Below are 144,179 nucleotides of genomic sequence, written 5' to 3' on the forward strand. Positions count from 1 at the left end.
ATCTGTTTTCTTTCATATCAGCGGTCACCAACCTGGTAATCAGGACCCTTAAGGGTGTCTCCAAAGATACAAATGAGAAGTCAACCCAGTCTGACGTATAAAGAGCGAGATAGTCCACACAGGGCGGGCGGGAGTTTAAGCGGTTGGGTCACACCACCTCTGACTCTTTTGTCCAGGAGACTTCTGTTTGTGTGTTATTTTGAAAATACACTGTATGCATGTAAGAAGCGGAAACTGACACAACGTCCCAGAGTCCAAAACTGACCGTAGAGGAGAACCTTAAGTGTCATAAATTGAAGCTTAGGGCCGCGGATCAAGCTGTGGTAGTTGATCAGTTGGGAGTAAGAGCGTGTTGCCGTAACATAAAGTACAGCTGAAGCTGATGTGAATGTCAGCTTAGTAGGTATTTGGTCATAAACTAAAGTATTGGACACCTAATGATGGTGCTAGTTTGAAGGTTAAGAGAAAACCAAAGTTGTTACGATACAATCTTAGAGACATGAATGTAAATTTCAGTGCCATCCATTCAATAGTTGTCAAGATACAGTATTTATCTTTGTAAAAGACATAAAAGTGAACATGCTAGTGGGGCTAGAGGACAAGTTAGAGAATGACCAAAGTCATCACGATACAGCTTCTGGGCTCCCTAACTGTCAGAATGATATGGCAATCCATCCAATAGTTTTTAAGATGAAGTATTTCACTAAAAGCCCAAAAGGTTCGGTGCCAATCCAGCCAATAGTTAGTGAAGTATTCCAGTCTGGACTAAAGTGGTAGATTGACCGACAGACCGACATTGCCATTCCTAGAGCTGTGCAACTAGTGTGGCTAAAAATGCTGAAATAAAAAAAATCAAAACCAAAACACATGTGCATAAACATGTACTGAACTATAAACCTGGTCCAAGAAAGAAAGAATAAATGAAACGCCAGAGTTTATTTCTCCTTTTTCTAACTACATTGATAGTTAAATTCCCTTTAAAAAGTTTTTGGCCAAGACAGCAGAATCTTTGAGGTATAAAAAGGTTGCAAACAAATAAAAAGGCACTATGTGCCAAAGCACCAATCAAATAAAAATCACATAAAAGCAGAAAGCGGACTGCAGACTGAGAGAATCAGGGGCCAGGACTATAAATCTCTTCGCGAAACAACAAATAAGCTGCTTCTTATTGAGTGTGCCTTAAAATCCTTCATAATCACTATTCATAATCATACATCATACTGTACGGAGTGAAATATTTGAAGAGGGAGGCAGAGCACTACAGAATAAATCAACTCTGGACCTTTTCATATGCAGACATTAAGACAGAGGTGTTTAACAGCAAACACAGACACGTTGTCGTTATACACCAGCGCCAGAATGCTGCCATGCATGTTGGGAAGACGCAGGTGCCAATCATCCTTCATGCTCTGAAAACCAAACCGATGACAGATGGGGGGGGGGGGGACCTTTACCTGAGTTTCACACAAGATGATGCGTGTGCTTTTATCAGGCATGAATCGGAGAGCACGCGAATGTCAAACACACACACACACACACACACACACACACATAAGCACACACACTTCTCTGTGGGAACATTAAGGTCACTGCCATTCTGAGAGAGGGATATCTCTGGCAGCCGTCTCACCAGAGCTGCACTTGGCTGACTGTTCACATGAAAAGGCTGGAAGTCATTCATATGTAAAGTTTTTAAATGTTACATTTGCAACTGGCTGCAGCATATTTCTAACGACTTTGGGACATGGTATCTTTATGCAATAGTTGTTATCATACATATATATATATATATATATATATATATATATATATATATATATAAGGGTGGCCACTAACTGATTCATCTGCTGATTACTGTATCGATTCATGAATTCATTTTTTATTCTAGTTTCACAGAGTCAAAGTGACAAGTTCAAGTTCCCTGTTTTGTCCGACCAGCAGTCCAAAAGCAGTTTATAATCATATGATATGAATCGTGAAATAGTCACAAAATGCAATCTATTGTTTTTTTGTACAGGGATATATATATATATATATATATATATATATATATATATATATATACAGTATATCGCTCGGAACAAACTTGTTTTTCGTGACGACATAAGTTACTCAAATTTGTTTGATGCTGTAATATTGCTCATATGTGCTTAATATTGTATTGAGATCCTTTAAAGCAGTGATTCTTAACCATGGGGCCGCGGCCCAATCGTGGGCCGCGCCACCTAGAGGGCCGCAAAAAACTTTCAGTTTTGCACCTGTGGGCCGCGAGGGCCGCGGGACTGCATAGATAATCAATTAAAGACACCAGAGATATTACTGTTATCCATGAGACGCTCAGTTACAATATAGCTTCCCGCCACTTGATGGCGGTAATGCGTCAGTCAGTTGTTTAACAAGCTCCAATAAGCAGAAGACGACACTCAGCTAGCCGCTAGCCTGTAGCGAAAGTGATGGATAAGTATTTAAAAAGAAAAAATGAAGTGAATGAATGAAGTGAAAATGAATTCACAGATAAGGCTATATTTTCATTTGCACTTTATTTAAATTTTATTTATAATGTATTTAATTTGAAACTTATTATTTTGAATGTATTTATTTTATTACCGCATATTATTTATTTATCAAATTTCAATTTTTTTCTCAGTTTTTTTGAGAGTCCCTCCTTTTTTTCTGTAGTGAAATCTAATTATTAATTATTTTTGTGTTAATAAGCCTGACTTGAGCCTTTCAATTTGTTCCTGTTTTAGCTTTATTTGTTCCATGAATTGTTAGCCTGTTGGGCTTCTTGTTGTGTATGCAGGTTTACATACACATGATAAATAAATGTCTTTGTGATCATCACATTGTATCATCTCATTTATTTGACAAGGGTTTTGCTTGTTAAACTGTAAGTGGATTTGATTTAGTTATTGAATACAAATCAAACCAAGAGTGAGAGAAATTAGTTAAACCAATACAGTGTTAATATTTGAATGGGCCCCGGGCCACTTTGTACTTGAAAAGTTGGGCCCCGAGGTCAAAAAGGTTAAGAACCCCTGCTTTAAAGGATGGATTCAACAAATGTCTTTTTGCAACAACAAAACAATTACTGATGGGAAACAGAAAAGGGATGTGAGCCATTATAGTTACACAAGTGAATTTCTTCATCTCCAAGCATCAACATCTTTCCTTTTAACCACAAAAAAGCTGCTTCAGCTTCCATTTCTTAAATCCGCTGACACAATCATTTTCTACTTTTTAGAAAGTGTCTCTTCCCAACACAAAGAGATATGTTGTTGTGATTAACTCTGCCTGTGCTAAATTGTATTTTATAGTGTTTTCTTTTCATAATCCACTTAATTTAATGCAATGACCTCAATGTGCTCAGGTATACAGCCCTGGTGCTGCTCTAGAGATGGAGGTGAAGTGAAGTAGAATGAATTCATCTGATCCTTTTTTCCTTTATTGCTATTTAAGAAAAATTACATATTTGCGAGTTTAAATAGTATATTGTTAGATTTGCTGATCCCATCCAGAAGGTGAAAAATAAATGTTCGCAATAGTATTTGTTGCATGTCTGTCTTACATCAGTGTTTTAAGGCTGTAGAAAATATTGTCTTTAAAAAGAAAGCTCTCAAAGAGCTCAAGTGGAACCTGAGAAGGAGGAAAGGTGCACTGTTAGCTGACTGAACAATAACCTCTGCCCACATCGCCTACAGGCAGGAGGACCTGGCGTACGATTACAAACTCCTAAAAAAAAAGCACAAAGCAGAGGCAGAAATAGGGGAGTATTCTCTGTCCTCCTCCCCTCCAGGTGTTTCCTGCACTGCAGCGAGCAGCTGAACGTCTGATTCACGTTGCAGCTCTGGTCGCCTTCAGACGCGGCTCGCTGCTGGTCTCTGGGACCACACAGCCTCGTTTGCCACATTCCTCTGGCAGCCAGGGCGGCTGTGATTGACATCTGTGGCCAGTGAGTCACAGGTACAGGCCCGGTCTCAACCCCCTAACCCCCCCCCCCCCCGCTGAGCCACCAGCCGCCCTCACAAAGACAGAGCGGTAAGCTAATCCGACAGCTAGCAATGCAGCATTTCGGCCTCAGACACCCCCTTCCTCCCTCTCCTCTCCTTCATCCTCCTTTGCTCTCCTTTCTCCTCCCCTTATTGAAACTCATCCCTGTCGTTGGTCTCTTCTGCTTTATCCTCTTCTCTCCTCGCCTCTCCTTCATCTTGTCCTCTCCTACTTTGCTTTCCTTCCCTCTCCTTCCTTTCTCCCCTCCTCCTTTGCTTTCCCTTTTTCTGTTGTCTCCTCGTTTGCTCTCTTCTCCCTTATCCCCTCGTATCCTCCTCATTCCTACTTTCCTCAATTTTCTTTCTCCTCTCCTCTCCTCTCCTCTCCTCCTCCTATCTCTCCTATTGTAATAGCCTTTCCTCTTGCATCTATTCTCTCCTTCTCTCCTCTCCTCTACAAGTGTTTGTCTAAATTGCTGAAGTTATTATTCAAAGAGCTTGGACGGTTATCTCTGTTTTTATCACCTTCACAAACCAAAAGACACAAAAGAGTAGCGATGGATTAAACGGCGTGTTTATCTGCTTTAAGGCAAACTGCTAATGTGGCTATAGCTAGCTTACTACCTAGGTATTTCTAAAGCCAGGGATTAGCATCCAAGTCCCAAATTATAAAATATACCACAGTCTTGTGTCAAAGTACCGACATCTATAATACATCTATAATATTCCTTTTTTAGTTCAAATCCTGCACAAATATGCAGGTTTGTTACGAGTCACGCACAAACAGATTGGCGAGGAATGAATGACGTGTCAGCACCACTTAGTCAACACTCATCTGCCCGTGAAGGAGGAGGGGAAGGGGGTGGGGGAGGGGGGAGGGGGGGTGTGTTGTTTGATGCAGGTGACCTGTCTCCCCACATGGTCCATCAAGTCTCTGACACACTGTGAAGCCTCAGGGGGGATCAAACACGAAAGCTCCCGCTCATCAACGAGGCCACTGTTCCCAAGAATCTGATCATGTTTTTGTGTAAACACCCTGAAAGCCTCTCCTTTAATTATATGAAAAAAAAGCCAGAGATTAGTGCGCTGACAGTCACCTCAATGGAGCTATTCGTGAGTCATTGCATGAAGCGGCAGAGTCGAAAATGACTGTTGGCATGCGGCCCAAATGTGTCCATTAAAGACGGCTCTGAACTGGCCTTAGTCGTGGGGGATGTTAGGAAATAAGTAGGACTCACACAATGATCCACATTCAGTTACATTAAGGGCAACCGCACCTCTAAACAACGGCTCAGGACTTTATGTTATCAATGAAACGCATATTGTTTGTCCAAGTGGGAATGGTGACGCTTGATTAGATTAGAAAAGTGTTCTTTATTACAACGTGTCTAAAGATTACCCAGAAGTCTGGTGAATTTGAGCCACTGTACAGGCTGGGAACGAGTAGTCGCAATTACAGATTGTTTAAGGCAACAATAATACAACAAATGTTTCAATGTAAGCCTTAAATCTTAAGCCAGATAATCAGACTGCGTTAACATTTTGTTTCTCTTCATTACTGAGTCTGACACACTGTATTGTTTTATTTTTACCCTAACTAGTGGTGAGTGCTGCCCTGTTATTGCCATTTTTTAGCAGAAACTGAAGCTGAGGTGGTTGCTCTGAGCAGTTAACATTTATTGTTATTATTATTAAAGAAACATGTCGATTTAAGAGTTGTTGTTTTCTGTAAGTTGACTTCACTGAACAGCTGCTTGGATTTCATGCTGCCATTTTCATGGCCATCATTTTCCATCACCATTTGTTATGGATGAAGATGTATTTTTTTTTTGGCACAGGAAGATGATGTTCCCATTATTAATCCAACTCACAAAGCTCTTATTGGTCTTTGATTGATTGATTACTCCGTCCGGGCCAACAGCTGTGAAGGAACACAACACTAGACTTATTTGTCTCACTGAAAGAATCTGAGATGTGGGCGGTGATTCATAAGACGGGAAAGAACCAAATCTTGGAGGAGGAATTGCTGAGTCTTTGATTATGTCCATTTGAGCTTCTAGTATATTGCCTAGTACACAAACCATAATCTAATTGACCAAGGTCTGCTAACAAATGTTTTTTAACCATCAAATTAAAAACACTCATACAATTGATTAAAATCAATCTATCTATCACGGCTACAAAAACAAATATCACAAATTTGCCAGAGGATTTACAATCTGTACAGCAAACGACACCCTCTCTTCCTTCGACCCCTTGGTTCGGATACGATCCAACATCTGGAATGAGGCACCGTCAACCAGTAGCCTAAATGATTGGTTCAGACAGCCTCCGACACATTTATCAAAGGCTGGAACACACGTCCACGTCCATGAGCATGCCATGTGACCTGACAACACCACATTCATCAATGGGATTGGATTACCACAGTATGATAATTGTTATGATGTTGAGGAATCCAGCTGCTATTAATAAACACCATGAACAATTCAGTTAAAGAGTAACTAAACCCCAGAGTTTTTTGCTGAAGTGCCTCTACAGAGGACGTTTAAAAAGAGCATCTAGAAGGTGAAGAACGGGGCTTAATATTAGCATCACAATCACAACACTGCACACGCTTTTTCTTTCTTTTCTGGGGACTTGAAATTAGGACATTAGCACATTACTAAATCTGGTGAATCAGTGTTAATAATTGATTATCTACGGAGAGCGATGTGTTTGGAGTATGTGGGAAAAGCAGCAGGTTCGCTTTTACTCATTTGGCAGCTGGCTGGTCTGCTAGCTAGCTTGCTAATTCCACCATGATCGCATGCTACAGTTAAGAACCACATGAACAGCTGGACTTGATCTATGTTACTTTAACATTCAGCCGGACCTAAATGAATACAAAATAATACCTTGGCACTGAGCAAAAAGAGTAGCACAGTAATGTTTGTGAAATATTCTTAAAATAATGCTATATTTTATAGCATACTTCTAAAAACACAAATACATAAAAGTCTATAGAAACCTAAATATCAAGAGAAAAGGAGGAGTAATAAACCTCCCTTTACTGCAGACTGTGCATGTTCATGGCTCTGAGACAGCCTCAGTCACAGATCATTTGCTGGGTTGACAACACAAACCCAAGTCCATCATAACAAGTGCGATAAACGGCCTGAGCTTGTGTACATATACAACCCAACATGCACATCGTGACACAACAGGCATCAGGGCAGTTATGATAAACATTGCATTTCCCTCAGAAGAGGTCAAAACTGCAATCTCAACAGCAACAGAGTGGAACCACAGTGCATTATCCAGTCTGATGAAAAGCTGAGATACCGTTTGAGCTTCTGGGCACTTTGTATTCCACTTCCTTGCACACACTGTACAGTCATTTATGCCGAAGGGGAGCGCATGTCAGACCTGAAATATGATCATGGAAAGGTTGTCAAAAGGACAATATCAGAACCAGTATCCATTTTACACTCTGATGAAAATTAGGACACACTTCCATATGTTGAAGCGTTTTAAGGAAATGCAGGACTGTAATTCATGCTCAAGAAACACAACAGCTTAACATGGTTATTACCACGTTATGAAAGGAGCATGGGGACAAATCTGCTGTTGTCACAAAAGAGAGATGAAATATGAGATAAACGCTGAGCCTAGAACGACCCCTCAACCCTGATCACAAAGATACTGTATGAGCAATGCGTGTGATGGAGGAGATATCACCGGTTTTGTGTTTGCACAGTGAAACCTAATACTGCTTTATAGAAAGGACGTTTATCCCCAGGAATGCAGGAGCGATAAAAGTGGATTTATGGCCATGTTGTGTGTGCATATGCTGGGGGGCACTGTAAGGCACACATTGTTGAAACTGAATTTACTTTCATTGTTAAAACATGTAACACAAGCACTGCCATTTGTAGATTAGTGGACTGAATTATTCATAATCATCAAGAGGGTGTTACAGTTAGTCTCGGGGATGAATTCCTCTGTTGGAAGAATAAAGAAGGGCCTTTTTTAATTCTTCAATAACTTTTTAAAATAGTAAAATGCAACAGTTGTGATGTCACGAATGGAAAATTATGTTTAAAGTAACAACAAGGAACTTTCATTTTGTGTTGTGGACAACAATGGTAGTGTTTCTGAGCACAGGAGTCCCTTTAGAAAAACCTCTAATTTTACTGCAGCAGGGTCTGACAGTCTTCCCCGCTCAGTCCTGGTTCTGGTTCTCCCGTGCCTCCCTTCCCTCCAGCCGGCCCAGCAATACAGCCTTGGGTCTCCAGCATCGCCGTGTTGTGTTGCTCTGCAACCTGGCCGGAGGAGGAGCTGTGCTGCTGGGTGCGGAGCTCTCCACCTCCCGCCGGAGCAGGTCGAAGACGGCAGCAAAGCCGGATCTGGATCTGTCCGTGACTCGGTCGCTGCTCGAGGCCCTGCTGGAGATTGAGCAAAAGGAGTTTTTGGTGAACATGCGGAGAATCTGACCCAATGCAAAACAAGCATTCAAAATGAATGATGGTGTTGTTTGCTTATGTAGGTCATATCGAGGCATCAGTATTCAATTTAGACTGTTTCATGACCGATTGAAATGTCTTTTTAGTAACTTTAATCGAAGTCATTCGGAAACCAAATGCCTTTTGGCAAAAGTAAATAACCGTTGGTAAAAAAATAGACATACAGTGGATTCCCCCCACAGCCCCCGATATTTCCACTTGTTGTTCTGCATTCTGAGCTGTATGAAGACGTCTGTTAGAGTGGTTGAGTTAAGATTGGACGAGATTGTTCAGCTGCATAAAAACTCCTGTGGCCTGGTTTGAGCAGAGATAGTTCTTGGCAGATATAGAGATTAACTTTGCAAGCACAAGAATTCCATGTAAAGCGTGTCTGGGGGTTTGTCACTATGCCGACAAAACACAAACTGAAACAGCAGAAGAGAGCGTGACGGCAGAGAGAGGGGGAAGCTCACAAAGCAGGCTTTTTACTACCCAGAAACCCCACTGTCTCCCAGGGAGCACATATTTAATTACAGACATGACAAGGAAGACATGAGGGAGTTCAAATGCAACGAATCCGTCACCCCCCCCCCCCCCCCCCCCCCCCGCCCCGAGTGGAAATCGCACTCTCACCACACAGCATGCTGTACAGATTAGCTCGGGGTCGGAAATTACAGAACATCTCCCAACCTCAGTGGAACTCTCTGCAGGAGCTTGCCAACTCTCAGGACCAGCTTCCTGCAGCCTAATGAGTCTCTCGCTTCCCTTTTCGAGCTGGCTAAATAGACCTTTCTGTCCGAGGGTTGTTTCTAGCTTATCATACAGGAGACGGACGTTTATTATGCTTCATACATGAGCACGGTAAATGTGATGTTATATATAGATTTTAAACCCGATTCAACTATTTGTCTAGCTGTAGCTCAAGGCCCGAGTGTGACTGGACCTTTTTATTCAAACTTGAAAAAAGTGTATCCCAGGGCCATTCATAGTCAGCAGTGCATTTGACTCCGGTGTAACTCAAGATATGCTTACGATGTTAAACTTTGCTTAATAGGGTGCCTCAGGGATCCATCTGCAACTCAGCCCCACCCCCCCCCACACACACACACACACACACACCGCGACACCATTCATGATATGCGATCGCTGAATCGAGGGACACAAATCAAGGGATCCCCCCTCTCCCTTGTGGGAGGCACAGTGCACGCTCGCCCACTGTCAGCTCATTTTAACAGAGCTCTTCTTTGTCACATTTTTTCACGGATGAACGAATACACTTTCAGAGCTATTATTTTCCGCCTTAACAAACATGAAATCTATCCCCCGGTAATAATAGAAGTGCGGGGAGACATTCAAAGAGGTGGCTCAATGTACAGTAAGAGATTTACACACCTCTCCTCAGACAGCTTCAGGCTTTCATCTGTGAGCATGATACGCAGCTCTCACGTGGCCACAGAGGACGACATGCTCGACCGTGCAGAGCTGCATGCTTCACGTGTGAGTAAATAAAGATAAGTTCATCTGTGCTGCGGGAAGCGTTCGTGTCACGATGTACAGCGTGCTGTGGTGAAGAGGTGCTCAGATCGTTAAAGCTGCAACTAGTCAATATTTTCATACCAACTATGGATCAAATAACCATGTGTAATGTGATAGCGGTCGCTTGTAGTGACAAACCCACAGAGAATTATCAACCAACTCTGCAGCTCGCTTCAGCATCGTAGCGTTTCAGCGTTTTGCTGCTACGTCTGCCGTATAAAAGGTGACAATGTGTCAATGTTGTGTTTACACATAGACTGTATATAAGAAGTGGACGTAGTCACCGTGACGTCACCCATTGGGTTTTTGGATTGCTGTTTTGAAGCTTTGAGTTCAGCCATTTGACCTTTCGCCATCTTGCATTACAGCCATCGTCGACTTGGCTTTTTGCAACCAGTGACGGAAGTGACCATATTTGGACTGCTGAGTAGGGACGTGGAGACGCCGTATAGCTCGGTAAACATTGTAAACATGAGTTTATGGTCTCAATCTCTGGTTTCAAGTCTTCTTCAACACAATACGATGTTCATTTAGTAAATGATGGTCCATTTAGAGTCAAACAGACAGTAAAGCAGTGTATGCTTTAGGGCGGGGCTACCTTGTGATTGACAGGTTGCTACTACGGCGATGTCCAGTCTGGAAGCTTCACAGTGTGTTTTCACTTCATGAAAGTTAATTGTAACACTTTTGTCGCCTGAAAATGTCTCACTCATCCTTCGGTGTCACTTAGCTCCACCCTCTCGTGTCACTTCTGGTTGCCAGAAAAACAAGATGGTAACAGCCAAATCGCCTAAACTCGCGTGACGTCACTGCGACTACGTCCACTTTAACAATATGCAGTCAGTTTGTTTCTGCTGCCCCCAACTGCCAAAATAATACAGTAAACTCCCCCGATGTAAAAGCTCCACCGAGCAATGTTATTATTCAAAGAAACGCTCAAGTGTTTTATGAAATATGGCACTTGTTTATGTTTTTTAGAATTGTATGCTCATTCATTTACATTTCATGGTCGTTTCATCAGGCAGCTGTTTTGAGTGAAATCAAATCTGTAAAAATATATTATAGAGTATATCAGTGTTATGTTATGAGCTTTGTTCTGCTGCCCCAAGGGACCGTAAAAATCAATTAATGCTGCTTTGAGTAAGATTATGTCAAAGTAATATGCAGGCATAATGGCTCATGTCGGTTTTATAATGTTACACTAGATAGTTATTAGTGATGCATTCAAGTTGTACTGTATATGTTCAAAGTGTAGCAGGTTTTAATTATCGGATACAGACTGTAGACTGATAGTTTAATGGGCTTTATAGTTGTTTATCTTAATGTGCAAAACAATAGCTGCCAATCAATAAATGAAATGAATGAAGTGCAGTAAAATATTTCCATCTGACATGAAAAGAAGAATACTACCAGTGTGTATAAGTACATCAGAACTGTATTCAAGCACTGGTCTTCAGTAAATGTAATGTGTTACTTTCCACCGCTGCATGTGCAGTCTTAACAATTAGGCAGTGTTTCTTGATGTAACAGTAGGAGAAGGTTACTCAGCCGTACCCACACTCTTTCCCATAAGCCTCTACAATGAAACCATTGTCGTCAAGTCTAGTGTAAAAATCTAATTGCAGAACATGCGTCTGTGCCTTTTAGTGAAGATTATTTCGTCATTAAAGCACATTTGCGTGTGAAAAAGCTCAGCCCTGGAGGAAACGTTGTATTATCTGAAATCAAGACGGCGTTCATTGATTCTTCACTCCACACGAGGCGGCGCAACAGTCCTGAGGTAATTAAAATACGAACTCATCTGAAAAGGGCTGTCGGGCCCGGTTCAAGTGAAATACCTGAGCAATTTGAAAGTATTCCAGCTAGTACTTAACCCGAGCCGCCATCAGTCTGACAACGAACCCAAAGTGCAGTTCAGATCCACTATTAGCCTGTGTCATTAAACCGACATCATAAACCCCCTTAAGTACACTTTCCTGCATCTGGAATGTGTTCATGGATTTAGAAAATGGTGCCCCTGCTGATATGGTACATAATACCTTCATTTCAGTTTTTGCCAAGTCATTACCTTTATTTGTGACGAGGGAGCTAGTTTATGAAATGAGGTACACCTTTAACGTCGCAGAAAAGTAATAGAAGGACCTCACAGCGAGAGGAGGAGGAAACTGTCACGTTTAAGTTTATAAATTCATATCTGCGTTTCTTCACACAGAATAAGTGACATGAAAAGGTATTATGATACACATACAAAAATCATTAATGAAAGAACATTACTTTTGTACTATGGAAGAGACGTTTAATCGCCTTTGCTACTTTTAAGTTATTTGGAGTCAGTTGAATTAAAGATGAGTTCCTCTTACCAGTGAGAGTTAGCTTAACTGTTAGCAAGTTGCAACAGTAGTTAGTGGCAATGCTCTGAATACTTTTTTTTAGGGTTAATTATTCCTTGTGCACTGACCTTGTGCACTGACCTTGTGCACTGATTGAGTCAGTCAACATTGTACAGAGACTGAAAATTGGAGAAACTGTTGGAGTTCCTGGTAAATAAAAATAAAAATACTATACTGTTTGCAGTGAGCTCAGTTAGCATTAGCTTGCTAACCCATGTAGCTTGTCTTGTTTAAAGGTATACGGTGTATTGGATGTCGGGGGATGTAATGGCAGAAATGGAATATAATATTATTTCAACCAGATGACACAAGTAAATGAAGAAAAGACAACTGTTTATTTACAACAGATGATGTGTGATGAGTCCGCAGCAGGAAGATAAATCCCCTCTGTGGAGACCAGACACTGGCAGTGGTGGCTGATGATTTGAGAATTTAACAGCAGCATGAACGTACTGAGGGCAAAAAGAAACAGCAACAAGATGATTTAGGCGAACACTGTAGGTGTGTTAATGTCCTGTTGGATAGAAGAGACCTGCTGATGAGAACAGCTGATGTCACCTACGCAAGTGCATCATTAAGTATGTTTTCTTTACTGTATAATCACTTGAAAATAAGAATTAGCCGTTTATATCTACATTTATATATATATATATATCCTCTTCACAGAGCTGGTCTCCATGTTCCTACAGAAGCCCAGAACGTACAAACCAAACACTGGCACTGATTTGTCCATTCACATCCTTCTGTTTTCTTGGTTCTACGACACACTATTTTTACGATGTCCTGTTGTGTGACGGTAAGGTATCTGCCAGCCAATCAGAGATCTTCACATAGATAATAGTTAATAGATAATGCTACAGTAATGCTCTTAATATTTTAAAGAAAACCTTTTAAGTGTCGACTTTCTATTCCAGACACAAACGGGCCGCTCAGTCTCAGATTTCCCTCTAAATTCGTGTTTCTAGTCGAAACGAGTGAAGCATACGTACGACTCACACTCCGGATGTTGCGTGACGAGGAAATCACCAAAAAGAAAAGGGGGGGCTGCTGATTTCACATTTCTCTTGTGTAAATGTGTCCTCTCCACCTCAGGCAAACTGAAACCTCGGGACTGTGTTTTGAAAGAGCATACCCCCCCCTTTTTCTTTGGGGGGGGGGGGGGGGGGGGGGTCCTGTGAGAGTGTGAAATTAGATAAAGGGGTCTAATGAACGGCTCCACACTCCCCTCTCTGCAACTTGTCACTGTCCTCCTCACTCCTCTGCAGCCCCAGTGTACAGTTTCATATTAGTTTCAAAGCACTCAAAGAGCACATTCTTCTTCATGTTCTTATCTTGAATGAGGATCAACTGCACGAGCAAAGCAATTTGCTACTGCATGATCCCCATCTGTATCTATCACAGGTCACATTGTTATTGAAATGACTTCAGTTACTTCTGACATTCCTTTGTGTGACCTGCGTCAGAGGATGAGTAATATGAAAGCAGCTTAGTCTACTGTTTTCATCTGACATCTGACAGATATTTAGATTCCTTTTTTTCATTAAATCATGCAGGTATTAGTCATTTAAAACCTAATTTTTATGATATTTGTTCAGCTGTTTGTGTTGGTGTAAACCTTCAAATTAACATCTTATTAGGTTTCATAACATCTTCAGTTTTAATTATGTCTTTTTCTGCAACATTTCCGTTTACATATTTGGCTTCATGCCACTATCCAATTATGGCCAGTTCGTCAAAGGCACAGCAGTGACCGCTTCATCATCAAAAAATGTTGTGAAAATAAACAGAACGCGTAATTTGCTAATTAACTGGGCTAATTATTTTCATGACACATGCCATAACATTGTTGATTCACTGAAAAAATAAATAATGAATAGATAATGATATCTCTGTGCCTGTGGCGTAACATCTTGGCATCACTATTTTGGAGGACTTTGTGAGATGAAGAGGCAGAGAGCTGGTCATTCCCCTCTGGACTCCCAAACACATATTTTGTTTTTTTTCCCCAGATTTTCATCATCATGGTTCTGCTGTAAACACGCCAGAGTCCCGAGGAATAAACAGTTTTGGGGGGGAAAATGAATTAAAAAAAAATAAACATTCTGCTTTGCTCTGCTACTGTAGAGAGCTGATCAAAGACGAGTGTTTTAATGATACAACAGTGACTCCTGTGGGTCAGCTGGAGTACTGCACGTATCATTGTTTTTATTTCATCTGCAGATTCGGATGTTTCCATGTCCGGTATGATGGATGTGCCGTTTGTCACTAAGGGGGTAAGTTCCTGTTTACCTTAAATATGAGTTTGCGACGAGTACGTACAAGCAGAAGTTTGTGACATCCAGGCTGGACATGTTACAGTGAAGTTGATCTTTATTTGATTGGAAATATCAGAATCAGAATATTCATAGATTCTGGCTTTTATAATGAGGAAGTGAGTGAAAATTCAAAGATTTTTCTTAACTAAACAGGTTAGACACAAATTATTATTTAAATAGTGTATTAAAACAGGGATTCTCAATGAATCCAGGATATAAAGTGGCGGATGTAAAGTGAGTCATTGTTACCTTTCACAGGCTTGAGTCCATCTATAATCATATTAAGTGTCTTTGTATTTGCTTTGTGTCTCTTTGTAGTCATGTTGTTTTGCTCCTTTCCACAGTCATTGTGAGTCTCGTTGTGTCTCTTTGCAGCTGAATTTCATCTCTCTGTAGATGTTTTGGTCTCTTTGCAGTGTTTTTTTTGTATATTTGTGGTCATTTTGAATCTCTTCCTGGTTGGTAGAGAGTCTCTCCGAGTGGCATTTTTGTATGTTGAGGCGAGAGGGGCCCCTGACACTTTGGGCTCCTGGGCCTGCGCCCGGTAGGCCTGTTCAGTAATCCATCCATAGCCGCGTCCTAGTAGTGGATGCCACTAGTATTACGAGGGTTAGAAATGTCTTGTTGTTTATCAATGCTGGAAACACAGTGAGACAGTTGTGTCCTGGAATAGCTCCTGCAACTATTTCTTTATTAGAATAGTTATTTGTGAGGTAGGCCACTAAGTCCTGGCTAATTATCCACATTTTCAGGTCATCCCAAGACGGGGTTGAAGTCAGGAAGTTTTACCACACCAAACTGGGAAAAACCAGACACCGACTTTTGGTCGTATAATGTATTTATCTGCCTCCACTCTCACACAGTGCTGAAAGTTACCAGACGTTAGATCATACGGTATACTGGCAGCTTCATCGGTGAGTTAGCTGCGGCTCTGAAGTGCCGGGATGGGTTAACCACTCCATCTCATGTCATCACCCCAGCCTGTTCCTTTCTCCCTCCAGTGAGAAAGTATACTCAAATACCTCCTGTGCGTTTCATCAAAATATTTGTATTCTGTAAATCTACATTTCAACATGGCTGCAATGTTTGGCCCTCCACTCCGAAATGGATGACTGTTTGGTTTGTTTGGCAAATGCCGGCGCAAGCGATAAGTCATACAACGCCCGGGTAACGTACCCAGTTTACTGATTGATATTTATTTCCTCTGCGCCGAGATTTTCTCAGCGTGAGCAGACGAGGGAGATGGAAACTGGGAGAAGAAGGTCGGGCGCGCTGGGAAACAGCAGGCCCTCACATTAGACTCGGCTCCAAGGGGTCGCTGGGAAAACTGCAGCAGAGAAGTAGGACGACAATTTAAAAACCCAGAAGCATGTTAAACAAATACAGACATGCAATAGATCCACTGTCAGCGTTAAGGCTTGGCTTTTCACACACTCGTTATTAGAAAGGAGTGTTGTTTTGCTGGCTCTCACTTGCCCGAGCCGTACAATAACCTTTTTGTAGCTCGCTTTTTAAAAGCCTATTCAGCTAAACTCCTGTTGCCTGAGACTGAAACCAACGACCTGCTTGTAAAAAAAAAAAAGAAAAGAAAGAAAAGTACCAATTTACCCTCCTCAACGGTGTTTCTCCACGACTCCTGGGGGACGAGACGGGACTGACCCTGAGAGCTGCTCTCAAGAGTTTCAGAATGAAAAGACGATGGTTAGCGTCTCATTATCTGCCCTCGTTTTTTAATTTGACTCAAGTTCAAGTTGAAACCTGATTGTCCTTCTATGCGTCACTTCATTCAGGTCAGATCTCATTTCCTCCCACTTCACAAAAGACGAGTACGGCGCATGAATGGCTGCTTTGGATTACTGCAGCCCTTCATCTTCTCATTGACTCCTGCATTTGATCTTTATGGCCGAGCTTTGACTTTACAATATGATGATGGATTTTATGAGAGTAGGCACTGTATCGAGCGCTGAGTTTCTTTTTTTTTCTTTTTTTTGAGTGGAGGAAACAGCCTTTGATGGTCTGAACTAAACTTATTTCACATTTCTATCTGACATCTGTCTGCCTGGTCCGCGTTTGGCTATCAACAGAGCCAGAGATAATTTAAATTCACTTTCATTTTAACATCCTCATAAACTTGTTTTGCATGCAGCTCTCTGCACGGCCTCGGGAAAGTCATTTTCCAGACAAAAAATAACTCACAACAAAACCACTCGGATGGTGCATGAGTGATTTACAAGACAGTGTCCTGGTATTTCATTCAGCACTGACTCTAAACTGAAGGCACCACGATTTTTATGTAAACATTCAACCATTTTATCAGTCGGAATCACAAGATTGCAGCAGGAGAAGTTGCCTGTACTACATGTTTTGGGGAGTGACAGGACGAGATTGATGAGTGGGCAGCTGCAGCTCAGGTGGTTGAGGAAGTCGACCATTTATTGGTGAATTTATAGTTCGATCCCTGCTCGTCCTGTCCTGTACACATGTGGAAGTGTTTTTGAGCAAGACACGGCACTCTAAAACTGCTCCTTATATGTTAATGCAGAAAAAAATGATAAAATGTTTGGCAGTTTACTGATTGACTAGGTCTCTGTTGCCGTTTTAAAGGCACTTATGGTCATGCAATTTTATGTCAATAAGAATAGATCAATCAGAAACGTAAAACAACATTTACTTTGAAGCTATTACCTATGTGTTGACAGCCAGATGTTGGCATAAAGGGAAAATCATAGAAATTAAATATGAGTAGAGCAGACAGTCAAAACTACATAGCAGGATGGTCAGAGCGGCGGCCATTTTTATTTGTACCTCACTTAAGTAAACGGACTCACTCCACTAAAACGAGCAGTGGAGTAGTAACGTTAAGAAGCGTCGAGAGCCAGAGTAAATGAGTACAATGTTTGACCTTCTCCCTGGTTTGGACTTTGGGTTCCTGCATGCTCCTCGTTTAGTTCTCTGGATTTGACCCTTGTCTGCTTCATGGTCCTATAAGCCTTTGCACCTTATATTCTGTTATTTGCGTTCAGGTCATACCCCTGTTGCCCCGCTCACTCTAGCTGCGAAACAGATGTAATAGTTATCTGATGATGTATTTTCAAAGTATTGACTGTTTGTCAAGTACAGAGTTTGAACTGACTGTGGCGGCAGACAAACGGTCACGAGTGTCACCAGAAGGATTAGGAATCTTCCTCTGACGACCATGAATATAATCAATACCAGGTTTGATAGTAACCTGGACAGTAGTTGTCCAGATGTTGTGCTCTGGGCCAAAGTGTTGAAAGAACTGACCCACTGATTCACTGACAAACTGACTTTGTCAGTGAATTCTGTGAGAGAAATAAGGCTCACATCACAGCTGTTTGATGCAGAGCAAAAACAGTCCAAATCAACGGCAATCTAAACAATCTCAGCATTTCCATAATAGAATATTATAGCAGGGTAAAAAAAAATGTATATAGAGACTTTGACTTTCATTTTGCTCCTGTATTTGCATTTGTTTTTAATGTCGGTGCAGCCCATCGGATCAACATCTCCATGTAAAAATGAATGCTCGGTTCAGTGACAACACAACTTGATATTTATATCTAAAGCATCCTGAGAGCTCCTGGCTTAGCCGGTGTAATCAGGTTAGTGAAACGTCTCCTGGGGGGGGGGGGGGGGGGGGGGGGGAGTAATCTACTTTGATGCTCTGTCTGCAACCAAAACATTGAATCTGTGTCATGCTACCGACCAGTCCAGCCCACTCTGTAATTCAATTACACTAGTTGACTCATGTCCTACTTAACGTCCAGGCAGCGGACGGCCTGATTACGGAAGCCACAAATTGTCAAATACCAAACCCTGAGTAAACATTTATGTCCAACTAAACTACTAGGGTTGTAATTATCCTCTGTCATGTTATTTCACAGGACAGATGAAGTGGAGCACAGGAGTTCTCTTCCCAGATCATCTACGTATGATTCAAACAGCTCCTCCGACTGCAATTAGACTTTTCAATGAACTCATTTTTTCTGGGCCTGTTTGTTGAAATATGTTTCTGGAAATCATTAATGCCTTGAATTCCACATGATGTCTTTACCCACATTGTAATGAGTGAAGGTACTGCAATTAATGACCACATGCAAGCACTTATTTCGGACGTCTTTTGTGGTAAAGTGATTTAAGATACAGTAGTATTAATAGTATCTGCCTTATTTCTACTAACTGTCTTTACTCCATACAACTGTGACGTGAACACTGCTGGAAAAGTCATAAAGACTGAATATGAAGCCTTGTTGCTAAAATGACAATATTTTAACTGAATGAAACAATATGCAGATGTGAAAATGATCTGCTCATCAAGCAGGAATGGGAAATATTTATGGAACTTAATTTGAGGGAAGTTTCAAGGTTTGCATGACCAGACTCATTTTAGGAAGTTAAAAACAGATAAGATGTCTTATTCAACAGCATTTCATGTTGATTGAATGTTCACCAAGTTGAGGATTTGATGCTCCCCTGAACATAAAGGAAGATCCGGTTGTATCACTATTTTCTAATTTGCAGGGAGAGGATCTGTTCTACTTACCAGTGTCAGTTGTAGTTTAGGAGCTGTAGAAACAATATGTGCCGATACGTTTGCAGTAAAATAATGATCGGATCAGATTGTTGCTACGGCTCATCTCACCTTTCATCACTTGCAGGACGAACTAATACTTTTGCATGAGTATAATTTGACATCCAAAAACTTCTACCAGAAATATCTACTCTTAATCTTTACATGGCTATTTTCTAATATTTTCCATACTTTTTAACATGTTAATGTGGTTCAAATATTGACTAAAGACCAAAAAAACTGCTAAAACAGCACCACAGTTATCAAATGTTTAAATGTGTGCCTCCTAAATCTATTTTGGTTGGAGGTACCATCATTTGGCCAGTAGATGGAGCTACTTACCCATAAAATGAAGCTTCCTGCACCTTCAATTATATGCAAATATCTCATTGGTTATTATGAATTCTGGAAATTACACTTAACATTGAGCTTTATTAGACACCTACCTTAATTTAGAAATATATATATATATATATATAATGTATTTTAATAGCATTTGTCTCCAAAATAACTGAAGAGACCACATTGATTGTACACAGAAAGCCATAAGTTTTAGTGTACAATCTACAATGCAAATCATCTTAATTACCCAACACAATTAGACCATTATAAATAAATAAATACCCGGTTGTTTTTACAGAAAATTGTAATAAACATAATCATGTTTATTGAATCATATGATCATATTTTAATGGTTTCATTATAGTACTACTAATGACACTCCAAACATGACTTTGTGCTACTCATATTTGATTTTAAAGCAACTATACACATTTAATGTCCATAGATCACCTCCTATTATTCCAAGTATCTAAAGATATATATTAATTGTGAGCATGATTTCTGTCATACGATGTGTGTTTCTGTAGGACGTATCCTGAGCCCATTAAGACCGTTTGAACACATTAATCTGTTAGTGGAGTAATTAAGAGCGCTCTGGGCATCGTTACCTGTCTCTTTGATTGACATCCTCTCTAGCACAATAGAGAGAACGGGGGGGGGGCAGTGTGAGGGCGGGCAGGAGCACCGGCATCCAATGGGATCAGTGATGGGAGGGAGTTTGTGGAACTCCAGCTTTGTCCTAAGTTACAGGGACTCTTGAGCACAATATGACTGAAGCACCGTTATTCCACGGGACGGTGCGCGCATAGGCTCAGCCGCCTGCTCGCTCTCAACACCGCTCACTCGCGCGCTAACTTTGGATACACTTTTTTTTATTCTTTTTTTTTTTCACGCATCTTCCAGGAGTGAGGAAGTTTTGTTTCATCTTTCAAAGGATTGCCAGTTTCCTGCCTGTTTTTTTTTTGCTTTTTGCGGAGTTGAATCGAAACTTTCCAGATCTGCAGGACTCATTCTCTCCATTCAAGGAGGATTTTGTTGCATCGAAACGCTGCGCAGGATAAAGAATAACACTTGTGGAGTACTTTGGGACAGTGAATAACTGTGGAAGGAGTCGCTGCTGGGTTTTACCATTGAGTTTTTTTTATTCCCTGCACATTTGCTGGAATACAATGCTTTAGTGAGTGAAGTGGATGCATCATAGGCATGGACTCTGTCTGAGAAAGGGGGACCGGCTGACTGACCATGGCGCTCACAGGTAGGGGCTTGGGCCGGTTTCATTTGATTTTACTGGCGCTGTGGACTCTGTCGCGGTACTCAGCATCCAGCCAAGTACGTCAAGAGTTCCAGGTCCTGGAGGAGCAGCCCGTCGGCACCTACGTGGGCACGATAGAGACCAAGCTCAGCTTCGCGTACCGCTTCAGCGAGAGCCACAAACTTTTTGCAATTAACGGCACCACCGGAGTCATTTACACCTCCTCGGTGATTGACAGGGAGCTCTTGCAGAGTGATGTCATCAACGTCGTGGTGCTGTCCAGCCAGCCCACGTACCCCACCGAGGTCCGGATAGTGGTTTTGGATATTAACGATAACTCTCCGGTGTTTCCAGACACGTCGATTGTCGTTTCCTTCAAGGAGGACGCCAGCAGCGGTCGGCAAGTGATTCTGGACACCGCCACGGACTCTGACATTGGAAGTAACGGAGTTGATCACACCACGTACAGAATAGTGAAAGGCAACGAGCAGAGGAAATTCCGCCTGGATATTACAGTCAATCCTAGTGGAGAGGGGGCATTCTTGCACCTCGTCTCCACTGGAGGCTTGGACAGGGAAGTCACTCCCTTCTACCAGCTCCTGGTGGAAGTGGAGGACAAAGGGGACCCGAAAAAGTTTGGTTACCTGCAAGTGAACGTCACTATTCAAGACATAAATGACAACCCCCCTATTTTTGATCAAGACCAATATCAAAACAGTGTTTTTGAGGACGCAGCAGTGGGCTCTAGTATCCTGCAGATTACAGCATCAGATCAGGATGAGGGAGCCAACGCTGAGATCAGGTATTTTTTAGATGAGGGAACACCTTTCCAAATTGACCCCAAAGCCGGTACTATTATTATAAAAGAGGGTTTGAATTATGAGAATAAGAAAGAGTACTCCCTGACTATTCATGCAGTAGACAACGGGGTGCCCTCTCTGTCAGGCAGAACAGAAGCCACGGTCAAACTTTTAGATGTGAATGATAACGACCCGGTCGTGAAGTTCAGGTATTTCCCCACGACCTCTAAATTTGCCTCCGTCGATGAAAACGCACAGATTGGCACAGTCGTGGCTTTGCTCACTGTTTCAGATTCGGACTCCCCCACAGCTAACGGCAACATATCTGTTTCAATCTTAGGGGGCAACGAGCAGAGGCACTTTGAAGTGCACACGTCCCCCGTGCCCAATTTAAGTCTGATTAAAGTGGCTAGTGTGCTGGACAGAGAGAGAATTTCCTCATACAACCTGACTGTGTCGGTGTCGGACAACGGCACGCCTGTTGCGAGGTCCTCCTTCGCCAGTCTGGTTATTTTTGTGAATGATATCAACGATCACCCACCCATATTCCAGCAAACACTGTACAGGGTAGATATCAGTGAAGACATACCAAAAGGCAGCTACATTAAAGGGGTTTCTGCTACAGACGGTGACTCTGGGCAGAATGCCAACCTGCGCTACTCCCTGGTGTCTGGAAACGCTTTGGGTTGGTTCTCCATCAGTGAAAACAGTGGTCTGGTGACCAGCGCCGCATCACTGGATAGGGAGATAGCATCTGAAATTGTGCTTAACATTAGTGCCAAAGACCAGGGGCTGCAGCCCAAGATGTCTTACACTAAACTAATAGTTAACATCACTGATGTGAACGACCAAGTGCCCACATTTACGCAGAGCACATATCATGTTTCGCTGGTGGAGCATGCTCCTGCCGGCACTGAGCTGCTGGTGCTGTCGGCCTTAGACGATGACGTCGGAGCCAATGGAACTGTCCGGTTCTCATTTGATGCCGAGACTCCAGCCAGTGTCCAGGAGCTGTTCCGCCTGGATGCCTCGTCAGGGCGATTAAGCACGGCCGCAGAGCTAGACAGGGAGGACCAGGCCTCCTACTTACTTCACATCCAGGCAGCAGACGCGGGTAGCCCCCCTTTGCACTCTGTAGGGAAAGTCAACATCACCCTGAGGGATATTAATGACAATAGGCCTGTTTTCTACCCAGTGCAGTATTTTGCCAACGTGAAAGAGAACGAGCCCTCTGGCTCTTATGTAACCACCGTTTCAGCCACAGACCCCGATTTAGGCCGAAATGGCACGCTCAAATATATAATTACAGCTGGGGATGCTTCCAAATTCCGCATTAATAGTAACACAGGGAAAGTTACCACACTTGTGCCCCTAGATAGAGAGGAGAAGACTGCTTACCAGCTGCAGGTGACAGCGGCAGATGGTAGCGGCCTGCGCTCACACACCCAGGCCATAGTGACTGTAACTGTCATTGACACACAGGATAACCCCCCAGTCTTCAGCCAGGAAGTGTACAGTTTTGTCATGTTTGAAAACGTGGGCATCGGGACAGCTATAGGGACCGTGTCAGCCACTACTGTAGATCTGAACACAAACATTTCATATCTGATCACCTCAGGCGACCAGAGGGGGCTTTTTCTGGTGAACAGCGCAGGTCAGATCACAGCATCGAGCCAGATAGACAGAGAGGAGCAGGGCTTCTATCAGCTGAAGGTTGTAGCGAGAGCTGGGGAGATCACAGGAGAGGCCTTGGTTAACGTCACGGTGAAGGACTTAAATGACAATGCCCCTCGTTTTTTTCACGCTGTGGAGCATGTGAGTGCAGTGGAAAACTGGAGCACAGGTCACGTCATATTCCAGGCCAAAGCGTCTGATCCCGATGAAGGCACAAACGGCGTGGTGGTTTACAGTCTCAAACAGAACCCCAAAGGCCTGTTTCACATTCACGAGAAGCACGGCCTCATCACGCTGACCGGGCCGCTGGAGGTCACCACGAGCTCTTACGAGGTCGAGGTCATCGCATCAGACATGGGCGTCCCCCAGCACACCTCCAGCCTCATCCTCATCGTCAGCGTTTATGACGTCAATGACAACTCGCCAGTGTTTGACCAGCTTTCGTATGAGGTCATCATCCTGGAGTCTGAGCCTGTCAACAGCCGCTTTTTCAAAGTGGAGGCCACCGACAAAGACTCTGGTCTCAATGGGGAGATTATGTATGACATCGCGGGTGGCAACACAGGCGATCTGTTTGGTATTTTTCCAGATGGGCAGCTGTACATCAAGGCAGAGCTGGACCGAGAGATACAAGACAGATATAACTTAGTGGTCGTGGCCAAAGACCGGGCTGTGGAGCCGCTAAGTGCCACCGTCAATGTCAGCGTGATTCTAGACGACGTGAACGACAATCGTCCCCTCTTTAACAGCACCAATTATGTGTTTCATTTTGAGGAAGAGCAGAAGAGGGGGTCGCTGGCTGGCCATGTTTTTGCCGAGGATAAGGACTTTGGCCCAAACAGCGAGGTGAGATACACATTTGAGACTCCGCAGCCCAACTTTGAGCTGAACGCCATCACGGGGGAGTTGACTAGCACGCTGCAGTTTGATCGCGAGACGCTCATGAGACAAAGAGGCGCCGCCGTGTTCAGCTTCGTGGTCGTCTCGTCGGACCAGGGTCTCCCCAAGCCCCTCAGAGACCAGGCCAAAGTACAAGTTTACATTCAAGACATCAACGACAACCCTCCTAAATTCACTAAAGACATTTACCAGGCCTCCATCTCAGAGTCGGCTCAAAACATGACTCAACTGCTGCGGGTCTCCGCCTCCGATGTGGATGAGAACAAAAACGGACTAGTTCATTATCACATCTCCACGGGCAACGAGGAAGGACAGTTCACTATTGATAGCAGCTCTGGACAAATTACTTTAGTAGGAAAGCTGGACTATGAATCTACATCCTCCTATTCATTACAAATCATAGCTGTTGATGCTGGAGCTGTGCCCCTGTCCTCCTCCTGTATGCTTAGCATCAGCATCCTGGATGAGAATGACAACTCCCCCTCCTTCCCTAAATCCTCACAGTCCGTGGACGTCCTGGAGAACATGAGGATAGGGGAGCTGGTGGCCTCGGTGACCGCCACTGATGCAGATTCTGGTCAGAACGCCGACATAACATACAGCATCACAGCCACAAACAACCACGGCACTTTCAGCATCAGCCCCAACACCGGCAGCATCTTTTTGGTTAAAAAGCTGGACTTTGAAACTCAGTCACTTTACAAACTCAACATCACCGCAAAAGACAACGGCAGACCACCCCGCTCCTCATCCGTTCCTGTGGTCATTCACGTCAGGGATTTTAACGACAACCCTCCCATATTTACCCCTGGTGACATTTTCAAATCCATCTCTGAAAATCTTCCCCTCTCAGCTTCAGTCATGACCATTACAGCTCACGACACAGATGCAGACATAAACGGGGAGCTGGAGTACTCCATTGTTCAACAGATTCCCCGGGGAGGCCACTTCACCATTGATTCAAGCACCGGGCTCATATACACCAGCAAGGAAATCGACAGGGAGTTTTCAAATCTGTTCGAGCTGACAGTCAAAGCCACTGACCAGGCAGTTCCAGTTGAATTCCGCCGTTTTGCCCTGAAAAATGTCACAATTTGGGTCACAGACTTAAATGATAATGTCCCCACTTTCATGTCCCAGAATGCCCTCGTGGCTGAGCCCAACATAGTCATCGGCTCCATCCTGACAACAGTGTTGGCCTTTGACCCCGATGAGGGGGCAAACGGAGAAGTGGAGTACGAGCTTGCGGAAGGGGACTCTGACACTTTCATCATGGACAGATACAGCGGAGATATTCGTCTGGCCTCCCAGCTGGTACAGTCCCGACTCATGTACACGCTCACCGTGTCAGCCACCGACCACGGCAGCAGCCGCAAGACCTCCAGAACTGAGCTCATCATTATCCTCCAAGGGTTGGATGGGCCCGTTTTCTCCCAGCCGAAGTACATCACTATCGTCAAAGAGGGCCAGCCGCCGGGCACCAACGTCATCTCTCTGGATGCCTCAAGCCCGCGGGGCTCAGCCACCAAAGTGGAGTATTTCATCGTGGCTGTTCGCAGTGGCGGAAAAGCCGTGGGACGCCTTTTCACCATCGGCCGGCACACTGGAGTGATACAGACGGCTGCAGAGCTGGACCGAGAACAAGGCTCCGACCTCTACCTGGTGGATGTGTACGCCATCGAGACGGACGCCAGCCAGCCCAGAACACAGCGTGCTGAGGTGAGTACACTGCTGACTTTTCTATTCTCTAAAGGTACTGGAAAGCCACATAGTATTTAGCTGCATTGGTCTATTTCATCTGTTTGGCACGGAGAGGGCATGAACTCACCCACTGGCATTTGTAAGAGACATTTGGATGGAATAAGTATAATGAGATCAAGGTTTGGACTCGGGGGAAGAAAAAGGGGAGTGAGGCTGTCCAAGTCACACATAAGACAGAGACACCTATTGCATGTGTCTGTGCATTAATTCAATTCCTTTTTTTACACATGGTTCTGCATTATATTAAATCATAGTCTTCATGAGTAAGAATGCCTTCGTTGGCAAGATAACTTTATTGTTCCTGTTTCCAAAAACATACTAGCCATAAAATTCATCTTGAATGTGCCTCCTCTGATATTTGAGAAGTCTTGGAAAGGGAAATGAGTGCTGCATGTCGTCTGCCCAAGCTCCTCTCCTGCTGCTATTGTAAACTGAAATATTCTTATCAGCGGATATGAACAGCACAAATCAAAAAAAAGGACCACATTTTTAATTTCCCCACTGTAGACGTAAATCATTCAGGGCTGCTGTTTCAGGTTCAAGGCCCCTTGATGGTTTCCCCAGTGTTTCAAGATGGATAGTAATTCATAAGGTCTTCCTGTGCAGGTATGCATCATCAGTGCCAGTATTACTTTGAGCCCTAGAGCCCGAGGCTGTTTTGACACTGGGGTGGTCTTGGGGTCCCTTTTTATACCACAGGGAACTGCTCCACAGGCAATAAGTGACCATTAAAATTGGGTGACCTCTTAAGACTCTTAAAAAGACGCTGAGGGCAGAGTCAGTGAAACTTAAGCTGTCCACTGAGTTTGCATTATGCGATGCACCTTTTTTCAGGCTCTCCCTACAGAAAGAGGGAGTTATATTCTCTGAAGTGTAATGCAGGAACCCTAAACCCACATTAGGGTGGCTCAGGCCGCCAGCCAAATGAAAAACAAATGTGAGTCTATATATATATGTTTTGGACATTTGAACCAGGACTTGAAATGCCATATTATTACTTGCTGGTGGCACACACGCTGCATATAAAATAAACTTCCCAGAGCAAAAACGAAAAAGGTGTAAGCTTCTTCTCCTCTTGAGAAATGTGTTTTGTGTTACCGCATTTCAAAAATGCCTGATGTGAAATGATTTAAGCGGAATGTCTTTGACAGTTGTTATTGATGCCTTCTCAACTACTGCAAATGTTGAAACTGAAATCTAATACAGCAATCAGTTATTTGGAGACAAACTCAACACGTTATAGAAATCAAGGATTACTTGGCAAAATCGTGTTAGCTAAGTTAACTTAAAGTTTTGCACGGGCCAAATGGGAATATCAAATGCTCTCTCACTTTGCCTGCAGCGAAGATGGCAATCTGCTTTTCTGCAGACTCTACTGTCGGGCTAATGAGAGAATATAGCGCTTCAGTGCTCGCTTTCCCAAACATTAAACTCTAGATTGGTTTCATGCTAAGCTTGAACTTTCTCACCCCGTGGAGAAATGACTTTACCATACCACCTGGCTGAGTAGTCGGTCTCTCCAGTTTGAGAAGCGTGAGATCTAATAACTTGGAGGAATTCAAATGACCTTCCACATTTGGAAATGTGGGCCGGTTTTGTGCTGAAATGCAACAGTCTTTACAGCCGTAGTTTTATTAGCAAAATGCACAGTTCATATTCATACTATTTGTATCTCCTCTGTCAACAGGATCTCAAAGGACCGTGTGGTACAATAGTGTAAACCTTCAGACTTAGACTAATGTTTTTCCAGTGCAGTGTTTATACACCAGATACCCGGTAGCGACTGGGGGATTATTTCCACCCCTGGGGTTGTGACCCTTTCACATTCTCCATTTCCCATTCTCCCCATTGATTGCATGCATGAGGGAAAGCTGGCATTTTTTCCCCTCTCCTACGTACCATGTGTGATGTTTTGGAAATACTTAAACAAAGAGAATTTGGCTGGACATGTGTTATCGACGGTCGTGATCTTAAACAACTCAGGACCGTGCAGTGGAAAGAGTTTTTTTTTTTTTTCCTGACCTTCTTGGCATCTTAGAAAGTTTCATTGTCAGTGATTGTTGATTAGATCTGTCGTTGCACGACTGATGGGACTTTCGTCTCACATCTGGGTCACGTATGATGTGCAGTGGGCATTTCTTTTAGCCAGCCAGTGTTTGTGAAATGCTTAACAGAAATGTAGATGATCATATTTGGTTGTTTTACTTCAGCAGCTTCTAAGTGTCTTGGAATGTCATGCAAATGACTTCATCCCCCAGAAATCGTTGTTTCTTCCTCTTTAAGCTGGTACAATTAACAGTTATGAGAGAAAATCTCTTGGCAGCAGAATCATCTATTGTGGGTGAATCCAGATTCCATTCACAGAGTTCAGCAGGATGTTTTTTTTAAATTTCACTCCAAGTTTTGATTCATCACATCCTGCAATGTCCTTGTTTGGAGTTGGAAACCTTTCCCCCCATAACTCAAGGATCTATTCCACTTTTGGCCTCAACGTAATCAGTGATGTGACAGCCGGTGTTTCCAATCAGCTGTTGAAGACAAAACACCTGCATATCACTGATTGGGCTATGATCAGAAGTGTAATGTGCTGGAAAACAATTAGACTTTTTAAAATGTTTATATGTTTATTTCCAAGAAGAATGATCTTTGCTGATGTTACTAGAAAGACAAGGCACCAAAGGCAAATGTTAAAGCCAGAAGGCACTTAGAGTAGTATGTTCATTGAGTAAATTATGGTCCATTTAGAGTCAAATAGACCATAAAGCAGGGTATGCATTAGGGCGGGGCTACCTTGTGATTGACAGGTTGCTATCACGGCGTTGTCCAGTCTCAGAATTGTCCATGTTTTCGTCTGACATCTTAAACCCTTTTTCAGTGTATTTTCAGTTTGTGAAAGGTAATTTTAACATTTTGGACGCCTAAAATCCTGCGTTCGCTAGAACTTAGCTCCATCCTCTCGTGTCACTTCTGGTTGTAAAACACCAAACTCGAGGCGTCAAAACGGTAGTCCACAAACAATGACTTCGAGGTGACTATATCCCCTTCAGTCTATGCTGAAAACATGGTGGTGTACTCCTTTAAAGAAAGAAATACAATCATTGGAAATAAATCACAGAGAATAAATAGAAAAAAATGAAACTCTCTGTTTCTTGTCCTCTACTCTTTCCCTTCATCTGCCACCTCACATTCAACCCCTCCAGCCCCTACAGACCAGACTGCTACAACTGTTTTCTTAAACTCACTGTGAATCAAAATGAAGTGCTGTTTTTTCGGAGGCCCGCAAGTGCCACATCAGTCCTTGCCCCCTCCTCTTAAAGACATTGTTCTCCCCAGAAAGTAAACACAGTCGGAGTGTTCAACAGGCCTTCCTTTGTTTTGCCTTCGCAGATAAAGTGTTGCACTGCCCCGACCGCGGATCGGGGAGGCTTTTGTTATTTTTTTGGTCTGTGCCAGCGTCTTGCCTTGGCAGATTTAGGAGTGTGTATGGATGCCCCTGTCAGCCAGCTTTCCTCCCCTCCCATCACCAGTGAGAGACATACGGTAGAGCTGTTTGTAAGTATGAAGAAAGAAAAGGGTTTGGGAGGGTTCTGGACATGTCAGACGGTGTTATTGGGAGTTGTGGGAATGAAGGAAAAGGAGGGGCGGAGGGAGACAGTTTTAGGAGGGTCCTGCAAGGGCCAGACACAGCCGGCGTTGCAAGGAATCATGGGAAGGAAGAAGCAGGGGCAGGGCTCTTGATCATGTCCCGAGGCAGGTGGGAGCAAGAGCGCTGTATCTGCTGTGTCGTGTGCTTTTTGGACATCACAGCGAGCGAATGCATGATGACTGAGGCAGATATAAAAGTGTTGCTATGCATGGCTTCAGCTCTGTTGCATCCACTCTCCTCTTTGTTAAGTTGTATATCTCTCTGTCTTTGCATCTCTTTTGTGTCTGCCTGCCTGCTTTGTGTCTGTGGGAATCTGTTTGTGTCTCTCTCTGTGTGATGTGGATCAGTCTGATCCATAAATCTTGTTGGCGACGAACTTCAAAGTCTGCTTTTCTTTCTGCCTCTCTTTCATTCCCTCTTTTGCTCTCCCCGTGTTTGTGTGATGCTGAACCTCATGCAACATGAAGGGAAATGTGATTCGGACATCAGAGGCGGTATTTGGAGCTTTAGAGAAGATGGAGGGCCAGGGCGAGATAAAACGCCAGCCAGGTCAACGAGGCAGGAAGGAGAAGGTCACGAGCGGCCGGACAATACGATACGGATGCTGCTTTCTGTGTTGTGTCTGTGTGTGAGAGAGTATTAATACAAATTGAAATATTGATGACTACAGTTCCCAGAGAAAGGTCGAACAGTGATACTGATAGCCCCCTAAGTGCAGCATTTACTGTTCTTTGTCGAATCAAACTCAACGCTTTGATTACATTGGATTCATACACAAGCTTAGTATTAAAATTTCATGTTCCTCTGAAGGGACATTATACAACAACTGGAAGAGGAATGATGCAGAACAAACTGCCTCCTCGTGTATTGTAATTCATGGTCTAATTGTGCTTTTCAGTCTCAGTAAGTGTGCTCATGTGCTTGAGAAAGGACGGTAACAGTCCAGTCCGACCGTGACCCGGGTAATAATTCACCCAGTAATCCGTCTGGACACGCCTTTTCGAAATGGTCATCGAGGAGGTGAGCATCTGCTCGGCCCTCCTGGTAGGTGGTCGGTCCGGGTGAACCTGCGGGTGAGCGCAGGTTGTCCCGGAGCGGCCGTCCGTTTTTACGAGACAATCGCCATAAAAGTTGGATAAACATTCGCTCATGCATAGATGCGTGCAAGCAAATGCTGCCAAATATACACACATACACACACACACTCACACACTGACCACAAGTTCAAATTCCCTCTCAAGTGCAGGAAGACTTTAAATGGTAGCCACAGTCAAAATAATTCAGTTTCATTTAGATTATTATGATTATGTTACTGTCAAATATGATCATTGGGATACTTTGTGACTGCTTTTCTGCAGATTCAAACTGAGCCTTAATGACTTTCTTTTTTTACACAAGACTGTTTGTTAGTGTTTGTCTTGTTCCATTTATTTTGTGGAACAGTGGAACTCTGTTTGGAAACATTACGGCTCATTCGACCACTTCAGATGCACATTAAAGTTACGCTTCTTTGTTTTTTTTTCTATCGAGCTCTTATAGCTTTAAGTCTCTAAAGTTTTAACCGTAGTTGTTTCACAGTTCACCATGTTTGCCTTTATTTTTCTCATCAGAAAGCACAGCTCACGGTACACATTTGTCAAACTCTGAAAGGGGGCTGAAAGGTCGGGAGCAGGGTCGTATTGTTCTGCCGTTGCCATGTTCTTTAAAGTTAAGCCAAGTGTCACGCTAGAAATGAAAGAGCAAAACTAACTTTTTTTTGGCCACAAGCCACAATGGCTGTTAAGTCACTTTTGGTATTTGAGAAACCAGGCAGAGCTTCAGAAGAGATTAAGATCTTTGTACATGGCTGGTTACCTGCTCAAGTGGCTCAGGAGTCACATTCATTGTCCATGACATTGGATCATGGCTCAGGCTGGGTATATGCAATGAATGAATTTCGATACTGATACTAAAATGTACATTTCTCATATTTGATGATATATAAATGATATTTAGTTGGATACCTTAATTTGTGGTGGCCAACCTTTTTTGGCTTTTGACTGTTTATTATAAACAATGAGCTCCTGACCAGTTCAACCAGAGAGAAAATGCAACCCAGTCGCCAGAAACAAACGTGTCATTGTACGTTTCTAGAAATCACTGGATACGTTGAATTTCAATGTTTCTGAACCAAAAACACATTTCTAATTTGCGTTTCATGTTAGTCTTTTATCATGCTTGCAGAAACGCACAATGGCGCGTGGTTAACATTGTGAAAGGATTGGTTCGGTTTAGGCAGCAAAACTACTTGGTTAAGGTAAGAAAAGAGATCATAGTTTATGTTGAAATGATATCGTAACAATTTAACGTAACAATTTAACGTAACAAGCAACTTAAAAAATGTCATGTAACAACCGTAACAACGTATCTAAGGTTGACTAAGTAAAACCTGTGGTCTCCTGGGTGAAAGTCCTGTGTTTGTTTGACTCTCCCACCCTTATCTTGCTTGATATACTCGTTATTGAACTACGTGACTTTCACTAACGGTCGCTCGATATACTGAGTCACATGCTCGGACCGAATCCAAAAACATCCACATTTTAGTTTGCAGAAACGTACAATGACAACTTGGGCTGGTAAGTGGCAAAATAAATAAATAACAAAGATTACACTTGATGCAAAGAGAAACATGATTTGGGAATGTTTTTTTAACTCTTGTATAACCTGTTGGTCATCTAGTGACACTAGTCGTGACCTCTTGTGGGGATCACAACCCCCCCGATGGGAAGTTCTCTATCAACAAGCATTGAAAAGACTTTTCTCTCTGTCCCATGTTCAACACACAGCCCCCGATCTGGAATCAGTAAAAAATCCAGATATTGTTAGATCTAGTAAAAGTAAACTAAAGTAAGAACGCACACAATTACCTTTTTAGATATAAATCTTATTGTCTCGACTTTGCAGCACTCATTGTATTGTCTTCTGTGGCAAACTGAATTGTCTTGGTGTGGTAACTCCACCCTGCTGCTGCTCTAAACAGGTTGAAACAGAAATTATTTACACACTATTTTTAAACTCGGTTTACCGCTAAATTATGTTTATAAAGGGAATGTGCATGTATATTAAAAGAAAAGTCTTTCAGCTCCGCGGTTGACTGTCCGCAGTCTTTTTTTTCTTTCATTTTTTTTGCCCCCCCCCTTCTGCCTCATGCAAAGTCAATGCAAGACCTTGGGTTAGAATAATAAATGAATGTGGCCAGAGCTGTGCATGCTCCGCAGAGTTTTGCATCATCGGGTTTATTTTCACATCAGAGATACATTTCTCTTGTCCTGTGACTTTGATTGTCATGCCTCATTTGGGAGGTCATTCCTCCGTCTTAAACGCACATGCTCGGACCAAATGTGCGACTGAAATAGTATTAATCTCCGCCGGGAATGCCTTTTTCTCCTTTGGTACCGCAGATTCAGGCGTGATCAAAATGGAGCCCTTTTACCGTGTTGTACCGGCAGGGAGGGATTTCTTCAAGGTCCATCAGAAGCTGTGATCTAAAGTTTCCAAGCTTTATAGTCTCTCAGCCGCAGCAAGGTTGATTGGAAGTAGTTGAAGTGGGAATGATCAGGTATAGTTATGATCTGGGTCGTACATTTCCCCCCGAGCAAGAGCTACGCGGGGAAATAAATACTCGCCTTGAGTATGACTACATCCCAGAGATTTCTTCATCACTTTTCTCTGCGCTGCTCTGACTGTGAAGGGACCATAAAATATGCCCAAGTCTGTCCAGCTTTGAGAAAAGAAAAAAAAGAAAAAAGAATGTTCCACTACTTTCACTTGTAAAACGAAGGGAGGTAGAGAGAAAGGGGGAGAGTGGAGGGTTGATTTTGGCACATGCTCTCGGCGGTAATAATGGATCCCAGCTACAGAATGATTTGTTCTTCCACGTGACTTACCGAGCTCTCTAGCATCAACAAACACTCCAACACATCCACATGCAGAAATACACACAGCCCATTTCCATTGTTTTCGGAGCTCAGGCTTCACCGTGCTGCCTCGTTGACCTGTCTCTCTCCTCCATCTATCTGCTTTCTGTCTTTTTGTAAAAAGAACGAAACGAGCTCCTGCTCTTTTGCACATCTCACTTCTCGCTGCCCGTCCATCAACGGGCAGCGCCAAAGTGACATTCAGTGCGGTCGCCTCCTTGGCAGATCCTCCCTCCTACAGGGACATCCAGCGAGAAGGGGAGAGAGAGAGAGAGGGTGTGCAGTTTCTGCCTCGTGTGCAGAGTTCTCATGTGCACACACACACACACACACACACACACAGAAACGCGCACACACACACACACACAGAAACGCGCACACACACACACACAGAAACGCGCGCACACACCTCATCTGGTAAGACGAGCGACCCCGTGGCAGGAAGGGGTATCTCCCACAGCCCTGACGGACAATTTAGGAGCTAGATGGGAGATGGAGGGAGGAAAAAGAAGGAGGGAAGGAAAGGGGGAGGGCTGGAGTAGGGCTTTAGTGTCAGAGGCAGGAGACAAGCAAAGATAGACTGGCACCAGCGAGCGAGAGCCCGTGTTATTGTTATCTCCCCTCTTATTTTATGAGTTTTCCATCAGGGGATCCACTGCAGCTCCCGCTCTGTGCGCAGCACACGCTCTCACTTTATTAAGAGGTTAACCATATTGTGATTCGGCATTTGTACCGAGCTTATTTTTTTCTTTAATGTTTTCTAGTTGTGTTGTTGTGATTGTTGCTTTTTTTCAAGCTTTCAAAATCTTTTCCTCGCTTGCTCCGCTGTGAAGGTCCTAACTCAAAGAAATAGAATAAGCCAAGCCACAGTCGGTGCGCAGCTGCTTTCAATTTTGGAATTGAAATATTTCTGCTTTCAAAATGTCCCAGCGTGACTTTTCCGGCACTCGATTTCTATGCAAGTTGTTAGATTTTTAAAATCGTGTTGGTCACAATTATGTTCATGCTCTTTGTTTGGCAGCTTGTTGGCCTTTTCTCAGACCATGACAATCCACTGACCTAATGGAGTTCTCCCATAATTATATCTGTTTTTTATTTATTCAAAGCTTCTTGTTTTGTTAATGCTTTGTTCCCTTTGTTTTCAAATCCTTTATACCTTTCTTTTATAAAGAGGTAATTGTGTTGTGTTATTTACCTCTAAATCCCAGCAAATCAACCCAGCAGTGTGCAATTAGTTCTGAAGTCTTGCTGTGCAGCCAAACATTGTTTAAAGCCACATAACTTTATTACTAATTCTAGTGGAGATCCCGAAGTTTCCCAAAAATGGCAGAAAATGTGGGCAAAAAAGTGTATAAATGATGTGCTAATCATCTAAAACATTCCCACGTATTATTGCAATAATGCATCCGTAAAAAATAGTCTTGGGTTTCGATATTTCACTCTGTGTAAACATCATATAGCTTCATTGAAGAGCTGGAACAACAGAATGTATGTTATAGTGTCTCAAAGCTACATAAGGGATACAAAAAGAGAACCTAAAGTTAAAGGGTCAGTTCACCTGAATACAAATAACACATGTTCTCATTTACCTCTATGAATTGTTATTTGTCCGGATGTCTCTGAGAACTCTCCATCCAAAACTGGCCAAATGATGCCAAAATCTGCATTTTAACATATTATTAGAGGTAAGTGAGATTACGTGGTTTTTTTGTCATTTGGGTGAACTGACCCTTTCAGCTTTTCTTGAACTGACAGGTGCTTCTCATCAGGTGTTTCTGTGCAGCGTTGTTGACTTACAGAACCTCCCCAACACACAGGCTTCCCTCCTCGTTAAGTTGCGTGTACACATCGTCCTCCCACGGGTCGTTTTGCAGAAAGGCTGCGGTTGTTTGAGCACGTAGCCGAGTGGAACGTCTCGGGGAAAAATAGCTTGTGGTGACCGAGACAATAACTGCAGAGCATGAGCCTCACTTTGGAGGATTATTATCTCATTCAAGGAGATTCTTGGATCAGAGTGCTGGCGCGGCTGCTCCGTATTTCCAAAGCAATAATCTTTTTATTTTTTGTTTCAGTGAAATATCATAGAGCACCCTGGATGCAAGCTTTGGGTTCAAACATCCCCATCTTGCCCGGTGAACTGTGTGGCTTTGCATGGCGGGTCCGGTGAGGGATGGCATTGATGGCAAACACAAAACACTGTGTTTGCACAAATTTCTAACGACCGATCTGTCAGAAACGGAGAGCGGCCAGAACTCCTGGCTCTGAAACAACTCGCCGTTTGGGTGAAAGCGACCTTCCTCACTCCCCTCTCCTGTTGGGCTTGTTTAATTGAAACCAGCCGGTGAGGGTTCTGGGCAGCGGTGTGCGGGTCCAGTCAACGTGACTCAGGCTCTCCCAAACAATCGGGGGGGGGTTCCTGAGCCGCCCTCCCTCGTCTCTGTTGTCAGACATGTTTTTTATTAAAGCTGGTGATATCTCAAGCAGCAAACTGAAAAGAACGTGTGACAGTTTTTGAGCTCTGAGCTGTGGCTCTGGTCTCCATTACATTCGTTGACAATGTGTTATTTTTACTCTTTTCATCGTCTTCTTTCCTTTCTTTTTCTTTTTTGCCCACTCTGTGATTTTCCTATGCAAATGCATGGAGTGGCCTAATTTCAGCAGGCTCTATTGTGTGTGTGTGTGGATGTCCAAGTGTAATTTAAGGGAGTGCGAGCTCTTCTGAAAGTTGACTTTATGCTCTCTTCTTTCAAACACTGGGCTACTCTGACTTTGTGTGCCTGCTTGCTCACATGCATATGTCATTGTAACATTACATGCCTTCAGCCTTAAACAGCACTGTTCTTTGCATACCTTTTTGTCTACCAAATCTTGGCGCCCTCTGCTCAGTTTTCTGCAGTTATCATGCCTGGCGTCTCTGGCACTTCACCGAGATTGAAGGAAAAAAAAAAAAAAATAGCAGCCCACCGAAAAATTAATCATCCAAAACTTTCTCTGAACTTGGCTGGCCGGCTGTTGACAGACAGATCGTAATGAAGTCTGCCTCCCAGGACATTGTGTTCTTATGGTATTACACGGAGGGTGATCAGTTATTACATTGTGTCTCTATCTCCTCCAGGGGGCTGCTGCCATTGGGGATTCACTTGCACTGAGGTCTGCAGACTGAGTGCAGAGGTCTGTGGGTGTACGTTGTGAGAGAGACGGGGGTGTACGGCAACAACACAACACGTGAAAGTTACACTGAGCTCCCTCACAATCTGCCTCAGCATGCTCATCACACTGCAAAAAAAATCTGCAGATTATGAATTCAAAAATCTATTTAAAGAATTTAAACCTGTTTCCAATGCAAATTAACTTTTCAAGAAATTATGATCAAGATTTTTTTCTTTTTCATAAAATTTGATTTTAAAGGGACAGTCCACCCAAAAAAGGAAAAATACACAATTGTCCTCTTGCGGGTAGTGCTTTTTCGAGCTAGACTGTTTTAGTGTGGGTTGACCAGTTTGGGAAAAATCAAGCGTGGAAACTATAGTTCCTGCAAGAAGAGAAGGCAGTACGACCGTTATCCCCAACACTCTGAAACTCACACCAAAACAATTTAGATAACACTACAGGTAAGAAGAGGAATATGAATTTTAGATTTTTGGGTCTGGTAGACTTCAACATTTTGAAGAGAAAGATGGCAGAAAGAGAGAAAGGCATTAGCAGAGGAGAAATCCCAGACGTGTGTGTGTGTGTGTGTGTGAGGGAGAACATAAGCCATGTGTTTCTGAGTGTGTTTGCATCTTCCCCCTCAAAACCGCTGCAGTCGTCCAGCGCGCCAGCTGCCTCGGCGCTAATCCCTCCTCTTGCAGACTTGCACATGATCTCGCGGCGGCTCCGTGCCACTTGATGCCGTTATTCGATAATGAGCGAGTGATCCAACGGAAAGCGACACTCTCAGGACCTTCCCAGTGAATCGCGTGACCTTTGACCCGACTTGGCAGAACTTGAGCGGAAGCGCTGCCTCTTGTCTTGGCAGCTGAACAACCCGCTATGTGTGTCTCTTTAAGTGTGCATTGGTGTGAATATATACGCTTTTGGGACGCGCGATGGTGTTTCATCAAGCCGACGAGCGTTTGTGTATATGTGTGTGCGAGCACATGCGTGACCGGGTCCGACGGCGCGGTAGACTGGCAGCCCGAGTGTGAACTCTGCATGCTTCTTTTATTCCTCTTGACGTCTGACAAGGCTGAGGCGCAGTTGGTAATGATGTGGTTATTACTTCCCATCATGCCTCGCTGCAGGCCGGGCCATAAAACAGTGCGGTATGTTCTCTTTGTCCCTCATGGGCGGCCTGTGGAGACCAGCACTTTGCTGCTCTTTTCGTGAAACGCTTCTGCCTCTGTTGAGAAACGCACCGACACACTCATGGGGGCCTCATTCACAAAACTCTTCTCCAGCTTGATGTGTGATTTTGTGATATTTATCCTGTCAGAGATGGGAAATATAGCTCTGATTACCTCTTTCATGTCTTGGAACGGTGGTATTGTTTTTATCAAAAATTCTCCTCATTGTAGCTTTGATGTAGGAGATCAAGTGTACGCTTTGTGGGAAGTTTTACTCTCTTCATGGGAATCAATCAGTAATAGGGCATGGGCATCGGATTTCGAATCGTCTTTGAAACTCAAGATTTATTCTCGCGCTTTATACACGAACCCCCCGCTGTTGGGTTTGCACGGGCCCTCTGCTCGGACTGTCAGGAAGCCGTAGTTGCCCCAGGCCTGGAGTAATGCCAGCTGTGGTCATATGGAATCAGTTTGATCCCCGGACCGTCAAAATGCCCCGTCTGCCCCCGGTGTTCGGCTGCGTGGACATGGTGCTGTTTGGTATTAACGCACAAAAAATGACGCCAGTCTCTCACAAGAGCTGGGATTGTATATCTACCTCCTCGTTCCCCGCGGGGGGGTTAGATGACTACGGGGGCAAATATTGGAGCATGAAGTGGATTTGACACTGACGCCAAGTATATATTCAAATTTAAATTTACTGTAGATGGCTGGTGGCGGCGTTCTCATAGTCTCAACCAATCTGTCTGCTGTCTGTCTGCTAGCTTAATGTCAGTTTAATAGTAAAGTTTATTGCAAAAACGATTTTTTTACATATTGGGAATATTAATGATTACTTTCTCTTCTAAAAAATATAAATAATAACATTTTTTAAGGTTCTAAAAATTTTTTGGGACCAGTAAAGGATGTTAAAGCTGGTGACAGCTCTTCTATTCTAAATCAGAAGTAAGACGAGGAAGCGCCTCGTTCAGGAAAAAGAATAAAAGGTAAAATTAAAATGATTGGTTTTGCATCGTTTAGCTAATTTACTACAAATAATTAGACATAGTAGCAAATCAATTTGTAAACCATTCCAGGCCATCGGTTTCCAATCATACACAAATCTATTCCAAGGCTTGAACCTGAGTTGTGTAATTGTAAAGCAGACATACAGTACATGTGTAGTTAAAGAGTTAAATTGTGCATATACGCAGTCAAAATTGTGATATTGGTTTGTCAGATTTTCTTTTCCTGAGCACATTATTCAGGATCTATGCTTAGAAGAATAAAAGAATAACAACACACCGTTTGGAAACCTCTCATCTTCAAAAAAGGAAATGTTTTCGTTTCCCTCATTAAATCTGCTCAGATCATAAAATCAAATTCATATCATTATGACACAAATTAACCCCCCGCATTCATTACCTCATTGTTGGGGTTGTTTTGTTGTTTTTTCCACCGCTCTGCATACATCAATTCGCTCTCGCGTTAATTAGTCCGTGCACTGATATTAACTTGGGAGAACTCCCGGGATGATTCATTTAGTGTGTATATGATTAGGACCAGCCTGGAAGATCAGAGGCTCTTTTTCATCTGTAGCACCGATGCTAATTCATCTACCAACCCCCAAACTCCCCTCCTTCTCTCAAGCCCTTCCTGTCTTGTTGCACTTTTATTCTTTCCCCTCCACGCAGTTGGTGTGGAATGGAAATGAGGTCTACCCATGTCTTTATGGATGGGATGTATAGATCAATGGATGGATGGATGGAGGGGATAGAGACCCCGGTGCGGAGGCTCTCTCTCTCTCTCGGTCTCCATTGAGCGGAGATTACATCGTCGGTTGGTGGCTGTAAAATGCAGCTCTCCGCTGGCAGACACCAAACAGGACTCACAGGAGTCTTTTCAAACCTCCCCATTGTTAGCGAGGGATTATTCTTTGGGTTGTTATCCCATTACGCTGTAATGGTCGCAATTTTCTGCTTAGGAATTTGTCTTTTTCTTGGGGGAAATGCATGCCAGAAAGTTTTTGAATCAAGCATTTATCATCTGTAATTTGTAAAAAAAAAGTGTTAGTTTACATTTCTACGGCTCGTCAATTATCGTCTGGATCCAAAAAATACTTAAATTTAATTGAGGCACCGATATCCTGTATTTAAATGTAAAAAGCATATCTTGCTTTATGTGGGCAAAAAATATTCAACTTCAGAATAAAATTACAAAATGAGACAAGAGGCAGGTATTAAGGGGTTGTTATAATAACTCCAGAATTCCTCAGCACAGTGCTTAAGTCAAATTCTTGGAATATTTGGGGTATTAATTTTTCTCCTGACATGAGCAATGCTCCTTCCTTTATTACGGAATGGGACATCAACACGGCTTTTCCACGTAATGCTCTTAACAGGTCATTAAGCTTTTTTTTTCTTTTTTTTTTTTAGTTTTTCTGTAAGTTTGCCCAAACACTAAAACCTTGTGTCTTTCACGTCTGATTAGTGACACTTTAATAAAGTCGTTTAAAGTTCAGCGGACTGAATTTTCCACCTTTTCTAGTGTTTCTATGGTCACGGGGAAACGACCCGCATTCAGGCCTGTACGCAATCTTTTAAATGCAAATCCTTTAAAAGTAACTGTGTAATTCTGTCTATGGGGACTCTCCCGACTTGGCTGCGAGAGAAAGTGTTTTTTTATATAAGGCAACCACGGCTGTTTTCCTTTCTGTCTTCTTGATCTGACAGCAATTGACTAAGCCAGTCCTTAAAGCGTGACAAAAGCTTGGCAAAATCTTTACATTTCTTTTCCTCCTTTCTCCCCACCCTCCCCTTGGCTAACTTTTCTTGGATGGGCCAAGGTGGACAAAGCCTGTCTTCTCTTCCACTTGATTGGGTCAGAAGGCTGAAGTTAAATGTTTGGTTCAAAATTGTCTTAGCATTCCCAGCATCATGTTTTCTCTTTCTTATTTTTATGGCGCTCGGGGAAGCTCGGAAAACTATGTCGAATCGGCCACAATCAAATCATTTACGGTGAGCTCACAGCGAAGGAATTAATGCATTTTATATGAGGATGCCGAGTCCGAAGCAAAGTCCCCTCAGCAACATGTGAGAAAGCTCCCTCTCTCTCTCCATTACTCTCTACTTGCTCTCTCTCTCTTTCTCCCTCTGTTTTACTTATTGAAATTATAGCTGTCACCCACTTCACAAGGAGGAGAGCCAGGGGAAGCAGGTCATTGACTTGATTTTCATGGGAAGGCTGATTCGGCCATTCAGGGTCTGATAGGCCTAGTATTGACAGCCCTTTGCATGAGGGGAGGGGAGCATGCCGCCTTCATTGTACCCACGGTTTGCTGAGGAAAAACAAGAGAGTGCCCGGGAGACAAAGACCTCAATGGGAACAGTAGCCCCTGTGTCCCCTTGCCTCTGACTGCTGCTGCTGGGAGGCTTGTGTCTTCCATTCTGGCCTCAAGTGCTACTCCCACCCTCTCTCAAACACCCCCGCCACCCCTCGTCTCCCGCTCTTTTTTCATCCTGTCAAGTGGCTGCAGAGGTGTTCGCCGTTTCATTCTCTGACCCCCCCGACACCCTCCCTCTGAGGCCCATCGCCTCTGAGTGCAGAGGTTGTTTGTCATCTTCATTTGCAGGAGAGTGCTCTTCCCTTGTATCCGTCGTGGGTCATACGGGAAGCCTCGGCGCTGTTCTCAAGTAGCGGTTAGACTCGCCCGATATTGTCCTGTCAGTGTCATTTCCTTACCACTAACTGATCCCACTTGTCTCCTCCGATACAGATACCTAAGCTCAGTATGGGGTGGTACCAACTACAATTCCTCAAGTTTTGTGTTACTTGTACTTCACTTGCACGTGTCCATTTAAGCTACTCTATACGTCTACCTGACTACGATCACATAAAAAGTAGTCTGACTCATCGGATGTAGACTGTGGGTAATAAGCCTTCCATTGACTGCCAGTCTGGGCACCATGTCTGCATCCTGTGTTTTGTGATCCGTTGCAACTCAATGCAATTGTCCATTTGAAACGCTAGGTGAATAAAATATAGTCCAAATTCTAAATAATAGCTGAAAATATTAGCATATTACCAGCTGATATTCCAAAAAACATTTGTATAATCAACGCTTTTGTATGTCAAGTCCTGCTTTTAAGTACTTGCTCTTGTTTTTACATGCTCGTGAGTGTGTAGTACACCAGTCTAGGTTGAAGGTTATCTGGTCACTCTTATCAAGGCCTCTCTTTGAAGTAAGCCCTGTCTCTGTTTCCCTCCTGATAAATACTGTATGTGGGGCTTAGTCTGGGCAGACGTCCAGGATATGTGAAGGATGGAATCATTGCTGGTATCGTATTTTCCAACGTGTTCCAAAACACCCAACTAATGCCTTGCCAAGGATTGCCAAAAATAGTTTAAAACCTGATTTGATGCTGAAGAATGCACCGCTGCGCTGTTCGTTGCTAGGTCTTGACCTCAGAGCGTCATCGTTTTGCTGTTTCTGCTCACCAAAAAGATACAGAATTTTAATTTATCATCAGCCTTGACATAATCACGGGGTCTGACATTCATCGCCAGGCTCATTTATATTATCCCACAGATTTAAAGAACAAGTTAAACCGAAGGATTTAGAGATGATGTGGGATGAAAAGCGATCCCGCTAGTTTATGCTGTTAGTGTTTTTAACAGAAAAGGGGGGGATGACCCTGCGGGTTTACGGGCAGGCAAAAGAAATACAACTGCAGAGGCTGATCTCTAACCCCTCCTGACTTGGCTTCCAACCTTTCTGAGCACTTTTTGACCTCTAACCTTCGAGCTCTTTTGCTAACCCAGGAAACTGCCCCGCCCCCCCTCCCCCCCCCCCCCCCCCCCCCCCCTTGACAGCCAGTCAACGCTGCCTTCAGGACCATCTTTCCGACGTTTGGTGAAAGAGCCATAACGAGAACACAATCGAGAATCCAACACTCGGATATCCCGGTGGTGTTGACAGTAGGAGATCACAGCCCATGAATTTTGGTTTGGGGATTTCAAAATGCTGATAAGCCAACTGGTAACCATTAGGCTATTTGAAACTCGGGCCCGTATCCATCAAAGAATTTCGTGAGCACACACATTAACATCTTGGTTCAGCTTCAGATTTTTTCTTTCTGTTCTCTTTCTTTTCTCTTGGTGACCACAGTGGATTGGCATGGCAGACTTTGTCGAGGGACTCTATCCTCTTTACATCCCACACACCCAATCCCTCCCCCCTCAATCTAATACTGCCTCCTTTTGAAGTGTGGATTTTCTGGAGAAGTGCTTCGACGCCACCCCACACCCAAATCTGTTCTATTGATGTATCAGGGCCCCTGCTTTCATACGGGGATATGGTCCCTCGATTTTTTTTTTTTTTGGTCGTGAGCTCTTTATCGTAATTTACTGTATCAGGGAGTGCTTCTCTCCTGGTATGTGGGGATTGAAAGCAACGGTCATGTGCTGAACTGATTAAGAAGTCGGCGGTGACCCGAGGTTAAACCCTCGGAGAGGAGGGGCGGGGGGGTAAGAATACAAAAGCAGTCGGGAGCGAGCGCAGTGGACTCATAGAGGTGGTAAAATGGGTCACACAAAGAAAAGGTGGAAAAAAAAACATCTTGTCCCACTTGAGAAGAAGTGAAACTTTGCAGACACCGGGGTCAAAGATTCATCTCACCCACCACTGCCAAGGCCTCCAGCCGAAAAGAAGTCCATTAAAACAAACCTTTCAATTGTCATCTTGACTTGTTTTGGTAAAGACACTTTTTCCTTATCATATTCCATTAACTTGAGATTACCTCACCCCCGGCTCTCCCCTCTCTGTCCCCTCACTCCTTCTCATGATTCAAGGCACCACCAGACTGTTTTCGTAGCTGGCTTGTCTCTTCGGAGGACTGGTGCAAACTGAATGGTGACAGCTTTGCCTGCCAGGCGAGTTGTGTGGCGCAGTGTCTGTATTGAGTCTAGGCCTCCCCACCTCCCCCCCTCCCCCCCAGCCACCCCCTCTGTGTTTGATGAGAATCAGACAGGTTTAGCCGAGGTTTGAGAGGCCGTACGGCTCTCTGCGCACCGCTGCTGCCATGCTAATAGCGGCACAGCCTGGGACCGCTGAGATTACGTCTCACCAGGCCGAGATGTCACAAGCCCGGGGGCTTTTGTTGCCTTCAAAGGGACGCCTGGTCCGTCTGTTCCACCATTAGTTATCACACTGACTCAGATGAAACAATACGGGGGCAGAATTAGGGGAAAAGGAGTCATGAACTGGGACACATCAGCTCAGCCAAAATGTTTCTTCTTCCTTTTTCCATCCCAATTTACAGCCTATTGACAGGAACGTCCTAGAAAGTCTTATTGCAGGATTTCCGCTCTCCTTTTTCACGATTAATTGAGCGCCGCTGTCCTTCCTGGCAACACCAGTTACATTAAAAAAGCACTGAACCATTTTGATGGTTAACTTAACCCAGCTGAGCAAAGCCCACTCCAGCAATCAGATGTAACGGCATATTGCGTTTAATTCGGAAAAAGTGTGTTAAGGATTCTTTTCTTTGAGCCTTAGTTGTCGTGAGGGGAGGCGGATCGGAAACTTTCTCCCGGCCAAATTGGTGCTCAATGTGTCCGTTTCTCTGCTCCAGCAGCGTGACAGTAGTCTTATCAAACTTTTAACGATTTTCGCCACAGAAGTGAAGATGTCTCAATGCTGTCTTTGTAGGAAAATCTGTCACTCAGCGCTCATTGAAAACCGTGCAAAATCGAGCTAAGTGGAATTAATGAGCGAATTTTGCCCTCGAGACCTGAGCCGCCTCTGTCTTTGTTTGTTAAAGTGAGTGTTTTCACCGCGTCAATTTTGCCCTGGCATGGGGCTCGCAGAGATCTCTTGGGTCCAACAGGTAATTCCCAGGCATTTCCCCTTGTTTGGCTAAGGGGAAAAAAGTAGCGTCTACCCATCCGTGTATGTTAAAGTCATCAGCCAGTTGGAAAAGAAAAAAAAAACACTGAAAAAAATTGAGGTTGATGTGTGCAAGAGCGTCCTTAATGTTCATTACTTCATTCAGAAAAGATGTGTCTCGTCCTGGGAAATGTTTAAAACCGAGACATGGAGACAAGAGGCTTGTCATCTAAATGGTACATTTAATTCTTTTTTTTCAGTCACGATACGTTTAGCCCCTGGTAATGGGAATAAAGTTTATTCAAGGAGGAGACGTGTATGTATTAATTGCAAGTGTTCCCATTTGGTTCTGTGTACATCTGAAGAATAAACATAACTTTTTGATTTTGCTCAGATCTATTTCAGCTAAAAGATGACCTCTCTTAAAGTGAAATAGTGCCATCAATTTTCTCTGTCTTCTGCAAAGACGTATCAGAGTATTTGTTTGTATGAAGCTTTTGCGGTTTGGCTTGTTGGAAAGTTCTGGATGTCCGTGGCAATTTTGTTTCCAGCTAAACATTCCTATCCCATTGCAGATTCGAAGAAAAGACAGGTTGTGTCTTCTGCAGAGAAGAGAATAGTGTGAATAATGTACTTTATACTGATTTTCAAAGTTTTTTCTTACATCTTTAAGTGTACTTGATTTTGTCCCCCTTCATTTGTGAACACTCGTACGACTGCAAATTAAGAATTATTTTCTCAATTAATTAATTGTTTTGTCGAACAAATTTAAGAAAATAGTAAAATAAAACATCGCTGTTACCCCAAAGCCCCGCATCAAATATTTTCAGTTGACCTTCAGATAAGGCAAATTAGAGGAGCAATTTACCGATTTTCAAAATAGTTGCTGATCAGTTTCTTGACAGTTGATATGTCAATTAATCAACCTATAATTTTAGCTCTAAACGCACACTATTAAAAAAGCACACTATAGACTCAAAACCTTTGTATAAATAATATAAAGCTTGGACACAGCTAGAGAAAGTAATTTAATGTTATAGCAACCGTCATATCTCATATGTGGATTCTCATGTGCGCTGTGCATTTTTGAGCATGTGTGTGTGTGTGTGTGTGTGTGTGTGTGTGTGTGTGTGTGTGTGTGTGTGTGTGTGCGTGTGTGTGTGTGTGTGCGGTTGGTGTGCCGCTTTGTGGGTCTTAGTGGGGATCCTCCCGGGCCCCAGTGGGACGACGATAAAAGCCTTGTGTGACACTGAATCACTGGCCTTTAGAGGATTTCCACGGCCCTGAAAGGCAACTGTGATAATTCAGGGACAATCCTTCCCCGGTGGTCTCCCCATTGGCATCCCTTAATAACTGTATTAGCAATTAAGAGACAAGGCCGAGCCGCTATCGGAGCCTGCGGCCGCCTCTTGCAAAGTTGCGCCCGTCTCTCCTCATCTTGCGCGCTTGCGGCCGGGCTTAATGGGCTGCGAGAAGACATCATCCATGTCCGCTTTTACCCTCATTCATTACGGTCTCACCATAATAGATAACAGACTTAAGATAATGTCACTTGACAATATAACACCATGCGCAGTGTTTATTTTCCGTCGCCGTCCCTCGACGGTTGTGCAAGATAATAAATGAGCGGATCGGAACAGCTGAGGCCGACTGAAATTTAGAGGTTGAGGTTACAGACACGGGAATCTAACCCCCAGTTTCAACACCTTCAGGCACGGTGAGTGATGTGGGGCCCAGGCAGGATCTCCTAAAGGATTCTGGGTAACATTCTTTCAAAATAGGCATTAACGCGGTTTAGTTTTGAATAATTCCCCCAAGAGGATAACTCAGCTGTGATTCCGTAATCGTAGTTACACGCCTTTCCTCGCGGCCATGTTGTCGGACGAAACCCACATGTGCATCTTATTACTGGGCTCGATCATTGCACTCTGGATATTCAGTACTTATTTAGAGCTTTAAAATGAAGCAATGTCTACTTGATTTCATCACGTCTTGTATCTTACAGGTGTGATTCCTTCATAACCTTCAGACTTCCAGCTCCCAACACTTCCCTTCTCAGTAAAACTTAAGGTGGCAAAATTTAGTTCATATTTCTGAAAACCTTTCTGTGTGTATTTAATATTTTGAAGGAACAAAGAACCGTCAGAACATGAATCCATGCATCCATCCACCAACATGAATGGGACTTCTAACGTTTTATCTCTATTCACTTTAAAGACATTTATCAATGTTTTACTAATATATGTTTGGCATCATTTTAAAGGGTTCGTTCTTGTTTTTCATTCGAGCAACCCCATTGTGAATCTATCTGTCAAAAAAATAAAACAGGTCACTTGATCTCTTATAAACATCAGTTGCATACTTTATTCATTATTTACGTGCAAGCTTTTAGATTTTAATTTATAACTTTGGCACTAAGAAACATCTCTGCTCCAATTTTCAGCTTCATCTTTAAGCACTTGAATGCAGAACATGGCATGCAGGATTATTGATTTGCATTGTGACACCAGAAGAGAGATTACACAGAAGACAGAAGACACAACACTTTTTTTTCCTATTCTCTAAATCATTGTGTGTCTCCTCGAAGGCTCCAGACCCTCAGGCTCATGCATCTCAGTTAAAATATCAACAACCTTAAAGTAACAGAAGTTTCATCAATATTTCGTTTTTTTTCTAAACAGATGAAACCATTTGGAACGTAATCGGCTCCATCGGTGAAGAATTGTCCCAATGAACTCGTGCTGGTGGACTTTTTGACAGACTGTAAATTTCTTTTGGACAGAGTTTTAGTTGTTTCTTTGCTCTTGGAAGAGAAAACACATTTAGCCCAAAAACATCACAGAAAGCACCACAAATGTTTGGATGATTTGGTTTCGCCTTTTCTTCTCTTTTCTTTTTTTTTCTTCTTCGTCACTTGCCACCTCGACTCTCACAGCGTCCCACAAACCCCGTGGTCAGCGAACGTTAATTCGTAGTTATGGATGAGCATACTGATGCCTCCGACGAGCGAACCCCCCTCCCCTTATTCTGTCCTAATAGGAAACAGGGGAGATTCATCCTCCAATCCACCGTCCACCCCCGGAGGCCCGTGATTGGGGATGTGTATGGTGGGGAGAAACCAGGGATGACAAATAATGGCTGAACTCTTGAATGGCAAGGTTCTGCTTCCCGTGGCTCTGTTTGCAGCGTGGACCCCGGAGGCCATAGCCCCTCCGCCCGGGGGGTTGTCAGTTACTGATGGCACTGTTGTTGGTTCCAGTGTGAAGGGGGCCGAAGAAGCCCCACCACAATCCTGCTTGTTAAATAGCATGAATTAATGAAGTGGCGGAGCTGGGAACTTCCTACCCCTGAGCGACTTGGGGGGAGAAAAAAAAAAAAAGAGGGCCACTTCCTTAGCATTTCTATGGGCCCCCAACTTCTTTTCATCCTGTCGGCTCCCCCGGCCCCCCCCCCCCCCCCCCCCCCCCCCCCCCCTCCCTACACCCACAAAAACGTCTTTTTTTTAAGTCCTTTAATCCTCTGGATTTATTCCGGGTTGGGAACAGCAACTGATAAGCGGCCCCAATAAGCAAAAAAATAAGATGGCTTTTGCAGAGTCGTATATGTAAATGCAAATGTGAACAGTGGTCATGGCTAACGGCACGGAAAGTTAAGATGAAAGGAAGTTGAAGATGTGAATATTTGTGTTTCGGCTTCTGATTTTGTAGGTTTTGCTCCCTCACATTCGGCAAAGTACTTTTTTATCTGGTTTGCTCATTTTTTTTACAGTTTTCGTTACAACTTTGTCTCCAACTTTGTCTCTTCTCAAACCAACAACACCACAAACTCTAGACTCTACAACGGATACAAAACTGCCTCAGCAGCAGGACAGAATTCCCATCGTGCATCAGTCTCCATTTTTTATTGCCACCTTGCGTTATTTATTTAGTTGCTGCTTTATTGGTCTTATTTTACGTGTGATGTCAGTCTTCCACACACCTGATTTACTGATAGGCAAAGACTCAGCAACACTTTAATAGAACTGTAAAGCGCTCCGGAGATGCTGATGGATGGCAGCAGCACTACAGTACCTCTAGTGTTGCACATGAGGGGTCGATTTAAAATCCCCTTTAGTACCAAACCCAGGACAATATTTATCAACCTTTAAGTGGAACAGCTCAAAGACAAATGCCACCGGAGGGAAATTCAGTCTCTTCTTAGGTATGCGTCTTGCTGTTTCATGAGAATGCTGCTCTCCTAATGGTCCATGAGGCTCATACTTGTTGATTTAATGCACACTTAAAACGCAAAGTTCACACATAGCAAGTTTAGAATTACTTTGAGAAGATACACATGGATCCAAGCATGCTGACACCACTTGTTCTTTCATTTTTCGGCCGAGCGAGTCAATTTTATGGAGACAGATTGGCCTTAAGACTGCGGCTTCACCTAGACCTGGCTCATCTCAAAGTCCTCCGCAGCGGTCCCTGTAGTGAATCACTCGGACGCAGACCAAGGCCGCTTTGCAGATAACACAGATCCCTTTGAGGTAAGGGCTGGTTGGCCGCCAGTTCCCTAATGGGAGCGTGTTTATACTTTGCGTTTTTTATCTGCTGTGAAGGGCCCTCCACCGTACAAAGGCTGGAATTCCTCTGGTAAAAGCCTGATGCTGCGGCGTAAAATCACGTAAATAAATAAATGAAAGGAACAATCGGTCAAGGTGGGTGGAAAGGTAGCAGTACGCCCCGTCGCATGCAACAGAAAGGGGCTTGGATGGTATCTCCTCCGGGGACCAGACGTGCATGCAGGGTCTACTTTGGCCGTGGAAGGGGGGGAGTGTAAACACGGCCCCAGAGCCCCGGCTGGCTTGCTCATTTTAGGGGCAAAACACTTTAAATACTCTGATCCCGAGCTTTGATAGCGAAGTTTCCATAATGCCTTTCTTTTCCAAAAGAGCAGCATTTACATGGCGACTCCTGCGGGCAGTGTAACTGATGCAGACGCTTCGATGTCTGACTGCACCACTTTCAAGGGCGGCCGTTTAATCCAATTATTATTGGCTGTTTTTTGGGGTAATGCACAATTATGGTTCATTCATTGAATGTTATTTCAAGCGTATCAAATCTATTTTCAGCCTCATATAGAAGAAACAACTTCCTGGCAAATAAACCTCCCTTGTATGGAAATAATGTAGTTGTAACCCCAAGTGAAACAGACAGAATAGACATTGTCTGTGATGACAGTGGTGCATGAACACATATAGTCATGTGTAATTTGGCGTTTTGAAAGAAATTTAGCCAACCGGCTCCCTCGCTCGCGATGAGTTTGCCACGAAACTGAGTAGACCTCTCAGGGCACCACATCTGATTTGCTCAATTCCCCAACCAGCTTGTTAGCCATGATACCACGGCAGCACCCCAGAAGGAAATAATGAGCAGGTCATAGACTCTTCCCATGGACAAAACACTGGGAAGTGACCAGCTTCAAGCCGGGGCGCAGAGCTCCCTCCCAGTCTGGCCCGAGCGACTTTCCCATTATCTCCCCGCGGTATTTCCCTGTGAAGGAACCCCCGCGGTCGCCGTCTGACTCTCATCTCTCTCCGCAACAAAGGCCGGAGTCGCTGCAGGTAGCGATGCTAAACTGGGTCCTGTTTTTTTCTCAGTCAAAGGGAGGAGAGGGCCTCAGTGAGCGCCTCTTTGAAAAGTTTATGAAATTAACCAATTAGGACCTGCAGGGTAGTGAGATAGAGACAAGAAAGGGAAAGAAAGACCCTTCTCTCTCCATTTCTCTCTCTCTCTCTCTCTCTTTCTTTCACACACACACACACACACACATTGCACACTGTCCCAAAGCCCAGCATGGATTAATCACTCTGTCTGGGCGAATGAATGGCCGTTCACATCGCTGAGGCCTGTTATTTACAATTAAGTAGTTAGACAATAAAACTCACGCCGTGGAGTCTGCTCAGTCCTCCACGGCCTGCTCTCAGCGCACTACTTTTATTTATTTTTTTCTTCCTCTTTCTTTTTGTCTTTTCTCATTTAAAAAAAACATCTTTGTCACTTGTCTTAATCCTTTACGTCGTTACGTTATCTCGCTCTTTTCTGTTTCTTTTCTCCCGCTTTTCTCGTCCTTTTACACGCTGTCTTTTCTCTCCTTCATTCTTCTTTCTATTTCTTTATTTGTTCTCCTGCTTTCTCTCTTTTCACTCTACAGTTCTTCATGTCCCTCCATACCACTTCCAACTTTCTCCTTTGTGATCTCTCTTCCTTTTTTTTACTCAGTGTCTCTCTTACTCCCTCATTCTCATTTTAAAAAGTATTTTTTCACCTCTCTCTCTCTCTCTCTCTCTCTCTCTCTCTCTCTCTCTCTCTCTCTCTCTCTCTCTCTCTCTCTCTCTTATTTTGCTGAGAAGGAGCAGAAGCAGATAATGAGGCGAGGAAATGGCCCCGGCCCATTAGCTTCCGATGGAGGAGAGCAGCAGACTTGTATGACTCTTTTAATGCTGTTAGGTCAAATCACTCACCGGTAAAGTTACTGAAATACTGACTCACCACAGCAGTGTTGGTTTCAGTGTGGATCTGCATAGATTGCATTAAAGGTTGCAGCCTGTTTTGCTTCCGTTGATACACCACCAGCTACTCTGCGGCGCACGCTGTTGGTGTTTTTGTTGTGAAACCGTTTCTTCACATTGTTAAATGTTTTCCTTGAACACTCTAATACAGAGGTGTAATGAAATCAAAGAATGAATGACTGAAGGTGCACATCCAAGAGCTTATTGGCATCACATAGAAGAGCGTTGGCGTTGACTTAAGCCACACCCACACTACGACAACTTCCGTCAACACGAGCGTTTCAGCACCGTTTTCTAAATAATTTCCGTCCACACTGGGCATGTGCATGCATGTAAACAGGAAGCAGATTTTTTACGCACACTGCAGTCGGTTGTTTAGTGGCAGAAAATACTGCGAAGGAACAACAGCAATGCCGCAAAGATGGACCAGAGGTTCACGCGCTTGGACTGACGACAAGGTGGAACTGTTACCGTTACACACGTGCCGTTTTTGCAGCACGCCGTCCATGTGCCGTTCTGCGTCTGTGTACACCCAACTGGAGTCTGGAGCGTGAGATTGAGAAAACAAATGCGTGCAAGTTGACCTTAATTGCTCAGAAACAACGAACTAAGTGCGGACACAAACGCTCACATTTGTGCGGTCACACTCACTCGCACACTAAGCCATGCAGACAACGGCGGTCAGAAGGACAGACCGCGACTTGTGTCCGGCAGCGCGGTCAGTCATGTCCCCCCCCTGAGACTCAGCATTTACTACAAAACAAATAACAGGAAGCCGTGTTGGCTGCGCTGCGAGAATTCCAACAATCGCCACCCTTGTGTTGCGTTCCTTCCCTCCTTCTGCTGACTTAACTTTACGACCTCCTTCAGCCCCGCGTCGCCTTGGTCTGGCCTGAAGTGGTTTGACACGGAGCAGTGCCATGGGGTATTGTTTCCATCGCATTGTGACTCAGGGATTGTTTTGGGGTTTTTTTTGCCCTTATTTAGAAGCAAAGAAGGAACATTGTTTGGAGGGGGTCAGTTTACGCATGTGCAAAAGGCAATAAAATGGAGAGAAAACATGTCTGTGCTCCGGGTTGCTGTGGGGGTTAGTGGTTTATTTAGCCGTGTTTCAGCCTCAGCTGCTCTTTGTCAGGTTTTTCTTTTTTCTTTTCTGCTCTATTCCAAATTGCAGAAGAGTTTTGGAAACTCTCGGTGCCATCTCAGATCTTCCGTACTCGAGTCTTTTTTTTTCCACGCAGAGCTCTTCCAAGTAATTTGTAGGAGAGTGGTCTGCTAAAAGCTTTTCTTCCTTTGAGGCATCTCGTTCTGAAATGGAGAAAACAATCTGTCACATCTCCTCTGAATCTAAATTGCTCTGGACATCCCAGTAAACGGATGACTTAGTAGGTTATTCTGTCCATTATAAACAGTCCTCTGATTGATAATCAAGCCAGCTGTTGTCTCCAAACCTGCCACGGATTTCAAATAATATTTTCTTAAAAACCCAGTTTGGAATTGCAGCGTTAAAACTTTTTACTATCCGCTGTTAATCTTCACACGTATAGAATGTCCTACTTGAGCATATAGCGTCCAGCGGTGAGTCGCATTGGTTAGGTTGTAAATCCCACATTCGGGTTGTAAAGTTGATTTACAGACATGACGGCCACAGTCGATTACAGTTTGAACTAAATCTGGCTCAGCTCTGTTTATCTTCTAAATCTGGACGCTGGAGAACGTTTAATTAGTGTCAATAGTGGTTTAATTATCCCATTCGTTTTCATGTCATAGGTTATGGGCAGCCTGCTGCGCAGCATAAATACACTTGTGTTACATTTGTGGAATGCGTGGAAAATTACCAAAATGTAGTCCTCTTGAATTTGACATTGAATAGATCTTTATCATGTCGGGAGAGAACATTGAGTTTAATACTTTGTGTATTTAATTTGACTGCACTGACAGTTTTTTAACCATAATACAGCAGCGAGGGTTTGGAAGTCCTGATGAACCAACTTTGGACAATGTCATCAAGATAGAAATAAAGCCTGGCCGAGCGAAAGCGGGAGAGGTTTTTGCAAAACTGATTACAGGCCTTTCGATTTCCAGCCCACACTTGACCAAAGAATCAACATATTTCCTGCGTAGCATTTCAGGAATAGAAGAGAGAAGAGAGACCAAACAAAAAAAAAGAGAGAGAAGAGAGTGTTCGACAGAAAATAGCATCACTTTTTTTTCGATTTCCAGCTGCAGGGCCAATAACAACATCGAGGGGAGTCGGTTGCAGAGAGGAGTGCACTCCTTTCTGGATGGATTACATTTACAATCTCTGTTGAACTCCGCCCAAGAATAAGAAGAAGGAGAAAAAAAGATGTCTGTCACTCTCTTGGAAGCCATGACGTCTCATCTCTTTGTTTCTCCCTAAAGCAGACGTTTAGGGTCTTATCGGCCATAAAACGTTTTTTATCATCTGTGCATACACCGTTCCCTGCCCTCAGTTTGACTCATCGAGGATGAATGGCATCTGTGAGCTGCGTTTGTTTTCATACGCGCGTGTGTGAGTGTAGGTGAGATAATGCAGAATGCGTCAGCCAGGACTTAGATTAGCCTCAGACCATGTTGAGTGATTCACTTCTGGGTTATCTTAATTCTTTAAGATAAGGCGGACAGTTCTCAGACTCCCTCGCTGTTTCAACCGTCGTCACCGACTTGGATCCTACCTGAAGCCTGAATGTGAATTTAATGTCGGCGATGGGAATTTGGTATATCGACGCAGATATTTGGGGTGTTGCAAGTGGCCACACACACACACAGCGACGTGACCCATTCGGTGACTTGAATCCTCCAATGCGGAGCCTGAACGCACACAAAAGTGCACGGCATTCACAGGGCCAACATTACGTCCACATTTGGGGTTTGATTGCCTCGCATGCGCCACAACGGCCCTAAATAGCTCATAGTCGAGGCTCCAGCCAATGATCTCCAAAGACAAATGGCAGCACTGTAATACCACTTATTTTCTTAACCCTGGCCAAAGTATAATGAACATCTGCAAAAATTACATGTCTTAATAAGATTTTCCAAGAACAGCTCTCCACAGTTTGTTTGACGTCACTTCAGACTTTCTTTTTTTTTTCTTTTGCCCCAAAATTCACATCGTCCCCTTAAAAACTTTCCCCCGGCTCCCACCCAGTCGTCCCCACTCACGGTGACAGACACCATTCATTAGTGGGCCGCATTTGTCCGTGCTGTTCGGCCTTCTCTAAACAAAGGAGATGAAGCAAACACCCAGGAGTGTCTAATGGTCTCCCCAGCTGCTGATGCACTAATTGCGGAGGCCTCCGAGCGCCGCGTATCTGTCACTTTAGGCCGTGATGGATCCCCGAGAGCAGTCGCACGTGAGAACGGTCGCAGATGAGACGTCACACGCAGAGTCGGGGGTGAGCATATATCACTCCTGTTTTTCTTTTTGTGATGAATAGTTTCCTTTTCCAAACACAGCTGCCTGGTCAAATTTGCGTCCTTTACTTTCCCCCTCCTCCTCTCTCTTCGACCGCTGCCCCCAAGAAAAAATGAAGACATTGTGGATAAATGTTAAGAGTCAAGTCCCACCTGAAATCACTCAGTGGTGTATGGAGGAGTGCTGCACGCACGCATTATCCATGTCCACCTCTGGAACACCGTTTCACCGTCCTCAGCTGTGATGTATTATCAAGCAGTGGTCCCATCTGTTGTTTTAAAGCCTTGAAGTTATTTCCTGAGAGAGATGTGAAAACATGAAGTGATCTGTCCGTTGAACAAATAACTTTGTTTTTGAATTTAAGACATAATTGTATTGTGTTATGGACCAAAACATATAAGATAAAAATACTACCTCTCTATATTATTACGTTAATGTGGGTTTACCTCCACATACTTTGCATTCTGTGGTTATTACTGCGTACCAGAGTGGGCCAACTAGCAACTCAATTAAAGTGAAGCACTTTAATGCCATTTGTCATTGCTCAAGAGAATATTGCAAAGCGCCTCAAAGCGCCACGGTGCGGTTTATAAAGCTGGCAGTGTGCATGCTAAACCATAATAACTGAACTACAACGGACCAGTTATTCAGAATGACACAATAAGGCAGCAAACCAACGTTTTTTTATTAATAACATGAACTTGAATTGATCCTTAATCAGTTATCAACCATCCTTTTTGCACACCGCGTCACGTGCCCATATCGAGCAATCATTAATAACGTAATCGTATCCAGACTTAGGTGTTTATGTATTTATCAACAGCTAAAACTCCTCCTGTGGGCATCAATTACAGGTTGCTGACATAGACAGATAATCATTGACAATGTATTTAGAAAAAACATTTTTAAATATAAAATATCTTTGTAGGAAAAGTTATAATTTTTAACACATAATGTACTTAAATAAATACTTTAAAATGTCCTTGTAGCTGCGTACAATTAAATGTTAGTGTATTTATTATATGTTTTTATACTTGTATAACTGCTAAGTAGCCGATTCTTCCCCATTAAGTGTTTAAACTGTGTGCTCTATTACTCCATTCGCTTCTTTATACTTTCACACACTTTATCGGTATTCAGCGAACGCTGCGTGAGCCCGGACCAAATGTCCCGCTGTTGCATTGATGTGATGAACATAAATGACATAATCTTGCAATTTTCTCGGAGAAAAGGATTGTCACCAGAGCAACGGAGAACTATTTATTAAGAAGCTTTGCCTATCAACGCCGCGTTCATTAATATGTGTCGTCGGCCCGGTCGTTCCCCCCTCGGTGGGAGAAGATAAGAGCGGCGGTGGAAGCGAGACGGTGAAATGCAGATAAAGTTGTGTTTGTGAGAGAAAGCACTGAGTGAGAAAGTGTGTTTGCCTTTTAATGCAAAAGATAAGGGAGTGAAACCAATGCCAAACTCGTCTGCTAACGCTACCAAATAGCTCTCCGTCTGCTCGGAGACCTCACAGCGCTCTTGTCAGAATTGCAATTCACGGATTAGTCCGGCCACACATTTCCCACACTGATCTCTTCCTGATTTGGATCCTTAGTTTAGCAGAAACAAGCAGTCATTGGTGTGAGATTATGTCAAAATCTTCTCACGGCGTGACAAAACCCTTCCAGTCCGTGTGGTGTTTGTTTCTCTTGAGCATGTTTGGCTTTCTTGTAATGAGCCCGGTCCTTAAAAGGTGCCCAGCAGGCCGGGGAGTGCTTTTGACAATTCCATTCCCCGTCTGGCTGACCTTAATCTGGATTAGTTGATTTTCTTTCCTTGGATTAACAGCCTGTGGTTCAATTAAACTTCACGCAGCCCAACGAGTTTGAATCGGCGTATTACAGAACGCCGCATGGCGCTTCGGGGGCGAAACTGAAAAAGCTCCGGCTTTTTCAGCGTTCCCTCCGAGGGCAGCCTCTGCTGTCCGGCCAAACCATCTGGCCTGGAGAGATTTTTTTGGGTCTATACCGAGTCTTAAGGGCTACCGTGCTATGAAAAGGCATTCCTAGACAATGTGGAGACATGCAGAGAGGCGGTAGCTACAGAGTTAAGAGAGGCTCTCTCTGAAACACACTTAACTATGAAAACATTCCTCAAAAGTAGATTATTTCTTTCTCCTTGATTTAAAGCTTCATGGATTGAAACAAAGAACCATTTTTTTACACTGGATAAGTATGTAAGACGAAAGCACTCCGGAGTGGGGAGCTACCACTCTTAGCCAGTTTTTAGCAAGTTTAGCTCGCTCGATGAAAGTTCAAATAAGCCATCAGCTCACAGCTGTCAAGGTAAAGTGGGCACCTAAACCATCAATCCAAATTATATGTTCACTTTCTTTTTAGACTAGAGTTCCCAGTTAGCTACTTGCACTTGGAGAACTGTGGTTCTTTAGCTTTACACAAACTACAACCAGAGAGTCCACAGTTTGTTTAATTTCTGGACGCGCTGTAAAAACACGGAGAACTTGAATGAGAAACACCTCCTCGATACATAACATTGAGGTGCCCTTGAGGAAGCCACTTAGCCGCTCGTTCGAGCCACAACTGCTCTAATTAAGCGTCTCGTAGCCAACAGTAGAGGGCTGAGCAGCTCCCCAGGTGTGAATCTGTTTGAATGAGAAGCAGACTTCTTTGAATGTCTGCTCAGCGAAACCCTTCTTCTTCTCTGGGCCGAAAGATGAGAATCCAACGGTCCACTGACGATCCGAGCTTCGAGTCAGATGGGAATCACCGTAATGGAAAATAAACCGCTCGCTGTGTGACAGTCTGGTGTGCTAGATATAGAGAAGCATTTATTGTGTTAGAAGCGTCTCATTCTTCTTCTTAACTCTTGGGCTATTGTTTAAACAGGTAGGGATAAACAGTGGTGGCCCAGAGCTGGATTTACTTGAAATCTGAGCTACATGTCAAATGAAAGAGGAGCTCTGGCGTGCAGTGGAAAAATAGAAAGAGGAATTAAGACCCACAGAGGGAGAGACTAGAGGGATGTGCATGTGAGCGGAGGGAATGGAAGGACTTTAGTTTGACTCACAGTGGTTATTAAAGGCTGATATTGCAGATAATAGCAGATTTTTCTTCTTTCATTATCATGCCTTTATTTAGGGATTCCTCAAGAATTCAAGTGTCGTCAAGCATAGAAATAGAATGGACAATTAAACTGTTTTCTGTGGTCATTTAACTGGTACAAAAGAAAACGGGCATTTCTGTGTGTTGTTACGGTGAAAACACAAGTCCAATGTTTGAATCGTCAAGCATCTTAAACAGTAAACAGTAGTTCTTCCTAATGTGATTTAGTTCCTGTTCAAACAGGATGTGCAGGCAGTGTGTAATACAATAAGGGATCAATCTAATTGATAAACCAGTCGGTGTGAAGGCAGGGAAGTGGGATTGTGTGGCTGCAGGGATTGAACCGTCGGTCCAGACAGGAACAACCCCAACAAGATTGTGGTATGATGGACTGCTAAGAAATTTGGCACAGACATTCTTAATCCCAAGAGTATGAACCTTATCTTTAGTGATCCGCTGACTTTTTATAGCTTTGTTACATTCGTCTTATCAGCACTGGACCATTGGTTTCTGAAAAATGAGTGAAAAGGAGCTACTTATCAGTCCATCACTTTGTGACACTGCTGAACAAAAACCAGCAGCACAGCTGAGAGAGGAACTCAAATGAGAGAGAGGAGGGGGGAGGGGGGAGGGGGGGAGAGTGAGGACAGAAAAGGAGCAGAGGGGAGAGACAAGAGGCCCAATTGACTTTAGGGCCTCACTTGTCTTTCTCTGGTCTCTCAATTGCTGCCCTCATTCCCCTTTTCCACTCTCTCACCCCCCCCCCGCCCCGCCCCATCCCCTCTTCTCTTTCTCTGTCCCGTCTCGCCAAGTGGTTGGTTTCGTCCATGCATACCAGGCCTTGGCGGTGAAGGGGGGAGGAGGGGGGAGGGGGTGGGGCGTTGGACGGGTGGAGGTGGAGGTGGTGACTGTTCCTGTCGGTGACTAGATCATATGTGACACTGTAAGCCCTTTTTACCCCGGCGCAGCCCTACTTAAATGCTCTTCTCTGCACTGACTGACACCAGCCAGACGTCCTGCAGCTTAGACCTTCAGAAGCTTTTGTTTCCGCTCCCTGCCCCCCCCCGGATGACGTGCAACCGTCAAACCAATGTTTTGATTTTTTGACGCATCGTCCACGACCGGCCGTACGGCAGCGATGCTGGCTCGGGTCGTGGTCACATGGAGTTTTTTTTTTTTTTGCTGAGTCCAAGTGATGAAAGTGTTTCTGACAGTTTTGTGGGTAAATATTGGTTTCATTACGAGGACTCGTTAAATCTGCCCCAAACACTGACAGGAAAATAAAAGCAGATCTAGTATGAGCTCTACGTTTTTGCCCTTTTGCTTGTTTGTTCTCTGCAAGAACATGTGTGTATTTGTGTTATCCGAAGCGGTTCAGTCCAAACATATCACAGAAAGATTTTGGTTCCGAACACAATCCGCCCTTTCCTGGATTTCCTGCATTGTTTAAAATGTTGTGTAAATGTTGAATTAATATGTCACTTGTCAGGGCTCTGTTTGTGTGTTTGGGGTGTGGAGTGAGTTTAGGATACACTGTATATCTTGTGTTTCATCCCCACATTGTTTGCCACAGATATTGATAATGACTTTTTTTTTGTGTGTTGCTAGACTAAACAAGTCCCTCGCTTGTAAACACCAACTTTGTCAGACTTTGGTGTTCACCGTTTTAAGAAGCCCTTTGTTTGAGTGATGGTTTCACTTCCCAACTCAGGACAGCGTTGTTCTTTTGTTGTCTGAGTATTTCTTTCTGTCAAATTCCAAAATGCCCACAAGTCTTGTTGTCTGGGGTTGCCTGTCCTTTTTTTTGGAGGTAAAAGTCTGGAGAATTTATTTAAACAAGAAGCGATAGAAATGAAGAACAGAAGTTGTCCGCTCTTCGGCTTTTCTTCCCCTGATCCGCAAAATACATGTCAGAGCTGCAGGAAGAGGTCAACTAACAAATGACGCCCTTGTGCTAAACTGGGGGTTTTGACCCCAAAGTATCCAAGGGCTCCCACAATGCAACTGCTGCGAGGAATTAATCATCACCTTCTGACCCCACACGCTGACCCTGTAAACCCTGGAGAAAACCTAAAGGTGTTATGGATGATAGTAGAGGCCGAGAGAAAGGAGGCGGGTAGTGAGAAAAAAAAAAGTCTTCCTCTCACGGGGCGTCTATGGGGCCTTTATGAGTTGACAATTAATAGTCTCTGTAGGTTTCCTGAATGGGGAATTGAGATGAATTGTCTCTTGGCTATTCAGCTGCGTTCAAGCGTGCCGCCAGACAAAAAAATAAGAAAAGAAAAGAAAAGAAAAAAGCGATGGCTGTGAAGGTGAATTACCCATAAGGCTGTTTTTGAAACATTTCCTTTTTGTTTTGCAGACACAGGCCCAATGGTAAGACCCCCATGCACCCACACACCACCGAGTGAAGTGACCATTTTGGAAAGCCAGAAAATCTGCCTAAAGCAGGGCCACTTTAAAAATAGTGATCCTTCAACAGCTCTTCTTACGGCGAGCCGTTTAGCCAGGGGACCGGTGAGGGAAGACAGATCACACTGAGGCTGACATTTTGTTTGTTGGCGTTTGACGGCTGAAGGCGGAGATTGTATTCGCTCATTTCGGTAGCCGCAGAACGACGTGCTTATGCGTCGGTCGCATCGGGTTTACAGACAGTGAGGCATTGATGTTAGGGCCGGGCCGTAAATCACGAAGAGAGTGCCTCAAATTATGTGGAACTCTAAAGGAATGGGGAGAAAGTTCTGGATTGCATCCGTTAAATGCAAAGGATGAGGCTGGGAATTGCCATGAACAGTGGGAGATAATGAAATGTGCGGGCAACATGGGAAGGCCATTGAATTTGTTTTCCTTAATCCGCTAATGATGTCTTAGAGCCCGAGAGTTCGTCTTTGGCCTCAGGATTTCTTCCCATGCTATTTCGTCCTGGAGGCTGAAGTGCATACAAATGGCTTGTTAATTAAGATGGATGGTACTTCTAAAAGGCCCATCTTCATGATAATAAGAGAGAGTTAAACATGTGAAGCCTTGTAAGACCTCCTTGTAGTGGCGAAGTGCATGTGGAGGTATGTGCGCCGTGTGACGGGGGGGTGGGGGAGGGTAGGGGTGGTCTTACCATCACACATGTATGAATGAGCATGTCATAGCCTACCGTGTGATTGGTGCACAGTTTAGCATTTTCATCCATTTGTATCTGTGTGTGTGTGAGAAAGAGAAAAGAGGGCCAGAGCTATCTCAGGGCCCTCCAGTCTGTTTCCATGAATGGCCCTCAGCGGGGGGAAACTGTCCCTCATTGTCAAGTCATTTGGCAGAAGTCTTTTTTACGCCACCTCATGTTAAATTCATCAACATTGCTCCATTTTTTTTCGTTTGCATTTGCCCTTCAGAATGTCTTCAGATCGGGTTTTCTTGCCAAGCTGGTTCCTGCCGAGGCCTAAATGACCGCGGCAGATGTATGGTGCGCCAAAAAGAGCAAATTCTTTAATGACGATGAAGCGAAATTTAAAAAAAAGAAAAGGTGCTTTCTTGGCTCAGGAATAACCAAGTTGACTTGTGATGTCAAGCAGTATTTCTAAGAGCGTGACTAGGCTGCATTAATCAATTTGGCCTCTAGGGACGGAAGAACTCAGAAGCAGGCTGACAGAATGGCTTCTATAAAGTTGCTACGGCTAATGAATTAGGTACCGAGCCTACTGACACATTATTATTCCTCTTAGCTCTGGTTTGGTCGGCTCCATCTCCTGAGAAAAATATCCGACTCTTTACCTTGCTAACATGTAACTAACTTTGCTTGTCTGCCGTTTGGCACTAGGAAGAAGGTGCTCGGTAGGTTTATCAGAAGTTTATTTGCAGAAACCAGCTGCAGTAGATGGATGTGTAAACTGTTTTTGATCTGGAGAAGTTACAGCCCATAACTCCCCTTAAAACCCCAAATTGTTGTTTTCACATTTCTGTTTATCTTTCCAGTTTTCAGCTAAATTAAGCTAACCACTTCCCTGCTCTTGCTCCGTACATGCTATTTGATCTAACTCTTAGTAAAAACACAAACAAGCATATTTGTCATAATGCCAAACTAGTACAGGGTAGAGTGCTGCAGGGATGACGTATTTGTGTAGGACAGTCTGGAATTTAACATCTTATTAGTTCCCCCGACAAAAAGCCAATGGGATCTTTTGGGGATTATTGCAGAACAAAAAGCTCCGTGGCAAACAAAAGTTTATGACACTTACACGTTCAGCAAGATAATCTCCACAAATAAACAGGACTTTCAGGATTTTTTAAGCGTGAATGCAATCGCCAGAAGTAAAAAGCTAAAGGTCGATTAATGTTCGCCGTGATGACGTTTTGTTAGTGTCATTTGGCTACTTGTTAGCATCTGCCTTTTTTTATGACACGTAAAATTCACCAGAGGGGTATTTACTGACAAATTGTAGAACAAAACGTTCACATCTCTTCCGCTTATGTTAACCACGGACCTTATTTCAACCAAAAAAACCTGAAAAACACATTGACCTGCAGCACTCTATTGCCTATTCTGATGTTTGCAGGTTTTATTCCAATCAAAATATATAATATCATCAAAGTGCAACGAACTGCATCCAAACTTCTCTCCATTGTTCCATGTTTTCTCTTAAGCTACTATTTTACTTTTAGTCTGATCAGCAGGAGCTTTTAGTGGCAGTTGGGCTTCCTTTTGGAGCACAGGTCAGCCACAATATCAACTACTGCATGACCCCCCCACCCGTTCACACACTCAAAACACCATTCCCATTCCCACCCCCACCCTGTTGCTCCTCCCACCATTAATGTTTGCAGGGGTTTTTCACATAAACAGGGGCTGCTGGGGGTTTCACACAACAATCCGAGGCCTGTTTTGGATTAAAGCTGGTTTCTACACCACCCAAACACACAAGCACTTACATTCCTGACTCGCTGTCCTCCACTCATACTTGTTTAACTGAAGTAAACAGCAGTTACGTATCATCTTTTTAGAATTCTCACCTCAGCATTTGTATTCACAAAGAGCTCCGCCAGCCATTGATGTGTTCAGTTCAACTTCAGTTCACTAGATTAATGGAAAACTGAACTTTATGACATTCTTGCAGGGCGTTGACAAAACATTGGAAACAAATAAAATGGATTGAACCTAGTCACCAACAAACAAGTAGACAAGGAAAAGTCTGGGAACAACATTTCCTTTGAAGCTCTCTGAACTCCCAACCCTATCCATGATGGAAACCAGATCTAACGAATTGATAATTAAATCAGCCACAAACAACATTACAGTAGGCTAATTATTTAACCTTCGTTAATTTCTAGGTTACGGAATTATCTTGCTGCTACGGGGGAGAGATGTCATCTCCGATGTGACTTGATAATAATTAGGTCAAATCCAGACTGAGATGCTTTGCTAATGCGTCTCTTCATACAGCACCAAATCTCATGCATTTATCACTCGTTGACAGAAACTATGAAATGGTTGCCATAATAGTCTTTAAAGCCTCTCGCAGATCTTGCAGAAGTCTTGGAAAGCAACCTTGGCTTTAGATGAAAATGCCTGATATTAACATTTATCTGTTAAAATCCCACTGAGTGCTCATGCTGAGCCCTTTGGAACAATCTCCCCGTTATTTACATATATTTATGCTGTCTCCAGACAAATAACTTCAACATTTGCATCAAAAGAAGACAATACTTTCTTGGACATTACCAATGATTGAAGACTCAAATCTCTTATTTAAGATCATAGCTGTACCGCAGTGGAAAAAAAGATCCAATAGTGAAATATACTCACTCCCTTTCAGTGTGTTGAATGATTGATGTATTATCCTGTTAGCTATATATTTTTTATGTTGTAAGTGGCGCTGAGTCTGACTACTTCATTATACTTCTGGAGAGTTTAAGCTGTAGCAATGTGTTATATCGCAGCTGTCGGATGAAAGGCGAAGCTTGTGTCTCCAATTTGGGGGATTTTCCCCCCTTCCGTATCAGTTGAAGGATTACATGTTTCTCTACGGGCTGGAAAACGTTCTCTTACCTCTTATCCTTTGTAAAGATGCGTCGCCATCAAGGTTTGAAAAGCTGAGATTGTTATCTGAAAACTGCAAATGAGCTTATTTCATGTTGAATGTAAAATGTTTTTCACCAAACTAAGCCATCAGAAGTAGGAACAGATGTACGATATTTTGATCTGAAATGCAGACAAGCAACTGTAAGAAGTGTCCAAAAATGGTAATACGCATTGAATCTGTAGGTTTTTACTACCAGACATTGTTAAAAAATCTGAGAATTGTTGTATTTTTGATCTATTTTTAGGTTTTTAGGGTCTTGGTCGCTCCCCTTTCCATGGTCTGCATGATTTGAATGCCGTAATTGGAGGTAATTGTGGAGAGAGCGCAGCGATAAGGCCGTAGACTCACGCAGAGTCAGTGGCACCAACACCGATAGACGGCTGACTCCAGTTATGGTCTCCTTCCATTCTTTAAGAAGTCCCCAAATAAGACAGATAACTGATAAAAAAGAAAATACATTTCCCTTCTTGCATCTTCAAAGCATGCTTTTCACAAATAGGCTAATTATTTTTGTTTTTTACCTTTCATCTCACAAGGAGAAAAATGCTTGTTTTGATGTTCTTCTAACCTCTTAATCCAGGGATACAGAACACGATGCATTTAATAGGCTATGGTAATTTCGGTGATGGCTTTGAATTGTGCTCGGGCTTCAAGGAGAGCTAAATCTTGTCTCCCCTCCATTAATTCTACTCTGATCTTGCACAAGGTCTAATTAAACTTTCCAACTAACTCTCTCAGGTAGGAATAAGAGGGAAAGAGTTATGGCTGTTTATAGTGAAGAAGAACCCCAGTTTGCACCGCTCATGGCCCCGGATGCTGGCGCCATTAAAATCGGCAATCTATCATGATTTGTTTCCACTCCCGTGTGTGAGGAGATGTCTGCGGGCCCAGAACCTCTATGAAACAATACGCTGGTCCAGATGACCCGTTGGGATTATTCGTTCTGTTGGATTATGTGTCCCGCAAGAAGTGCTCGGAGGGAACCTCGCTTGGCAAAGGGTTTGCAGGGGGCCTGAAGGGGCCTGCTGTAGACAAACAATCTCTTAACAGTTGGTGAAGTGGTCCGCCGAGAGGACAGTGATCCCCTTTATTGAAACCACTTGCTCGACATTGTCTCTCCTCTCTCCCCCCTTGTTGGTAACATACAACCGAGGTGCTTTGTGATCGTTTGCAGGCTCTCCTGTTTTGTTTTGTCTGTCTCTTTCTCTTACTCACTCTTGTTTTTTTTCTTTCCATGGGCCTGCAGATGGTTTTTTTGGGGGGGGACTCCAGGGGTGGGGGGGTATGATCGTATCCTGACTTCTCTCTTGCACAGTGCGCTGAGGTTTGGCCGACGTCCAGCTTTGTCTGCTTTTTTCCCGGGCACATTCCCATCCCCGGCACGCTCAGATTCCTGTCTCCGGAGCGCGCATGCACTCCGCCGAGCCCGACGACTGCGGTCGGAAGATGAATTGCTCTGCAGCCAGTTGTTTGACAGATCGAGCCAGTCGCGATTGTACACGTGTTAAAGAAACCGTACGGAAGAGATCTGTTTGACCTTGTCTCAATTATTCAGTTGCGTTTCCTTTTGTTGTGAAAAGACTGAGCTGAGATGGCACTTTTACCAGCGTCCTTGACCCCTCAGAACTCCCCATAAAGAGTCAACGACGTTCTGTCTAAACAGTTGAAACAGCCACAAGTAGGGGTAGGGAAGGAAGTGAAGATGTAGTGAAATAATAATGGTCTTTGTCCGCACATCTCAGGAGATTGCGGGGAATTCATTTTGTTGAATATGGTGTTTTATCCCCCACTTTACATTTCTCTCCTTATACAGCAGAGCATTCATCAGATGTGCGTGGATCACGCCACACGGTTTTCAGATTAAGCAATGCAAACACAGACACGAGAGTCTGGGCTTTTTCTAGACGGTCGGTAATCCCTCTTCAACGTTTAGAGGAGGACATTTACCAACACAGTGGCTGTTAAATAGAGCTGGAACTTAGTATGATTTTCCAATGTGCAGGGAGTTACTGTAGTTAATTAATACTTTGCCAAAGCAGTTGTCTGAATCATTTGGGACATCCTTACCGACCTGCTTTGGTGCGGCTTTTGGAAGGTTATGCAGGCGGCGGTTGGAAGTAGGTTGGATGTCACCTCTCCGTCTGCACATGAGAAGGCCCAGCGATGACTCTCTTGCTCCTTTGGAGACACACAGCAGTTGGAGCCTTTTTTTGTATTTTTCTGCTTCTGTCGGAATACTCTGCTAACCAGCCCAAGCTGTACCAGCCTGCGACTCGGTCACGGGCCTCACGTTACTCAAGGCCCCAGCTGAGCCATCAGACCGACGTAACCTTAGATAACCATTGTGTCATTTTAAACAAACAGTGCATCACACCTCAGATTGGATTGTGTTTGGTTATTTACTTATTATACGTCGTGGAATCTGTACAATCGTTCTCTTTCATGGCATTGCAAAAATTCCTTTGTGCCATTTAGCTGTTCATGCTGCGCCAAAGCCTGACTGATTCCTTCTAACAGCAAATGATTCTGGCTCTGTGATGAAGCGATATATTTGGAATTGCTTCGTGATCCCAGTTTCTTTGCCACATTGGGTGCAACTCCGCCTCACGTGCACATGATGCAAAGTGGAATCGTTCAATCTGGAAGGTCAAGTATAACGAGAGCTGGAAGTCGCCCCAAACCTTGACCCCGAGTCGTCAACAGCATCTAATGAGACATTTAATCATTTTGAAATGATCGTTTCCTGCAGGAGGCGCACCCTGCTCCAGTTTTTATGATCAGATGAGCTCAACATTTACAGGCCAACTGTTGCATCAGTTGCACTCAGTTCACTTTTTTTTTTTCCTGCTTTTGGACGAAATGTCTGTGTTAATAATGTGAATTTCAAGCTTTTTACTCAAAAGTTTGTGGTTTTCAGTGAAGCACTAGAGCCGGTACTGTATTACTCATCTGTAATGCGAACCATTCCTCTCTTAATTAATCAGACCCTCGACCGGTTATTAGAAATAACTGAGTGGGTAACGGACAAAATATGTGTTCATGGGATTGTGCTCAAATGATAGATCTCTCGCTCTGTGTCTGCAGAGGTCTTGGCCGAACTGAGACGTTTTTTTTAAGTGGGAACATGAAAACTTTTGCTACTTCCTCTTTTTCAGATGTAGGGAAAATAGCAACGGTTGTTTGCGCTCTGGGACGCAGGTGATGCTTTTACCTTCAGCTGTAACTCACTTCGGATATTACAGTGTGTTGGATGGAGAAGTTATTTTTGGTATATTCTGTTACTCTTGAGGTGAAGTGTCTGTACTTTGATGTCTGCTTCACTTCCACTTTCCCTTTAACAGCATGTGAACGAATGATACAGCGATACTTTTATACTTTTGTTTTAAAGGTCAGTTTACCCAAATTACAAAAACACAGTATTTTCTCAGCCTCGCTTTTGGTATTGTATGCCTATTCTCCTTTAAAACCTCCATCCTGATACAGTTGAGGTTAATGGAATTTCATTTGCGCTCCTCAAAGCATTAAAAATGACACTTAACCACAGCATTTCTTTCCAAAATCAATGTTTTGGTTACTCTTTGGTCATAATCCACAGACCTCTCCCTCAACAGTTTTCATACGGAATATTTCTTTGCTTGGAAGTTCCTTTGAGCTCAGTGCAATATTCAAAATAACCAGGTCATTTTTTACTGGAAAAACAAGTTGCTGTAGAATTTTTCCCATGCTTTGAGCATAACAAAAAAAATATTTTTTAACCCCTTTTAAATTGGGGTCACTGCTGAAATTCCAGATATCTCAAAATGTCGGCACATAAAAACCAAGCTGCACGGCTAGATACTACTGGAGGTGAGTGGAAAAGTACGCCTTTTTGAAAATATGTCTGAACTGAGGTTTTAAATGTGAATTCTACGAATGGGAAAGGATACTAGATTACATAACGTAGACTCAGACAACTAAATTATCCCACCTGTCAGTACTGCCTTCATCATCCAAGCTCTGGTGAATTCTGTGACAAGATCAATTTATCGCAGCTGAGTATGAGCTCTATTCTCCGACCTGTTGGACAAATACCTTCCATCACTTAAGGTCTCATAATCGACAGCGCTCAGGAACCACTTGACGCGTGAATCATTCATACCTCTCCATAAATAATACAACTCTGGCAGCCAGTTGGCAGCCCCTGCAACTTGAAACAGTAGTTCGTGAAACACAATCTATTACCTTGTAAACTAATGTGTTTCACCTGCCTTGGCCGGGGCGTCTGGGTCCGCAGGTAGAGGGAACAAAACCTCTCTTCCCCCTTCTCTCATCCCTCCCCCCCCCTCATGACCTTGCTTCTTCTTCCTCCGATGAATTTTTCACCAAAGCTCTTTGATATCTTCCCGTCCCGTGGGAGCCTGGGTAATGCAAACGGGAAGCGTGAAGCGTAATTATTTCTCAAAACTGCACTTCTACCCTAATTAGATCACTCCTCTGAAGTGGGCCTTGCATTATTTACACATCAAGGGGGACACACAGGGCGGGAGATAAATATTCATTGTTTGTTGACTTTGCCCCGGTCCCTGGGCTCGGGCGCGAGTTGAGTCGAGAGCCGCTGTCATTGCGGCTCGTTTGTGTGCGACTTTTGCATCGCTGGTGCCCGGGACATAATCTGTCTTGTTCTCCTGTAATTATCTCCACTCATGCAGACACCGAATCGGAGTCGGTTTAATAAGTGGACAACATCCTCGTCCTGGCACAAGCAGATCAGATGAATTAAGTGTTCGGTGACGGGTTTTAATTGTGACCTTACGCATGCAGATTTGCCCGGCTGCAGGCTGTCATCATGGCAGTAAACAGCAAGGAGCATATTTTATTCAGCCAGACTCTGACACCATTTCAGCTCCCTCAAGCTTTTTGTTCTGGGTCATCTTTAATGAACTGAGCTTTTTTTTTTACCAAAGGAGTCTATGGCAACTATTACGAAGAGTTTCCTGCTACTGTTCGGCTGCAATCCACATTTCTGGGACATGTGGAGTCTGCTTTTCCTGTCAATAGCCGGGTTTCAATAGGCTGCTGTATCTGACCCCCCCACACACACACACACCTCGGTGGTCATACGGCCTTGAGGCCTATTGTCTGCTCTATAAATGCCCGCTGGGAAACTCTTGTTGCCTCACAAAGCTGCACCCATTGTAGACTTTTGACAACTGTTCTTTTGCTATTTCCTATTTCATCTCACTGACGCGTAGCTTCATCTGTGTGTGTGTTTCAGAGGGGGAGGGGGGATTGCGAAAAAAGAGAGGTTGGGGCATCTTGTGACGCCTGGCACTAGAATAATTACCATAATCACTGTCAACATTAATGGAGATCCTATCACTGGAGAATTTAAACATGGCTTTTCCATATTTATAGAGTCAATAAACAGAGAACGCGCAGCAAAATGTCTGTTATGATTCAAAAAGCGAGCCGTGTTTACCGGCTTTGAAATGCATATTTGGGTTAGTGAATGAGGCGGAGGGGATCGCAGTTTTAAGTTGTGGGATATGAGTGGAAATGTAATATCGTCACACTAGACACAGAGCATCTGAAACCGTAAATGTCTCACTCTCACTGTCTCCGGGGTTTCCACTTTCCCTCAGACATTTGCACAGCTGAGCTTAACTGCCTCTCCGTCCCGCTATAGGTGGCTGGTTCAAGTAGGTTGGTTTGATTCCAATTAGAACTGTAGCAGTAAATGAGATTGGACATACAAAGCATTACTCTTATATTGCTCTTGTAGTAGGGTGGGATTATAGGGATCTGTGCAGGCCAGTCAAATTCCTACAAACTGGGAAAGTAATTTCCCTAAGGACCTGGCTTTGTTGCATTTGGGGCATTGTCATGTTAAAACCGGAAAGGGCCACAAAGTTGGAAGCACACTATTGTCTAAAATATTTCATGCTGGAGCAATAACATTTCCCTTTATCTAAACTAAGGGGCCTATCCAAAACCATGAACAGCACAAACAAAGGGATGTGGAAAGGGTTGTCCACATACTTTTGGACTTGTAGTATATTTACCGCAAACCAGCATGGCAACGAAGGGTTCTCCAAGTGCGGTGAAAGAACTGTTGGGGATCCTTAAGTTGGCTCACAAGATCTTTTTTTTTGTAAAATGAGGAAAAGTTAAATGCCACTTTGATTTACTTAAAATCATATCATTGATATAAACAATCAATCTAATCATAGGTTTCACTCTTACCACTGCTGTGTCTGTAATACATTTAGGTTATCAGCACAAGTCTCACTATATGGGACAAAGTTTATCTTCATGGGGGGTCTGCGGTCTACAGTAATGTGTGTTTATTTTGGTTTCTAAGACATGAAAGTGAAAATCCCAGAGCTGCAGTTAGTTTGCTCTACTGTTACACTCAATGTAAGTCTCTATGGAAATAAGCCTCAAGTCAATTTGTAAATTGTACAATTTCCATGATCTCCAGTGACAGTAGGGTATATGAGTTCTACCCACAATACAGTTATCTTGATATAGTAGTTCATGGGAGTTGATGTGAGCTATTGTATCTGGAGCAGAACTACTACTACGGTAGCCTATCAACACACACATGTTCTTGTTTTTTCTTCAGCGTTCTTCTCTGAGTAAGTTTAATACATTCATCTCTAATTAAAAATGTTTAGATATGTGATTTATAAATATTTTACCACCTCAAATCACATGAATTTAATAGTGTTTAGGCGGAGATTTAAGTGACTGCTACCCCGCTAAGCTAAGCTAGGCTAGGCTAGTTTTGGTTTGTCTTTTTCCTCCATTATGATTACATTTAGTTAGGGATTGGTTTATATGGTTAAAACAAACTTAATTACTAAGGCGTTGGAGCATCGATGATTCATTATTTACTTACAGGAAACAAGTAGGTCACCAGCCTTAACTAGCCGATGTGCGTTCAGATGCTACAATGATAATAATTAGCTTTGCTGCTACTATGCTAAGCTAGGATAGTTACCCTTATGGTAGAACTCGTTTTTCTGGTATTACTTCCTTTCTCCATTGTTATTACGTTTAGTTACTGTTTTGTTTATGTGGTTTAATAAACATAATAACTAACGTGTTGGACCATCAAAATTGATAATTCAGTGACAGGAAACAGGTATGAGGTGGGTAAAATAGCTTTAGCTAACGCTATCTCACCAGCTAGCCTTAACTAGCCGGTGTACAATGATTACAGAACATTGCTGCAACTCTGCTAAACTAGGCCAGTTAACTTTAGCTACCTATATTATCTATATCATTTTTTTCACCATAATAATTACATTTACAGTAGCTAGTGCTTTAGTTTATGTAGTATTCCAAACTCAACCGAGGTTTTGGTATTTCAAAGGTATAATTGTTATACAGTAAAACCAATGTCAAAAGATTGTGGTCCTAAAGAGCAGACTATTCTACTAATAAATCGAAATAAATGATCTTTAAGAAAAACAATAAACCCGTCTCCTTAGTTTTGACCTTTCAAGTCAATATACCACACTTCATCATTTCAAAGCTTTTACTCTCCAGCCTCCCTTCTTGTACAGCTTCTTCATCATCTGAAATCCAAGAAGATTTTTTTTTTCGTCTCATTGCAGCGATCTTAACAGCTGTAGCAGGCCGAGTGAGGCCGAGTGAGGCCGAGTGAGGCAGAGCTTTAACTGTGGTGTTTATTCTTCCTCTGCAGGTGGAGATCACGCTGCAGGACGTCAACGACAACCCGCCTGTTTTCCCTAATGATATCCTCGATGTGACCATTGAGGAGAACGTCGGAGACGGCTTCAAGATAATGCAGCTAACAGCCACGGATGCCGACAAGGTAATGACTCCCCGAGTTTCTCTTCTGTCTGACAGTGTTTTTGCTCTTTTCTCTGCCCGTTTTCCACTCCACTGCTTTCCGAATAGATATCCTGGGAGTGATTTAAATTGAAAATAAGCTCTCCCTTTTTTTCTCCTACAGTGTAGAAAACCACTATAGATTCAAATGGGATTTTGAGGCCAACGCAGCTGTCAATAATGGAATAAAGTCGACATTTAGTATCTTTAAGTTGGATGGTTTTCATGCCAAAAAGAAAAACTGCTGACATTCAGGGCAGAAAAGCCATTGAAACAACATTAAGATCATGAAAGTTATTATGTGCACATTTACAAGTTCAATGTGGGAAGAGAAGGAAGGCACAGGAGGAGTTTTAGAGGTTATAGTTATTAGGTGGACAAAAAACATATAATTGGACCAGGGGTGAAATAATTCAGTACAGTGCAATTAACTGGCACAGTGACACAGGGTGGCCGAGACAGATTGTGCTCCTTTCACCCTCACACAGCAACACAAACACATAGAACGCCACTTTGAATCAATCTGTCTTCATACATTTTTCTCCTCTAGACACACACTCACACACACACACACACACACACACACAGAATTGTCTCTGTCCGTCTCATGTTGACGTTATCTGAGACGCGTCGAGGCCACCGGTGTCACGGAGCCTGGAGGAGAACAGCCAGCGATTGATTTTTTTTGGGCCTGCCGCTCTGATAGTCCCTCCGCGGCCACCATAGTTCACGTTACATCACTCTCAATTAGTTAAAGGCTCCATCTCTAGCTGCTTTAGGCAGGATGTGGACATCAAATCCTGCAGTGAGAGAGACGCAGGGCTCTGCCGGCATCTCCAAGGTCTGCGGTCCCTCACCCAGAGCCAAAGGACACAATGGAAAAAGTCGGGTCATAGAGGGGAGAGAGATTAGAAAAGAGAGAATATGGACTCGAATTTAATGTTAATTTATGAGGCCACACGTCTTTTATTGCACAGCTGTCGCCTCGGCCCCAATTCTCTTCACTCCGAATGTGAGAAAAGTCGTCGTAGAAAGTCCTCACTCCTGGCCACTTTCCTTTTGTCAGAATACTCTGCTGACTGTAAATCTCGGCCCTGGAAGCAGGTCAGTCTTTTATTAAGGACATCATTTGATTATTTTTCTGGTTTTAGCGCCAAAGCATTCAGATCTTTGATCTTGAGCACATATGGTGTTGAAATTAAACTGTGCAGTCGTTCACTTTTCCCTCATATCTTAGTGTCAGCCATAAGAAAATTAAGCATTCATTTGTGCATGCACACAGGTGTGAATATAAAGTCTCGATCGATTTAAAGAACTCGTTGAGGAGCAACATTTTGCTTCCTGGATTCAAATGCAAAAGAAAAGCATCCAGACACTTAAAGAGAATGTAGAGTAGCCTTTTCTTCTTTTTTTTTTTTTTGAATTACGGATTCTAGAGATGTTTACTCCAAAACTTCAGTGCTGCCATGAATAGGTTGCTAAATAGAAGCCTGTACTTCATTCCAGCTCTCACTCGGAGCCAGATACGAGGCCAGCCAAGTCTTTGCCCACATCCTTACGCAGGAAACTTAAGTTGCGCTGACACCGAGCGTACGGAACGCTCGTTGAGAAATCCACATGTGTGAGCCAGCGCAGAGTAGCCAAGAGTGCAAGCTGTTGGCCAGCTGACGGGGCTGAATTCAGACATCGGTAATGATCCCTTCCAATTTAACAGTGCTACATGTGGGATTCATGTGTGAGGGTATTAAAATGCTGTTTCTAGGCATCCGGTTTTCGCTATAGGTCCGTTTCCAGCCCCAAAAGAGAAGGAAGAGGTTGAAAGAAAACCAATATAAAAGTTAAAGCTCTTTTTGTCTCATGCAGGCGAGGCCTCTCTGAAAAAAAATGTTTCTCACCTCATTTGAAAGAAAAGACTGTGAAGGTTTTATTAGAATTCTGACCTTATGTGGAAAATATGCCACAGGTAAAAAGAAAACGTACTTAATGAAGAAAAGTGCAACAAATGGCTGTTTTAGGAGACGGCCTCTGAAAGTGAGCGTAGCCCTCAAAGTGAACGGTAATGTGTTCCAGAGGCTCACACGCCCACTCAAGGTATATTTCAAGACACTTTTGTTTTGCAGTTGTGAATGCGTCGTGCAGCCGGTTGGTCCGCCTCTTTTTCAGGCTTCATGTTCAAGGCGTCAGTGACAACACGTTGCTTGTTTTTCAGGAGTCTGTATTATGATTGGCTTGCACACGCGCTCGCTGCTGTTGCATACAGGAAGCCTCACTATCCCCGCCGGCGCTGTCTGCTTCGCACCACTCACTTCTCATACGAGCTGCTCGCTCCCAAAAACCACTCATCTGCTAAATGAGTCTCCTTCTGCCCCCCCTCGACCCCCCCAACCCTCCAAACAACCAAAGCTGTAAAGTAGTCAAACTCTTTAAGTGGAGGTCAAGAGGGCACAACCACCGTGTACGTAAGTGTGTGAGTGTGTGTAGGATCTTAATTACTTATGTTAGTTTAGCAAAGAGAGAGGGAGGAATTAGTGCGTTAACACACAGATATTTGTGTGAGTGCGTGTGTGTGTGTGTGTGTGTTGGACTGGGGTCTAGATGGATCCCCTGCTCGGCCTCTCCCCACCTCCCTTGCTCTGCCTTTGAACCCTATCAGAAAATTAATTGGCAAAACCGCGGGTGTTGGGTTCCGGCCTGCAGCCCAGGTGGCTGATGGGATTGCCAGATCTGGAGCCACTGATTGATGACAGCAGGGTAGTTAGATGAGCGGGGCCTCGCTCCGTTCCTCCTGGTCCCCCCTCTCCTTCTTTTTTTTTTTCACTGGGCCTGGATCTCTGACCGGGGTCTCTGGTAATGCAATGAGAGACAGGGTCAAGAAGACGGAGGTTTTACCCCGTCGTAAAAAACCGGCCACGGGAAAGAGATAAGAGCGAGTCGTGAACTTGGCCTCACGATATTGACTCCCCTGTAAAGCTTTTGGCGAACTGCCGTGTCTAGACCTGTTGGTTTTATGCACAAAGTCTGTTAAACATAGAAGGGAAAGCCATTTAATTTGCCTCTGTGACGGACAGAATTTATTCCTTTTCTGGTCCGTTCCAGAAATTATATGAACCTGCGATGCCTGTATCCATAAATTATACTTTTACCATTCCACATACTGTGGTCCCTTTTAAAAAGAATGCCTTGGTGTAAATCTATCTCGGCTCAATGTGTTCAACTGTATTCTTAAAAAATATAGCGCCTCGGGAAGCCGTGTGAGTCCATTTTTCATTGGAAACCGCACAAGGGTGCACTAGCGTCAGAAGGGGCAAAGATGCGAAGCACCGACGAGCAGCGCGCCAACGGGGAGTTGAGAACTTCATGCAAACGTCCTGAAATAGCACTTGTGTTCCCACGGAACACTGCTCAGTTCAGGAGGCGGCTCGGCAAATACATGCCTGAGAGCTACAGATTAAGTGAGAAGCGAGAGACAACATGACTGCGTGCACACAGTTTATGTTAAACGCAGTTCGTTGTGAGAGCGCCATTGTCCAGCAAAGGCAGTAAATGTGTCGACATGCAGAGACAGAAACAAGCTTAATGCAACGCCTCTCTGTTTAAGCCTTTCCATTGTCCAGGCAGGATCAAAAAGCACCACACAGACATCAGGCATAGCTGAAAGAGTCCCTTTTAGCTTGGCTCTTAACCGGCTGTAACCGGAACCTTATCTGGCTGAATAGCAGTAGCTTTTTTGATGTTTCTTTTTTTATCAGAAGACACAGAGTGAGACAGTTGTCTGATCTCTGATTGTCCCCGGCACAAATATAAATGTCAAGCTCTGTCGTCGGGGCCCATTCAGTTGTCATATCGCGTTCGGTCCGCCTCTCCGATTCCAAAGCCTCTCGCTATAGCGATCACATGTGTCACGGCGCTTGTACTCGTCCAAGGTAACAGGGGATCTATTAGTTGCATTTATAGAGGAACACTATAGCCCCCAAAAAGTTCAAAGACTGAGAGCGTTCAGCTTCTGCTCCTTTTTTCTCTGCGTATGACCTCTCCTCTTCTGTTTAAGCTTTATGAATGAGACATTTTATATTACATTATGTGATTTAAGATGTAAAAGTCGTGTGTTTTTGACATATTTCAGAGGTTAGAGTGTTTAGAGTTGCTGCAGTGTTAAAATATCCTTCATATCAAGTATTTATTGTTTCCCTGACTGCTAAAAACAAGCGAAGAAATCTACCACTTTAGTGACATCATCTCAACCTCTGTCCCGCACAAACACATTTTATTGGATCCCAATTTTCAATTCAATATTTTCAGAGAGTAACTTATTACTTTTATGATACTTGACCTTATGAGTCTTTTTTAAATGATTTATAATGTGTTCTAAGTTTAATTATACAGGGCTATCAATAGATTATAAAGCATTAAAAGTATAGAGTTTATAATGCATTATAGACATGGGCGCCATAGAAAGTGTTACCAAAATAATCATACTGCACTTTAACTTTATTTAATGAAAAAAAAAAAATTTTAGTGTTTAATAATTCACGTGAATGACTTGGCAAGATGAGGGTGTTTCTGTTTTCTTTCACCACATTCTCTTGTTAGCATGTTTGTGCAGGACTTGAAGTTATTCATGGAGTTTGTAGTTTGCTTCTTGTTTGTGCGGGTCAGCTGGGTTTAATCCCTTCACATGCGTTTCCTCTTGTCTTTATTTGTGATCTGTTGCACGGCCTCTTTGACACCTGAAGCCTCTCCTTCATGGAGTGTCTCTGTGAAGAAGCGTTTCATTCATGCTACACACGTAGGCTGTCTGATCTGCAGACGTGACATGCTAACATGTGCTGTAAACTCATTTCCTACCCGGTTAGAGTCGCTTTGATACTCGTAATCACGATGCGCTTCCTCTTTGTGGCCCGAGTTCAGCAAAGTGCATCTAACTTACTGGCCCCTTGTTTTACTCTGAACACTGATAAACACGTTTAGAAAATGTACAGTAGCCAGCAAATATTGAATTAAAGTTTGGTTTGTTGCTCGCAATGAGGTCAGTCAAAACACAAATGTTGATTCCACTGTTAGGTTTGTGGTTTTGTGCAGTAAACATGCTGATTCAACTATGCAATGTTACTTAAATTAATTTCAGTTACAAACTTATAATATCACGTTTTCTGCCTTCGCCTCAGGGTCCCAATGCTCTCGTGACGTACACCATCATCAGCGGGGCAGACGACAGCTTTCGGATCGACCCCGAGTCCGGTGATCTGATCGCCACCAAGAAGCTGGATCGGGAGCGCCGTTCGAAGTATTCCCTTCTGGTGCGGGCGGACGACGGGAAACAGTCGTCCGACATGAGGCTGAACATCACCGTCAAGGACGTCAACGACCACACGCCCAAGTTCTCCCGGGCCACGTATTCCTTCGATATCCCCGAAGACATGGCGCCGGGTGAGGTTTTAGTGTCAGTCAGCAAAGCGTCCAATTGCAAACTAAAACACACTGACAATGCATAGACGTTGTGGGTTCAGACAGGCAGTGTTTTTGTGCTCTGCAAAAGCTCTCAGACCGCTCTGTTAAGCTCATCAAGATCTCAAATGATTAGGAGCAGCGTCTTCAGCAGTTTATAAGAGTATCTGTTACAAAAATACTTTTTAGTTTTCAAAGAACATTTTAATAAGAGCGTTGTAGCTCTCCCAAATCCTCTGTACCTTCCTTAAGGGGGGAATTAAAAGAGTTTAAGAGGTCAAAGGAACAGTAACTGATATTTGATTTATATGGAAATCTATCAGCGACCGGCAGGATTTGCAATAACACTGACAACTGTCTGGCACAGCTCCTCTGTCCCGCTCACTGCTACAATCACAAGAAAGAGAAAGAAAGTTTGGAAAATGACAGAAGAATGTCAGGTGGGGATGTAATCAAGATATGATTATATAAATATACTAATAAAAACACCTAATCATTAGCTGTTATAGCATTATTTTTCATCTGTACATTATCAGTTTAATACCAGGGATTGGCTTTGGTTCAGGCTGAGTTAAAAAAGCGAAGCTGGCAGAGTGATCACGGAGTCACTGGTATTAATAAACAGCCCTAATGACCCCCTGTAGAAATATTAAAGTCATTCTGTTCTATGGGGCAGTAAAGTCTAACTTCTCGCCTCTGTGTTACAACCCGTCCGACTCTCGCAGGCTCCATCGTGGCGGCGATCTTGGCCAGCGACTCTGACTCGGCGGTGAACGGAGAGGTCACCTACTCGCTGGAGGAGGACGACGAGGACGAGGCGTTCCTGCTGAACCCGGTGACGGGCGTCTTCAACGTGACGCGTCCGCTGGACTACGAGACGCAGCAGTACTACATTCTGACGGCGAAGGCCCGGGACGGCGGGGGCCAGGCCAGCACAGTCAGAGTGTACTTCAACGTCCTGGACGTGAACGACAACCCGCCCGTCTTCAACACCACCGTGTACAGCACGTCGGTCTCTGAGAGCCTGCCGCCTGGATCCAGCATCGTGACTGTCGGGGCCAGTGATGCTGATGATGGTACGTCGATGGGAAATTATGAGGGAGATGGAATTTAAAGAACACAAAACAAATATTTCTGTTATTTGGCAGGATTTTTAACTGCTGAACAATAAGTTCAGAAATGACTTTAGCGATATTTATCAGGCTCTAATAGATCTATAGTCAGTAAATAGGAGATGCATTATTCCACTATTTAATCACTCTTGGCTTGTTGCCTTGCTTTTATCATTTATGCATTGATTTTAACATTTTATCGGAAAAGTAGCTGCTTAATCTATTGCTTCTTGAGGCTTTAATATTAATATTATTAATACATTTTTATTAGATCGTAAGGTTAGTTGACAAATCGACATTTGTTAAACATCACAATTGTCAGAAAAGACTTTCCTTCATGATTTTACCACTAAAATCTCAAGAGACCAAAAATAAATGTTGTTTTTTTTACTATATTTAGAAACATTCGGCAACACATCCAAATCAGGAGAAGTTGAATTCGTGCAAGAAAAATATGTCAGAAGAGGAATATTTAAAATTGCCATGAAGTTAGACTCTGGTCAGGTATCCCAGAGATGTCATTATATTTAAAAGTTCTCTGAGAATGTTTTAATGTGCTCTCCGACTGAATAAATCAAGTGTGAGTTCGCCAAAGCAGATTAATTTACTGCAGGCCTGTCATTTCGTTATGACAGTTGGTTACACAGAAGCTCTCGAACCTACATTTTATTTTTCATTTTTATTCTGCGAGTCTGCGCATGAATGACTTGATGAAACACAGCCACGCCGTATGATTAAGTGGCTTGAGTTATTTCTGCGTTTCAGGTGGCGGGTTTCATGTATGTGAAGTGCCGTGCGGTATTTGAACGGTCACCGCTACTCTCCTCCGCTGTAATTACCGCTTCACCCAGACCTAATGTGGTTATTGTGACCTACATTCCTGGGAAATATGCTGCCTGGTTCTCAACCAGAGTCTGGCATCTTTCTCCAACGTCCACATAATCCGACCGCATCGTCCTCTGCAGATACATAGCGGCCGCTCTCCACTGTCAAAATAAAACGCCGCCATTGTTAGCACTTCCTAAGCCCTGACCCCCCGACCCCCAGACTTTGTCTCTAGACAGCGCAGCCTAAACTCGGATGGAAGTAGCACTCAAGCTTTTGATAAGGGATTACTTGTGTACTGTAAATACACGCCTGAGTGTGGGAAGGTGCCGACGCTTTCCACATGAGTACCCCGTTGAGTTGAATTACAGACGCTCAAGTTAAGCTCATTTCAACCCCCCAGTTCCAGGGCAGTGCTGCGGATTAGGCCATGATTTCAAGGATAGATGGTTCACAACATCCATCAACTCGGTCACACCGTCTTTAAATAAATGTTTCAATCGTGAGGGATTTTCCAAAGTGTCACAACCTCCACTATCAGTTTAGGAAGTGTTTTGCTGCGGTGTTTTTGTCTTTTGATAGCGATCAGTCGAGCTATAGCACATGAACGGATCGTCTACTTGGAGGACTTGGAGAGCAGCAGCCGGAGCTCCAGCTGCTGCACATGCACAATTTGTGGAAATGGATGGAGATAACGCATATGATTGAGACGCATACAGGACATTTAACAATCACATCTGGAACAATAGACGCTAGTCAAAAATATCAACATTTAACCTCCGCCACTGTTTGTTATCTGGCTATTCTTTTAATTCAAGGTCATATTAAATAGTTCCTGGTAGATTTATTTCTTTTTGGCACCGTGAGTGCCACTAGACAGGTTTTCTAGTTAAAAATACACCCAAACTCTCCGCCTGATATGTACAGGAAAAGGAGATTTAATAAGAACGAGCCTCCTACTTTACCCCTGCCCCAACCACAGAGTTCTCCTGTTTGGCCAACTTTAATTTTGGTTCCAGGTTTTGTCAGTTCTCCACTCGAGGGAAGTGACACATTTAACCGTGGGAGCAAAATACAAATGGAGTCTGTCTCGTTGATGTTAAGTATCTTTTGGCACGAAGCACTTTAGGCTGACCACACCGGGGATGCTCTCAGTTTACTGGAGTTGCAAAGACAATTTTTTTCATCAAATAATTTCAGTCATGCCAAACCTTTGCCAGATTTAAGCTTCTCCAATGTGATGATTTTATGCTTTTCTTTGTCATACATGATCGTGAATAAAAAACGTCGTGGTTTGGACATTTGAAGATGTCACCTTGGGTTGTGGGATATTTATTGACAAAATGGATTTGAAAACAATGAAACAATCATTGTTCAGCTCAGTGTTCAGTGAAGATGGAGCTCACCAGCATCTCGTTATCCAATCTACCTTTTGAAATAATTCAGGTATCTTTATTATTGTCTTCTGATTCCCTCTTTTTATGTCTTCCAGGCCTGAATGCCCAGCTCCTCTACAGAATTGCGTCTGGAGATTCCCAAGGCCACTTTGTCATCAGCAAGGACGGAGTTCTCCAAACCAAGAAGGCCCTGGACAGAGAAATCCAATCCTTCTACAACCTGGTGATCACGGTCAACGACCTGGCTCCTCCTCCCATGGCCCGCTTCACCAGCACCGCCCAGGTGTCCATCATCCTTCTGGATGTCAACGACTGCCCGCCAACCTTCACCTCTCAGAGGATGACCTACATCCAGGAGAACACGCCGGTGGACACGGTCGTGTTCACTGCCCAGGCTGCAGACCCCGACAGCGGACCCAACAGCTACGTCGAGTACTCCCTCAAAGGACCTTTCGGTAACAAGTTCAGCATCGGTACGATCGACGGAGGCGTCAGGTTGGTCGGGGAACTGGACCGCGAGGAGCTTTCCAACTACACCCTCACAGTCGTAGCTACCGATAAAGGCGAACCCCCTCTGTCCTCAACAATGGATGTGACTATGATGGTTCTGGACGTCAACGACAACACGCCGAGCTTCTCGCAGAACATCTACGACATCGAGATCGAGGAGAACACCTTGACCGGGACCGATGTTATCCAGGTGTTCGCCAGCGATGCAGACGAGGGAACCAACGGGCAGATCCGATTTTCCATCTCAGGAGGCAACACCAACTCTGATTTCAGAATAGATTCGGTTACTGGGGTGATTTCGGTGGCCAAGCAGCTGGACCGCGAGGCGCGTTCGTCCTATTCACTGGTGGTCCAAGCCGCCGACCGAGGCAGCAGCCCCAGGGTGGACCGTGCTACGGTCAACATTGTGCTGTTGGACGTGAATGACTGCTCACCTGAGTTTGAGCTCTCGCCTTACACTGTCAATGTTCAGGAGAACTTTGAGGATCTCCCAAAAAACATTCTGCAGGTCAGTATGTTTGTTCTCTCTTTTTGTCAAGACATTCGTTAACGTTTTAAGCAGTTGGGACGTCATTAACATTCACAGACAGGACTTCCTGACTGAAAAGAAGGCAGTGTGTTTTGAATGACAGTTCTAAGACCTTAAATAAGCTAATGCCTTAACCAAATTTGTAGTAATACTAACTTAATAAGTGCAGGTATGTGAGTCGTAACGGTGCACTGGACCACTTGGCATGGTGGTCTTATTTTGCTAAATGCCATGACATATACGTGGCTAAAATGATATCGAAATGATATATGACTGCAATTTGCTTCGCACAATTACGGCTTTATAGGATTTCACCGAAATATGAAACGGGGCTAAATTGCATGAGAGGGCAATTAACGTCCCAACCAGCCTGATGACTAAATGAGCCATGTATAAAAAATGGAAGGGAAGGACTGATTTCCAGTGACGGCGCAATTCCACTTTCTTTCCACTTGTGTACCTTGTGAGGAAATGAGGGCACAGCTATGTGGTGGGGAAGGGGTCCAGACGTGGTGGGCTTCTGCCACACAAGAACACACATCTGTGTGGTCACCTGGCCGTCTGCGGCATGCACGGCATTTAGGCTCACCAGTGGTAGTTTAATGCTGCAGCACGAGGGTGAAAAGTCACGACTGGATAATAGCTTCGTACTCAGGGTTTTTTTTGTGGATTCCCTGGGACAGTCTGATTGGACAAAGTGAATAAAGTAATGATCTTCCTTCCCTCAACAATTACCTTCATGGTGCCGCCCAGCACCATGATGCTGATTAACCCTCAGCTGCTTCAGTGGAAAGGCTCAGGAAGGTGGTCGTACTGGGTTACTGACGGCTGTACTTGGCTGTATGAATTTATCAACGCATTTATCAAAAGAAAAAACATCCGGGGGGGGGAAACAAAAAGGAAAGCTGCTATAAAACTGCAGAAATGACATCTTTTGATTTGGTGAATATGGTGCTTAAGCCATTGTTACTACTCTCTCCAAAGATCACTTGTCAACTAATCCACTGAAATGTCAAGTTAATTCGTACATCCCAAAAGCACAAGTTGATCTCTAGTGATGGAAAGTAACTAAATAGTTACTAAGTAAGATCTGTACTTTTCATATTGTGCACCTATTTCATTCATTAATTTCTTTGCATTTTATATGAAAATCCAATCAGCTTTTTTTTCCTACATAATATCATGACATCCGTACTTCAATCAACCTGCAACTTTTAGCGACAAGTGAGGTTTGTGTGGAGGGTCCAATCAAATGGATTTTATTTGAATCTCTTTTTTTAACTGTACATCCTTCAAATATTCAAATGTTCTGTTTCACTGTGGAATACGTCACAGTGCAGAAGTTAAAAACATCTTTTTCAGGTTCTTTACTTAAAACAAAACTATGGAACTTTTGCTGATATTTACTGTCGTCCCATAAATGTAGCACAAGAAGAATCATACAGTCACAATATAAGCAACATTAACAAACTGTTGAAACGATTGGTCATACCAGACCACGTAATGCTGTAGTGACAAAACACTGAGTGTGTTCAGCAAGAATGTGTTTTGTTGCTAATATATTCAACTTTTAATATGTAAGGAGAAGAGTTGTGACTCACAGGTTACATCGTCTTTCTCTTAGTATTTGATCCTATTTTGTACTTAAAACACAGAAGCTAAACTGTGCTTAAGTCTAGTACATGTTACTTTCCACCACTGCTGCCACGCTATTAAAGCTCCCTCTTAATTGTTTATTCCAGACCTGCAGTTTGCACTTTGGCTGCTGGAAATGAAAAACACATTTCTTTCACGAGAAGAAGAGGTCTGATACCCAGAATCCCTGAAGAGGCTTGTTTTTGTGTTTTTCCAGGTTGTTGCCAGAGACGACGACCAAGGTGCCAACGGGCAGCTAAGCTACATGCTCAGCGGCGGGAACGACGAGGGCGCGTTCAGCCTGTCGTCCAGCGGTCAGCTGAGCGTGACCCAGACTCTGGACCGAGAGGCTCAGGGGAAATACGTCCTGCTGATCACAGCCACCGACTCAGGTGAGACCGCGGCGGAGGTTGTGAGCTGCGAGGGCGGCTGATTCCATCTTAACACGTCTGACTTTACAAGATGTTTTTTTATGCTGGCCTTGCAGTGTTACGTTTCAGTTTATAGTGTTGTTTACGTCTGAACTCGCACCACATTCAACTTCTTCAACTTATCGTGACCGTCTGGTGAGGACTGAGCGCCGTGTAATGTGTCCTTACATGGCCATTGTTGATTTTTTCGGAAAAGCCAGAAACATATTTTGTAATCAGCCAGCAAAAGCCGGCTGAAAAAGAACATTTTCACAAACCAACAGCGGTGTCAACAAACATCATTTTGAGTTCACAGTGTGCACAGTGCTCTTTTTCGTGTGGCACAATAAGCTAAACATTCGGGAGTTTTTAGCTTGCAAAATAGTGGGTGTTTTTTGACCTATTCCCCAGAAGTCCTTTCAGCGGGTTCAATTGAACAGCATCCTCTGTTTATTTGGATACGCCGGTAGAGCTTGTTATAGCCAGATAAAAGGTTAACTTGTTATTGCATAGAGGCCAGTTAATGTGCAGTTTAAAGGAGTACATGCGTATCCCCGTCGCAGCCAAATCACATGGTAGCCCAGCTAAGTATATGTTTCCCCCCGAGCTGCTCTGGCACGGCCGTCATGGTCTGAGGGTGGTTCTGTTTCATTCCTGGACTGACCATGTGACCGATCATAACGCGGTGTATTTTTGACTGTGCACAGGATTTGGTGAGAATTGAGACAAATGTTGCATGGGGTGTTCTATCTATTACATAGTCAGTGAAATATTTGCATATTTGTTGGGGGAGATTATGTCATTTTTCATGATATGAATATATAAATCAAAAACTGTGCAGCAGCATACGATTTTCAGATGTCTCACGTTACATAAAAAGGGTTCTTGTTCCTCGCGCTTCGTCAAGGTTTTCCTGCTTCACGTACTCTTCAGAGGTTTGTGCCACATGGACAAAGTTGCCCAACAAGCGAACATACTAATTAGGATTCGATCCCTTTTTTTGTGCGCTTCACAAGGAGTCCGTATTTAGAACCCTGACAACAATTCCAAAATATTTTGACAGGATGTTTCATTGCGATGTTGGTGAGAGGCAGAAAAAAAGAAGAAGAAGAAGAAGAGGGATTTGGGGTAGAATATCAAAATATCAAAAAACCCATAATCACAGTACAGGCCAAATTACCCAGCAGCATTTTCTCACATTTTTGAGGCCTCGGCTGAGACGGCGGGGGGAAATGGTTCTCCCAGGCGCTATCTGGCAGGAAATGTCGAAGGTGGATGGTGCAGACATGTCTCCGATTCTGCCGTCTACCGTGAACCATTTTCAACCACAGACATTCATCTTTACTTGTTAACGTCTGCCTTTATCTTCCTGCACTGCTACTCGTCCAACTCCAAAACACAGTATGACAGAGAGAGAGAAGAGAAAAACACATTTATCGCCCCAAAAATACAGTCTGTACAAGTATTATTCTGTCAGACATGGACATAAAAAAATATGTTGTATTGTCATATTTGATATTTGCATGACACAAACTCTTCATCATGAGCAGAAGAGATAACTTTGTGTTTTTAACACAAATACTAAATTACTTATGATCAGAAATATCTTCCTAGAAATAAGTCCCTAGCTTTTGTAGACTTCTTCTGTGAATGAATCATAGACCGACTTCCACATATTCGGGCGTTGCTGCGTGATCGTGTGTTGTGCTATGGTGTACCATCTTCCCGGGTCATTTCGGTGACGGTAAACCGATTAATCGCAGCCTGAGCGGCGCTTCAGGACGCTCTGTGCCTGCTGCTGCGCGGACTGAAATCTGTCAAGAAGTGGATGGAAACAAAAGAGCTCACCGGGTGCCGATTCCCATAATGGGTTCTGGCTCGGTAGAGCAGCAGAATTTGGCCAACGTCTGCCATTATTTTAAAATCTGTGCACAGCAACTCCAAAATGTGGCATCCACACAAGCCGCTTATAGGTGTTTTACAAGGCGTCTTGTTGAGAGGAAACTTGAAGATCAGACCTGGGACATGTCTGTTTTCTCTCTCTCTCCTCTCTCTCTCTCTCTCTCTCTCTCTCTCTCGTTTATGGAAAGTTGTTTGCAACATTTCTGAGTTAACAAGTAGTGCAGATAGCTGGAGACTTTGGGCGGCTGCAGGGTCCGAGGCTGATCTCAACGCCGGGGCCAACATCTGGAGTCAGCTTCAGGCAAATCAGATTTGTAAGGCTGTGCTCAGCAACGCACAGGTTCTGCCCCCGTGGAAGAATTTGAAACAATATGATTTCCAACTGAGCCACACAGTAACATACGTTTGCCACTTAGTGTTTATGGGATAGCTTTAAGTGATTGAAGAAAACTTATTTTTATGTATCTGGCAGCTGGTCAGGTGTGTGTTTTGGCAGCCGGATTAACCTTTTTCTAAGAACCAACCAGTTTGATCGCATTCTTTCCATTCTCTAAACAATTCACTTCTTTTCTGTGTTCATACATGTAATGATCATATGAAGTGAATACTGTGTGAGCCTTTAGGGTTCAGGGTTTATATGTTAATGAGTCATCACCAGGGAAAGCTTCTCGACTCAATTAGATGTTTTGTTATTGTTGTGTTTTTGTTTATTGATATGGGTAATCATCTATTCTATTCACAGGTTAGTTAGTACTGATGCTGTTTGGATTTTGAGGATTTTATTATTTAATTTCGCACCGTGTTTTGTGCGTCTCTTGTTGGAAATATGTGGTCTCCTTGTGAAATGTAGTTAAAATGAAAGAGATGAACTAGTTTATGTGAGGTTGTATTCTCTGTATGTCTGCACAGTCATGCACATGCATGTTTTCTCTGCTTTTCTTGTGCGGTTACATATTTAGACATCTGTGTGAGTCTGCATGTGGTGCTGAGAGTGTCCTCGGGACGCATTGACATGCACCATGTTCGGTCACGTTTATTAAAGGGAAGGCACAGTAAATCCCTCGGCCCAGGACTGTTACGGCGGATACGTCTGTCACATCCCTCCAGCACATCGCTCCAAAGTGCCACGCTGTTCGTATTTGGCCTTTTGACTGGTGGGTGAGGGGACGTTTTGGGGGGGCTAATCGGCCGCTTAGCAGATAAATAATTTGAATGACCATCCCTACTTTAAAGCAGGATCTTTTATTCTCCCATGAAGCTGGTGCATAAACCCGCCAGTGTTCTCGAAGCTTTTTCCCCTTGACTTGATTAATTGAATAATGATCCGTCAATCTCGTTTTGAACAAAAACAACAAAGAGCGTGTGTTATTCATCTCTGGCATATTAAACAAATAGAGATTAAGAGCAAATGAAGTCCTGTACGCACACTGATAACGCGGAGTCAAAACGTGGCCGGGGCATTGCTAGATCACTGTCCAACACTTGCCATAATAAATCTTTAATAGGGTCCATTTCTGAAGGCTTCAGCCAGTCTGCAGTCTAGGCAACACAAGACTTAGCCAAATAAAATATCAGGTTCCTCAAGTGAACTTTAACAGAGCAGTAACAGTCGGGATTAGCTCTTCAAAAAAAAAAAAAACTGTGCAGCAACAATGTGAGTTTTTTCCTCTCGCCTGTTTTCTCTTTCCCCACTCCCTGGTACACTTTAACAATAGCTCCATCTGAGTGTTTGTGTAAATCGCTTTGGTAAGTAAAGCTGGTGTGGGTTGGAAGACTGGCTTGGCAAAATCCACTTTTTTTTAATGATGTTTATTTGCAGTTTTTCTCTGAGGACTCTGGTTAGCTCAAAGCTGCTTTTACTAGAACTCGCTGTAGCTGTTCACGACTTGCTTTTCTATTTAAACAACTTGCAGTACGTTATACTGTGTGTGAATATTTTTCTCTCCTTAGCACTTTTCCAATGTCATATTTCAGATTTATGTGGGCGCATGAACATTATAGAGTTGTGTTATGAGCGGGTGACGCTGCCAGTGTGTATCCTTCACTCACACTGGATATGATCGGCTGGTGTTGCTCGGAGAAAAGTACAGAATGTTCCACAGATGCACAGCTTAATAATAGGAATTTCCAAAAATGCAACAACACAGCAAATAAAAGCACCATTGTAAAAAAAAACACAAAAGGCACATCACTTCATAAAATTTGACCACAGGCCCTAAAATATGAGGAAAAAGCAGCACTTGTAGTCTGTCGATATGCTTCCCTTGCATGCCTCCAAACCGCCAAACCCTATCCGTAACATATGGGGAAGAAATTATGCAAAAAGCAGTCAGACGCGGCACTCCATAAATAACTGGAAAGCAATATAGCATTAGATTTAATTTGACGAATGCCTCTGAGAGTGCCGTATTATTAGAAGATATTCTTTCCCCTTTATCACCGGCTGCTTTGAGTGTTCTACTCAGATATCCCTTTCACTCTCTTGCTCGTTAAGTGTGAGAAAACCTCTGTTTACTCTGTTATGTTTGGCAAACCGTGCGCTGGGACAGCTTCGCACCCTGCACTCAGCTCCGCCGAGGCCATTCATGGGTGCCGAACGGGGTCGCATTAAAAGAAGCTTTGTTGCAAAGCAACAGGTTCTCAGAGGCAGAAAAATGTCAATTTTGCCTTGATGGAGGCCAATTCTACCCCCCCCCCCCCTCCTCTGAGTAATGATGTGTTTTATTTACGCTGTCCCTTAAGAGCACAATCCAGCCGCAGTCCATAAACCGTAATTAACCGTTTAGCCTTAAGCTTTAGGCTACAGATGGGCTGTCTCATAAATTTGCACATTCATCCGTCTTCCCTAAGTCAACCTGTCCTGGACTGGAATGAATCCGGTTGTTTGGACATCCCAGCTCCGCCGTTGTTTGTTGAAGTTTGATAAAACATCAGTCAATCATATGCTGTAGGAAGAGATTATCTCTTGTGCCAGCAGAGACACACAAACTTGCTTCTTAGCACGGCTTAGGCTGAGCAACTCAGGGCGACCCGCAGCCTTTCCCAGGAGGTGGGTGCTGCTGTTTCCTTCAAATCAAACCCCCCTGCGAGGCTCTCGCAGCAGTGGGCGCCCCCATAGCAGCTGCAGCGGTCAGAAAACAGATCGCTTAATCGTCACTAACACATGTCTCTGTACCCCCTCCGGTTCAGAGAGTATGGCCACGCCACCTTCTTGGAGGTTAATGTGATTTGTCCAGTGGTAATGTACACTAATAAGGTGCTTAGACTCTGCCATATGTTTATGCTAGACAATACTTTCCGGGTTGAGAGGCTTACAGAGAAAACTGTCTGTGGATCTGTAGGGTGGAAGAGGAGGCAACAGATGGTCAGCTGGTCTCGTTTAGTCTCAGGGTCCTGAAAGCTTGTTATTTATCTTTGGGGTTATTCTGGGTTCTCCAATTCTTTTCTCCAAACGTGATCCACGCCGAAACAAACCGCTCTGATTCAGCGATGAGAATCAGCACGCGGGATTGAATGTCGCTCCCGCCGCCAGTTCAACGAGCACTTTTAAGTTCTTTCGGGGGTTATTGTGAAATATCAAACGGAGGGCTCTGTTTTGGTTGTCACTGCCCCATCTCTGTCATTTTTCCAGATCTGAAGGGAATGTGCTGCGTTTAATTAAATGGTAATGGTGTTTTTCGAGATTCAATTAAAGCTGGGAGGAATCCTCATGTGGCTCGAGCGTCCCGACGGATCCCCCTACTTCATCCCATAGTGTAATGGCTGCTCATAGGATTTAAAGAAAAACAGTTATCTGAATACCATCAGTCTGATGTGTTCCCATGGAGAATACCCTCAGTCTTGGAGACAGTTATCAGCAGGATTTAGCTCGGATTCATCCTTTTGTGGTGTCCATGCCGCTTCAGAGCTCAGTCACTCCAGCACGGCAGTCTAGGGCAAAACCACCTCATGGAACCGCGGTACCCCAAGGTCCACTATTTTCTTTACTGATTGAGAGAGCATGCTTCTCTGGATCCAAACCCCATTTCCTCGTGTGCAATAATAACCAAGATCAATTGGATCAAATATACACACACGTACTCGTCTGGACTGTGAGCGATGAGTGGCATTTGCTTCCAAAACAACTTTTTTTTGTAGCCAAATTGCGCGTGTAAAAGCACACAGTTTGCTTTTCGAGCGATGGTGTTGATAACTCTTCGGCGCGCGTTAAATACAGATGAAGTGAGGCTGTAATCACCAGGAGAGAAGAAGTGTCGGGTTGCGGCAGTTTGCTTTCCTAAGTAACCAAAGATTAACCCCTGAAATAAGATTATGCTCATGGCACAAGCTCCAGACAGCGGTGAGGTAGTGCATTGATTGCCTTATCTGTTTGGCCAACGGGTGATCTACAAGTCACAGGTCTCTAAGCATGTTGGTAACACAAACACTGGTCCTATGCTGTCGAACATGAACAAGCAGCGTCGCCGGATATGGTTTTGAATCTCAGTCGGTGATCTGCTCATTTGTATCTTTTGTTGAACGTTTGAGCTGCGTGGCTTTGTTTCATGACGAGTCGAACGACGTCACAGGCAGATGAAACAGGTTCCGTTTGTGAACAAAATTGATTTACAAAACTGCTGGACAAAGAAAAAGAACCGAGCTTCGGTCTGGGGACGGGATTGGCCAATGGAAAAAAAATACTTTTGTAACCACAGTGCATGGCAGCCGCCGGTAGGCAGCTGACGCTGCGCTGCAAGTTTCCACCGGCTCTCTTTCCATGGCAAAATGATGTCATTTGTCATATAGCAGTGAGCCTGATTACGCACTGCCAAATTTAGGCATATCTCCCCCCCCCCCCCCCCCTCCCCTTACTCTGTTTGAGCCACGGCGTACGCGGTGACGCCTGCCTCGACTCCAGTCGTCTCAATCATTGACCCTGACACTCTTCCCTCAGCTTTTCCAGATTCCAGCGAAGGCTGTTTGGAGGAGATGCTGGCATTGTCTCAGCACTCTTGCAGAGCATTCCTCTCCTGTTGAGTCACTCCTTCTCCCAAAAAAAAGAGGAAGGGCATGGAGATTGTTTTCTACATCATAAAAAGTGTTCCGTCTTTCCTACTTTTACAGGTACGGTGGAAAAAATGTAAGAGGACATGCTCAGCTGCAATGTGGACCCCGTTATTTAGCAGCAGGCGCCGTCGTATGAATCTTAAGAATGTCTCACCCTCGCCACAACTATTTGAAACAACTGTCATTTACACACATTTGCATACCTGCCAGGATATAGTGTTCCTTGATGACTAAATCTGTCGGCCCACGCGATGTAACAAGATAGATCTGAACTATTTACACATTGGAAAGCAGGTTTTGTGGAGGGGGGGGGGGGGACAGCTGCCAGGGGTTATGCGATATGAGTGAGCCCCAGGAGGCTAAGAAGGCACGTCCTGAGGCTGCACGGAGGCGCACGATGCTGTGAGAAGTGATACACCAAGAAAAGACGTGAAAAATGCCCCGTTTGAAGCAACGGCTGTCGTCGACGACGGCGGGGTCAGTACAGGTTCAGGGTCACGCAGAGGAGCGTCGGGGGGGCTTTAGGTGGTGTTTGAGGCTTCACCGAGGGGGGCGGGGGGGGTGTGTCTTTGCTCCATGATGCTTACTGAGGATTAGCTCGGGGAACAGTGTCCTGTGCCTCGGAGGCCCCGTAGCGCTTGGTGGCAGACGCAATGCAGGTCAAAAGGTCACGTGGTGGAGGTGGTTCATTCTCCTCGAGGCAGTAAACAGGTTGTGACATCACATCCTGTGCAAAAGTGAAATGCCTGGAAGGAGGGCAGTGTGCTACACACACACACACACACACACACACACACACTGGGCTAGCCTCGTAGCTTGGCCTGCTTCCGCTCTTGGTGGGGAAACAATGCTTTTGACTGCACAACTGAATGCAGTTTGAGTTCAGAGAAACATAGCAGCTGGCTTGATGCTCAAAAAACTAATATTTTCTTCATTCCCTCCGTCTCTTGGTGGGAGCTAATGGCGTTTGTACACAAAGCCACTTAGCTCCCAGAGCCACTGGAGTATCAGCGGTGCTCAGAACATCTTTGATCAACAACAGTCTTAGTGAGCCGCTGACTGTCAAACACACTTTGCCCGGCAGCAGCAGCTCCGCACCGGTTAACTTAAAGTGATACAGACACCTCGCTGACTTGGGATCGCATGCCAATTAAGAGGATCAGCTGAGAAGGAGGCAGAGCTTCTCTAATCTGTTCCCATGACAACCTCACCGAATGATGACTCATGTCAATCCAATCAGGTTGCGCACTTGAACGTGTGACGCCGCCGCGGGCTCAGGCGCAGGCGGATCAGACAGCTGCAATCAAGTACGAGGCTGACAAAGTAATCCTGCTGACTGCATTTGTTCGGGACACTTAGCCACACGTTGTGGTCGTTTGATGACGTCATAGCCCCGTGAGGATGCAGTACGGACTGGATGCTACCATACTCTCGTACCACAATTTACATTTTTCCGCTTAGATCGCGTTTCGGGCCGCCGCTAATTATTTTGCATTCGACACCATATTTGTCGCGGTCTTGTCCCCTTGTATAAATCGCCGGTGATTTTGGAGTAATTTGTTTACAAGCAGAGTTCTCCTCATCACAAATATTTGTAAAGGTGGAAATATATAATCGCTTGGAAATACAACATTGCCTATATTTGGTTATAAACAGGATTCTCAAAAAGGTCTTCGCTGCAGAGCACATGACTCATTTTGGTAATGAGTCACGAAAGATTAGTGTCTTATGGTTTCTGTTCCTCCTTTGGGATGAAACATTTGTTTACTGTTACCTCTGTTTGTGCCATTTATTTTGCTTCTGGAATTCAGCTCTGTTTATTCTAAAAGCCCATGTCAGCCACTTCTGTTCTGACCAGAAAACCTGGATGCATGTCAAGCTTAAGGTCGAATGTCTGTTTATTATCACAGAGCCAGGCAGCGAAGTGATGTTACAGTAAACTGTCTCAAATCTCATTTTGTGAGGAATCCCCCCTGCCCTCCTGAAAGAAGCCGCGGTGGTCTCCAAACCCCACAATAATGTTCAAATTTGTTGATCCTCTTAAGGGAATTCTGTTTCTCCTCTCTGCCCACGGGGAGGTCACAGTTCAGTGTCAGCAATTTCAGCAGCAGCCGCAGAGCTTGTGGGGGAATTTCATTTCTTTCCCAAGGACACTTCTTCAGTCGGTTGTTTGTCCTACCCTGCCAACCCGTCTCACTCCCAACGCGTCAAGTACCGAAGCTCTGTCGGTGCCCCTCTGCGTCTTATACCGATGCACCGAGATACACTTTAGCATCTGTATGAGTAGCCCGAAGCAAACTTCTCCAATGTAAACCCACCTGAGTCAGTTTAAAGACGTAGTTTAAGGAGCGAGGAAGGTCTGTGTAGGATGGTTGGGTCAAGCAAACACAGGACTTTCACCCAGGCGACCTCTGTTCATGTCCCATGTGAAACCAACTCAACGTTGAGCTATTTTACCGTAGTTTTGTAACTTCCGGGACTTTACTAACACCAGTTATGTAACAAGCGTTCTTATTTTAACCCAAACCACAATCAAGTCAGACGGATTCATCCGCTGAGGACCATGAATATCTGTAGCAAATGGCAATCCATCCAATAGTTGTCGAGAAGTCTGAAACAAAGTGTTATATTGGCTCACATCGCTTTAGTTAAAATACCTAATACCTGATCCCAGTGCCTGGACAATAAGTGTCAATGTGTCTAAAAGCAAAAAGGTTCTCAGTGATATTCATGGTCCTCTTAGTTTGGTGACGTATAGTCATGTATTGTCTGCCGAGGGAAAGATAATCCATCTCACTTCCAAATGAGAAGAGTTGGCACCATATCTGATGAGCGTGTTGCCCTATTTTGATCAAATGTATAAGATAATCCGCGCTGGCTGAGCAACAGATCCGTAGTGTTCCTCAAGCTTTCTCTTCTGACCCTCAACACCCTCTTTTTTTCTCAGATTCCTCAAGTTTAGATTTTTGCACAGCTCCGCATTAGCAGAGAATTTTTGGTGGCCACCGTCCAAGTGTTTTTTATTATCTCTTATTAATCCAGGCCCCTACGGTACGCAAGTTCAAGCATCTGATGTTTTTAACAGCTGAGAACACAGGCACCGGGGACTCAAGCTCGGGATTGTGTATGTTTTTATTTGGGTGTATTATAGTTTGACACATTCACATGGATTCCTGAAGAGAGCTGCAGGAGGGAACAACTCCAAGTTAGAGGTGGGAACAGAGCCTCATGCAGCTCGCAGATCTCAGCGTTTCTCAATCCTCAGGTGCTCCCTGTCCTTATAAACAATGTAAATATATGCAAATCATTAAGTGCTCAAAATACCGCCAAGCCTTTAAAGATGTCCCCAAATCCCACATTGTGACTTTCAGTAACTAGACTGAACTTGTGTTTATGTTTGGAATATATATCAGGCAGTGCAGCGTGCCTTTTAAGGATGGATTATAAAGGCCAGCTCAAGCAAGGCAGATGTCTGAATCTTTTTTTCTGCATTGCGGCTCATTTTCATCTGCTATTGATTTAAATCCATCCCCCCCGGGGGCCCAGCGAGCCCCGTTTCGTCACCCGCTCAGGGAGAAAAACAGTTAGATTTTTGCTGAAAATAGCACTTCTCCCTCACTCAAATTCCACAGACTAACTCACTCAGTGGCGTGCACCTTAAAATAGATACCTCGCTGTGGAAATGAAATCTGTGAGTGTCCGAGACCCCAGGAAGGACGCCTGAAAGCTTTGGTTTCAGAGACATTGAGCCCTTTTGAAGTGCTCTGAGCTGCGTTGATGTGGCAGTCTGACCGATGGAAACCCAAACCGGTGGCCAGAGAAATTTGCCTGCATTAACGCAGCAGGAATACCGTGGCTGAACCCTCGCAGGAGAATGAATTGGTTCAATGTGAGTCTCGCTACAGATGACAAGTCATGTGCAATAAGTCTCTGTGTGTCTAAAGTCTTAATGGCACTCACATGTTACTGTTTCCCCCCCTTTACCAGCTCGCTGTGGCACGAAAAAGGAGTTCCTAATTCTGTCAGTTAGAAAATGCTCCGTGTTCAGGTCTGTCATGTGAATGGAAAGGGTAATGAGTTGCTTCTGTCCTGGCCGTCGAGGCAGTTTCTCCTTTCACTTCTTTTTACTGCGCTCGCTGAAGGAAAAGCAAACCGCTATTGTCACTGAAATCTTTTTCTTCTCTCACCTCCAGGTTCTCCGTCTCTCAGCGGAACGGGGACGGTAACGGTCGTGGTGGACGACGTGAACGATAACGTCCCCGTGTTCACCTCCTCCTCCTTCCACACCACCGTCATGGAGAACGCCCCGACGGGAGCGGATGTGCTGCTGGTCAACAGCTCCGATGCAGATGTGGGCGTCAACGGTGTGATAAGGTACCCTCAGGCCTTCTGCTCTTCTCTGGTTCCTTATTCTCTGAACATTTGTTTTAGAAATGTCTTCACTTTGGAGGGTTTTCCTTCTTATTCTTTTGAAAACATTTGACCAAAATATAAGTCATGCAAGTGTCTTACTATAATAATACACTTTATTTTAATATCACATTTCATACAAATAATGCACCACGAAGTTCTTTACAATAACAGACGTAAAAAAAACTTACGCTGACGTAATTTGAGACTTTTGAGAATTAAACGTAAACGAAAGTTTGACGTGCACTATTAATATTTCACTACCGAGGCGTCTGAGGCCAGACACAAACAAAGATTCTCTCAATTTCCCGGCAGACACCAGTACAATATATTTTTGTCTTTCTTTTGACCTTTGGAATTTGTTGTTGTTATGCTTTCATAAGATAGTTGAGACAGACCTTGTGGTTCATGACCCCCTGGTCTCTGCTACGCTGTAAAGCTCTTTCAATCCAATTTATTTCTAAGAATAGGTCAGACTGGTGCGGTTATTCTGGTCATTCAAGGTGCAAAGGGTTTGCAAACATAAATACCCGCAACAAATGAGATTGTCCTGAAATCACCAAAAATACAATCTTAAAATAGTCTAGATGTGAGATTTTTCCTGAACATACAAAACAAAAGTAAATGTTTTTTACTGAAATTGATCCTCTTTAGATTTCATTAAGAAATATAAGAATAATCATACACCAGAAATTACCTCATAGTTTGATTCTTTTTTTCCAACGGAGGAAACAGTAGATCATTGCACTGACGGTTTATTTACATTTTTACTATATTTGACAGATTAACTGTGCATGAGACTAATGAAACCATTTCTTTACTAACCAGAGGAGATCTATGTAGTTCCAGTAACTACAGCGAGTAATCAGGTCTGCTTTACTTTGCTTTGATTCCCTGGTGTGCACATATCCTTTCAGGGCCATACAGGACTGGGTTTTGGCTTTCCTCACGCCTTCACTGAAACCTTTTACCTCATCACCAGCTTTGTGAAATTCCAGGCCGATGTTGCAATTGTTGACAGGAGTTAAGAAGCAGAGTGCAGAGTTTTAGTCAACACTCAAAGTCATTGTTTCGGGCCGTGATTCTCAAGCCGGACCTCAGCTTTTTCACACTCGCAGCCCCCCTCCATGGGGGAGCATGTAAGAGCTTCTGGCTGGTCTCTCTCATGCCAGACACTGACTCAAGTCCGACCCGTCCTCCCTCCTCCCTAACCCCACTGGGTGCACATTGGGGGGTACCGCACTGCGCTCCAGTTTCCCAAAACATGATAATGACGATGTTAATTGTCTATGACAGCATGAGTTGTGCACATCGGGGGTTCGAGGGGGTTCGAGGCCCTTAACGGAGGACAGAACTGGTTACTTTCAGTTATTAGTTTGATTCTCGCAGCCCCATTAAATACAAGTCCCAAACCTGGACTTGTCTCTGGACTGTGTTCGGATGTTTGGACAGTTTATGTTGTTGATGGTGTCCAAATAAGCTTTGCATCCTCTCTGCTCTCACACGGTGTTCTGTAATTTGTCGACCCATCTCTGGAGGGCGATGCTTTTTCAAGGAGCCTTTTCAAAATATGCACTGGTGTGTACATGTATGTGTCAGTTTACATTACGTCTGGGTCCTGCTGGTGAAACATGATATTAGTTTGGAAGCCAAAGGCTGTGGCCCCTCAGTCCTGAGGAGTTGCATGTTATGTGGTCTTTTATTCGTATTGTTCGTCATGTATTTTTGAGTTGAGTTCTCCAGCCTGAACCACAGTGGCTCTCTGTGAGCAGTGGAGCAGAAAACAGTGGCTGCATCTGATACAATGTGAAGCTGGATGCTTAAATCAGTTAACCAACCGAACTGATGTCAAGCCAGTACAATGTGGTGGCCATTATTGGGTATATTTTTCTATTAAATGTGCTTTTGTGAAGCTAGAAACAGTGCCCTCTATAGACCACATCATGACGGTACTGAACAAGAGCCTTCAGTCACTCTCAGTGCAGCAAACAATATGTTCAAACTGTTTCAATGTTTTGGGAAAATGGCTGATGTAACACCTGACGGTCAGTGTTTGTATTAGAAACACTTGTAACAACACAATGTACTCACTGTAACAAAAGATGTGCACATGATTTAGAAACTGAAGTAGCTCCATAGCCACTGAAAAGAAGTAATTATGAGAATTGTAAGAACTGAAAGAGTGATTATGTGTAATTCCATACTTTTTACTGTCCTTTCACTATTTAATAACTTATTTGGAACACAAAAAAAACACATATAAATATATGCAGGTGCAGTAAAAAAAAAGGTTGTATTTTTTCTGTTATCTTTTTCAACAATGAGCAGATTATAGTTAGAGCAGGTTTTGGAAGGTTTTCACAAATACAAATTGAACTTTCCGTCTGCAAAGACGTGGGAAGATTGATTTTGCATGAGACCTGAGTGTTGGAAATTAGTGTATTTGTATTTTTCCGGACAGGTAGAGACAAGTAAAAGCAATCGAAAGAAAATGACTCAGCTTTCACTGAAATGTGTCCTACTTTTTTCTTTCCCACAGCTACAGTCTGACCGGAGGACACGGCCAGTTCTCCATCAATCCGGCTACAGGACAGATTATCACCAGCTCCCTGCTGGATCGAGAAGACAGAAACAATTACCAGCTGCTGGTTGTGGCAACAGATGGAGGACAGCCCCAGGGCTTGTCCAGCTCCGCCACCGTGTCCGTGACGGTGGCTGACATAAACGACAACCCTCCTCGATTCCACCACCACCCCTACGTCACCCATATACCCGCCTCCACTGCAGCAGGTCAGTACATGCCTTTGAAGACACCTGATCTCACTGTTGCAGTTAATTTGTCATCAGAAAGGAGCCTATATCTTTATTTTTTTTAAATTAGGCTTTATTTTTACAAGAAAGAACTCTTATCATGTACATATTTTATGCAGATTTGTGCATTGTCAGCATCTTTAAAATGAAGACAAATTATCCTAAAAACTCATTTGTGTCTTTAGGGTCCCTGGTCTTTGCTGTTACTGTCACCGACGAGGACTCAGGCTCCAACGCCCAGCTGCACTACTCCCTTGTAGGGCGCAACTCTGAGAAGTTCAAGATCGACCCCGTCAGAGGTGCCATCACCGCCAATGAGAAGCTAACCGGAAGCTCAGAAGTTACCCTTACGGTTCGCGTAAAAGACGGCGGAGCTAACCCCAAAACAGACACGACCACCGTGACTGTCCGCTTCGTCACTGGAGGAAACTTCCCCGTCATCAAACTGAAGGAGCGTGCATTCACCTTCCCGGAGAGCCAGCCGACCAACCACGTTGTCACAACGGTGACTGGGTCCTCCATGAGGGGCGGGCCGTTGTCATATTACATCGCCAGCGGCAACCTGGATAACGCCTTTCATATTGACCAGCTATCGGGCGAGTTGTCTGTCAGACATCCCTTAGATTATGAGCACGTTCAGAAATATGTTCTCTGGATTGAGGCCAGAGATCAGGGCTTTCCACCTTATTCCTCTTATGAGAAAGTGGAACTAACAGTGCTGGACGTGAATGACAATCACCCAGTGTTCGATAAGGATCCTTTCCACGCTGAAATACTGGAGAATCTTTCGCCTCAGCGGGTGCTGATGGTCTCTGCTGTCGATCTGGACAGCGGGCCTAATGGACAGCTTGAATACGCCATCATTGATGGCAACAAGGAGAACAGTTTCAGCATGAATAGAGCGACTGGTGAAATACGAACCACCAGGCCACTGGACCGGGAGAAGGTGGCTCAGTACACTTTGAAAGTCAAAGCCACCGACCGCGGGTTGCCACCCAAAAACACAGTGGTCAAAGTGCTAATCAACGTACTGGATGTGAACGACAACGCCCCAAGGTTTTCTAAGATCTTTAGCGCTACAGTTGCTGAAAATGCCCCAGTGGGTTACACTGTCACCAGGGTCACCACCACAGACGAGGACGCCGGTTCAAATGCCATTAGCCGATATTCAATTACAGACACCAGCCTTCCATTCAACATCAATCCAAACACAGGAGACATAACAATAAGCAGGCCACTCAATAGAGAAGACACAGGTCATTATATTGTCAAAGTGTCTGCCCATGACTCTGGCTGGACAGTAAGCACAGACGTCACTATATTTATTACGGATATTAACGACAATGCCCCCAGATTTAGTCGTCCCTCGTACTATCTGGACTACCCTGAGCTCACGGAGGTGGGCTCCCTGGTCACACAGGTGTCTGCCACAGATCCCGACGAGAGTTTCAACGGCAAAATCTTCTATTTCATCCGGTCCCAGTCAGAGTTTTTCCGAATCAACGCCAGCACCGGAGAGATATTTGTGAAGCAGCAGTTGAAATATCAGAACTCGACGGGTGCTAGTAGCATTAATATAAACCGCCACAGTTTCATTGTCACAGCCTCTGACCGGGCAGTCAAGCCTCTGATGAGTGAGACGACTGTGATTGTAAACATTGTAGACAGCAATGATAATCCGCCCGAGTTTGATTCGCCGAGCTACTTTACTCCCGTCACTAAAAGTGTCAAGGTTGGCACCAGGCTGATTAGAATTGTAGCTCACGACGAAAAAGACTTTGGCCTTAATTCTGAGGTTGAGTACTTGATAACAGGAGGAAACAGCTCCAGTAAATTCAAGCTTGATAAAACAAGTGGCTGGATTACTGTCGCCTCCTCCCTCACATTTGATATGAATAAATATTTCCTCATTGACATCACAGCGAATGACAGAGGAAATCCTCCTTTGTCGTCGCGAACGTCAGTTCGAGTTGCGGTCACGGAGGAAAACCACCACACGCCTGAGTTCTCACAAAGCCAAATCTCAGCTATCGTACCTGAGAGCCTTGTTGTGGGAACGGCAATAAGGACTCTGTCTGCTAGAGACAAAGACAAAGAAATGAATGGCCTTATCACATACAATATTACTTCAGGCAACGACAAGGGTCTGTTTTTGCTTAATAGTAAGACGGGCGTGTTGTCCTTAGCTCACCCTCTGGACTTCGAAGAGAAGCAACAACATGATCTTAGAGTTTCAGCCACCGATGGTGGTTGGATTGCAAAATCAAGCTATGTCTCCGTCACAGTACGTGTGACGGACGTGAATGACAACCCTCCTGTGTTTGATCCCGACGAGTACTTCCCCATTGTGCAGGAGAATGTTCCCAGTGGCACCACTGTGGTCAAAATGAACGGCACGGACCGCGATTCGGGAGCCAACGCAGTGATGGCTTATGTGATACAGTCATCAGACAGTGACCTCTTTGTTATTGACCCAAACACGGGCACCATCACCACCCAGGGCTTCTTGGATTACGAGGCTAAGCAGGTCTACCATTTAACAGTGAAGGCCTTCAATGTCCCAGACGAGGAGCGCTGCAGCTTCGCCAATGTCAACATTCAGCTTAAGGGAGCCAATGAATACGTACCCCGCTTTGTCTCAAAACAGTACTACTTTGAAATATCTGAAGCTGCTCCAAAAGGCACAGTGGTCGGGGAAGTGTTCGCCAGTGATCGAGACCAAGGAGATGATGGAGTGGTTTACTACCTCATTTTTGGGAAGAGTAGAAAGAAGGGCTTTGGCATCAACAGGAAAACAGGCCAGATTTATGTCACAGGTACTCTAGACCGTGAGAAAGAGGAAAAGATTTCACTGAAGGTGTTGGCAAAGAACGCCGGAAGCATCCGGGGGGCAGATATTGATGAGGTGTTTGTGAACATCACAATTCTTGATGCCAACGACCCTCCTGTTTTTACCCAAGAACTGTATGACGTGCAGGTTAGTGAAGGTCTATCGCCTGGTGGTCTTGTTACCTTTGTGAGTGCTGAGGACTCAGACTCTGTCCCGAGCTGGAGCCGATTTTCATACTCCATTGCTCCTGAGTTTGATAAAAATGTTTTCACCATCAACCCAAAAACTGGCCAAGTGTCCGTGGCTGCAGAGCTTGATAGAGAAACAACTCCTGTGTATAATCTCACAGTTCTTGCTGTGGATACTGGCACACCTCCTGCAACTGGAAGCACCACCCTGATAGTGAATCTGGAAGATATCAATGATAACGGTCCAACTTTGACAACCGCCTATGCCGAGGTAATGGAGAATCAGAGAGCTGGCATTGCCGTTACAACGCTGACAGCGTCTGACACGGATCTACCACCAAACCAAGGCCCTTTCCTATTCAGCCTTCTCGGTTCTGGCTCTGCAAACAGCTACTTCAGCCTTAGTCCAGCTGGAGTGTTAACCACCAGTCGGGAGATTGACAGAGAACAGATTAGCGACTTCTACCTCTCTGTTGTGATCAAGGACTCTGGTGTGCCTCAAATGTCCTCCACAGGAACAATTCACGTCCAAATCAACGATCAGAATGACAATCCCTCAGAGCCGAGGTCCATGGAAATCTTTGTCCACTACTTTGGGAACATGTTTCCTGGAGGTTCTTTGGGAGATGTCAAACCCCAAGACCCTGACATTCAGGATAGATTCCACTGCTCCCTTATTCCCCCATCCTCTGGCCTGTTTAATATCCCAACTGGAACGTGCAGCCTCAACTCTAAAGCCCGCTCAACAGATGGAACTTTTGAACTAACCATCCGCAGCAGTGATGGCGTCCACGGTTCAGTCAGCAATACAGCTCGAGTCCTCTTCATGGGTTTCACGAATGCCACAGTGGACAACAGCATACTAATTCGACTCCACTCTCAAGGAGTCAAAAGTTTCCTTACCAACCACTACCTCAGCTTCCTACGCATTGCCAACTCTCAGCTAGCAGGACTAGGCACCGGGGTGCTGCTTTATGGAGCGTTTGAACTCAACAATCAGACTTTCCTTATGGCAGCTGTGAAACGAGGCCACGGACAATATGTCAACCCCAGTGGTGTGGCTACATTCTTCCAGAGTATCAAAGACATTTTATATAGACAGAGCGGGGTGCAAATAGATGCGGTGGACCATGATCCATGCACACGCAACCCGTGCCAGAATGGAGGCAGCTGCAAGAGGCGTCTCAGTGTCGGGCCCGATATGAAGACAGAAGAAAGTGTCCCAGTGATCCTTGTTTCCAACCACCCCCTGCAGCCCTACGCCTGCAGCTGTAGGCCAGGATACACAGGAGCCCTGTGCGAGACAGACATCAACGAGTGCCAGCCATCGCCCTGCCACAATGGCGGCACCTGCCACAATCTGGTGGGGGGTTTCTCCTGCACCTGCCCTGAAGGTTTCACCGGGATGGCCTGTGAGAGGGATGTCAACGAATGCATTTCCAATCCCTGCAAGAACGGGGCGCTTTGCCAGAACTTCCCCGGCGGCTTCAACTGCCTCTGCAAATCCGGCTTTGCAGGTACTACACACACGCAGGAGTCACATTTTATGTCCGACCACACAGTCACCCTTGTTAGACTTGGGGGAGAAAAAAAACATGTGGGGACACACACTCACACAATAATGTACTCAAGCACATATGGCTTTGGGTCCAAGGAAAATATTTGCTTCTGAATGTTTCCAAGAGGTGTTGTAGCCATAGCATACAAGCATGGCTGCCAAAGACAGTTTGTTTTTTGGATTACTAGTTGGGGGGTATCAGCTGTGATGCATATCCCCCTGCCATGTTTGCTTTAATAAAAAGGATGATTTCGAAGCTGACCCCTGTCGGGACTTGAGTGTAGACTCCATACACAGCTCACCAGTATCGCGTTTCATTGTGTGCCTTCATGTGCATGCAGCTATGACCACACACAGATACAGTTCTAATCCAAACTGTACACACAAGGATTTCTTAATCAAGGTTTTCTGACAAATGAGCGGCTTTATGAAAGATCCAATCAGGTCGTTTCGTTTGGAAATGTAATGAATACACCGCGTTATTACCCTCGATAAAATGGGAGTGGACTTTAAGTGAAATTACTTAGAACAGTCATTTCCATCCTGCATGTTGTCCAGCCGCTGACTTCAGCATCTGAAAGACATTTTCAAAGCGGGCCGTGGCAGGCGATTTGCCTCAAGTCAACTCATTACTGTCCCTTTTTATTATGACGATAGAAAATGAACACAAATCTTTTAGATTTCATCAAGATAAATGACCCTCGTGAAGAAATGCACCTATTGACTTACAGTAGTTTGCATGCCCTCACAGTGAACTCCAAAGTTCCTGTTTTCCCCGCCTGGTCTTTGGCAGCAGAATCAATCTCCATTAAGCAACTTGTCTCAGGATTTACAACCTAAAATATATTTTCAGAAGTTCATTGTCAGTTTTTTTTTTTTTTTTTGTGCCATGCCTGGATCATTTATTGTCTTATTTTTTATTATCAGTGTCACATTCCTTATCATGATGTTAACATGTACATTGCAACTGTTTGTCTTTCTGCAAAAAAAAACAGCCTTGTCCAAACGTTATTTGATCTTGCAGCGAGTTTGAAAATCTAATTATTCTTAGTGAGAAAAATTCTGCCAATTGAGTGAGATCATTTATTTTTTTCCTATGAAAGTTTCAAGATGTTTTGGATCAAATGATGTCATCTTGGACAAGTGATTGCTATTCCATAATAGCATCACTTGTGTCAAGAAACATTTTGGAATAAGAGAAACTGCACTAAAACAGATGAAAATACATCTTCATATTATAAATTTGATGGTTGTTTCAACAATTGTTTCAAACACGCTACAACTTCAAATGATTTGTTGGAGCCCAGATTTTTTTTCTTTTTTTCGCAGTGTGTTTCTCAGCTGTGAGGTGATGAAAGGCCTGCATGACTTGGCCTGTGGGGGAAGTGAACTGTGTTCCCCTCTGGTTTTTCCTGTGTTGTCTGCCACCTCATCCATTTTAATTTGTGTTGTTCTGTGAACCCAGGCAAAACGTGTGATTCCATCATCAATCACTGTGAGTGTAACCCTTGTTTTAATGGCGGCTCCTGTCAGAATCGGGTGGATGGATATTACTGTCATTGTCCATTTGGTAAGTAATAGTAGGAAACTTTTCAGGGTATAAGCGAGCCTCTGTAAAGTGGAAAACAAGATGTTTCAGTCGTGCAGTCTCCCAAAAGAAAGTTATGATATTATTTATCCATGGTTTAAATGTGGACATTGACATTTCATTTTGTCTCTCCATTTGTCATATTTTATATTGCTGCTATCATCAAAACGGCATCAATTTGGGCAAAAATAACTTTTCAAGGAGCCAAGATTATGACCTGACAGCATTTAAATCTGCTTTGTTATTACTGAATACAGAACGTATTATGTCGCTCGATAAAGATTCTGTTTTATCTGTAGATATTTTTATCACAGCAGCACCGTGAATCATTCATTGGCTTCCTCTCTGATTCCTCTTTTGGTTTGTTTCCTGTCCTCAGGGGTTTTCGGCAAACACTGTGAACTCAACAGCTATGGCTTTGAGGAGCTCTCCTACATGGAGTTTCCGTCTCTGGATCCCAACAATAACTACATCTATATCAAGTTTGCTACCCTGAAGAGCAACGCGCTGCTCATGTACAACCACGACAACCAGACCGGAGACAAGGCGGAGTTCCTGGCTCTGGAGGTCTTCGAGGGACGGATGCGCTTCTCCTTCAACTTGGGAAGTGGAACTTATAAACTGATGACCATGATAAAAGTTTCAGATGGGCAGTTCCACACAGTCATCGCCAGGAGAGCTGGCATGGTAAGCACGGCTATTTAAATCATAGAAATTATATCACATGCTAAACGTTTTTCATCATGCATTCTTGAAAAATTGAGTGGCTTAATAGTTCTTATGGGTTTAGCAGCAAAAACATTCATGGTATGGACTTACAACGTGTGGTGCACTTTTATAGCTGGAACCTGCATCAATGTGGCCCAATATTGTTTTTTGCACCATCAGATGATAATTAACCCCCTCGAAACCACGGGTAGCTCAGCTTATGGTTTTCACGGTTTGTAATTATACTTTATTGCTCGTTGTGATTTACAATACGAGGATCCAAAATGGCTCTGAAGGTTGAAACTCGGTGTCCTGTGCTCTGAAAGAGAGGCTTCTCTCTGCCAGCAGTGCAGTGGCAAGAAAAGAGTTGGAAAAAAGTCCGACCAGGCCCCTGTCAAAGCTTCTATAATGTAGCTCTCCTGCTGGACTTCAAATCTGTCATTTCCCACCGTGCGCCGAGAGTTTCATAGGAAGCTGGTAAAATCGTTAAATTTTCAGTTTTGAGATGGTGCAGAGTGACGGGATGGAAAGGAATACAGCACACGTCGAGACCCGTGATTCCGTCCGCATCTTGTGCCCAGCGAGTATTATGCAGAGGCGGTCGTGTAAACGGCTCTCGAAGAATGAGACAGAAATATAAAGTGAACCCGAAACCCTGTGTTTGCAGAAGGTGCTGTGGGTCATTTCGGTGGTCAGGCTCGAGGTCTGTTTCCTTCTGCCTCCTGGATTCTGAGCCGATGTCAAAAGCAGACAGAAACCACGGACACGGTCGCGCACTGCTTCGTCTCGAAGGCTCCAAGTAATCAGAGGGAGCAGAGAGTTCACAGATTCTGTTACAGTCGTAATTATACGTCATCGTCCAAAACCGTTTAATTGTCAAATTTGTTGTTTGACAGGATGTCTCGGGACATTGAGTTTCACAACAGGAGCTCATGTTAGGGTCAGAACAAAATAGCAGTTTGCCCAATGTGTCTAATAAGAAATGTGTTGAATGTGTAGGCTGATATGCATGACATTATCACAGGTTTCAGTTGTGCTGTTTGAACCTGCATTCATTGATTTATTCTTTGTTGGTCGTGCACTCGGGAGGAGTGCAACGAGCTGTAAGCACAACATTTATTGGGGGAAAATATCTGTGGGTCCTAAAAACCCAAATAATGAGCTGAAAGATGTTAGAAAAAGTGACGCCTTTCACATGATACAAACTCATTTAATCCATTGTTGATATACATATCAGTGTGGCCAACTTTTTTTAAATGAAAGTAGATAGCATTAGTTTCAAAAGTTGCTAAAAGTCACCAGTTTAGCGGTAATGTCGGCTGACTGAAAGCACAAGGAGAAGAAGAAACCCTGTGGACTCTGAACTGCGTTGGTAATGAATTACAATGTCATGTATTTCTTGCTCCTCAACCTCCCTCTTTAATTCATTCAACCACCTTCTTGAAAAGGTCAGCGCTGTGATATTTGTGCATATCCAACAGACACATCATCATTTAAAGCTGCATGATATAAGATTTCACACATTTCAATGGCTCTCAACATGGGGATGCCTGAGCCAACAGCTCATAGCTAACAGTGCTAACTATGGCAAAAGTGTTGACAGAGCTAACAGTATTTTCCTGAGGGGGAACCGGAGGGTAGGCGCCACGCTTCCGCAACAGCGCTGTTGGTTATTGGCTATAACCTCGTTGTGAGAGCAGTGCAGTTGTTGTCTATTAATGGGTACTTTCGGTGTTTTCTCACTGTTCTACACATCCGGTGGTCAATAGTTCCCCATGAAAACTGTCAAAGCTACATCTGTGGATGATCCTGAGTGGCTGAGATGTCATTTTTGCAATGCTTTGAGCATAACTAATATAAATTCCATCCATTGTGGACCACAGCGCAGAGTAGGAGGATAATACATGATGATTTGTGTGATGATTGGACAGTAAATGATCACAGCTGAGAACATCTAATCAGAGAGCTCAGCTATATTATTTTTAAATCAGTGTTTTAAGAAGTCTTCTATGAATGAGGTTTGCAAATTAGGACTCGCTGTAGCTGATTAGCACCGGCAGCTAATCATGACGCCTTTGATTAGGTGAATTATTTGTCCTAGAAACAAGCAGAAAACCTCGGTTCAGTGTCCGCACCACAACAAAGAGCAATGCTCCCTCCATTATATTAGTCACGGGGAAAACTATGATCTCCAGAGGCGCTTCCTTCACATTCCCTTCGATGATAGCCAAGCACAAAAAAATTCGGTTACATTCGGTTTTAATTTCCAACGGGGGTTTCTTGAGATGCATATATTCTCAACCACAGTGTGAGGCCCTCGACAGTGAGAGCAGTGTGTTCAAGTCATGGCTGTAGCGCCTTTGATCACAGGGCAAGACGTTAATGAAACGTTCATGTGGTCCTGAATCTCTTTATGGCACTTCAGAGAGTCACGAATGTGTTCGAGACAAGCGAGCCCTGTTGTTCCTCGCCTCGTTGTGTGTTTTACGTCTATGTTAGTGTCGGACTCAAGCGTGCTGTGAGCGAGAGTGTGTGACTGTGTGCGAGCCTGGTGGGGTCGTGCTCTCCTGGGTGATTTGTGTCGGAGATCCGGGCCTAGTGTGGTCCGTGTTTACTTAAGATCCAGGAGAGGTGGAGCGCGATTGCCCCAGTTTTTCAACACTTTCACACACTTTTCCGGACATTTTCCTCACCAGCCCATTTCTTTTCTTCCTGGTAGGGTCGTTCCCTCTCAGAGCACAGAGAGAGAGAGAGAGAGAGAGAGAGAGAGAGAGAGAGAGAATAACCCACATCTGGACGAAAGCTTTAGTACCATTAACGGGAAATACGAAATGTTTCACTGTAATGTATGGCTTTTTTTTTTCATGCCACTCGCCCGTCAACCGGCGTGATGAATTGATGAAAAATAATTGGCCTACATGCCATTTGGTGGACAAAGCTTACATTAACAACAGGGCCGAAATACTCTGGGAGAAATAACTGTAGCGGTTGAAGTGACCCTCAATAGGTTGAACCAGAACCCTGGAGCGAAAGTTATGCTGCAGTTAGTCTGGCACACTTGCATGGGTTCCAGTGATAAAGATGTGAACACAATCAAATTATATTTCTGCAAAAAATCATGTTGCAAACAATATCCCTTTGAATATTTTGATATCAAATCCTCCTTTGCTTTCATAAAACCTCAAACCGGTTCTCCCCTTGGTTCACACTGTTACGTCAGCGCTGTTGCCGTTGTTTGCATCGTTAGCGCTGTCAGCGCCGTTAGCTGCTAGCCGCCGGCTCAGTCGTCGCCATGTTGAGAGCCCTGTTGAGGCAACAGCTCTGAATTCTGTACAGAGAACTTTTTAAAGGAATAGGTCAAAATTTTGGGAAATACCACTCTCTTGTCTCTATGGAAAATGTGAAGCTAGCACCAGCAGCTAGCTTAGCTTAGCACAAAGACTGGAAACAGGGGGGAAACAGCTAGCAGGACGGTGTCCAACGCTAACAAAATCCACGTATCAGCACTGTTATCTATGTTTTTCTGTTCTTTGCTTTAATTAATGAACATGCATGTATGTGTTCCACATTATTCCTTAAAATATTGACTTTTTATCATACAAAATGAAGATAAAACTGTTAGCTGTCATGACTCCAAACTTAAAAAATGGGGTTTCACCCACTGTATAATTTTGTTTTTTTAATTGTCCACCATAAGTCTACTCTTCCCAAAGAGCTTATTTGGCTCCACCCACACACTTTGACTTAGACTAAAACTCAAGTTAGCTGAGTGACATCTGGAAGAGAGCAGTTTGTATTGAACCAGCACAAGTGACACACTCACTCACACATGGCACTGATTATAAAGAAAGTAAACAGAGCGACGACAACCTTCAACTACGTCAACCACAGTCGACCAGAAATTGTTGTTTAAAGATGTTGTGTCAAAAGGTCAATAATTGACTGAGGCAGTGTGACTTCACAGCTGTTGTCTTTAAGACAATCACACGTAACATGCGTGTGTGTGTGTGTTTCTGTAATATTTTAGGCTGCATCCCTGACTGTGGACCTGTGTGGTGATGACCAGGAACCAGGCTACTGCGCCGTGAGCAATGTGGCAGTGCACACTGACTGGTAAGACAAATCACACTCCTATAGTACACAGATGTTCTGTCTCTATGATCCAACTGTATACATTAGAATAGTCTTGACAGTTTCAGGTCCGAGGCTTGAAAAACTCAACGCATGATGACATTTTCCGTGTTTGGCTAAAAAGTGGAAAGTATTACAGAACCAATAGTTTTTCTGTACCTTGTGGGAACATATTAGCTGATTTTGAACTCCTTGTCACTGGTTGCATTTCTTTCTTGTTTTAATTTAATATTGGGCTCCAGTCTGACAATAGTTTTTTTTCGTCAGATATGTTCATCCACACCGTGTGTTTGTTGAGTTTGGCTCTGTCAAAGAGGTTCATTCTGCTCCCAAAGCTGAGCTAAGACTGCAGAATACAACACAGCTCTATTTTATTACTTCTTTACTGTGAAAGTATCTGGATGAAAGGGAATCACAAAACAAGTAAAAATGCAATTCTCGTACATTTCTGTGCACTGATGATACACGAAATGACTCAAGGTCAAAATGAAGTCATCTGTTGTAAAAATGCAATATATGATGTAAACGTTCATCGAATAACTGGGTCACCATCACCTTTACACACCGCTCTGAGCCAGGCCTTGTGGGGTGAACATTTGACACTGTACGTGTGTGTGTGCGTGTATGTGTGAGTGTGGGAGAGAGAGCAGAAGGTTTATTTTGTGAGGGTCTCGGGACCCTGTTGTTGTGAAACTCGATGACCCGCAGTGTCTTTCTGTATAAGTGTGTGTGTGCGTGTGCATGCATACTTGAATGCATTCATAAGCTTTTTCTGATTTCTGTGCATATGCACTTTTGTCTCTGCGTGCATTTAAGTCTTTGTGTGCTTGTATTCATGTGTGTGTGTGTGTGTGTGTGTGTGTGTGTGTGTGTGTGTGTGTGTGTGCAGGATCCTGGACGTGCAGCCCAACAGGGTCTCGGTTGGAGGCGTCAGGTCAATAGAACCCGTCCTTCATCGGCGCGGTCAGGTCGCCACCCACGACTTTGTCGGCTGCATCATGGAGTTCGCCGTCAACGGCCGCCCGCTGGAGCCCAGTCAGGCGCTGGCATCGCGTGGCATCCTTGACAGGTCCGCATACCCAAAACCCCCCCGCCCCCCCACCCTTTTACTCCCGCTTTCACCCTCTCTCCATCATCTCCCTCTTCTTCCCATCTGTCCGTCTTCTCTAACCTCCTCGACTCTCGCTGTGGGACATCTGTTCACACTCCCAAACCCTCTCGAGAGTTTTTAAAAAGATGTGTTTTTTTAGGTTTTTTTCATACAAATGGCAGATTTTTTGACGGGGGGGGGGGGAAACCAATTGCAGAATTCCGGAGATTTTTTCTTTCTTTTCTGTCCTGCTGGTGAATAGTGAAGCGAGAACAGATCTTTTAATATGCTAATCCTTTTGGGGTTCTTTATGGGGTTTTTTTTGTATCGCAGCACGGGAGAGAGAAATCGCGGCTCATCTACCCCCCTTTTTTTATTCCTTCGGCGGACCCCCCCCGGCTGTGCGGCTGACTTGTCAAACTGACGTTGTGTTTGTCGTCGTGTCTGTAGATGTCCGAGACTGGAAGGAGCCTGCACCGCCAGCCCCTGCAGACACGGGGGCACCTGCTTGGACCACTGGTCTTGGCAGCAGTGCCAGTGCGTGGATGGCTTCACCGGAAGATTCTGTGAGAAATGTAAGTATATGCCTTTTGAAGTTTTATTGCTGAGGCTGCACTCATTAAGGAATATTGCATCATGATTATTTATGATTCCTCCCTCCTCGAACGATGAGTCATCGAACTGCACTGCGTAGCTTAATACGAGCCACATAAATGCGTTTTATTTTAAAGCATTTGTGTGTTTAATGATATTAATACTCAAAATCAGAGAACTTAAACAGACTGAGAGACACTGAGGCAAACAAAAACCGCCAGAAACATGTAGCTACTGTGTAAGTAAGCAATGTTACCAATAATAAATACCACATTTATTTTGAATAGTTCATATTCTTACTGGTAACAAACAAAGCTTGTAGTTTGAGAGGTCTGCACTTGGTTTCTCTATGTTTTCCGTCGGGATTGATCTTGTGGGAAATGTGCTGGTTTGCTTTATGGCACAAAACACGATCGCAGCGCTTTTCCTCTTATAAAAATGGAGCGCCGCTTTCTCAGTCATGTGTTTCTTCTTCAGCAAGAGAAAAATAAACATGATGCCAGGGAGTTCAGGGAGTGACGAGTAGGAACATCCTCTTCACAGAAGGAAGAAATTAGGTTTATGAGAAGATTTTGAGACATAATACCGGTGGTGTGACTTAGACGCTGCGATTCATCCTGGTCTTGTGGTTAAATCGGATTGAATCAATTTGACCCATCAGTCAGTGTCGTAGCGAAGTGACTTGGTGCGTTCTGCACAAACACAAATCATAGTTTTAATGGAAAGCATTATGAACCACAAACATTTAAATTCCACCGACTGTTTGACGGCGTTGCCGACACAACTGTGTGTTTAAATCTAACTTTGAAGGGAAATGTCAAAAAAACGTTTTTTGTTTTTTTTTCATTCATATTTTTTTACTTGTTCGGGTTAATCTAATTGTATTTGAACTGAAATTTAAACTGAAACAGTGCATTGCCTCTACATTATAGAATTGTAGCTTCAGAATATTAGCAAAGTTCAGGATTTTTATAGCTAATAAGCACGTAATATACCCACACTATTACATCAATGTTTGGGGATTACATTTACATGTCAGGTACTTTGATGAAGCTCTAAAGAGAGTATACTTATGGTGTCAGTGTCTTGCTCAAAGGCACACAGGCTCGACCTTCATCTTTCACTTATGACAAGGTATTTGAAACCACGAGTGAGAATGGAAGGAGCAATTAGTGGTTATGGCAGAGGGATTAGGAAAATCATTTGGGCCTGAGTGTCCGCCAGCTCCGGAGTGGAAATATCGTTTTTTACAGCCGCCTGTGAAACTTGTGTGAAGTCGGGACAGGATTGAGGATGTTCTCTGTCTTACTCCCACAGACATGACAGAAGACACTGCCCTGTCCCTGGACGGTACCGGTCGTCTGGACTACTCCCTGAAGCAGGGCCCGAAACGCGACGTCCTCCTGAGGCGGTCACTGCAGGGCGCGACCTCTGACCCCGCCGGTCCCAGCAGCCTGGAAGTCAAGTTCAGGACACGCAGCAAGAGCGGCACTCTGCTGCATGTGCAGGAGAGCAGCAACTACACCACTGTTAAGGTGAGGGAGAGGAAGTGTACACTGACATGTGGCAGTATGAACATTATACAGACTGCACTGCACTATAATGGCTCATATGGTAAATTCGTTATAGTGTATGTTCCAACTCTCCCAAATACTTTCTAATTTTTACAGAAATACAGCTTTTTCTCTCTCTCATGCACTGTTTAGTAATTCAGACCTCTAAATAATGAAGCGCAGCACCTCAGGCCGTGGTTTCACAATAAAAGCCTTTCATGGAAGTGGTCATGGGAGGAAGTCTGGAGTTTGCACTATCAGCACACAACAGCAAATTATTATAGCTAACAGGAGCAGATCAAAGAGTAGGAAGGCTTCCAACTAAACAAATTAAAATACACTTCATCAAACTTTAAATAAAGTTCAGTCGAGGTAAGTGAAGGTCCTGCCCACTTCTACTTCCTGTGTTTCTGCTGTTTGTCTTCTTCAGTACTATAGTGTGTTTAATGTTGTGTGAAGCCAAAGACCATCTTTTTTAAGGCATTTAGCATTTTTTAAAGTTAGTGAGCTAAAGTTGAATACATTGTATCGCGTCAATGCCACACAACCTCCACCAATAACATCAAAATATACAGTACAACCATAACATTTCAATACAACAGTACGTTTTAAAGTAAACGTTAGGTAACGTAACGTTAAGCAGAAAATAACTTGTACCAACCGCATGAGTTTGCTAATGTTAGCTAGCTATGCTAATGTCTTTAGCTAACTATGCAATCAAAATGATTTATGCAATCATTTCAGCTAAAGTTGACACTAGCTATCGTTAGCATAATCAGTTCTTTGCTGTTTAATGTTTAGCCACCTAGCTTCATAAGTTACAGTTATTTGAAATATTAAGGTTGTATTGTTTACCTCGGTGTTATTGTTTGAGGTCGTGTGGATTATTCAAACTAATGAACACTGATAAAAATGTCAGACGTCACTTTCTTATTCAACTTTTCAAATCTACCTTAAACCTCTGGTCCAATGGAGAATCAGTTCAATGTATATAATATGCAGTCAACTTTGTATCCAAATTCAATTTAATTAAATGTAAATGTCCCCACGTACACATACGGGCTTCCACTCCCCCCCCCATCACAAATTAAAAGCGCGTTGTAGCAGAAGAATCAGCTTAGTTTGGTGTTGCTACTCAGCTAATTGGCCCGCTAATTCTGCAGAGCAGCCACCGCTAACGTGAGCATTAGCCACGAGCCGTACTCACAGACTCGAGAGGCTCATTAGCGAAGTCATAATTAGTTCATGATCGCGATTGGTTTCCAGTCGGTGCCAACACACAAATCAGCTCATCCGCTCGTTTGAGAGATGACAGAGCTGAGGTTCTGCAGCATGGCTGCCAGATGACTTGTTGTATCACCAAAAGCATTTGTAGTTGTGAGCGCGTCTGTGTCTGTGTGTGTGTGTGTGTGTGTGTGTGTGCAAACTTTACAGTAAGCTGACACCTTAAGGTCCCCTGAATGTTTGTATATGAGCGTGAACGCGATGGTGTACACACATATATGTTCTAACTTTGCTTCTGAACTTTAGGTAAACTCAGCCACCTTCCTCTTTTTCTCCCCTCATCTTGTCCCCCCCCCCTCCCCCCTCCCCGACTGATCCTGGGCAGCTGCCCAAAGAAGCCTGAGTGCTCATTCGTCCTCTTCAATTTTCCTTTTTGTTTTTAGACCCCCTCTGCCCTCACCACCACCGACCCCTTCCCACTTTAGGATCAGACTTCCTCCCTTGAATGATTTTTGTTTTCCGGCTCCGAGCAGCTTCTGGTGCTCATCGAATCCCCATCACAGCTTCTTAAACAGTCCGGAGAAGTACCATGACGCCTAAGAGAGCAAAGCAGCAGGGGAATACCCACAGTATATGTACATATGTTGAGTCTGAACTATATATACTGATGTATTAAAAAAAAGAACCTTGTTTAAAGATGTTTAATAGATAAACTTCATGATTGGTTTTCCAGCTTTCGAGCAGTTTTCTTTGGCTTGAGGGACTTTCCGCTTTTCCCATTTTACATCAATTCTTCCGGAAGCTACTTATCATTGCTGATTTTTGGGGGTCTTTGAAAAAGGGAAGAAAACGGGATTACTTTTCCATCGAAGCGAGGAGTACACGTACTGTATGAGATTACCATACACAGTAAAAAGCCGCAAATGTGTTGTCCAAGCCAAAGTGGGCTTGATTAATTTCTTTTAAAGACGCGCGCTGTCCTCTCTTTTCTGGAGGGCGACCTCACCAGCGGGCGTTTGAACGAGCGCGTTCTGTCTCTGAATTTGCTATTAGCAAGCTTCTGGTCATCATCTGGCTGAATAACATTAGCCACGCACAAGTCGGGAGAACATGATGGACTGCAGCGCGTCCCGCCGGGAGGAAGATTTACGAGCGGCGAGCTGCATTTTTGTTTTCGATCTCTGACCTTGACATCAGATCCTGAAAGCGCTGCAGTGTGGCGGTATAGTTTCTGTGGAGGCTGAGAGAAGACTTCCTCCCGTGGTTTATGATTGATGCTGACGTGATAAACCAGTGCATTAATCTGAAAAAGCTGCCTTATTTTGCTCTACTTTGTGCGGCTCTACTCAGAGAACATTATTCACCATACGCTTGAAATTAAGAATTACAACAGCATGCCGATTCAGGGATTGGGCAGTTTATCAAGTATCTTGTCCAGTCGGGTCTACTCATCTCTTATCTATGATGTGCTGTTTAATGTGGATGCTAACATACAGACATATCTCTACTCTGTTCCTTCTCTCAGCTGAGGAACGGCAACATCCACTACATCTCGGATGCGGGCGTCGGGGGGAAGGTGGAGCGGACCGTGGGGGACGCGGTGCTGTCGGACGGCCTGTGGCACACGCTCCGGCTGGTGAAGAACGGCTCGGCCACGGTGCTCCTGGTAGACGGCAGCCACACGAGGATCATCCAGCATGCCACCCAGGACTTTGGAGGTCTCAGCGTCGTGACCTTTTCCCTGGGAGGGATCCCACCGGGACCTGCTCAGCAGAAAACTGCAGCAGGTGATGCTCGACAGTGTAATTGTCATCAGATCAAAGCGTTTCTGTCTATAATTGAGTGCTGAAAACCTTATTATATTGTAAGAAATGTCATCGACGAAACTGAGGTGCCACTGAGCAAGCCACTGCTCCTGACACAAAGATGTGATGACAGAGATTTTCTCAGGACTTTAGACATTGTGTTCACAGTGTTGTTTCATTCCCTATATGTGGTGCGAGTGGGTTGGGTTGACTACAGTCAAAAACATGGTTTTAACTCAAACTCTGATCCAGAAATCTCCACTTCAGCAGCTCTTACATAAACCAAACCTTACAGTTTCATTCCTCTCTATGTTCTGAAGGTTTTTACGGTTTGTTCATATATCATTCAGAGCCTGATTTATACAACATTTTATTCCTAAAAACATGCTGAATGGATTTTCTTATTGCTGTTGACATATTTTCTGATTTATGGAGCGATACAAAGAGAAATAAAAAAGATATCCAGTAAAAAGATATCCAGATATCCTGTTCTGGAAATGTATGCAAATTAGCATTTATTTATTAACGTTATCCTTTATTTACATCTTTAAACATAGAATTCCAGACTAAGTGTAAAGCACTGATTTAGGCTTATAATGATGACTTGTAATACAAAAAAGAATTGTCTTAATGTAAGTCATGGTGATATTTATTAGTGTGACCCTATTCACCGTAGTCAGATAGTGATGATCTAAACACTGTCTCAGAGGCTTCTCTACACTTTCAAGAAAACATTTCAAAGCAAAACTATTTTTTTTGACGTTTTGACAAGAAATGTGTCTTTTTTTTAAATCTATAAATCACAGTTTAGATACTGCCCTTCAACCCCTTGTAGAATGTAAATTATAGTTACGTGTATGTGTGTGAATGTACACTATAGTTACGTGTACGTGTGTGAATGTACACTATAGTTACGTGTATGTGTGTGAATGTACACTATATTTACGTGTATGTGTGTCTATGTAAACTATATTTACGTGTATGTGTGAATGTACACTATAGTTACGTGTATGTGTGTGAATGTACATATTTATGTGTATGTGTGTGAATGTACACTATATTTAGGTGTATGTGTGTGAATGTACATATTTATGTGTATGTGTGTGAATGTACACTATATTTAGGTGTATGTGTGTGAATGTACACTATATTTACGTGTATGTGTGTCTATGTAAACTATATTTACGTGTATGTGTGTCTATGTAAACTATATTTACTTGTATGTGTGTCTATGTAAACTATATTTACGTGTATGTGTGTCTATGTAAACTATAGTTACGTGTATGTGTGTCTATGTAAACTATAGTTACGTGTATGTGTGTGAATGTACATATTTACGTGCTGTGTCAGGCTCAAATGCTGAAGCTTTCAAAAATTGGCGTTTGACCAAGAAAGTCGCCTTTTACGTACTGTAAATAACTAATGCAGCAGCACATGTTAAAGAAACCACTTAGATACTATAAGTGTGTGCACGTGCACATCCTGTTCTTGTGTGTGACAGAGCGCTCCTTATAAATCCAGTTCAAACCTCCTTCTTTTCCCTAAAATGAATTAATAGTCTGTTGTTCAAACTGCTGACCCTATTTGGTGGCCGTCCAACAAAACTCTGGCCGCCGCTTAGATTTACCTGCTATGAATTTACATTACTTAAATAAATGTTTCTTTATCAGAGTATCATTTATGCACAAAATAACTAATATTTATTTAATTTGACTTTGTCTTGGAACCGCTTTTGAGGACTTTTTGGTGTTTTGATTTCCATGGACTCTCATCTTCGTTGAGACTTAAATCACAGATCAGATGTCCTCGAGCATGAGCTGTTTGGAAAAGGTGAAAGAGGGGGTTTCCAGGGGGAGGTAATGCAACGCAGTAAATTTTAGAAATGTAAGCGGAGGGAGAACTAACCTAATACTATGCACTAATATGGTAAAAAATGAGCAAATTGAATTATTTGTGGACCTTTTTTACACAAGGACCGGGGCATAAATAAAACACGCATATTCAGATATTTGTGGCAGGCTGCCTGTGAACCAACCTTTACCTCAATGTGCGTCTGTCGTGCACTTTTCAAGGTCTAATGAAGAAAGCACAAATGGATTTAATCTGCACTGGGACGAATTCAATAAAAATCTGTTTACATCGGTGAGGCAGTGCTGTTGGGCTACACACGAAGGAAAAAACAGAATTAGACACAGACACATTCATTCAACCCAGATGTATGTCTTTAAGCTACAATGGCTCTGACGATGGAGTCCCTGTTTGAAAAATATTTAATCAAATCAAATTGGCCAGTGATTGATTTTTTTTTCTTTATTAATTGTTTGAGGAGTTCACTTCTTGTTTTTGTCCGTCCTAATCTTGAACCAATTTCCCGTCTAAACAGAATATCTTTAGCTCTGATTATAGCTCCAAGTTCCTGTTATTTACAAGGAAGCAATCCGTCGTCGGCAGATATTTTGAAAATCAGTCTGGTGGCAATCGGAAATGATTCCCCTCCAGGCCGCCGTTATGTGCTTGTTAGCTGCTGATGGCTGCTTCTTGTTATCTGAACCAGTTTTTTCTCTGCTGTTCATTTGCAGGGTTCGACGGCTGCTTGGCCTATGTGAAGTACAACGGGGAGAACCTGCCATATACTGGGGAACACGGCCTCGTCACCTTAACGAAGACCAGTTCGTCCGTCAAGATCGGCTGCAGGGGTCCCAACCTGTGTGAGAGCAACCCGTGCTGGGACGGCTTGATGTGCGTCAACCAGTGGTACACGTACCAGTGCGTCCCGCCGGGCGACTGCAGCTCGAATCCCTGCCAGAACCACGGCAGCTGTGTGCCGGACCCCCGCTCAGGTTTCACCTGCGTCTGCTCTGAGTTCTACACGGGCAAGAGTTGCGAGACCTTGGTGGCCTGTCTGGGCGTCCAGTGCCCTCAGGGTAACGTCTGCAAGTCGTCCAACAACGGCGGGTTTGTCTGCAGCCCAAGCCCCACGGCGGAGGCGATGGTCCTCCCCATCTGGGCGGTGCCCGCCATCGTCGGCAGCTGCGCCACTTTCCTCGCCTTGGTGGTGCTCAGCTTGATCCTGTGCAACCACTGCAAGGGCCGCAACAAGACCAAAGTGCCAAAGGAACCCAAGGAGAAGAAACCCAAGGAGAAGAAGAAGAAGAAGAAGAAGAAGGGCAGCGAGAACGTAGCGTTCGATGACCCGGATAACATCCCGCCGTACGGAGATGACATGACGGTACGGAAACAACCAGAAGGGAATCCCAAACCGGACATCATTGAGAGGGAGAACCCTTATCTGATCTACGATGAAACAGACATCCCCCACAACAACGAGACCGTCCCCAGTGCTCCCTGCGCCCCCTGCAACGGCCCAGAGGCAGATATTGAACACTACGACATAGACAATGCCAGCAGCATCGCTCCCTCAGATGCAGACATCATCCAACACTACAAGCAGTTCCGCAGCCACACGCCCAAGTTCTCCATCCAGAGACACAGCCCGCTGGGCTTCGCCAGACAGTCCCCGTTACCCCTCGGAGCGACGAGCTACACCTACCAGCCTCAGTACACCCAAGCACTGAGGTCCACCCCGCTCAGCCACTCCCACTCAGCATGCCCGACCCCGAACCCTCTCTCCAGACACTCCCCGGCACCGTTCACCAAGCCGTCCTCCTTTTACCGAAACACTCCGACCAGAGAGCTCAACCTGGCCCGCCGCGAGGGCAGCCCGCTGGACCTGCACAACGACATGTGCCAGCCGCCACCCATGTTCAACTACGCCACCCGGCTGGGGAGGCGCAGCAAGAGTCCGCAGACCATGGCCGGCCACGGCCACACATCCAGGCCGGGCAGTCGGCTCAAGCAGCCGATCGAGCAGATCCCCCTGGAGACGGGGCCTCCTGTGGGGCTGTCCATCGAGGAAGTGGAGCGGCTGAACACGCCGCGCCCACGCAACCCCAGCATCTGCAGCGCGGACCACGGGCGCTCCAGCTCGGAAGAGGACTGCCGCAGGCCACTGTCGAGGGTTCGCAACCCTGCTGACGGCATCCCGGCCCCAGAGTCCTCTTCCGAGAGTGACTCGCACGACTCTTTCACCTGCTCGGAGATGGAGTACGACCGGGACAAGCCGGTGTCTTACAGCTCCAGAGTTCCCAAGCTCTCGCAGGTCAACGAGTCAGACGCCGACGACGAGGACTACGGCGGGAGGCTCAAGCAGAGGCGGTACTCGAGTCGGAGGGCGGAAGGAGGGCCCGGCATTCCCCAGATGCCCCCTACTGAGCAGCACTACACCCTGCCCCACAAAATGGGCCAGCAACCCGGGGGCTTCAACTGGGACAATCTGTTGAACTGGGGTCCCGGCTTCGGACATTATGTAGATGTGTTCAAGGACTTAGCCTTGCTCCCCGAGAACGCGGCAGCAAATGACATTGAAATGAACAGTGGGGATGGCTCGGTGACCATTCTAAACGAAGGAGAAGCCGAGCAATATGTATGAGACTATTTATTACAACGTTGTAGAAAATGGTGATGTTCTCCATTTGAACAAAACAAAAAAAAGGAAGACTGTATATTTCAAGAGAACATTGGACTACATGTTTTTGTTTTTATTTGAAATTAAAAGACGACTTTTAATGCAGTAAGGCAGACAAATGGCACCTGTAACATGACAGACTTTGTCATTAGCCACCTTGGAATAGTTTACCAGTCTTTTCTAGGTCCAAAGTCAACTGTACAATCGTGCGTTCATCTCTCCGAGGCCTCATTACAACGTATCCATTGACACTGAGCGGCTCAAAAAAAAAGAGAAAAAAGAAAATCCGTGTCTGAATTTAATTTAGCGACTGCAAAGCTCCATTCCTGTTATCTTGGATCAAACATTTCTGTTTTCTATTACCAGCACTGCCTCTCCTTTTCCTCACAAAACTTCTGTCGCATTCACAGCTGAGAGATAAAGACGGTAGATAGTATTAACACTCGCGTGAAGAGAATTCCTACGAGGCCGCCGAGCAAAAAAGGAAACTCCCGGTCTCCATCTTTTTAGGGGTCAATTTTTAATTTACTTAAAAGGAAGCATGTGTGTTTGATCTGACTGCACCTGCAGGTGACGGGACGCGGCCCCCTCGGTGTGGAAGTTAGCGCGCCGCTTTTTGCTCGCACGGTACGGTCCGACCCCCACCGATGTCGTGATCCCTGTTCTCCACGTCTTTGCCCTTGTGGTGGGGTTTTTTCACAGAAGACTGGCTAAACGCTCCAAGAGTGAGGATTAATCATGTCCCCTGCCTTACAGACATTTGAGGATTTCAGTACAGGGGAGGGGGGGTGGACTTTTCCTCTTCTGTTTTTTCAGTTCAGGAGGAGAGGAGGTTTTTTTTTTGGGGGGGGGGGGGGGGGGGGGGGGGGTTAGTGTAATGTGCGTTTTCTGACCAGCCAAGCGTTTAATGATGTATGGATCCTGTAAACATGTCCCCAACTAAAACACTATGAACTTGTGTACATTTTTTTTTAAATTCATGTCAAATCATGGAGTCATTTGTTGTTGGTGTCTTTGTCCATTATGTATGGTTTCTACATTTTTGTACTGTTTAATAACTTAAATTACTTAAGCTGTGTTTTTATGGATATTTTCATATGCTGAAATGTATGTTCTTTACTTTCGGGGAAAGTAAGATTGAAGACTTATTTTTTACATTTGTTACATATGTAACATCAGTATTTTCCACTTTTGATAAAACTATAACATGCTGTATGCTTTGTACCTGTAAAAAGCCAATAACAGAATAAAAAAAAGTATTTATTTAAAAAGCTGCTGCTTTAGGAACATTTTTTTCTTTCCTGCAGATGTAAGCAACTGATTTAGATGCATGTGAGCGTGGGCAGTTTTTTTACGGTCACCTGCATGCTGATGGTGGTGAGGTATTCTTGTATTCAAGGCTCACTCTGTCGCAGTCTTTAAATATAACTGGGTCTGAACAAAACATTTAAAAAGGCATTTCAGGACCCGAATGAAACTGAGCCACCCTCGCTCGCGGCCAAGCAAAACATCAAGCGGACTCCGCGACGCAAGGCCCAATATTGCTTTCAACAATTATTTACATCTGGCTTATTGAGCAGAACTGCTTTTCTTTCTTTTCTTTTTTTTTTGTCAGAGCTCAATGATTCGGTATGCAACATGCTTATCTTCTCTGTCATCGAGGGGGAGAGAGGCCACGAGAGAAAACCCAGGGAGCCGTGAACTCGGCGCAGAGTGACAGCCTCGGATCTGGGTAAATTACCCCGGGCCCTGCAGGCCCTCGGTCCTGCAGAGCGCTGTGTTGACGAAAGGCTGTACCACGCTGATGCCGAGATAATAATAACACTAACAATGATAAGGAGAGAGTGTGGGTGGTGGGGCGAGTAAATAGGAGATGGATTCAAATAAACCCTCATAGCATCTCCCCCCCCACACACACACACACACACACACACCTCCTCCCTATAGGTGAGCAGGAGAAGCTTGTATACACAGAGGGCACATTGTTCTACAGTATGGTGGGATGTAAAACACTCGCGAGGACTGACATGAATCTGTCCTCCATGACTTTCTTTTGCAGGCAGGGTGGTGTTTCTTTTTTTTTTCTCCACAAGTGCTGTTTTTGGATATTATCCAGATGGCTGCTGGACTTTGCAGAATGGCAGAGGAGCTTATGATGTGTTTAAGGATTAATTGCAGTATTTATCCTGAGTGCGAACATTGCACGTTACATTGCAGGACATGGACCCCCTCAGAAAAAATACAGCGTGTGTTATTCCTGTCGACTCAAAACGGTGCTATTTCAGCGAGCGGCGAGCTATTTGTGTGAGTAATGACTCTAGAAACATGCTGCAGTGCACAACCAATACGTCTTGCAGCAAAGTAATCGCGTGTGCTTCAAAGAAATTCAAGAAGATCAGATTTGAACAAATTGTGGTACCAACAAGTCGGACGTAATGTGTTCTGCAGATCCCCAAACTGAGCGTATTCTTCTTGAATGAAGGCGCGAAAGGGCCGCGGTTGGATTTTCCCATGGAGCTCTCGAAGAGTATTTACTTTTTTTGTGTTTTTTTTCTCCCTCTGAGTGCACAAATGTCATCAAAACATAATTCCCATTAAGATGATTTCCATGTTGACTCAAGAGTTTCCCCAGTATGTATAAAAGGATGTGGCACTGAGCTGCGAGTGACTTCCTTAAAACAGAGGGTTCCTCCTCCCCAAAAAAAAAAAAAAAATCCTCCCGAAAGCTTGTTTATAAAGATTGATTATTCTGAGCTTCAGTGTCCTCAAACAGCTGCAGCTCCTCCCCGAGTTTCACTTTAACGACTGATAATTAAAAGCACATTCGCTGCTGGAACAAAGAACACGTTTCACTCTTGCTCTCATTTGTTGGCGTTAAGAGACTTTTGATTTGTGAATGTGCAAGTTTTAAAAGAAAAGTAAATGAGAGTGAACTTCATCAACCTTTTAACAAATCACTGTAAGATCCAGATATTCAATACAAAAAAACTCATCTCTCACCGCTTCATCAAGAGCTGCAGGTCCAAAGTTAATTATTAGTATGCTCATTAGTGAAAGATTTTCATTATCTATTAATATTTTCAATTGTTTTACCAGATTTTCAAGTGACATAAAAAGAGAACAAAAAAGGAGCAAATCATCACACGGAACCTGGAAGTTAGCGTCGCACAGCCGATGTGATTGTTTCGTTGGATTTTAGATTATTGCAGAAAATAAGCTCTGTGGCAAAAAAACACTTTTATGATCTTTGAAACGTGAACGCAATAGTAAAATGTGAGGCTTTAAAGGACCCACACCACGGTCACATGACTTCACGTCTCCACCACTGAGCTAAAGGAGGACTGGTGTTCTAGTGAGGACGTTTGGTCGTCTCATGAAGACTTTTGTTCGTAACCGACTTTTTTAAGACACGTTAAAAAGGTAGAAAATCCTGAGAGGGGTACTTACTGACTTTTGTTAAAGTCCCTTAAGCTTTAGTTAACCACAGACTTTATTCCAGACATCTAACAAAAACAAAACATTGACTTTGAGATAAAGGAACCGGAATTGCTAAAATGCTGACTCAGTCTCTGCAAAGCTTGGCCAGCGGTTGTTGCACTCCGCCGCACTTCTGTTGCCAAACTGCGTGAACACACGTACGTACGTCATCATCGTTTACAAACTTAATCAAAAGCTCGCCTATTTACTCTTTAGAAAAATCCAGAAGGTACTCTTGTATCTTCCTAATACGACAGTCAACTACCTCAGAAGCTTTAATTAAGGTCACAATCAGTGTCCCTATACATGTGCCTTGCTGCACTCCCGCCAATCATTTAAACTAAATGCTCACTTTTCCAGGTGTCAGGGGTCACAGTGTTCACACCTCTTGCCCCCCCCCCCCCCCCCCTGCACAATATCCACCCACATCCTCAGCTGCCACCAGACCGCTCAGTGTGTCTCCCCTCGTTAGCGGAGTCTTCGGATGGCTCTGCAGCTTGATGGACAAATCACCCCGGTGAAACAACATCAACACACTCCACAAATTATCACCCCATCTAAGCGCTCGCTCTCTCGCTTTTTCCAACATCTGCATCAAAGCTGCGAGGTTCGTCTTCCCTAAGTGCTCCTCAATGCCGTGTGTACTGCAGCCAGCCGATGCCTTTCAACACACATAAAAGCTTCAGCGAGTCGGAACCGTTGGGGAAAATGAAAGAGAAAGATGGATGTGTGAGTGTGTGTGAGGAAGACGATGGCGGTCCTATCTTTGGGAAAGGCGCCTTTCCTTCGTCTTTGAATGTGAAACTCTTGTGGGTTTTCTTTTTCCCTCCAGCATCGCGGGACTTGGATTCAGCCACCATCTTGAGAACATTTACAGACGTGTACGATGGATGCTAAACAGACAACACCGTCATCATGAGACCCCTGGCTCGAGAGTCGTCGTGCTGTCAGGGAGTCGCTCCGTCAGGCTTCGCAGAGGCAGCACATCTGTTCCTGATCCCATGTGTGACATTCTGCTGCCTCAGCGATTTCAGAGTTTTGTTTTGTTTTCTAATTGGGGGGTGGGGGTGGGAGTGCTGCTGACTTTAGTGCTGGTTAACTCACTGTGTGTTTGGCAACCAGCACAGCTGCCGCTATACGCTGGGAGAGAAGAGGATTCTCCCTCAGTTGGTCCCACCGGTTTCTTTTGCTTTGACGAAGCAGATGTTGGGACAATGACTGTTGGGACACTTCCTCAAATCAGATGGAGCGTTTTAGCTTCTCTTCTCTCATTGTTCGGGTTTAATGGCCCGAAACTTTACTGACCACCTTGACTGAGCCAAAAAAAGCTGTAAAAGCCGTGGACTGTATATAAGAAGAGGACGTCGTCACCGTGACGTCACCAGTTGGTTCGTTGACGATGGTTTCGAAGCCTCAAGTTCGGCACTTTGGCATTTGACAATATTATAAGAGATAATAAATGTTGTGTGTCCATTTTGTTCCACTTCACCCAAGTGACCAACAAAATAATGAATCATGCTTTAATTAAATGAATCGTTTCATTTTAAAAAACTCAGTTTGTATTACATCTGGTGCAGTATTTTTCAAACTAAAGCAGGTAAATGAAGCCCTCTTTATTTAACACGTCCTCTCAAAGCTTCATCAGATTCCTCTTAATCTGACTGTAATCCCTCTCCCGTCATTTTAAACTCTGCTATTCCTCACCTGGCCACTGGTTGTCCTCAGTGTGTTGTATTTCCTGCATTAAAACACCTGAACGCTCACCTGTCTACACACCTGCTCCACATTTGTCATCAGCCTCTGTCTATATAAACATTCCTCCCCCCCAGCAGCTCATTGCCTCGCTGGTTCTTTCTGGTTTTACAGCCTTGTTTTTTTGCTCTCAGTACGATCGCGTGCCTGTTTTTTTGTTTTGTTTTAAACCAAGTGAAACATTGTTTTTGCCTTGTGAGTCCTCATTACTGTGCAAGTTATCCAATGTGTGGAAAGACACAGAAATGCCCAGACTTTCTCTCACTTTTAGACTTTAATAGATGTCCAAATTCACATTTTTGGCATGTGTCTTTTTAATCTGTTCCTTGTCTGTTCAGAAATGTGCTATTAAAAATAGGATTACAAGGTATTGAGGTTTGAAGTCCTGTTGAAGAACATTTTATCCCGTCTTTGCTCAACTCCCTCGCAGACTTGACAAGAAGACGGTGAGCGCTTGAGACGCATCGCAGCAAATATCCACGCAGTGCTCAGTGAACGACTCCGTGCATTTGCACTCAGCTGGTATCGAGGCTTTTAAACTCTGTGACTGCAGGTCTTTAATCACACTGGGGTTCAGTTTGGACCAGAACTCCATCCAACCGTCTCCAAGAGGGTTCTGGTACGTATCATTCATGATCCGTGGCTTACACGCAAAAACATTGCATAAATGATGGTCAACAAGCAAATCGCACAGGCGGGGCCAAAACCCCCAAGACCAGAATACAACACACACACACACACACACACAGACACAGAAGTCTCCATGTGGCCAAATATTCCCGGTGTGGGTGGACTGGCTATCTAAATGTTTACCGTTCCTCTGGCCACTGCTTCGCTGCAACAGCCACTTTAAAGGCCTCAGCCGCAGTTTTATGTAGGAAATAAAAGGGTGTATTTCTGCAACGTATGTAAAACTTAATTTCAAAAACTAAGAGCGTAGCAATTATGTATAAAGCTTTAAGCTACAAGGTTGAATAACTGCGATTACAGCAATCATGATTAGTCAAGATTGGTCTTTGATTGAGGAGGTGGATTGTTTAATTGCACTTCTGCAACTTGCATCAACATCTTGACTATTTTTAACTGCAGTGGTAGCTACGGAAATTAAATAAAATGCTTCAATATTGCAATAAACCCTTTTTAACAGTTTGCAAACAATGACAACGCGTGCATGTGTGTGTGTGCACGATGGAGTGCAGCAACAGCTTGTCAAGCCATGCCGGGACAATAACCACCAAAGATCACAAATGCAACCTAATCACATTGCCTTTCCAGATCGGTGTGCTGTTAGCGAGTGAGCAGAACACATTAGCAAGCTAAATAATTAGTGACCATCTGTATTAAGTGGAGAAGTCTAAGGTACAAGGCTACTAGATGCTCCCAGCTGCGTTATCTGTAGTTTAGTACAGAACGTTGTGACATAAACTCAGAGTTTGGACGTTATTGAGTTTTAAAATGGGCACTACAAACCGTCCAGTGGTAGTCGACACGTTTAAGTTGCTGCCATAGATGCCGCCAGTGTTACGGTTTAACAAGTGACCATGTTAACTGGTGACTCAGCTGAATGTGTTGTGGTTGCGTGTAGTGACGGCAGCTGTTGAAAACACAAACAGAACATGAAGGTGTCCTCCCAAAAGCCTTCAATCTATTTGAATACGCATTTGGCTGAAAGTCACCAATTAACGTGGTCACTAATTAAACTAAAACACCTGTTGCTTTATCTGAATTGTGTTGGAATATCGAGTTATGACAACCGAATACGCAACAACCGGACATGTTGATGCTGTTAACAGTTTTTTAATTCATTGTCTAAAGCTTGCTAACTTCTGTGGATGGCCGGCGAAAAACGGCACATATATTTTTGATAACGTTGGCTGTAAAAGAGTTTATTCTGTAACTTTTAATGACATCAAATAACCTCAGCGCCTTATTATCCTCCATGATCAACTGTACTTTTCTACAATAAAGGAAAGCTGTGTATTTCTACCTGGGATACGACACATTTCCTGTGGATTTCCGCGGCTTATGGTGGACTTGTTTGTGTGTGTGTGTGTGCCACATTTTTGGTCAGGACAGTAGCATGTCTTTCTTTGTGCTGACTTAGGGAGAAGATGACTGAAGAGCTGAAAACAATGCTGGTTCATGCTGCCAAGATCTTACTTCAGCATAACAAACATCTGCGATGAACTGAGGGAGGTTGTTGCTGCTTAAGCCAAACCACAATCAGAAAACCATCAGCAGAAGAAGGAAATCGAGTTTGTTTCTTTTTGCACATGCAGTAATGCAGTACAGGGATACCTCACCTCAATTCAACTGTCATGTCACACGCACATGTAAACAGGAATTTGTAGATCTCTTGCACTTCCTCCCAAATTTTACCTTTGTCGAGAATTACTTTTTTTTCTTTGCTTGATTTGTTTATAACCAGGTAGTTGGAAGGTCATTGGTTATACTTTATTTATTTATTACAGTGCAGCTTTACGGATGTTACGAAGAATTTATGGGTCTTGAGTCGTTCACTACGCCTTGTTTTTGTGTTATTTGATTTTATGCATCTTGCTACAAGGAGGATTTCCCCTCAGGGACAACAAAGATGAAACACATTGAACATTTGCGTTTTCAGCCGTTGTACGGATTTCCCTGACAGCTAACATCCCTGACGTTTAAACGCTTTAACTTAGACTAGTCGACTAATCTAAAAGTTAGAAAAAACTCAAACTGTCAGTCGACAATTTAATGTATACGGTTAAATACTGTGCGGAAAAATGTTGAGTACATTATGACAGCCATTTAAACATTTTTAAATTCCCAACGTGCCCTCTGGTCTCCAATGTGCCTCATAAACATGATATTTGATGGAACGCCAGCAGGGAATGTGGTCTAAGAAGAGTCATGGCTTGTATTGTTAGCAGTAGTGTGCAAGTTTTAGTCACTGAGCTAGCTGGTGTTAGCCTCCTGCTAGCTTTTGTCTGTAGCATACATGCTAACCAGTTAGCTAGCTAGTAGTGAGTCAGGAGCAGCTGATGAGCTCCGCTGCTGCAGAAGGAGCGGTAGCAACATGTCTGTACATTAATAACATAATAAATGTGAACAACTAGCAGCTACATTCTCATATTATGTTCTGTATTGCTGCCTTCATGGTGCATGATTCGTCGACTGTACTGCAGAAGTTGTAGGATTTTGGTTGAATTATTGGCAGAAGCTGAAAATAATATTTATAACTATGTTTTCATTAGTGTATGGTCACTTGAAACTAAACAAAGCAAGACTGATCATTGCGTTTTCACAATCCGCCACATTGCACCCATAGACTGTAGATAAGACGTGGACATACAGTAGTCACCGTGACGTCACCCATTGGTTTGTGGACTGCGGTTATGAAGCCTCAAATTCAGGGATTTTGCCGTCGCCATCTTGGATTACGTCCGTCGCCATGTCTTTTTTTGCAACCAATGATCAGAAGTTAACATATTAGGACTGAGGAGTGACGTAGAGAGGCCATATACAAAAGGTCTCCCTGAAGAGACCGTACAGAGCTTCACGTTCTGTAATCGTTGAGCACATTTTGTCTTTTTCTCCAGTTATTCTACACAGCGATCCACACTAACGCAACGCTGATGTCTTCTCTCAGCGACAGCATATCATGACACACAGAAACAGCTGCTCTGCTCTGTGTGTAATCACCACATATTTCTCTGCAGCCTGCCTGTTGTGATGTTTATGAAACCCTGGTGTTCCTGCTGCTGCGAGAGTGTGAATGTGTGCGAAGCACGTAAACTCTCTCACACACACACACACACACACACAGGTGTGTATGAGCATACAGCTCACATACTGTACACAACAGCTGTGACTGCTGCCTTTGACCCGTCTGTTGCTGGGTGGATCGAGCGTTGGCAGCATTGTGATGGAGCTACAGCAGTGTTTTACCAAAGTTAATGAAAGTTTGTGACCTTTTTACTGCCATTTCCACATCACTTTCTACTATCTTGAGTTAACAACCTATCTTCTTTTCTTTTCCTCATCAATAAAACAAACACAATGTACGTTAGCCTTTTCATATTAGATTCAATGTTATAAGTACAATTATCAGAACAGTTCGAATAGTCAGGCTCCCCTAATGTAAAGTAAAGATGTAATGTAAATCATTTTTTTATTTAACCTTTATGTCGCCAGGATAATCCCATTAAGACCTTGAATCTCTTTTACAACAGGGTCCTGGCCAAGATGGCAGCGTGAGCGTTTCACCACTTAAAAACACAGACTTTAAAACAAAACGGTTAAACGTTAATAACGACATAAAACAGAGACAACGGGCTGAAAACAAACCAGTAAATTGCATAAACCAAAGACATTTTCATTCAGTGTTTGTTTTGTTTTTTAAATCTCTAGTTTAAAATGTCTGTAGCTCAAACAAAGAGGAGGGTCCAAAAACTTTAAAAGCGCTTTCACCAAAAAAACGGTGCAGTTTCTAGTGATGACATCTCATTCATTAAAGAAAATGATATTACAAGACTATGGAAGAAATTATGCAATTGTAAAATCTGCTGCGACGCACCTGTGTTTGAAAATGACTATAACAGAACTATACAGATTGAATGTATGGAAAAAAAACGTAAAAAACACCAACGTCTGAAAGGACGGCTCATTAAAACCATTAGCACAACATGGGGCTTCTCGTTGGCACATGACGGCCATTTAGCTGCAATCCCCACAACCGATCCCGTTTTTTTTTGCAAACACCTGGTGGAATGTTTGTAGTTTGAATAGTCGTCTTTCACCCTCCTGACAGCCTCGCGTCTGTATATGCAGCGGGAAGCAAAAAGTAACGACACTTTTTAGGTATGGAGGAATGCGTGCCCCGCTTTGGCAGCTAATGGGAGCACATTAATTTTCACAAGAAAAAGAAAGAAGAACCGCTCATTGCCTCATTGTCCCTCCTTTGCTCATTGGCTACTTCAGTCGCCCCGGTTCCCTTTGGATTTTCCCATGCCCTGCTATCTTTTCTCAAGTCTTAATCTTTTCATTCTGTCAGGCCCGCTCTCGGCAGCCTTCGCGCCGTTTCCAAAGGTCCGGCCTTCATGCTTATTGTCCCTCAATGGCACGGTTACCTCCCACCTACATAATGCACCTTGTTTCCTCCGCTCAGCCCGGGCTGCACCACTTTGGCTCATTTACATTCAGGAGGGAGACGGACTGTAAAAGCGACGCCTCGGGCTGCGGCCATGCAAAGCAACTACCAAACAAAAAAAAAAGAAGAAGAAGAAGAAAAAAATGATTTGCTTCCCTGTTTGTGGTGGAAAATGTCAGTGGGTGGGCTGTTTTGTACATTTTGAAGGACGAGCTGCGTGTGATTGCTGTTTGTGTTCGACAAAAACGTCACTCCTCAGCTAGTGGAGTTCCCCCCCCACGCCAGCGTTTATCACAGAGTTCATCATGTTGCGGCAGGGCTACCGAATCACGTGCGTTAGTTTTGAATTAGCTATACTTTCAGTTTGGAATGCTTCCGCCACGTCAGCCAACAGTTTGATGAATACGGTTCTCGGACGCGGGGAAAAGGGAGGTAAAGGTTATGAAAATCGTAGTGACGTCACGAGCCCCCCCTCCCCGCAGGGTTAACCGGGACCGCCGTCGTGAAAAGGAGCACATCAATTGTGCTAATTGTGTCCACGTAGACCCCAAATTGGCTGTTTTTCTTTGGCTGGAGAGATCTCAGAGACTCAGGACCAAGACGACAGCCATGCACCATTAACATCTATTCAAGGACTCAGGCTTTGATCTTCCCTGAGAGGGGGAGCGATGGTGGGGGGGGGCGCAGGGGGGAGAAAAATAAGCAGAAAAAACATCATCAACAATTCAAATGCACCCAATTATTGGACCATAAATAAAAGCCTAATTAGCATGAATTGCTTCCACATTGTTGGGGGGGGGGTTCCATTTCTTCTTCGCATTTTGTGGATTTTTCTTTAGTGTGTGTGTGTGTGTGTGTGTGTGTGTGTGTGTGTGTCTGCATTAGAGTGCTCGACTTATGATGGAGATGCTTAATTTCGGAGTGAAATTGCTGAGCTAATTAAAACTGCCGGATAAATATTTTCCTTTTGCACAGAATCCACATCTGTTTTTGTTTGGAGACAAAAAAAATATTTATGTGTTATCTCATAAACGATGCAGATATCGTCACAGAAACATTTCGTTCCGTATCATAAAAACTGTCAACGCAGCGTCTGTGTCATTTCAAACTGAGGCCTTTAGTTCACCTCTGATGTCACAGCCATCAACGTCAGCATTTATTCAGCCACCAACATTTGTTTTTGACTTGGTGGTTTGCCAATTAAATGGGAGCTCAATTGATTTGAGCTTTTCCTAAATATTAAGAACAGACGCGGGGAAGATGCCGAGACGCCACGGCCAGAATTAGATTCACACGCCGGCCCAGAGAGGCTTTGGTTTTCCAGCCGTCCTCCGTGATGGTGCTCATAAAGGGCAGCCTGTCTGCTCTGTCTGGTTTGGGTTATGAAGTCACTGTTGAATACAGAAACAAGGCGGCGAGGATCAGGTTGGATCATGGTTCTTTCCCAGCGTCTTCTGAAACATTGTTTTTGATCAGACGAACCAGGATGTCCAGAAATGGAAACAATATCTCACCACCGCTTTCCACCATTAACCCTCGATGGACATCCAGACAGAATCTGTATGTCTGGGAAGTAAACCTGCACTGATTGATTAGAGTCTCTTCTCTCCGACCAGTGCGCCGTGATTATGATGAGGTTTAAAGATGGCGTTCCCACGCAACATGAAAACTTCCCGTCCTTGCCGCCCCGAGGTTAAAAGCCTCAACACCCAGCGATACTCCGCTGTCTTCTCCCACACACTTTCAACACGTCGGGCCAGAAGTTCGGCCTGCCATTTGACTTTAGGACGTCTTTTGTTCTCTTGTGGTTTTAAGTTTTTTATTGCACGCTCCGTTTCATCTAGTTCTAATTTATAATTGCCAATTCGAGGCGCAGGAGGTTACAATAATAAACCATGACTTCTCTCAAAGTTTGGATTGTTTTCCTTGGTCACTGTTGATGTCATTCGGCCATTAAAATACCAAAATGAAATAAAAATGACTTAATTTTAATTTCCATCCAAGTTGTGGAGGGAAATTACACACTGATTTCCAAAAAGTGTCCCTATAGATTAGAGTAAGGAGTTGATTTGGGTGGTGCGGGTTGTCTTCAGGATATTTTACTGGCAGAAGTGAACAATGAAAAGAAAAAATACAATTAAATTATACATTATTTTTTAACTTTTCTCACAAATTTTATTGAAGCTCCCCTAATGTTTAGCAAAGATGACATAAGAAGACCCCTTTTTTTTTACTTGTAATATAGGATGTATATAAATACACATATACTCTACTAATACGTATATCTATATATACTTATACACATTTTTCTTTTTGTGTAAAGGAGAGAGAGAAGGAGGAGGGAAACAAAGAAGAGGGAAACAATAGAGTAAAGTAAGAAATGAATCCCACAGTGTCTTTGTCTGCTTCCCATGGCTGAAGGGAGTTTGTTTGGAGGTCAATGTCTGCGTCGAAGACACTGAATCCAGACCGCCTCTCGACGTTGATCAATCAAAGAAAACCAAACATCGCTCCCCCCTTTTCATCAGCCACCATGAAATCATGCGTAAAAACAAAAAGGGGGAAAAACGATTCTCCGCTCTCGGCAGATGCTGAAGTTCAGCCATGCTTTTCAAAAAGCTCCTATCACGGCTGACCCGCCGCTGAACCTCTCCGCTCGGTCTCGTAGTCGCTGCCAATGTAAGCAGATGCCTCTTCGGGGTTCGCTTTCGCTCCCTTATTTATGCATGGGATGATAATGCTCTCCTGCATGTGATACGTCAAGCTAGGGGAAGAGTCAATAACTGATGGAATCCATGCTGAACAAGCACTCCTCTTTCCCTTTTAGTGTACCACCCAGGTTTTTTCCGCTGATGCGCTCACCTCTGCTGAGCATCCCCTCCGAGCCCACACAGTTTGCCACAACAAGCTTTAGCTCAATTACTGCAGGTCCTGCTGGATTGAGCCCTTTATATCTCCAGCTGGGGAAGCTCACTCCTCTAAACTCCTCGAGCGGGGAGGCCTTTGGAAAGATCTATAAAATGACATCCAGAATTAAAAAAACCTCCCTGCCTGCCTCGTCCCTCCACGGCTCCATAATACACGGTTTTACAGGTTGAAAAGAAGGTATTAGTCTCTTGTAAATCCTGCAACTGGATACTTTTTTATCAGCAAAAAAAGTTCAGCAAAACCGTGAATCAAAAGTTGTACTTCCGGAGAAATGTTATAATAAAAAGATACATCCAAAGTTTGAGAGTCGTCACAGTCATTCGGATGAGTTGCAGCGCTGTAATCAGAGTTTAACGTGTGCGACGCTCTGAGATGTCTTCTTATAAACCTGCTGTCTAACCTCCTCGCGTCAGGCTCTGTTGGCAGGTATAGGTGCTGCCAACTTGATCTCACGGGAAGGCCGATGAATCACAGACTGTATATAAGAAGTGGACTTAGTCGTCGTGATGTCAGCCATTGTTTTGTGGACTGCCGTTATGAAGCCCCGTGTTTGGCAATTTCGCCGTTGCCATTTTCGAATACGGCCGTCGCCATGTTGTTGTTTTTTGCAACTAATGAACAGAACTTACTATATTTGGAATGTGGAGGAGTGACGAAGAGAGGCCAATCACAGTAAGCCCCGCCCTAAAGCATAACCTGCTTTATGATTTCAGCTCAAAGAAACATAAGAATGATTGTAAACGTGAGAATGACAGAAGGTGAGACGGGTCAGTGTTGTTTCTGTTGAATATGCAGCTCAAAAACAATTCACTCTGTGACATTGAATCCAAACCGCCGTTTGATTGGTCTTGAAAATGAAGCTAAATGATCTGAAGTGAACGCTGCTTTGAGACATTTAGTAACCAGACTTCTGTCACTTTTGTTGTTCATAAATTAGACAGTTTTGTTTTGTGTTCAGATACCTGAGAATCCAACGCTCTCCCGACCAAAAAGTTCAAACCTTGACTGTTGACCTCTATGAATTTATGTTTGTAACAAGTGAACAAGATGAACAAGATACCAGAACCTATAAGTTATAGCCACCATGATGTCATGCTGTTGTATTCATAATGTATATATACATTTAGTAGATGAAGGAGGGAGGAGGAGGAGGAGGAGGAGGAGGAGGGAGCTACTGGTGTCCTACCTGAGCAGAACAAGCAGCAGCCTCCTCCACCTTTCTGTCGCTCTCACTCTTCTTTATCTTTTTCTTTCTGCTCCAAAAACCCTTCTTCTCGTCCTTTCCCTTTTTCACCTTCTCTTCGTTTGCTTCCTGCCCCGTCTTGCGAAACAAGAAGCTTCTCCTGTTCTTTTTTTCATTTTTAGACAGAGATCCTCCAGGTCTCTGTTCTCGTCCTTCATCTCTTTCTTTTTTGTCTCAGAGTCCTTTTTTAATTTGTCCTCCAGAGATTTGCATTTAGCCTGACAGGCTTTCTCGCTCTGGAAGAGTTCAACATCTTTGTTGGTCAGCTTCTTCATAGTCTCCGTCAGCTCCTGAGAGAGACTGTCCTTCTCCTTGCCAAGCTCCAGGATCTCAGTGTCCCTTTGGTGGATCTGTTCCTCCATCTGGTTCATCCTCTTCTGCAGAGTTTCCAAAAGCTGTTGGTTCTCAGACTGTAGCTCTTTGAACTTTACCTCCAGTTCCATCGTCTCGTCCAGTTTGTGTGTGATGTTTGTCTCCATCAGCTTGTCTTTCTCGACCCAGCCCTGTTGTTTCTCGGCCAGGTCTTTAGTGAATTTCTCTTCCAGAGCGTTGTATTTGGCCCTCCAGGCATCATCGCTCTTTTGGCTCTGGACTGCTGCCTGGGACATCTGGTTGTTTAGGTCAGAGACTTGTCTCTCTTCCTCATACCTTGCTTCCATGCTGTCATAGTCCTGCTTGCTCAGGAGACTGTTGGAGAGTGTTTTTGAGATGGGAGATTTGAGCCTCATACTCTTTGATGGTCTCAGAGCTCTTTTTTGTGCTCTAGAAGCTCCTGCAGGTGATTCATTTTCAATGTAGTCAGACTGTAGATGTGCCTGTTAGCACGATCAAGAGCATTTTGCAGAGGATTGATGGTTGGGGTAGGTAGCAGACCGACTCTCCCCCCGTTCCTTGGGTTGTTTCTTCTATCCATGGCACTCTCTGTAGCAGACTGTAGATGTGCGGAGGAGTCTTCTTGTCTGTAGAAGACTTTGGTTGTCTACTCTGGTTGTCGGTAGTAGACTGTAGTTTTGCGTAGAAGATCCTCTCTGTAGCAGATGTGTGGCTGTCACCGGTGGTGATAAGAATTAAATGATCCCTCTTAGTCTGAAACTGACAGTGTTCTAGAGTCCTGTGGTGTCAGAATGTAATGTTATGAGAGGCAGTGCCAGAGAGAGGACTCACTCCAGGTGAATGTAACAAGGACTACAAATCGTAATGGCAACCATTAAAAGACTACGAACCCCTTAATCAGCAGGGCAGTGAGAACAATGGTTGCTGCCCAGATGAACCAATTTAGCATATTGCTCTAGTGAGGGAAAGCGATGGAATGTATATATATTGTTTTGTTGTTGATATTATATATATATATATATATATATATTGAATCACTAGTACAAATGTGTGTGGTTGTCATGTAAAAATAAAAAAGCACCTGCTTTTTTTTTTGTTGAATTAATATAGCTTTTAATTTCTCATTTCTGTTTTACCTTCATATTTGACGGTGCTTTGCTTGTAGGTGGAGCTCTGGTTTGTTCAGTTAAAATGTGCTGCAGATGATCACCTCGACCATATTCAAAAACTTCCTCAGTGGTTGGAAAAATGTTCAGTTAGCTTCTGAAAGTCCCGACAGAGGCAGCCGCGCTAAAACGATGGTAATAAATCAAAACACTCTGAGTTTTGAGAGTTGAAAATTGCATATTGGCGTGAATACTACAAATGTACTGTACATGTGTGCAAAGCTGAAGGTAATTTCCAGCTCAAGTTCCTGCGATGAGCAGTTATTAACATCTAAAAACATATGTGTTCGGTGATTGATTTTAACGTGCCCAAATATGCAGCCATAATGGTATAATTAAATCCTACTGTACAAAATGTATGTCAAATGGGCTCATAAGTGCTCTGAGAGTAGAAAGTCAGAGGCAGCATCTGAGAGTTCAGCTGGTCAGCTAAGAAGGCTTTGCCTGAATATTTCCAGGCGCTTAAATTCAGTGGTGAGAGTCTTGTGAAGAGCCTCCAAACTCTGCACCTGGTTCGTATTCCTTCCCCACAATGTGCTTTCTTTGGACCCTGCATCGTCCTCTTATTTGATTTCGGCTCTTTGAGATATAAAATACACGCTGATACTTAAAGACCGTCTTCGGGGGACGGCGAGGTGAGCTGGAGAGACGGCCCCTCTGAGCCATTTGGTTTATAGATTTATTGAGATTTGGCAGCAGGGTGTGGACTGTCAAAAGAGTCCTGAATGAGACAGACAGCCTATACGTATAACAACAATTATGGGATCTATTAATGCTTCTTTTTCTTCTTTTTTTTTACCCAGCACTTGAGCAAGTCGATCTTCTGCTCAGGTATTTTTATAAGATAGTTCAAAGGACTCACATGGTTCATGTCTCTGCCCGAACAATGTCAGCAAACCTGGTATCTGATCAGATGGATACCTCAGATACAGAAACCCACACGGGCCTGGATTTACATCTGTCTCACAGTCTACGTTTAGTTTTTTTTTACGACTTAGCAAACGGAGGTGGCTCCGGGGTTATTAGATGGCAGTAAATTCCTGAACTTCATGCCGTTATCTTGAGTGAGGGCATATATTATGGATCGTGATGGGTTTACTGGTCCTCCAAAAGTCCTCTCTGGCCATAAGTATGGAAAGCTACTTCTGCTGGCAAAAACAAAATGATTCATCAGAGACATGAAGATATTTAAAGTAATCAAAGTTGGAGACAGTAGATGCCGGTGTCAGCATTACTGCGTCAAGTTCTGCAGAACAAGGAGCTGAATGAACCGTTTTTTCAAGTCCATAAGCTCCATTGATCCGAAAAGGATTTCGCTTAGCATGCACGACCTTTATTCACCAAGACGTCTGACTCCATCCGTTTCCAACCTGGACCCTGTTTCAACTGTTTTCCATCAAAGCAACCTCTGGGGAAACTTTACTCTCTATAAACAGCAGGCCAAAAGAGTGGATTTCATTCAACGAAAGTCCCAATAAAGTCCTCGGGGGCCTGCTGTCTCGTGGTAGGTGAAGTTCGGGACACACAATAGCAGCCGTGTGTGGAAACACAGGACGCTGTGTCCATCCACAGCAGCCATCCCTGGTGTCTCTGCAGCGGAGCAAAATGTTTTAGAATGTATGAAACACGAGCCAAAGTTAAACAGCTTGATTATTATAGAATATTTGACACATTTAGATAAACGTTTGAGCAGTGTAGTAGGTCTATCATCCATTCACATCAGACATAAACACTTAAATACACTTTTACCTTCAGTCTGGTTTTAGGGAAGTGGAACACCTGTCCAACTGGACTGATGTCAGGTGACTGACTTTGCATCATCACACTACCTGTATAGCATATTTTCATTTACAGATTAATGATATAAACACAGTTAAGATAAAAGATTTACAATGTTAAAGAATAAGCTACATGAGCTATAATGTTATGCCTACAGTATGTTTTTTATTTATTTATTATTCATTGTATTCATTACTGTTTTTGTTACTTTCATTCAAAAAAGTTTCAAAGTTTGTTTTTTCCTGAAACGATGGATTCAAAATTGCTCCACCCACACATGACCGACTGGACTACCTGCAATATAAATCCAACGCACCTTTCCAGAAAGGCAGACTAATTATTCTATCAGTGTCCTGAATCACCTGCTGAACCACCTGCTGAACCACCTGCTGGATCACCTGCTGGATCACCTGCTGAACCACCTGTTGAACCACCTGCTGGCCTCAAACGCCCAGAAAGACGGAGGAGTTTCCGGTGGCCTTGTTGGCCGCTCTGGACAACACTTTCTCTGTTAAAAGGCTTCTGCTCCTCTTCAACAAGGTAAACTGGATGTGTCATGCTAACAGGTGGTGTTTGTGTGCTTGGCTTTACTAATGAGGCTGCTGATGATTAATTAGCCTCCATTAAACGTACTTAAAGGCTTGTTTGCTGCTTTTTTCCCCTGCTGCTCTGCTACTGTCCTCTTCTTATGTGCAATATTAGCATTGACTTTAAATGTGTGCTGTGTTGTGTCTTGGTGTGGGTGCGCTCGTTTCCTCATGCTTGCTGGCTGGTACCTGCTTTAAGATGCTGTCATGATGTTGAGATGTAATACTGGTGTTTAAATCAGTGTTTTGACTGTAGACTGTAGACTGTTGTTTGCTGTTTTCTCGACCTAACGTTCAGTAAAGCATTACAGAAATATGTTTCACTTTGCTTTACTCTTGTAATTGCATGTCAAATGCAATTCTTTTGACTGATATTGCAAATGATATTAGAGGAAATATTTTATTCTTCTCATTTTAATGAAAATCATTTCAAATGATTTTGTTTTTTTATTTGTTTGTGGGGATCTGTTGAATCTGATGTGTCGGCCTGCACATCTCTGCAGCGCAACAATATTTAATCTAAAATGGTGTTTTGACGCACATTTCACCTTTTTACCAAATATTGCGACTCCTGCGATTAGCTTTGGGTTTAATCGTGCAGCCCTATTGTCCGTTTACTGTAAATCAATGTACTGATGGTCTGTTGCTCATCAATGCTGAACATCATTTTATGAAAGATGTCTTCTCCACTCCATGACTTTTGATGTTGAATACTCTTTCGATGATATCGCTGTTGTTGCAGGTGTTCTGTTGAGGACCGGCCACACAGCGGCTCGACTCTCACATTATAATCCTGGACTGTATTTGTTCTTTGTGGTCTGTAATGCCTACCAGGGGAATGGTCAGGCTGTGGTTGGTGCTGCCGTCCCACACACACTCTAGTATATTTTACATAATAGCTGGCGTCCGTCTTTGTATGTACTGGGGTTTTAGGGAGAGAAGTTTATTCTAATGTTTCCCAACCTCTGCTGCTCTGAGCTTGATATGTCTGATATGCTAAATATTAGCTATATAAATATCTATTCCCACACTGGCTGGAATAACTGAAAGGCTCTTGTGCTTTGCTTTGTTTGACTTCTTGAACAGGACATTTGGGGATTTTCTAGTCCTTCAGTCTAACACTGGCTTGGAACTGGAATGTTTTCGTGTGCATTCGTTGAGGTGGTTTTGGATGGTTTTGATTTTGAGAGACACAAACTCGCTGGCCATAATTAGCATTCCAGCATTTTTTGTGGCTTTTTCGTACCGTAGTAAATCAGTTTTTGCTGCATTTTCTACGTCTCATTGGTGTCCCCAAATGTCACAGAGGCTGTAAAGTTGGCCTTACATGTATTTTCCTTTAATACATTTTTAAAAAATACCTACTTCTGCACTGTGATGACTCTGACCCTGCAGTTAGACACCTATAGCTACAGTATTTGCTCAAAGGCTGTTTGAGATATATGCTTTGGCAACTTCAGGGGCCCAGCCCATTTTTATTTGTGTTGGGGATGCAACTGATCATCTTTCCTTATTGATTAATCTCAGTTCTCCACTTAATTGTTTGGTCCACAATACTCCATGAAATAGTGACACATGTCCATCACGATCTCCTAAAGCCAAAGGAGACGTGCAATTATAATATCACGTTTTGTCCAAACAGCAGTCTCAAACCCACATATATTCATTTCACCAGCCCTTAATAATACAAAGACGCAAAGTCAATCCTCACGACTGGGAAGCTTGAACCAGAGAATGAAATTATTAATCAATAATTGAAAGAGTTGCAGATCACTTTTTCTCAGCTGTGCTTTCTTTGTCCTTTTGTAGCTTAAAGAGTTGATTGTCGAGCAACAACAACAAACTCTCATCGTGGTCACCTCAGCCGCTGTGGCTCATCACTCTGCGGTCTGTATCAGCTGTTTGAGAAAGTAATTAGATCATCTCCAAATAACACACTTCCACGCAAAGAGGCCCGACCTTCCACTCAGCGATGTTAAAAGACATACGGTTTGAGGTCGACCACGACCGTGATCCGCAGAGATGTGGTCAAGTAGTTGAGGATACTTTGCCCCCCCCGAGATGATTTACAGCGCACTGATGCCTTTCCCCAACTCCAGGACCTCGGCGGGACAAAAGGCGTCTGTGCTGCCATTCGCTCGGGCGGGTGAGACGAGAATGAGGCTGAAACCGGAGTGAAGCCTGGAGTCTGAATCTGTAATCCTGCACAGACCCCGCGCAGCTCGTTGATGAGGTGCAGCAATGAAACGCTTCCTCCATTGTGTGTCCGACAGCGCTGCCTGTTTGTGATGTCAGTTAGGAAACTTTTGGGAATCCAGAACCTTTTCCTCTGGGTTGATTTTTGAGTGGTTCAACATCAGTTTTTATCAACTTGAGAAAACACTGTTAGCTGTGCACAAGAAAGCCGCCTCCCCTCTAATCTGGTTAGTGGTTGTGTTGGTGTGTGTTGGTGTGTGTGTGTGATTTTTCAGGCTGGATAAGAGAGGCAGGACATTAGAGAGCAGCCAACAGGGCCTGGGCTTTTCCTGGCACACAATAGCAGGAAGTGCTGCCACACTATAAATGGAAGCTGAAATGGTGGCAAAACTCAGTCAGCAAGCTCTTTCTGCCACCAGCCAACAGCATTTACGTGCTCGCTCTGCTCTTTTTCCAACATCCAAACTGTGATAATGAAAATAAATAGAAAAGAGTACCAGGAAAGTGTATGTACTGGCCAGGCCGAGTAATTCAACCCATGGCTTTTGAAAGAAGATACAGTTGATGGTTTCAGGTTGAAACTGTCAAATCTTATAATCTGTGCCCAAATTCTCTATGATTTCTGCCATAAACCTTTAAATAAAGTTATGGGGATCCATTGTTTCCTCCAGAGTTTTATTGTTGGGAAGATGGAAAAGTCATTAAAAAGCTGAAAACCAAAGTAATGAAGTTGTTTTCGGTGGGATAACCACTTCTCAAGGCTTTACAAACTGGCAACAAAGAAAACGATTTGAAACGAAATCTCAAAAAGTAAAATCTCATCTGTACTTCCATCGTATTGGTGCTTGCAGTGTATTTGAGACTACTTTTGCTCATATTGGCAGTCTAACTCTGAGTAATTTAAACCGTGTTAAAGTATGTTAAAGTCCCATTTTCTCTTGAGTATCTGTTGCATCAATAACCGATTCACTCAGCCGGTCCAGAGTAGAGGAACAAGACAAATAGAAGCTGCTCTACTTAGCTGTTGGCTGTGACAAGTAGCCAAAGTGGTGGAAACCTGCGGTGTAGATCAGATCCGCCCTCTTTGAAGAATTTTAATTTTGCATTCATTTTTCGCATGTATAGCTACGAACACTGTTGGAGAACAGTCACAGAAACAGCCCAAATCTTTTGGGAAGTAAAGCGAGCTAGTTCAGGCAGCTTGGTTCTGCTGCTGTATTTAATTTATTGACATTATTATATATTGAACCATAAAAAAAGCAGCACATTTGAGTCTATGGGAAGTTACTGTCGTCACTCCACATTCCTTTAGTGTGCTGCTTCTTTGTGGGGAACGACGAGGTTAGAGGCCCAGAAGCCAAACATCAGCGCTGTACATATTCTTTATTCACATCATAAACACAATAATATTTTCCTTGCGAGTTGGCTGTACTGAATCTGGACACACTTGTAAAGTATAATTGCATGTTGTTTTGTTTTTTATTTGGGAAGTTTTGAGAAGCATTAAGTTTCCATCCAAACGTCTCCGCATAGAGCGGACGGCAGCGACCGACCTGCTGGCAGAGTGAGTGCAGCGTAATGCTGAACTTCTGCCTCAACCGTGGTTTGACACCATTATGGTTTATTACAGGACCCAACAATAAAAAATAAAAAGAGTTGTGCATTCTCTCTTAAACAGCTGAAGCGTGTCCTCAATACTCTTCTAGTTGGGCTGCAGGACAAAAGAAAAAAAGAAACGCCCCCCCCCCCCCCCCCCCCCAAGATCTTAACTGTACAACTAGATTCACACGCAGCAAAGGAATCGGATGAAACGGTTGAGGTAAAAGCTTGAAATAACACCAACAGACTGGTGAATGTGCTGCATAATTTCATCCAGATCTGCAGATAAGTTCAGTCTCAACAAAACTTGAATGATCTCCGAGAGGAGAACTGGGTCACTGCAGCAGCAGAGATTTCTACTACAAGTAAGAAAACCCAAAATACAACACGGTAGAGATCAAAGACCGTGCAGATACAATGTCACTGCAGTGCTGCTGATAAGAGGAAGCTACCATGTTAGTCATTTACTTTGCTGAGGCTCCTTCTTATGCATGTCAGCGTCTCTGTTTTACAGTTTAAAGTCCCATCACTTCTGGAAAACCCATTACATCCCTCACCCTTGGAGAAGCCCTCCCCGTCTTGATGCTGTGTGGCTCGTTCCCTGGAGTCCGTGAAAAACTTCACAACCTCTCCTGAAATGTCAAGGGTAACCTTAGTGAGAAGAGCAGGCAGGAGGAGAGGAAGGGGAGGGGGGGAACCTAGCAAAAACATTTTGACTCCTCAGATCTGTTCAAATTTGTCGAATCATCAGTTTGGGGGGGAGCAGACGGAGGGCTCGTGTGCCACGGAACTGTGATTATCCACAGATTTGAGTCAGATATGTGGCTGAAATGTGGTTTGCAAGTTAGATAACCTGATGTCAATGAAAAGAAAAATCATATTGTAGCCGCAGAGTTTCTGAGAAGCTGAAAGTATGCCGAGTTTTTTTTCCTGGCTTCTATGTGAGGCGGCGGGTTTAGTACCATCCTGATCACGTGTACGGTCCTGGACCGTGTGAGGTCAAGGTGCTACATTGTGGCCGCATTGATAAAGGGAATGAAAGAGGTAGTGTCTATGATGTGAATCTGCAATTCCCAGTAATATTTGTTCCTAAAGTGTACTGAAGTAGCAAATCACATGAGGTTAAGCTGTTTGAGAATAAAGATAAATATGTTAAGAAAATCCTTTTGATTTAGTGGCAAAATATTAGTTACACAAGTTTACACCTGTTTTTGAAGCATTTCAAATTAACTAAAGAAATTATCTCCAGTAACTCCCTCTTAGACAGTGTTATTATTGATGCATCGATCACATTTTTTCAGTCCCGATACCGATGGGTGTTCCTGGGCTTTGGGTATCGGCCGATAACAAGTATTTGATATAATATGCTTTATGCCTCATATTCGTTTTTGTGAGGCAACATCAGGCTTGACTGAAACATTGCTTTCCTAACTTTGCGAAACAAAGTACAATAGATATCAATGTACTGAATAATTATGTATTTAAACAGTGGTGTTCTATACCAGAACGGTCTATTGTCATCGTTACCCATCCAGATCAGATATCAGTATTGTTTTTGATGATTTTGATGATTTTACTAACTAATCTTAAAAAGCGAATTGACGGCCGGTCAGTGACAGACTTTTTGCGTTTATCGGGTCGGCTCCCTCTCCGCAGCAGTCCATCCACAAGCAGACGGCTCTTTTCTTCCCTTTTGGCAGTATTGGTACCGCCTTTTTTCGGTTCACTGCACTGATGCCTATACAGAGCATTCAAATCGACGTAATGGCGGAAATCCACCAAGTGCAACGCTTGTTAGAAAACAGTGTTTTCCATGAAGACCTCCGTCAGAGTTTTGCCACCTCGTAATTCTCCTATGCAGAAAAAAACAACAACCCCTGGTGTGTGGGCAGAGGTAGCTGGAGATACAAAGCAAATCAGTTTAACAATCCAATGTTTGGACAGCAATCTGTAAAACTCCATCATCTGGATTAACCTCCTGCCCTCTGTTAACCCGACAGCAGAGATACCAGAGTATTTACAGCACAACCTCTCTCTATCTCGCTCTCTTTCACATTCCTCAATGATGGCTCCGCCTCAGTCTCTGTCACGATAAATCACAGTTGCTTCCTCGATTTCACGGATTTTCAAATTCACTTCTCTCCCTCGTGAAGTTAAGTACCACGTTTGTGATACCAAATTACCGTAGCATGCCAGAAGACTCTCACTGTGTTGCTGTGAAAGTGCTGCCTTTTTTGCATTCCTCCCCTGCAGAAGCATTCTGTCAAATTACTGCGTGACAACCAAGTAATTGTGCATTAAGACTAAATCCTTAAGTCTGTTTTTCTCTCTTC

The 144,179-nt window shown here is 43.8% G+C and overlaps 1 protein-coding gene across 1 annotated transcript; it reads left to right on the top strand.

Annotated features, from left to right (window-relative positions):
• Positions 1-20,889: 20,889 nt before the first annotated feature.
• On the top strand, positions 20,890-120,416 carry fat4 (FAT atypical cadherin 4; the record flags this gene model as incomplete). The annotated part of the gene is made up of 17 exons (XM_079167124.1): positions 20,890-25,992; positions 71,681-71,812; positions 76,995-77,256; positions 78,000-78,350; positions 80,704-81,626; positions 83,500-83,674; positions 94,834-95,014; positions 97,590-97,840; positions 98,047-102,396; positions 103,903-104,007; positions 104,405-104,712; positions 108,761-108,846; positions 109,754-109,933; positions 110,405-110,529; positions 111,866-112,083; positions 114,851-115,112; positions 117,710-120,416. 17 exons carry the CDS (start codon positions 20,890-20,892, stop codon positions 119,617-119,619), a joined length of 14,922 nt encoding a protein of 4,973 aa, XP_079023250.1. The 3' UTR covers positions 119,620-120,416.
• Positions 120,417-144,179: the final 23,763 nt, after the last annotated feature.

Source organism: Pholis gunnellus, assembly GCF_910591455.1.
Source record: "Pholis gunnellus genome assembly, chromosome: 10".
Taxonomy (NCBI): domain Eukaryota; kingdom Metazoa; phylum Chordata; class Actinopteri; order Perciformes; family Pholidae; genus Pholis; species Pholis gunnellus.